This window comes from Rhea pennata, unplaced genomic scaffold (genome assembly GCF_028389875.1).
Source record: "Rhea pennata isolate bPtePen1 unplaced genomic scaffold, bPtePen1.pri scaffold_31, whole genome shotgun sequence".
NCBI lineage: Eukaryota > Metazoa > Chordata > Aves > Rheiformes > Rheidae > Rhea > Rhea pennata.
The window spans coordinates 2,952,432-3,090,769 of record NW_026907678.1 but is presented as its reverse complement, the minus strand read 5'-3'; positions in this window follow the sequence as shown (position 1 = coordinate 3,090,769).

Genomic DNA, 138,338 nt, shown 5'->3' with positions numbered 1-138,338 from the left:
GGCACTAAAGCAAGAGAACTAAGCGCCCCAGGAGGGAATCTGCCTGCGAGGGAAGCTGTGCAGCACATCCCTTGTTCCACTCGCCACTTCCCTGACTCTTAGGCAAAGCCCATCTCAGCTGGCTTGTAGGCGTGCCTCCGTGCTCAGAAGCAGTCCCGTGGCAGGCAGGATACAGGGGGATGTGTTCTGGGCACGCAGCATGCTGCTTCCCATGCCCGGGACAAACTCTGAGCCGGTGCCTCGCTTGCGCTTCTATCTGCCGAGACTTGGAGCTGGCCAGCGCGCACCTTCCCGCTGTGTGTGCTGCTGTCCGCAAACAGCCTCCAAAAAAAGCAGGGCACTAAGGCATGAGAAAAAAGAGTCCCAGGAGGGAATCTGCCTGCGAGGGAAGCTGTGCAGCACATCCCTTGTTCCACTCGACACTTCCCTCACTCTTAGGCAAAGCCCATCTCAGCTGGCTTGTATTCATGCCTCCGTGCTCAGAAGCAGTCCCGTGGCAGGCAGGATACAGGGGGATGTGTTCTGGGCACGCAGCATGCTGCTTCCCATGCCCGGGACAAACTGCGAGCTGGTGCCTCGCTTGCGCTTCTATCTGCCGGACTTGGAGCTGGCCAGCGCGCACCTTCCCGCTGTGTGTGCTGCTGTCCGCAAACAGCCTCCAAACAAAGCAGGGCACTAAGGCAAGAGAAGTAAGCGCCCCAGGAGGGAATCTGCCTGCGAGGGAAGCTGTGCAGCACATCCCTTGTTCCACTCGCCACTTCCCTGACTCTTAGGCAAAGCCCATCTCAGCTGGCTTGTAGACGTGCCTCCGTGCTCAGAAACAGCCCTGTGGCAGGCAGGACAGTGCGAGATGTGTTCTGGGCACGCAGCATGCTGCTTCCCATGCCCGGGACAAACTGCGAGCCGGTGCCTCGCTTGCGCTTCTATCTGCCGAGACTTGGAGCCGATCAGAGCGCACCTTCCCGCTGTGTGTGCTGCTGTCCGCAAACAGCCTCCAAACAAAGCAGGGCGCTAAGGCAAGAGAAGTAAGCGTCCCAGGAGGGAATCTGCCTGCGAGGGAAGCTGTGCAGCACATCCCTTGTTCCGCTCGCCACTTCCCTCACTCTTAGGCAAAGCCCATCTCAGCTGGCTTGTTTACGTGCCTCCGTGCTGAGAAGCAGTCCCGTGCAGGCAGGATACAGGGGGATGTGTTCTGGGCACGCAGCATGCTGCTTCCCATGCCCGGGACAAACTGCGAGCCGGTGCCTGGCTTGCGCTTCTATCTGCCGGACTTGGAGCTGGCCAGCGCGCACCTTCCCGCTGTGTGTGCTGCTGTCCGCAAACAGTCTCCAAACAAAGCAGGGCACTAAAGCAAGAGAACTAAGCGACCCAGGAGGGAATCTGCCTGCGAGGGAAGCTGTTCAGCAGTTCCCTTGTTCCACTCGACACTTCCCTCACTCTTAGGCAAAGCCCATCTCAACTTGCTTGTAGGCATGCCTCCGTGCTCAGAAACAGCCCTGTGGCAGGCAGGACAGTGCGAGATGTGTTCTGGGCACGCAGCATGCTGCTTCCCATGCCCGGGACAAACTGCGAGCCGGTGCATCGCTTGCGCTTCTATCTGCCGGACTTGGAGCTGGCCAGCGCGCACCTTCCCGCTGTGTGTGCTGCTGTCCGCAAACAGTCTCCAAACAAAGCAGGGCACTAAAGCAAGAGAACTAAGCGCCCCAGGAGGGAATCTGCCTGCGAGGGAAGCTGTGCAGCACATCCCTTGTTCCACTCGACACTTCCCTCACTCTTAGGCAAAGCCCATCTCAACTTGCTTGTAGGCGTGCCTCCGTGCTCAGAAACAGCCCTGTGGCAGGCAGGACAGTGCGAGATGTGTTCTGGGCATGCAGCATGCTGCTTCCCATGCCCGGGACAAACTGCGAGCCGGTGCATCGCTTGCGCTTCTATCTGCCGGACTTGGAGCTGGCCAGCGCGCACCTTCCCGCTGTGTGTGCTGCTGTCCGCAAACAGTCTCCAAACAAAGCAGGGCACTAAGGCATGAGAAGTAACCGTCCCAGGAGGGAATCTGCCTGCGAGGGAAGCTGTGCAGCACATCCCTTGTTCCACTCGACACTTCCCTGACTCTTAGGCAAAGCCCATCTGAGCTGGCTTGTAGACGTGCCTCCGTGCTCAGAAGCAGTCCCGTGGCAGGCAGGATACAGGGGGATGTGTTCTGGGCACGCAGCATGCTGCTTCCCATGCCCGGGACAAACTGCGAGCCGGTGCCTCGCTTGCGCTTCTATCTGCCGAGACTTGGAGCTGGCCAGCGCGCACCTTCCCGCTGTGTGTGCTGCTGTCCGCAAACAGCCTCCAAACAAAGCAGGGCGCTAAGGCAAGAGAAGTAAGCATCCCAGGAGGGAATCTGCCTGCGAGGGAAGCTGTGCAGCACATCCCTTGTTCCACTCGACACTTCCCTGACTCTTAGGCAAAGCCCATCTCAGCTGGCTTGTAGACGTGTCTCCGTGCTCAGAAGCAGTCCCGTGGCAGGCAGAACAGTGCGAGATGTGTTCTGGGCACGCAGCATGCTGCTTCCCATGCCCGGGACAAACTGCGAGCCGGTGCCTCGCTTGCGCTTCTATCTGCCGAGACTTGGAGCTGGCCAGCGCGCACCTTCCCGCTGTGTGTGCTGCTGTCCGCAAACAGTCTCCAAACAAAGCAGGGCACTAAGGCAAGAGAAGTAAGCGTCCCAGCAGGGAATCTGCCTGTGAGGGAAGCTGTGCAGCAGTTCCCTTGTTCCACTCGCCACTACATTCACTCTTAGGCAAAGCCCATCTCAACTTGCTTGTAGGCATGCCTCCATGCTCAGAAACAGCCCTGTGGCAGGCAGGACAGTGAGAGATGTGTTCTGGGCATGCAGCACGCTGCTTCCCATGCCCGGGACAAACTGCGAGCCGGTGCCTGGCTTGCGCTTCTATCTGCCGGACTTGGAGCTGGCCAGCGCGCACCTTCCCGCTGTGTGTGCTGCTGTCCGCAAACAGCCTCCAAACAGAGCAGGGCAATAAGGCAAGAGAAGTAAGCGTCCCAGGAGGGAATCTGCCTGTGAGGGAAGCTGTGCAGCACATCCCTTGTTCCGCTCGCCACTTCCCTGACTCTTAGGCAAAGCCCATCTCAGCTGGCTTGTAGGCGTGCCTCCGTGCTCAGAAACAGCCCTGTGGCAGGCAGGACAGTGCGAGATGTGTTCTGGGCATGCAGCATGCTGCTTCCCATGCCCGGGACAAACTGCGAGCCGGTGCATCGCTTGCGCTTCTATCTGCCGGACTTGGAGCTGGCCAGCGCGCACCTTCCCGCTGTGTGTGCTGCTGTCCGCAAACAGCCTCCAAACAAAGCAGGGCACTAAGGCAAGAGAAGTAAGCGCCCCAGGAGGGAATCTGCCTGCGAGGGAAGCTGTGCAGCACATGCCTTGTTCCACTCGACACTTCCCTCACTCTTAGGCAAAGCCCATCTCAGCTGGCTTGTAGGCATGCCTCCGTGCTCAGAAGCAGTCCCGTGGCAGGCAGGATACAGGGGGATGTGTTCTGGGCACGCAGCATGCTGCTTCCCATGCCCGGGACAAACTGCGAGCCGGTGCCTCGCTTGCACTTCTATCTGCCGAGACTTGGAGCTGGCCAGCGCGCACCTTCCCGCTGTGTGTGCTGCTGTCCGCAAACAGCCTCCAAACAAAGCAGGGCACTAAGGCATGAGAAGTAAGCGTCCCAGGAGGGAATCTGCCTGCGAGGGAAGCTGTGCAGCACATCCCTTGTTCCACTCGACACTTCCCTGACTCTTAGGCAAAGCCCATCTCAGCTGGCTTGTAGACGTGTCTCCGTGCTCAGAAGCAGTCCCGTGGCAGGCAGGATACAGGGGGATGTGTTCTGGGCATGCAGCATGCTGCTTCCCATGCCCGGGACAAACTGCGAGCCGGTGCCTCGCTTGCGCTTCTATCTGCCGAGACTTGGAGCTGGCCAGCGCGCACCTTCCCGCTGTGTGTGCTGCTGTCCGCAAACAGCCTCCAAACAAACAGGGTGCTAAGGCAAGAGAAGTAAGCGCCCCAGGAGGGAATCTGCCTGCGAGGGAAGCTGTGCAGCACATCCCTTGTTCCACTCGACACTTCCCTGACTCTTAGGCAAAGCCCATCTCAGCTGGCTTGTAGACGTGTCTCCGTGCTCAGAAGCAGTCCCGTGGCAGGCAGGATACAGGGGGATGTGTTCTGGGCACGCAGCATGCTGCTTCCCATGCCCGGGACAAACTGCGAGCCGGTGCCTCGCTTGCGCTTCTATCTGCCGAGACTTGGAGCTGGCCAGCGCGCACCTTCCCGCTGTGTGTGCTGCTGTCCGCAAACAGCCTCCAAACAAACAGGGTGCTAAGGCAAGAGAAGTAAGCGCCCCAGGAGGGAATCTGCCTGCGAGGGAAGCTGTGCAGCACATCCCTTGTTCCACTCGCCACTTCCCTGACTCTTAGGCAAAGCCCATCTCAGCTGGCTTGTAGGCATGCCTCCGTGCTCAGAAGCAGTCCCGTGGCAGGCAGGATACAGGGGGATGTGTTCTGGGCACGCAGCATGCTGCTTCCCATGCCCGGGACAAACTGCGAGCCGGTGCCTCGCTTGCGCTTCTATCTGCCGAGACTTGGAGCCGATCAGAGCGCACCTTCCCGCTGTGTGTGCTGCTGTCCGCAAACAGCCTCCAAACAAAGCAGGGCACTAAGGCATGAGAAGTAAGCGTCCCAGGAGGGAATCTGCCTGCGAGGGAAGCTGTGCAGCACATCCCTTGTTCCACTCGACACTTCCCTCACTCTTAGGCAAAGCCCATCTCAGCTGGCTTGTAGGCGTGCCTCCGTGCTCAGAAGCAGTCCCGTGGCAGGCAGGATACAGGGGGATGTGTTCTGGGCATGCAGCATGCTGCTTCCCATGCCCGGGACAAACTGCGAGCCGGTGCCTGGCTTGCGCTTCTATCTGCCGAGACTTGGAGCTGGCCAGCGCGCACCTTCCCGCTGTGTGTGCTGCTGTCCGCAAACAGCCTCCAAACAAAGCAGGGCACTAAAGCAAGAGAAGTAAGCGCCCCAGGAGGGAATCTGCCTGCGAGGGAAGCTGTGCAGCACATCCCTTGTTCCACTCGCCACTTCCCTGACTCTTAGGCAAAGCCCATCTCAGCTGGCTTGTAGGCATGCCTCCGTGCTCAGAAGCAGTCCCGTGGCAGGCAGGATACAGGGGGATGTGTTCTGGGCACGCAGCATGCTGCTTCCCATGCCCGGGACAAACTGCGAGCCGGTGCCTCGCTTGCGCTTCTATCTGCCGAGACTTGGAGCTGGCCAGCGCGCACCTTCCCGCTGTGTGTGCTGCTGTCCGCAAACAGCCTCCAAACAAAGCAGGGCACTAAGGCAAGAGAAGTAAGCGTCCCAGGAGGGAATCTGCCTGCGAGGGAAGCTGTGCAGCACATCCCTTGTTCCACTCGACACTTCCCTGACTCTTAGGCAAAGCCCATCTCAGCTGGCTTGTAGGCGTGCCTCCGTGCTCAGAAACAGCCCTGTGGCAGGCAGGACAGTGCGAGATGTGTTCTGGGCACGCAGCATGCTGCTTCCCATGCCCGGGACAAACTGCGAGCCGGTGCCTCGCTTGCGCTTCTATCTGCCGAGACTTGGAGCTGGCCAGCGCGCACCTTCCCGCTGTGTGTGCTGCTGTCCGCAAACAGCCTCCAAACAAAGCAGGGCGCTAAGGCATGAGAAGTAAGCGTCCCAGGAGGGAATCTGCCTGCGAGGGAAGCTGTGCAGCACATCCCTTGTTCCACTCGACACTTCCCTCACTCTTAGGCAAAGCCCATCTCAGCTGGCTTGTAGGCGTGTCTCCGTGCTCAGAAGCAGTCCCGTGGCAGGCAGGATACAGGGGGATGTGTTCTGGGCACGCAGCATGCTGCTTCCCATGCCCGGGACAAACTGCGAGCCGGTGCCTCGCTTGCGCTTCTATCTGCCGAGACTTGGAGCTGGCCAGCGCGCACCTTTCCGCTGTGTGTGCTGCTGTCCGCAAACAGTCTCCAAACAAAGCAGGGCACTAAAGCAAGAGAACTAAGCGCCCCAGGAGGGAATCTGCCTGCGAGGGAAGCTGTGCAGCACATCCCTTGTTCCACTCGACACTTCCCTGATTCTCAGGCAAAGCCCATCTCAGCTGCCTTGTAGGCATGCCTCCGTGCTCAGAAACAGCCCTGTGGCAGGCAGGACAGTGCGAGATGTGTTCTGGGCATGCAGCATGCTGCTTCCCATGCCCGGGACAAACTGCGAGCCGGTGCCTCGCTTGCGCTTCTATCTGCCGGACTTGGAGCTGGCCAGCGCGCACCTTCCCGCTGTGTGTGCTGCTGTCCGCAAACAGCCTCCAAACAAAGCAGGGCGCTAAGGCAAGAGAAGTAAGCGTCCCAGGAGGGAATCTGCCTGCGAGGGAAGCTGTGCAGCACATCCCTTGTTCCGCTCGCCACTTCCCTCACTCTTAGGCAAAGCCCATCTCAGCTGGCTTGTTTACGTGCCTCCGTGCTGAGAAGCAGTCCCGTGGCATGCAGGATACAGGGGGATGTGTTCTGGGCACGCAGCATGCTGCTTCCCATGTCCGGGACAAACTGCGAGCCGGTGCCTCGCTTGCGCTTCTATCTGCCAGACTTGGAGCTGGCCAGCGCGCACCTTCCCGCTGTGTGTGCTGCTGTCCGCAAACAGCCTCCAAACAAAGCAGGGCACTAAAGCAAGAGAACTAAGCGCCCCAGGAGGGAATCTGCCTGCGAGGGAAGCTGTGCAGCACATCCCTTGTTCCACTCGACACTTCCCTGACTCTTAGGCAAAGCCCATCTCAGCTGGCTTGTAGGCATGCCTCCGTGCTCAGAAGCAGTCCCGTGGCAGGCAGGATACAGGGGGATGTGTTCTGGGCACGCAGCATGCTGCTTCCCATGCCCGGGACAAACTGCGAGCCGGTGCCTCGCTTGCGCTTCTATCTGCCGAGACTTGGAGCCGATCAGAGCGCACCTTCCCGCTGTGTGTGCTGCTGTCCGCAAACAGCCTCCAAACAAAGCAGGGCACTAAGGCATGAGAAGTTCGCGTCCCAGGAGGGAATCTGCCTGCGAGGGAAGCTGTGCAGCACATCCCTTGTTCCGCTCGCCACTTCCCTCACTCTTAGGCAAAGCCCATCTCAACTTGCTTGTAGGCGTGCCTCCGTGCTCAGAAGCAGCCCCGTGGCAGGCAGGACAGTGCGAGATGTGTTCTGGGCACGCAGCATGCTGCTTCCCATGCCCGGGACAAACTGCGAGCCGGTGCCTCGCTTGCGCTTCTATCTGCCGAGACTTGGAGCTGGCCAGCGCGCACCTTCCCGCTGTGTGTGCTGCTGTCCGCAAACAGCCTCCAAACAAAGCAGGGCACTAAAGCAAGAGAACTAAGCGCCCCAGGAGGGAATCTGCCTGCGAGGGAAGCTGTGCAGCACATCCCTTGTTCCACTCGACACTTCCCTGACTCTTAGGCAAAGCCCATCTCAGCTGGCTTGTAGGCGTGCCTCCGTGCTCAGAAACAGCCCTGTGGCAGGCAGGACAGTGCGAGATGTGTTCTGGGCACGCAGCATGCTGCTTCCCATGCCCGGGACAAACTGCGAGCCGGTGCCTCGCTTGCGCTTCTATCTGCCGAGACTTGGAGATGGCCAGCGCGCACCTTCCCGCTGTGTGTGCTGCTGTCCGCAAACAGCCTCCAAACAAAGCAGGGCGCTAAGGCAAGAGAAGTAAGCGTCCCAGGAGGGAATCTGCCTGCGAGGGAAGCTGTGCAGCACATCCCTTGTTCCACTCGACACTTCCCTCACTCTTAGGCAAAGCCCATCTCAGCTGGCTTGTAGGCGTGTCTCCGTGCTCAGAAGCAGTCCCGTGGCAGGCAGGATACAGGGGGATGTGTTCTGGGCACGCAGCATGCTGCTTCCCATGCCCGGGACAAACTGCGAGCCGGTGCCTCGCTTGCGCTTCTATCTGCCGAGACTTGGAGCTGGCCAGCGCGCACCTTCCCGCTGTGTGTGCTGCTGTCCGCAAACAGCCTCCAAACAAAGCAGGGCACTAAAGCAAGAGAACTAAGCGCCCCAGGAGGGAATCTGCCTGCGAGGGAAGCTGTGCAGCACATCCCTTGTTCCACTCGACACTTCCCTGACTCTTAGGCAAAGCCCATCTCAGCTGGCTTGTAGGCGTGCCTCCGTGCTCAGAAACAGCCCTGTGGCAGGCAGGACAGTGCGAGATGTGTTCTGGGCACGCAGCATGCTGCTTCCCATGCCCGGGACAAACTGCGAGCCGGTGCCTCGCTTGCGCTTCTATCTGCCGAGACTTGGAGATGGCCAGCGCGCACCTTCCCGCTGTGTGTGCTGCTGTCCGCAAACAGCCTCCAAACAAAGCAGGGCGCTAAGGCAAGAGAAGTAAGCGTCCCAGGAGGGAATCTGCCTGCGAGGGAAGCTGTGCAGCACATCCCTTGTTCCACTCGACACTTCCCTCACTCTTAGGCAAAGCCCATCTCAGCTGGCTTGTAGGCGTGTCTCCGTGCTCAGAAGCAGTCCCGTGGCAGGCAGGATACAGGGGGATGTGTTCTGGGCACGCAGCATGCTGCTTCCCATGCCCGGGACAAACTGCGAGCCGGTGCCTCGCTTGCGCTTCTATCTGCCGAGACTTGGAGCTGGCCAGCGCGCACCTTTCCGCTGTGTGTGCTGCTGTCCGCAAACAGCCTCCAAACAAAGCAGGGCACTAAAGCAAGAGAACTAAGCGCCCCAGGAGGGAATCTGCCTGCGAGGGAAGCTGTGCAGCAGTTCCCTTGTTCCACTCGACACTTCCCTGACTCTTAGGCAAAGCCCATCTCAACTTGCTTGTAGGCGTGCCTCCGTGCTCAGAAACAGCCCTGTGGCAGGCAGGACAGTGCGAGATGTGTTCTGGGCACGCAGCATGCTGCTTCCCATGCCCGGGACAAACTGCGAGCCGGTGCCTCGCTTGCGCTTCTATCTGCCGAGACTTGGAGCCGATCAGAGCGCACCTTCCCGCTGTGTGTGCTGCTGTCCACAAACAGCCTCCAAACAAAGCAGGGCACTAAGGCATGAGAAGTTCGCGTCCCAGGAGGGAATCTGCCTGCGAGGGAAGCTGTGCAGCACATCCCTTGTTCCACTCGACACTTCCCTGACTCTTAGGCAAAGCCCATCTCAGCTGGCTTGTAGACGTGCCTCCGTGCTCAGAAGCAGTCCCGTGGCAGGCAGGATACAGGGGGATGTGTTCTGGGCATGCAGCATGCTGCTTCCCATGCCCGGGACAAACTGCGAGCCGGTGCCTCGCTTGCGCTTCTATCTGCCGAGACTTGGAGCTGGCCAGCGCGCACCTTCCCGCTGTGTGTGCTGCTGTCCGCAAACAGTCTCCAAACAAAGCAGGGCACTAAAGCAAGAGAACTAAGCGCCCCAGGAGGGAATCTGCCTGCGAGGGAAGCTGTGCAGCACATCCCTTGTTCCACTCGACACTTCCCTGACTCTTAGGCAAAGCCCATCTCAGCTGGCTTGTAGGCGTGCCTCCGTGCTCAGAAGCAGTCCCGTGGCAGGCAGGATACAGGGGGATGTGTTCTGGGCACGCAGCATGCTGCTTCCCATGCCCGGGACAAACTCTGAGCCGGTGCCTCGCTTGCGCTTCTATCTGCCGAGACTTGGAGCTGGCCAGCGCGCACCTTCCCGCTGTGTGTGCTGCTGTCCGCAAACAGCCTCCAAAAAAAGCAGGGCACTAAGGCATGAGAAAAAAGAGTCCCAGGAGGGAATCTGCCTGCGAGGGAAGCTGTGCAGCACATCCCTTGTTCCACTCGACACTTCCCTCACTCTTAGGCAAAGCCCATCTCAGCTGGCTTGTAGGCATGCCTCCGTGCTCAGAAGCAGTCCCGTGGCAGGCAGGATACAGGGGGATGTGTTCTGGGCACGCAGCATGCTGCTTCCCATGCCCGGGACAAACTGCGAGCTGGTGCCTCGCTTGCGCTTCTATCTGCCGGACTTGGAGCTGGCCAGCGCGCACCTTCCCGCTGTGTGTGCTGCTGTCCGCAAACAGCCTCCAAACAAAGCAGGGCACTAAGGCAAGAGAAGTAAGCGCCCCAGGAGGGAATCTGCCTGCGAGGGAAGCTGTGCAGCACATCCCTTGTTCCACTCGCCACTTCCCTGACTCTTAGGCAAAGCCCATCTCAGCTGGCTTGTAGACGTGCCTCCGTGCTCAGAAACAGCCCTGTGGCAGGCAGGACAGTGCGAGATGTGTTCTGGGCACGCAGCATGCTGCTTCCCATGCCCGGGACAAACTGCGAGCCGGTGCCTCGCTTGCGCTTCTATCTGCCGAGACTTGGAGCCGATCAGAGCGCACCTTCCCGCTGTGTGTGCTGCTGTCCGCAAACAGCCTCCAAACAAAGCAGGGCGCTAAGGCAAGAGAAGTAAGCGTCCCAGGAGGGAATCTGCCTGCGAGGGAAGCTGTGCAGCACATCCCTTGTTCCGCTCGCCACTTCCCTCACTCTTAGGCAAAGCCCATCTCAGCTGGCTTGTTTACGTGCCTCCGTGCTGAGAAGCAGTCCCGTGCAGGCAGGATACAGGGGGATGTGTTCTGGGCACGCAGCATGCTGCTTCCCATGCCCGGGACAAACTGCGAGCCGGTGCCTGGCTTGCGCTTCTATCTGCCGGACTTGGAGCTGGCCAGCGCGCACCTTCCCGCTGTGTGTGCTGCTGTCCGCAAACAGTCTCCAAACAAAGCAGGGCACTAAAGCAAGAGAACTAAGCGACCCAGGAGGGAATCTGCCTGCGAGGGAAGCTGTTCAGCAGTTCCCTTGTTCCACTCGACACTTCCCTCACTCTTAGGCAAAGCCCATCTCAACTTGCTTGTAGGCATGCCTCCGTGCTCAGAAACAGCCCTGTGGCAGGCAGGACAGTGCGAGATGTGTTCTGGGCACGCAGCATGCTGCTTCCCATGCCCGGGACAAACTGCGAGCCGGTGCCTCGCTTGCGCTTCTATCTGCCGGACTTGGAGCTGGCCAGCGCGCACCTTCCCGCTGTGTGTGCTGCTGTCCGCAAACAGCCTCCAAACAAAGCAGGGCACTAAAGCAAGAGAACTAAGCGCCCCAGGAGGGAATCTGCCTGCGAGGGAAGCTGTGCAGCACATCCCTTGTTCCACTCGCCACTTCCCTGACTCTTAGGCAAAGCCCATCTCAGCTGGCTTGTAGGCATGCCTCCGTGCTCAGAAGCAGTCCCGTGGCAGGCAGGATACAGGGGGATGTGTTCTGGGCACGCAGCATGCTGCTTCCCATGCCCGGGACAAACTGCGAGCCGGTGCCTCGCTTGCGCTTCTATCTGCCGAGACTTGGAGCCGATCAGAGCGCACCTTCCCGCTGTGTGTGCTGCTGTCCGCAAACAGCCTCCAAACAAAGCAGGGCACTAAGGCATGAGAAGTAAGCGTCCCAGGAGGGAATCTGCCTGCGAGGGAAGCTGTGCAGCACATCCCTTGTTCCACTCGACACTTCCCTCACTCTTAGGCAAAGCCCATCTCAGCTGGCTTGTAGGCGTGCCTCCGTGCTCAGAAGCAGTCCCGTGGCAGGCAGGATACAGGGGGATGTGTTCTGGGCATGCAGCATGCTGCTTCCCATGCCCGGGACAAACTGCGAGCCGGTGCCTCGCTTGCGCTTCTATCTGCCGAGACTTGGAGCTGGCCAGCGCGCACCTTCCCGCTGTGTGTGCTGCTGTCCGCAAACAGCCTCCAAACAAAGCAGGGCACTAAAGCAAGAGAAGTAAGCGCCCCAGGAGGGAATCTGCCTGCGAGGGAAGCTGTGCAGCACATCCCTTGTTCCACTCGCCACTTCCCTGACTCTTAGGCAAAGCCCATCTCAGCTGGCTTGTAGGCATGCCTCCGTGCTCAGAAGCAGTCCCGTGGCAGGCAGGATACAGGGGGATGTGTTCTGGGCACGCAGCATGCTGCTTCCCATGCCCGGGACAAACTGCGAGCCGGTGCCTCGCTTGCGCTTCTATCTGCCGAGACTTGGAGCCGATCAGAGCGCACCTTCCCGCTGTGTGTGCTGCTGTCCGCAAACAGCCTCCAAACAAAGCAGGGCACTAAGGCATGAGAAGTAAGCGTCCCAGGAGGGAATCTGCCTGCGAGGGAAGCTGTGCAGCACATCCCTTGTTCCACTCGACACTTCCCTCACTCTTAGGCAAAGCCCATCTCAGCTGGCTTGTAGGCGTGCCTCCGTGCTCAGAAGCAGTCCCGTGGCAGGCAGGATACAGGGGGATGTGTTCTGGGCATGCAGCATGCTGCTTCCCATGCCCGGGACAAACTGCGAGCCGGTGCCTCGCTTGCGCTTCTATCTGCCGAGACTTGGAGCTGGCCAGCGCGCACCTTCCCGCTGTGTGTGCTGCTGTCCGCAAACAGCCTCCAAACAAAGCAGGGCACTAAAGCAAGAGAAGTAAGCGCCCCAGGAGGGAATCTGCCTGCGAGGGAAGCTGTGCAGCACATGCCTTGTTCCACTCGCCACTTCCCTGACTCTTAGGCAAAGCCCATCTCAGCTGGCTTGTAGGCATGCCTCCGTGCTCAGAAGCAGTCCCGTGGCAGGCAGGATACAGGGGGATGTGTTCTGGGCACGCAGCATGCTGCTTCCCATGCCCGGGACAAACTGCGAGCCGGTGCCTCGCTTGCGCTTCTATCTGCCGAGACTTGGAGCTGGCCAGCGCGCACCTTCCCGCTGTGTGTGCTGCTGTCCGCAAACAGCCTCCAAACAAAGCAGGGCACTAAGGCAAGAGAAGTAAGCGTCCCAGGAGGGAATCTGCCTGCGAGGGAAGCTGTGCAGCACATCCCTTGTTCCACTCGACACTTCCCTGACTCTTAGGCAAAGCCCATCTCAGCTGGCTTGTAGGCGTGCCTCCGTGCTCAGAAACAGCCCTGTGGCAGGCAGGACAGTGCGAGATGTGTTCTGGGCACGCAGCATGCTGCTTCCCATGCCCGGGACAAACTGCGAGCCGGTGCCTCGCTTGCGCTTCTATCTGCCGAGACTTGGAGCTGGCCAGCGCGCACCTTCCCGCTGTGTGTGCTGCTGTCCGCAAACAGCCTCCAAACAAAGCAGGGCGCTAAGGCATGAGAAGTAAGCGTCCCAGGAGGGAATCTGCCTGCGAGGGAAGCTGTGCAGCACATCCCTTGTTCCACTCGACACTTCCCTCACTCTTAGGCAAAGCCCATCTCAGCTGGCTTGTAGGCGTGTCTCCGTGCTCAGAAGCAGTCCCGTGGCAGGCAGGATACAGGGGGATGTGTTCTGGGCACGCAGCATGCTGCTTCCCATGCCCGGGACAAACTGCGAGCCGGTGCCTCGCTTGCGCTTCTATCTGCCGAGACTTGGAGCTGGCCAGCGCGCACCTTTCCGCTGTGTGTGCTGCTGTCCGCAAACAGTCTCCAAACAAAGCAGGGCACTAAAGCAAGAGAACTAAGCGCCCCAGGAGGGAATCTGCCTGCGAGGGAAGCTGTGCAGCACATCCCTTGTTCCACTCGACACTTCCCTGGTTTTCAGGCAAAGCCCATCTCAGCTGCCTTGTAGGCATGCCTCCGTGCTCAGAAACAGCCCTGTGGCAGGCAGGACAGTGCGAGATGTGTTCTGGGCATGCAGCATGCTGCTTCCCATGCCCGGGACAAACTGCGAGCCGGTGCCTCGCTTGCGCTTCTATCTGCCGGACTTGGAGCTGGCCAGCGCGCACCTTCCCGCTGTGTGTGCTGCTGTCCGCAAACAGCCTCCAAACAAAGCAGGGCGCTAAGGCAAGAGAAGTAAGCGTCCCAGGAGGGAATCTGCCTGCGAGGGAAGCTGTGCAGCACATCCCTTGTTCCGCTCGCCACTTCCCTCACTCTTAGGCAAAGCCCATCTCAGCTGGCTTGTTTACGTGCCTCCGTGCTGAGAAGCAGTCCCGTGGCATGCAGGATACAGGGGGATGTGTTCTGGGCACGCAGCATGCTGCTTCCCATGTCCGGGACAAACTGCGAGCCGGTGCCTCGCTTGCGCTTCTATCTGCCAGACTTGGAGCTGGCCAGCGCGCACCTTCCCGCTGTGTGTGCTGCTGTCCGCAAACAGCCTCCAAACAAAGCAGGGCACTAAAGCAAGAGAACTAAGCGCCCCAGGAGGGAATCTGCCTGCGAGGGAAGCTGTGCAGCACATCCCTTGTTCCACTCGACACTTCCCTGACTCTTAGGCAAAGCCCATCTCAGCTGGCTTGTAGGCATGCCTCCGTGCTCAGAAGCAGTCCCGTGGCAGGCAGGATACAGGGGGATGTGTTCTGGGCACGCAGCATGCTGCTTCCCATGCCCGGGACAAACTGCGAGCCGGTGCCTCGCTTGCGCTTCTATCTGCCGAGACTTGGAGCCGATCAGAGCGCACCTTCCCGCTGTGTGTGCTGCTGTCCGCAAACAGCCTCCAAACAAAGCAGGGCACTAAGGCATGAGAAGTTCGCGTCCCAGGAGGGAATCTGCCTGCGAGGGAAGCTGTGCAGCACATCCCTTGTTCCGCTCGCCACTTCCCTCACTCTTAGGCAAAGCCCATCTCAACTTGCTTGTAGGCGTGCCTCCGTGCTCAGAAGCAGCCCCGTGGCAGGCAGGACAGTGCGAGATGTGTTCTGGGCACGCAGCATGCTGCTTCCCATGCCCGGGACAAACTGCGAGCCGGTGCCTCGCTTGCGCTTCTATCTGCCGAGACTTGGAGCTGGCCAGCGCGCACCTTCCCGCTGTGTGTGCTGCTGTCCGCAAACAGCCTCCAAACAAAGCAGGGCACTAAAGCAAGAGAACTAAGCGCCCCAGGAGGGAATCTGCCTGCGAGGGAAGCTGTGCAGCACATCCCTTGTTCCACTCGACACTTCCCTGACTCTTAGGCAAAGCCCATCTCAGCTGCCTTGTAGGCATGCCTCCGTGCTCAGAAACAGCCCTGTGGCAGGCAGGACAGTGCGAGATGTGTTCTGGGCACGCAGCATGCTGCTTCCCATGCCCGGGACAAACTGCGAGCCGGTGCCTCGCTTGCGCTTCTATCTGCCGAGACTTGGAGATGGCCAGCGCGCACCTTCCCGCTGTGTGTGCTGCTGTCCGCAAACAGCCTCCAAACAAAGCAGGGCGCTAAGGCAAGAGAAGTAAGCGTCCCAGGAGGGAATCTGCCTGCGAGGGAAGCTGTGCAGCACATCCCTTGTTCCACTCGACACTTCCCTCACTCTTAGGCAAAGCCCATCTCAGCTGGCTTGTAGGCGTGTCTCCGTGCTCAGAAGCAGTCCCGTGGCAGGCAGGATACAGGGGGATGTGTTCTGGGCACGCAGCATGCTGCTTCCCATGCCCGGGACAAACTGCGAGCCGGTGCCTCGCTTGCGCTTCTATCTGCCGAGACTTGGAGCTGGCCAGCGCGCACCTTTCCGCTGTGTGTGCTGCTGTCCGCAAACAGCCTCCAAACAAAGCAGGGCACTAAAGCAAGAGAACTAAGCGCCCCAGGAGGGAATCTGCCTGCGAGGGAAGCTGTGCAGCAGTTCCCTTGTTCCACTCGACACTTCCCTGACTCTTAGGCAAAGCCCATCTCAACTTGCTTGTAGGCGTGCCTCCGTGCTCAGAAACAGCCCTGTGGCAGGCAGGACAGTGCGAGATGTGTTCTGGGCACGCAGCATGCTGCTTCCCATGCCCGGGACAAACTGCGAGCCGGTGCCTCGCTTGCGCTTCTATCTGCCGAGACTTGGAGCCGATCAGAGCGCACCTTCCCGCTGTGTGTGCTGCTGTCCACAAACAGCCTCCAAACAAAGCAGGGCACTAAGGCATGAGAAGTTCGCGTCCCAGGAGGGAATCTGCCTGCGAGGGAAGCTGTGCAGCACATCCCTTGTTCCACTCGACACTTCCCTGACTCTTAGGCAAAGCCCATCTCAGCTGGCTTGTAGACGTGCCTCCGTGCTCAGAAGCAGTCCCGTGGCAGGCAGGATACAGGGGGATGTGTTCTGGGCATGCAGCATGCTGCTTCCCATGCCCGGGACAAACTGCGAGCCGGTGCCTCGCTTGCGCTTCTATCTGCCGAGACTTGGAGCTGGCCAGCGCGCACCTTCCCGCTGTGTGTGCTGCTGTCCGCAAACAGTCTCCAAACAAAGCAGGGCACTAAAGCAAGAGAAGTAAGCGCCCCAGGAGGGAATCTGCCTGCGAGGGAAGCTGTGCAGCACATCCCTTGTTCCACTCGACACTTCCCTGACTCTTAGGCAAAGCCCATCTCAGCTGGCTTGTAGGCGTGCCTCCGTGCTCAGAAGCAGTCCCGTGGCAGGCAGGATACAGGGGGATGTGTTCTGGGCACGCAGCATGCTGCTTCCCATGCCCGGGACAAACTCTGAGCCGGTGCCTCGCTTGCGCTTCTATCTGCCGAGACTTGGAGCTGGCCAGCGCGCACCTTCCCGCTGTGTGTGCTGCTGTCCGCAAACAGCCTCCAAAAAAAGCAGGGCACTAAGGCATGAGAAAAAAGAGTCCCAGGAGGGAATCTGCCTGCGAGGGAAGCTGTGCAGCACATCCCTTGTTCCACTCGACACTTCCCTCACTCTTAGGCAAAGCCCATCTCAGCTGGCTTGTAGGCATGCCTCCGTGCTCAGAAGCAGTCCCGTGGCAGGCAGGATACAGGGGGATGTGTTCTGGGCACGCAGCATGCTGCTTCCCATGCCCGGGACAAACTGCGAGCTGGTGCCTCGCTTGCGCTTCTATCTGCCGGACTTGGAGCTGGCCAGCGCGCACCTTCCCGCTGTGTGTGCTGCTGTCCGCAAACAGCCTCCAAACAAAGCAGGGCACTAAGGCAAGAGAAGTAAGCGCCCCAGGAGGGAATCTGCCTGCGAGGGAAGCTGTGCAGCACATCCCTTGTTCCACTCGCCACTTCCCTGACTCTTAGGCAAAGCCCATCTCAGCTGGCTTGTAGACGTGCCTCCGTGCTCAGAAACAGCCCTGTGGCAGGCAGGACAGTGCGAGATGTGTTCTGGGCACGCAGCATGCTGCTTCCCATGCCCGGGACAAACTGCGAGCCGGTGCCTCGCTTGCGCTTCTATCTGCCGAGACTTGGAGCCGATCAGAGCGCACCTTCCCGCTGTGTGTGCTGCTGTCCGCAAACAGCCTCCAAACAAAGCAGGGCGCTAAGGCAAGAGAAGTAAGCGTCCCAGGAGGGAATCTGCCTGCGAGGGAAGCTGTGCAGCACATCCCTTGTTCCGCTCGCCACTTCCCTCACTCTTAGGCAAAGCCCATCTCAGCTGGCTTGTAGACGTGCCTCCGTGCTGAGAAGCAGTCCCGTGCAGGCAGGATACAGGGGGATGTGTTCTGGGCACGCAGCATGCTGCTTCCCATGCCCGGGACAAACTGCGAGCCGGTGCCTGGCTTGCGCTTCTATCTGCCGGACTTGGAGCTGGCCAGCGCGCACCTTCCCGCTGTGTGTGCTGCTGTCCGCAAACAGTCTCCAAACAAAGCAGGGCACTAAAGCAAGAGAACTAAGCGACCCAGGAGGGAATCTGCCTGCGAGGGAAGCTGTTCAGCAGTTCCCTTGTTCCACTCGACACTTCCCTCACTCTTAGGCAAAGCCCATCTCAACTTGCTTGTAGGCATGCCTCCGTGCTCAGAAACAGCCCTGTGGCAGGCAGGACAGTGCGAGATGTGTTCTGGGCACGCAGCATGCTGCTTCCCATGCCCGGGACAAACTGCGAGCCGGTGCATCGCTTGCGCTTCTATCTGCCGGACTTGGAGCTGGCCAGCGCGCACCTTCCCGCTGTGTGTGCTGCTGTCCGCAAACAGTCTCCAAACAAAGCAGGGCACTAAAGCAAGAGAACTAAGCGCCCCAAGAGGGAATCTGCCTGCGAGGGAAGCTGTGCAGCACATCCCTTGTTCCACTCGACACTTCCCTCACTCTTAGGCAAAGCCCATCTCAACTTGCTTGTAGGCGTGCCTCCGTGCTCAGAAACAGCCCTGTGGCAGGCAGGACAGTGCGAGATGTGTTCTGGGCATGCAGCATGCTGCTTCCCATGCCCGGGACAAACTGCGAGCCGGTGCATCGCTTGCGCTTCTATCTGCCGGACTTGGAGCTGGCCAGCGCGCACCTTCCCGCTGTGTGTGCTGCTGTCCGCAAACAGTCTCCAAACAAAGCAGGGCACTAAGGCATGAGAAGTAACCGTCCCAGGAGGGAATCTGCCTGCGAGGGAAGCTGTGCAGCACATCCCTTGTTCCACTCGACACTTCCCTGACTCTTAGGCAAAGCCCATCTGAGCTGGCTTGTAGACGTGCCTCCGTGCTCAGAAGCAGTCCCGTGGCAGGCAGGATACAGGGGGATGTGTTCTGGGCACGCAGCATGCTGCTTCCCATGCCCGGGACAAACTGCGAGCCGGTGCCTCGCTTGCGCTTCTATCTGCCGAGACTTGGAGCTGGCCAGCGCGCACCTTCCCGCTGTGTGTGCTGCTGTCCGCAAACAGCCTCCAAACAAAGCAGGGCGCTAAGGCAAGAGAAGTAAGCATCCCAGGAGGGAATCTGCCTGCGAGGGAAGCTGTGCAGCACATCCCTTGTTCCACTCGACACTTCCCTGACTCTTAGGCAAAGCCCATCTCAGCTGGCTTGTAGACGTGTCTCCGTGCTCAGAAGCAGTCCCGTGGCAGGCAGAACAGTGCGAGATGTGTTCTGGGCACGCAGCATGCTGCTTCCCATGCCCGGGACAAACTGCGAGCCGGTGCCTCGCTTGCGCTTCTATCTGCCGAGACTTGGAGCTGGCCAGCGCGCACCTTCCCGCTGTGTGTGCTGCTGTCCGCAAACAGCCTCCAAACAAACAGGGTGCTAAGGCAAGAGAAGTAAGCGCCCCAGGAGGGAATCTGCCTGCGAGGGAAGCTGTGCAGCACATCCCTTGTTCCACTCGACACTTCCCTGACTCTTAGGCAAAGCCCATCTCAGCTGGCTTGTAGACGTGTCTCCGTGCTCAGAAGCAGTCCCGTGGCAGGCAGGATACAGGGGGATGTGTTCTGGGCACGCAGCATGCTGCTTCCCATGCCCGGGACAAACTGCGAGCCGGTGCCTCGCTTGCGCTTCTATCTGCCGAGACTTGGAGCTGGCCAGCGCGCACCTTCCCGCTGTGTGTGCTGCTGTCCGCAAACAGCCTCCAAACAAACAGGGTGCTAAGGCAAGAGAAGTAAGCGCCCCAGGAGGGAATCTGCCTGCGAGGGAAGCTGTGCAGCACATCCCTTGTTCCACTCGCCACTTCCCTGACTCTTAGGCAAAGCCCATCTCAGCTGGCTTGTAGGCATGCCTCCGTGCTCAGAAGCAGTCCCGTGGCAGGCAGGATACAGGGGGATGTGTTCTGGGCACGCAGCATGCTGCTTCCCATGCCCGGGACAAACTGCGAGCCGGTGCCTCGCTTGCGCTTCTATCTGCCGAGACTTGGAGCCGATCAGAGCGCACCTTCCCGCTGTGTGTGCTGCTGTCCGCAAACAGCCTCCAAACAAAGCAGGGCACTAAGGCATGAGAAGTAAGCGTCCCAGGAGGGAATCTGCCTGCGAGGGAAGCTGTGCAGCACATCCCTTGTTCCACTCGACACTTCCCTCACTCTTAGGCAAAGCCCATCTCAGCTGGCTTGTAGGCGTGCCTCCGTGCTCAGAAGCAGTCCCGTGGCAGGCAGGATACAGGGGGATGTGTTCTGGGCATGCAGCATGCTGCTTCCCATGCCCGGGACAAACTGCGAGCCGGTGCCTGGCTTGCGCTTCTATCTGCCGAGACTTGGAGCTGGCCAGCGCGCACCTTCCCGCTGTGTGTGCTGCTGTCCGCAAACAGCCTCCAAACAAAGCAGGGCACTAAAGCAAGAGAAGTAAGCGCCCCAGGAGGGAATCTGCCTGCGAGGGAAGCTGTGCAGCACATCCCTTGTTCCACTCGCCACTTCCCTGACTCTTAGGCAAAGCCCATCTCAGCTGGCTTGTAGGCATGCCTCCGTGCTCAGAAGCAGTCCCGTGGCAGGCAGGATACAGGGGGATGTGTTCTGGGCACGCAGCATGCTGCTTCCCATGCCCGGGACAAACTGCGAGCCGGTGCCTCGCTTGCGCTTCTATCTGCCGAGACTTGGAGCTGGCCAGCGCGCACCTTCCCGCTGTGTGTGCTGCTGTCCGCAAACAGCCTCCAAACAAAGCAGGGCACTAAGGCAAGAGAAGTAAGCGTCCCAGGAGGGAATCTGCCTGCGAGGGAAGCTGTGCAGCACATCCCTTGTTCCACTCGACACTTCCCTGACTCTTAGGCAAAGCCCATCTCAGCTGGCTTGTAGGCGTGCCTCCGTGCTCAGAAACAGCCCTGTGGCAGGCAGGACAGTGCGAGATGTGTTCTGGGCACGCAGCATGCTGCTTCCCATGCCCGGGACAAACTGCGAGCCGGTGCCTCGCTTGCGCTTCTATCTGCCGAGACTTGGAGCTGGCCAGCGCGCACCTTCCCGCTGTGTGTGCTGCTGTCCGCAAACAGCCTCCAAACAAAGCAGGGCGCTAAGGCATGAGAAGTAAGCGTCCCAGGAGGGAATCTGCCTGCGAGGGAAGCTGTGCAGCACATCCCTTGTTCCACTCGACACTTCCCTCACTCTTAGGCAAAGCCCATCTCAGCTGGCTTGTAGGCGTGTCTCCGTGCTCAGAAGCAGTCCCGTGGCAGGCAGGATACAGGGGGATGTGTTCTGGGCACGCAGCATGCTGCTTCCCATGCCCGGGACAAACTGCGAGCCGGTGCCTCGCTTGCGCTTCTATCTGCCGAGACTTGGAGCTGGCCAGCGCGCACCTTTCCGCTGTGTGTGCTGCTGTCCGCAAACAGTCTCCAAACAAAGCAGGGCACTAAAGCAAGAGAACTAAGCGCCCCAGGAGGGAATCTGCCTGCGAGGGAAGCTGTGCAGCACATCCCTTGTTCCACTCGACACTTCCCTGATTCTCAGGCAAAGCCCATCTCAGCTGCCTTGTAGGCATGCCTCCGTGCTCAGAAACAGCCCTGTGGCAGGCAGGACAGTGCGAGATGTGTTCTGGGCATGCAGCATGCTGCTTCCCATGCCCGGGACAAACTGCGAGCCGGTGCCTCGCTTGCGCTTCTATCTGCCGGACTTGGAGCTGGCCAGCGCGCACCTTCCCGCTGTGTGTGCTGCTGTCCGCAAACAGCCTCCAAACAAAGCAGGGCGCTAAGGCAAGAGAAGTAAGCGTCCCAGGAGGGAATCTGCCTGCGAGGGAAGCTGTGCAGCACATCCCTTGTTCCGCTCGCCACTTCCCTCACTCTTAGGCAAAGCCCATCTCAGCTGGCTTGTTTACGTGCCTCCGTGCTGAGAAGCAGTCCCGTGGCATGCAGGATACAGGGGGATGTGTTCTGGGCACGCAGCATGCTGCTTCCCATGTCCGGGACAAACTGCGAGCCGGTGCCTCGCTTGCGCTTCTATCTGCCAGACTTGGAGCTGGCCAGCGCGCACCTTCCCGCTGTGTGTGCTGCTGTCCGCAAACAGCCTCCAAACAAAGCAGGGCACTAAAGCAAGAGAACTAAGCGCCCCAGGAGGGAATCTGCCTGCGAGGGAAGCTGTGCAGCACATCCCTTGTTCCACTCGACACTTCCCTGACTCTTAGGCAAAGCCCATCTCAGCTGGCTTGTAGGCATGCCTCCGTGCTCAGAAGCAGTCCCGTGGCAGGCAGGATACAGGGGGATGTGTTCTGGGCACGCAGCATGCTGCTTCCCATGCCCGGGACAAACTGCGAGCCGGTGCCTCGCTTGCGCTTCTATCTGCCGAGACTTGGAGCCGATCAGAGCGCACCTTCCCGCTGTGTGTGCTGCTGTCCGCAAACAGCCTCCAAACAAAGCAGGGCACTAAGGCATGAGAAGTTCGCGTCCCAGGAGGGAATCTGCCTGCGAGGGAAGCTGTGCAGCACATCCCTTGTTCCGCTCGCCACTTCCCTCACTCTTAGGCAAAGCCCATCTCAACTTGCTTGTAGGCGTGCCTCCGTGCTCAGAAGCAGCCCCGTGGCAGGCAGGACAGTGCGAGATGTGTTCTGGGCACGCAGCATGCTGCTTCCCATGCCCGGGACAAACTGCGAGCCGGTGCCTCGCTTGCGCTTCTATCTGCCGAGACTTGGAGCTGGCCAGCGCGCACCTTCCCGCTGTGTGTGCTGCTGTCCGCAAACAGCCTCCAAACAAAGCAGGGCACTAAGGCATGAGAAGTAAGCGTCCCAGGAGGGAATCTGCCTGCGAGGGAAGCTGTGCAGCACATCCCTTGTTCCACTCGACACTTCCCTCACTCTTAGGCAAAGCCCATCTCAGCTGGCTTGTAGGCGTGCCTCCGTGCTCAGAAGCAGTCCCGTGGCAGGCAGGATACAGGGGGATGTGTTCTGGGCATGCAGCATGCTGCTTCCCATGCCCGGGACAAACTGCGAGCCGGTGCCTGGCTTGCGCTTCTATCTGCCGAGACTTGGAGCTGGCCAGCGCGCACCTTCCCGCTGTGTGTGCTGCTGTCCGCAAACAGCCTCCAAACAAAGCAGGGCACTAAAGCAAGAGAAGTAAGCGCCCCAGGAGGGAATCTGCCTGCGAGGGAAGCTGTGCAGCACATCCCTTGTTCCACTCGCCACTTCCCTGACTCTTAGGCAAAGCCCATCTCAGCTGGCTTGTAGGCATGCCTCCGTGCTCAGAAGCAGTCCCGTGGCAGGCAGGATACAGGGGGATGTGTTCTGGGCACGCAGCATGCTGCTTCCCATGCCCGGGACAAACTGCGAGCCGGTGCCTGGCTTGCGCTTCTATCTGCCGAGACTTGGAGCTGGCCAGCGCGCACCTTCCCGCTGTGTGTGCTGCTGTCCGCAAACAGCCTCCAAACAAAGCAGGGCACTAAGGCAAGAGAAGTAAGCGTCCCAGGAGGGAATCTGCCTGCGAGGGAAGCTGTGCAGCACATCCCTTGTTCCACTCGACACTTCCCTGACTCTTAGGCAAAGCCCATCTCAGCTGGCTTGTAGGCGTGCCTCCGTGCTCAGAAACAGCCCTGTGGCAGGCAGGACAGTGCGAGATGTGTTCTGGGCACGCAGCATGCTGCTTCCCATGCCCGGGACAAACTGCGAGCCGGTGCCTCGCTTGCGCTTCTATCTGCCGAGACTTGGAGCTGGCCAGCGCGCACCTTCCCGCTGTGTGTGCTGCTGTCCGCAAACAGCCTCCAAACAAAGCAGGGCGCTAAGGCATGAGAAGTAAGCGTCCCAGGAGGGAATCTGCCTGCGAGGGAAGCTGTGCAGCACATCCCTTGTTCCACTCGACACTTCCCTGACTCTTAGGCAAAGCCCATCTCAGCTGGCTTGTAGGCGTGTCTCCGTGCTCAGAAGCAGTCCCGTGGCAGGCAGGATACAGGGGGATGTGTTCTGGGCACGCAGCATGCTGCTTCCCATGCCCGGGACAAACTGCGAGCCGGTGCCTCGCTTGCGCTTCTATCTGCCGAGACTTGGAGCTGGCCAGCGCGCACCTTTCCGCTGTGTGTGCTGCTGTCCGCAAACAGTCTCCAAACAAAGCAGGGCACTAAAGCAAGAGAACTAAGCGCCCCAGGAGGGAATCTGCCTGCGAGGGAAGCTGTGCAGCACATCCCTTGTTCCACTCGACACTTCCCTGATTCTCAGGCAAAGCCCATCTCAGCTGCCTTGTAGGCATGCCTCCGTGCTCAGAAACAGCCCTGTGGCAGGCAGGACAGTGCGAGATGTGTTCTGGGCATGCAGCATGCTGCTTCCCATGCCCGGGACAAACTGCGAGCCGGTGCCTCGCTTGCGCTTCTATCTGCCGGACTTGGAGCTGGCCAGCGCGCACCTTCCCGCTGTGTGTGCTGCTGTCCGCAAACAGCCTCCAAACAAAGCAGGGCGCTAAGGCAAGAGAAGTAAGCGTCCCAGGAGGGAATCTGCCTGCGAGGGAAGCTGTGCAGCACATCCCTTGTTCCGCTCGCCACTTCCCTCACTCTTAGGCAAAGCCCATCTCAGCTGGCTTGTTTACGTGCCTCCGTGCTGAGAAGCAGTCCCGTGGCATGCAGGATACAGGGGGATGTGTTCTGGGCACGCAGCATGCTGCTTCCCATGTCCGGGACAAACTGCGAGCCGGTGCCTCGCTTGCGCTTCTATCTGCCAGACTTGGAGCTGGCCAGCGCGCACCTTCCCGCTGTGTGTGCTGCTGTCCGCAAACAGCCTCCAAACAAAGCAGGGCACTAAAGCAAGAGAACTAAGCGCCCCAGGAGGGAATCTGCCTGCGAGGGAAGCTGTGCAGCACATCCCTTGTTCCGCTCGCCACTTCCCTCACTCTTAGGCAAAGCCCATCTCAACTTGCTTGTAGGCGTGCCTCCGTGCTCAGAAGCAGCCCCGTGGCAGGCAGGACAGTGCGAGATGTGTTCTGGGCACGCAGCATGCTGCTTCCCATGCCCGGGACAAACTGCGAGCCGGTGCCTCGCTTGCGCTTCTATCTGCCGAGACTTGGAGCTGGCCAGCGCGCACCTTCCCGCTGTGTGTGCTGCTGTCCGCAAACAGCCTCCAAACAAAGCAGGGCACTAAAGCAAGAGAACTAAGCGCCCCAGGAGGGAATCTGCCTGCGAGGGAAGCTGTGCAGCACATCCCTTGTTCCACTCGACACTTCCCTGACTCTTAGGCAAAGCCCATCTCAGCTGGCTTGTAGGCGTGCCTCCGTGCTCAGAAACAGCCCTGTGGCAGGCAGGACAGTGCGAGATGTGTTCTGGGCACGCAGCATGCTGCTTCCCATGCCCGGGACAAACTGCGAGCCGGTGCCTCGCTTGCGCTTCTATCTGCCGAGACTTGGAGATGGCCAGCGCGCACCTTCCCGCTGTGTGTGCTGCTGTCCGCAAACAGCCTCCAAACAAAGCAGGGCGCTAAGGCAAGAGAAGTAAGCGTCCCAGGAGGGAATCTGCCTGCGAGGGAAGCTGTGCAGCACATCCCTTGTTCCACTCGACACTTCCCTCACTCTTAGGCAAAGCCCATCTCAGCTGGCTTGTAGGCGTGTCTCCGTGCTCAGAAGCAGTCCCGTGGCAGGCAGGATACAGGGGGATGTGTTCTGGGCACGCAGCATGCTGCTTCCCATGCCCGGGACAAACTGCGAGCCGGTGCCTCGCTTGCGCTTCTATCTGCCGAGACTTGGAGCTGGCCAGCGCGCACCTTTCCGCTGTGTGTGCTGCTGTCCGCAAACAGCCTCCAAACAAAGCAGGGCACTAAAGCAAGAGAACTAAGCGCCCCAGGAGGGAATCTGCCTGCGAGGGAAGCTGTGCAGCAGTTCCCTTGTTCCACTCGACACTTCCCTGACTCTTAGGCAAAGCCCATCTCAACTTGCTTGTAGGCGTGCCTCCGTGCTCAGAAACAGCCCTGTGGCAGGCAGGACAGTGCGAGATGTGTTCTGGGCACGCAGCATGCTGCTTCCCATGCCCGGGACAAACTGCGAGCCGGTGCCTCGCTTGCGCTTCTATCTGCCGAGACTTGGAGCCGATCAGAGCGCACCTTCCCGCTGTGTGTGCTGCTGTCCACAAACAGCCTCCAAACAAAGCAGGGCACTAAGGCATGAGAAGTTCGCGTCCCAGGAGGGAATCTGCCTGCGAGGGAAGCTGTGCAGCACATCCCTTGTTCCACTCGACACTTCCCTGACTCTTAGGCAAAGCCCATCTCAGCTGGCTTGTAGACGTGCCTCCGTGCTCAGAAGCAGTCCCGTGGCAGGCAGGATACAGGGGGATGTGTTCTGGGCATGCAGCATGCTGCTTCCCATGCCCGGGACAAACTGCGAGCCGGTGCCTCGCTTGCGCTTCTATCTGCCGAGACTTGGAGCTGGCCAGCGCGCACCTTCCCGCTGTGTGTGCTGCTGTCCGCAAACAGTCTCCAAACAAAGCAGGGCACTAAAGCAAGAGAACTAAGCGCCCCAGGAGGGAATCTGCCTGCGAGGGAAGCTGTGCAGCACATCCCTTGTTCCACTCGACACTTCCCTGACTCTTAGGCAAAGCCCATCTCAGCTGGCTTGTAGGCGTGCCTCCGTGCTCAGAAGCAGTCCCGTGGCAGGCAGGATACAGGGGGATGTGTTCTGGGCACGCAGCATGCTGCTTCCCATGCCCGGGACAAACTCTGAGCCGGTGCCTCGCTTGCGCTTCTATCTGCCGAGACTTGGAGCTGGCCAGCGCGCACCTTCCCGCTGTGTGTGCTGCTGTCCGCAAACAGCCTCCAAAAAAAGCAGGGCACTAAGGCATGAGAAAAAAGAGTCCCAGGAGGGAATCTGCCTGCGAGGGAAGCTGTGCAGCACATCCCTTGTTCCACTCGACACTTCCCTCACTCTTAGGCAAAGCCCATCTCAGCTGGCTTGTAGGCATGCCTCCGTGCTCAGAAGCAGTCCCGTGGCAGGCAGGATACAGGGGGATGTGTTCTGGGCACGCAGCATGCTGCTTCCCATGCCCGGGACAAACTGCGAGCTGGTGCCTCGCTTGCGCTTCTATCTGCCGGACTTGGAGCTGGCCAGCGCGCACCTTCCCGCTGTGTGTGCTGCTGTCCGCAAACAGCCTCCAAACAAAGCAGGGCACTAAGGCAAGAGAAGTAAGCGCCCCAGGAGGGAATCTGCCTGCGAGGGAAGCTGTGCAGCACATCCCTTGTTCCACTCGCCACTTCCCTGACTCTTAGGCAAAGCCCATCTCAGCTGGCTTGTAGACGTGCCTCCGTGCTCAGAAACAGCCCTGTGGCAGGCAGGACAGTGCGAGATGTGTTCTGGGCACGCAGCATGCTGCTTCCCATGCCCGGGACAAACTGCGAGCCGGTGCCTCGCTTGCGCTTCTATCTGCCGAGACTTGGAGCCGATCAGAGCGCACCTTCCCGCTGTGTGTGCTGCTGTCCGCAAACAGCCTCCAAACAAAGCAGGGCGCTAAGGCAAGAGAAGTAAGCGTCCCAGGAGGGAATCTGCCTGCGAGGGAAGCTGTGCAGCACATCCCTTGTTCCGCTCGCCACTTCCCTCACTCTTAGGCAAAGCCCATCTCAGCTGGCTTGTTTACGTGCCTCCGTGCTGAGAAGCAGTCCCGTGCAGGCAGGATACAGGGGGATGTGTTCTGGGCACGCAGCATGCTGCTTCCCATGCCCGGGACAAACTGCGAGCCGGTGCCTGGCTTGCGCTTCTATCTGCCGGACTTGGAGCTGGCCAGCGCGCACCTTCCCGCTGTGTGTGCTGCTGTCCGCAAACAGTCTCCAAACAAAGCAGGGCACTAAAGCAAGAGAACTAAGCGACCCAGGAGGGAATCTGCCTGCGAGGGAAGCTGTTCAGCAGTTCCCTTGTTCCACTCGACACTTCCCTCACTCTTAGGCAAAGCCCATCTCAACTTGCTTGTAGGCATGCCTCCGTGCTCAGAAACAGCCCTGTGGCAGGCAGGACAGTGCGAGATGTGTTCTGGGCACGCAGCATGCTGCTTCCCATGCCCGGGACAAACTGCGAGCCGGTGCATCGCTTGCGCTTCTATCTGCCGGACTTGGAGCTGGCCAGCGCGCACCTTCCTGCTGTGTGTGCTGCTGTCCGCAAACAGTCTCCAAACAAAGCAGGGCACTAAAGCAAGAGAACTAAGCGCCCCAAGAGGGAATCTGCCTGCGAGGGAAGCTGTTCAGCAGTTCCCTTGTTCCACTCGACACTTCCCTCACTCTTAGGCAAAGCCCATCTCAACTTGCTTGTAGGCGTGCCTCCGTGCTCAGAAACAGCCCTGTGGCAGGCAGGACAGTGCGAGATGTGTTCTGGGCATGCAGCATGCTGCTTCCCATGCCCGGGACAAACTGCGAGCCGGTGCATCGCTTGCGCTTCTATCTGCCGGACTTGGAGCTGGCCAGCGCGCACCTTCCCGCTGTGTGTGCTGCTGTCCGCAAACAGTCTCCAAACAAAGCAGGGCACTAAGGCATGAGAAGTAAGCGTCCCAGGAGGGAATCTGCCTGCGAGGGAAGCTGTGCAGCACATCCCTTGTTCCACTCGACACTTCCCTGACTCTTAGGCAAAGCCCATCTGAGCTGGCTTGTAGACGTGCCTCCGTGCTCAGAAGCAGTCCCGTGGCAGGCAGGATACAGGGGGATGTGTTCTGGGCACGCAGCATGCTGCTTCCCATGCCCGGGACAAACTGCGAGCCGGTGCCTCGCTTGCGCTTCTATCTGCCGAGACTTGGAGCTGGCCAGCGCGCACCTTCCCGCTGTGTGTGCTGCTGTCCGCAAACAGCCTCCAAACAAAGCAGGGCGCTAAGGCAAGAGAAGTAAGCATCCCAGGAGGGAATCTGCCTGCGAGGGAAGCTGTGCAGCACATCCCTTGTTCCACTCGACACTTCCCTGACTCTTAGGCAAAGCCCATCTCAGCTGGCTTGTAGACGTGTCTCCGTGCTCAGAAGCAGTCCCGTGGCAGGCAGAACAGTGCGAGATGTGTTCTGGGCACGCAGCATGCTGCTTCCCATGCCCGGGACAAACTGCGAGCCGGTGCCTCGCTTGCGCTTCTATCTGCCGAGACTTGGAGCTGGCCAGCGCGCACCTTCCCGCTGTGTGTGCTGCTGTCCGCAAACAGTCTCCAAACAAAGCAGGGCACTAAGGCAAGAGAAGTAAGCGTCCCAGCAGGGAATGTGCCTGTGAGGGAAGCTGTGCAGCAGTTCCCTTGTTCCACTCGCCACTTCATTCACTCTTAGGCAAAGCCCATCTCAACTTGCTTGTAGGCATGCCTCCATGCTCAGAAACAGCCCTGTGGCAGGCAGGACAGTGAGAGATGTGTTCTGGGCATGCAGCACGCTGCTTCCCATGCCCGGGACAAACTGCGAGCCGGTGCCTGGCTTGCGCTTCTATCTGCCGGACTTGGAGCTGGCCAGCGCGCACCTTCCCGCTGTGTGTGCTGCTGTCCGCAAACAGCCTCCAAACAGAGCAGGGCAATAAGGCAAGAGAAGTAAGCGTCCCAGGAGGGAATCTGCCTGTGAGGGAAGCTGTGCAGCACATCCCTTGTTCCGCTCGCCACTTCCCTGACTCTTAGGCAAAGCCCATCTCAGCTGGCTTGTAGGCGTGCCTCCGTGCTCAGAAACAGCCCTGTGGCAGGCAGGACAGTGCGAGATGTGTTCTGGGCATGCAGCATGCTGCTTCCCATGCCCGGGACAAACTGCGAGCCGGTGCATCGCTTGCGCTTCTATCTGCCGGACTTGGAGCTGGCCAGCGCGCACCTTCCCGCTGTGTGTGCTGCTGTCCGCAAACAGCCTCCAAACAAAGCAGGGCACTAAGGCAAGAGAAGTAAGCGTCCCAGGAGGGAATCTGCCTGTGAGGGAAGCTGTTCAGCAGTTCCCTTGTTCCACTCGACACTTCCCTCACTCTTAGGCAAAGCCCATCTCAGCTGGCTTGTAGGCGTGCCTCCGTGCTCAGAAGCAGTCCCGTGGCAGGCAGGATACAGGGGGATGTGTTCTGGGCACGCAGCATGCTGCTTCCCATGCCCGGGACAAACTGCGAGCCGGTGCATCGCTTGCGCTTCTATCTGCCGGACTTGGAGCTGGCCAGCGCGCACCTTCCCGCTGTGTGTGCTGCTGTCCGCAATTAGTCTCCAAACAAAGCAGGGCAATAAAGCAAGAGAAGTAAGCGCCCCAGGAGGGAATCTGCCTGCGAGGGAAGCTGTGCAGCACATGCCTTGTTCCACTCGACACTTCCCTCACTCTTAGGCAAAGCCCATCTCAGCTGGCTTGTAGGCATGCCTCCGTGCTCAGAAGCAGTCCCGTGGCAGGCAGGATACAGGGGGATGTGTTCTGGGCACGCAGCATGCTGCTTCCCATGCCCGGGACAAACTGCGAGCCGGTGCCTCGCTTGCACTTCTATCTGCCGAGACTTGGAGCTGGCCAGCGCGCACCTTCCCGCTGTGTGTGCTGCTGTCCGCAAACAGCCTCCAAACAAACAGGGTGCTAAGGCAAGAGAAGTAAGCGCCCCAGGAGGGAATCTGCCTGCGAGGGAAGCTGTGCAGCACATCCCTTGTTCCACTCGACACTTCCCTCACTCTTAGGCAAAGCCCATCTCAACTTGCTTGTAGGCATGCCTCCGTGCTCAGAAACAGCCCTGTGGCAGGCAGGACAGTGCGAGATGTGTTCTGGGCACACAGCATGCTGCTTCCCATGCCCGGGACAAACTGCGAGCCGGTGCCTCGCTTGCGCTTCTATCTGCCGAGACTTGGAGCCGATCAGAGCGCACCTTCCCGCTGTGTGTGCTGCTGTCCGCAAACAGCCTCCAAACAGAGCAGGGCACTAAGGCAAGAGAAGTAAGCGTCCCAGGAGGGAATCTGCCTGTGAGGGAAGCTGTGCAGCACATCCCTTGTTCCACTCGACACTTCCCTCACTCTTAGGCAAAGCCCATCTCAGCTGGCTTGTAGGCGTGCCTCCGTGCTCAGAAACAGCCCTGTGGCAGGCAGGACAGTGCGAGATGTGTTCTGGGCATGCAGCATGCTGCTTCCCATGCCCGGGACAAACTGCGAGCCGGTGCATCGCTTGCGCTTCTATCTGCCGGACTTGGAGCTGGCCAGCGCGCACCTTCCCGCTGTGTGTGCTGCTGTCCGCAAACAGTCTCCAAACAAAGCAGGGCACTAAGGCAAGAGAAGTAAGCGCCCCAGGAGGGAATCTGCCTGTGAGGGAAGCTGTTCAGCAGTTCCCTTGTTCCACTCGACACTTCCCTCACTCTTAGGCAAAGCCCATCTCAGCTGGCTTGTAGGCGTGCCTCCGTGCTCAGAAGCAGTCCCGTGGCAGGCAGGATACAGGGGGATGTGTTCTGGGCACGCAGCATGCTGCTTCCCATGCCCGGGACAAACTGCGAGCCGGTGCATCGCTTGCGCTTCTATCTGCCGGACTTGGAGCTGGCCAGCGCGCACCTTCCCGCTGTGTGTGCTGCTGTCCGCAATTAGTCTCCAAACAAAGCAGGGCACTAAGGCAAGAGAAGTAAGCGCCCCAGGAGGGAATCTGCCTGCGAGGGAAGCTGTGCAGCACATGCCTTGTTCCACTCGACACTTCCCTCACTTTTAGGCAAAGCCCATCTCAGCTGGCTTGTAGGCATGCCTCCGTGCTCAGAAGCAGTCCCGTGGCAGGCAGGATACAGGGGGATGTGTTCTGGGCACGCAGCATGCTGCTTCCCATGCCCGGGACAAACTGCGAGCCGGTGCCTCGCTTGCGCTTCTATCTGCCGAGACTTGGAGCTGGCCAGCGCGCACCTTCCCGCTGTGTGTGCTGCTGTCCGCAAACAGCCTCCAAACAAAGCAGGGCACTAAGGCATGAGAAGTAAGCGTCCCAGGAGGGAATCTGCCTGCGAGGGAAGCTGTGCAGCACATCCCTTGTTCCACTCGACACTTCCCTCACTCTTAGGCAAAGCCCATCTCAGCTGGCTTGTAGACGTGTCTCCGTGCTCAGAAGCAGTCCCGTGGCAGGCAGGATACAGGGGGATGTGTTCTGGGCACGCAGCATGCTGCTTCCCATGCCCGGGACAAACTGCGAGCCGGTGCCTCGCTTGCGCTTCTATCTGCCGAGACTTGGAGCTGGCCAGCGCGCACCTTCCCGCTGTGTGTGCTGCTGTCCGCAAACAGCCTCCAAACAAAGCAGGGCGCTAAGGCAAGAGAAGTAAGCGTCCCAGGAGGGAATCTGCCTGCGAGGGAAGCTGTGCAGCACATCCCTTGTTCCACTCGACACTTCCCTGACTCTTAGGCAAAGCCCATCTCAACTTGCTTGTAGGCGTGCCTCCGTGCTCAGAAGCAGCCCCGTGGCAGGCAGGACAGTGCGAGATGTGTTCTGGGCACGCAGCATGCTGCTTCCCATGCCCGGGACAAACTGCGAGCCGGTGCCTCGCTTGCGCTTCTATCTGCCGGACTTGGAGCTGGCCAGCGCGCACCTTTCCGCTGTGTGTGCTGCTGTCCGCAAACAGTCTCCAAACAAAGCAGGGCACTAAAGCAAGAGAACTAAGTGCCCCAGGAGGGAATCTGCCTGCGAGGGAAGCTGTGCAGCACATCCCTTGTTCCACTCGCCACTTCCCTGACTCTTAGGCAAAGCCCATCTCAGCTGGCTTGTAGGCATGCCTCCGTGCTCAGAAGCAGTCCCGTGGCAGGCAGGATACAGGGGGATGTGTTCTGGGCACGCAGCATGCTGCTTCCCATGCCCGGGACAAACTGCGAGCCGGTGCCTCGCTTGTGCTTCTATCTGCCGGACTTGGAGCTGGCCAGCGCGCACCTTCCCGCTGTGTGTGCTGCTGTCCGCAAACAGCCTCCAAACAGAGCAGGGCACTAAGGCATGAGAAGTAAGCGTCCCAGGAGGGAATCTGCCTGCGAGGGAAGCTGTGCAGCAGTTCCCTTGTTCCACTCGACACTTCCCTGACTCTTAGGCAAAGCCCATCTCAACTTGCTTGTAGGCGTGCCTCCGTGCTCAGAAACAGCCCTGTGGCAGGCAGGACAGTGCGAGATGTGTTCTGGGCACGCAGCATGCTGCTTCCCATGCCCGGGACAAACTGCGAGCCGGTGCCTCGCTTGCGCTTCTATCTGCCGAGACTTGGAGCCGATCAGAGCGCACCTTCCCGCTGTGTGTGCTGCTGTCCACAAACAGCCTCCAAACAAAGCAGGGCACTAAGGCAAGAGAAGTAAGCGTCCCAGGAGGGAATCTGCCTGCGAGGGAAGCTGTGCAGCACATCCCTTGTTCCACTCGACACTTCCCTGACTCTTAGGCAAAGCCCATCTCAGCTGGCTTGTAGACGTGCCTCCGTGCTCAGAAGCAGTCCCGTGGCAGGCAGGATACAGGGGGATGTGTTCTGGGCATGCAGCATGCTGCTTCCCATGCCCGGGACAAACTGCGAGCCGGTGCCTCGCTTGCGCTTCTATCTGCCGAGACTTGGAGCTGGCCAGCGCGCACCTTCCCGCTGTGTGTGCTGCTGTCCGCAAACAGCCTCCAAACAAAGCAGGGCACTAAAGCAAGAGAAGTAAGCGCCCCAGGAGGGAATCTGCCTGCGAGGGAAGCTGTGCAGCACATCCCTTGTTCCACTCGCCACTTCCCTGACTCTTAGGCAAAGCCCATCTCAGCTGGCTTGTAGGCGTGCCTCCGTGCTCAGAAGCAGTCCCGTGGCAGGCAGGATACAGGGGGATGTGTTCTGGGCACGCAGCATGCTGCTTCCCATGCCCGGGACAAACTGCGAGCCGGTGCCTCGCTTGCGCTTCTATCTGCCGAGACTTGGAGCTGGCCAGCGCGCACCTTCCCGCTGTGTGTGCTGCTGTCCGCAAACAGCCTCCAAAAAAAGCAGGGCACTAAGGCATGAGAAAAAAGAGTCCCAGGAGGGAATCTGCCTGCGAGGGAAGCTGTGCAGCACATCCCTTGTTCCACTCGACACTTCCCTGACTCTTAGGCAAAGCCCATCTCAGCTGGCTTGTAGGCATGCCTCCGTGCTCAGAAGCAGTCCCGTGGCAGGCAGGATACAGGGGGATGTGTTCTGGGCAAGCAGCATGCTGCTTCCCATGCCCGGGACAAACTGCGAGCCGGTGCCTCGCTTGCGCTTCTATCTGCCGGACTTGGAGCCGATCAGAGCGCACCTTCCCGCTGTGTGTGCTGCAGTCCGCAAACAGCCTCCAAACAAAGCAGGGCACTAAGGCATGAGAAGTAAGCGTCCCAGGAGGGAATCTGCCTGCGAGGGAAGCTGTGCAGCACATCCCTTGTTCCACTCGACACTTCCCTCACTCTTAGGCAAAGCCCATCTCAACTTGCTTGTAGGCATGCCTCCGTGCTCAGAAACAGCCCTGTGGCAGGCAGGACAGTGCGAGATGTGTTCTGGGCACGCAGCATGCTGCTTCCCATGCCCGGGACAAACTGCGAGCCGGTGCATCGCTTGCGCTTCTATCTGCCGGACTTGGAGCTGGCCAGCGCGCACCTTCCCGCTGTGTGTGCTGCTGTCCGCAAACAGTCTCCAAACAAAGCAGGGCACTAAAGCAAGAGAACTAAGCGACCCAGGAGGGAATCTGCCTGCGAGGGAAGCTGTGCAGCAGTTCCCTTGTTCCACTCGACACTTCCCTCACTCTTAGGCAAAGCCCATCTCAACTTGCTTGTAGGCATGCCTCTGTGCTCAGAAACAGCCCTGTGGCAGGCAGGACAGTGCGAGATGTGTTCTGGGCACGCAGCATGCTGCTTCCCATGCCCGGGACAAACTGCGAGCCGGTGCCTCGCTTGCGCTTCTATCTGCCGAGACTTGGAGCCGATCAGAGCGCACCTTCCCGCTGTGTGTGCTGCTGTCCGCAAACAGTCTCCAAACAAAGCAGGGCACTAAGGCAAGAGAAGTAAGCGTCCCAGGAGGGAATCTGCCTGTGAGGGAAGCTGTGCAGCACATCCCTTGTTCCGCTCGCCACTTCCCTGACTCTTAGGCAAAGCCCATCTCAGCTGGCTTGTAGGCGTGCCTCCGTGCTCAGAAACAGCCCTGTGGCAGGCAGGACAGTGCGAGATGTGTTCTGGGCATGCAGCATGCTGCTTCCCATGCCCGGGACAAACTGCGAGCCGGTGCCTCGCTTGCGCTTCTATCTGCCGAGACTTGGAGCTGGCCAGCGCGCACCTTCCCGCTGTGTGTGCTGCTGTCCGCAAACAGCCTCCAAAAAAAGCAGGGCACTAAGGCAAGAGAAGTAAGCGCCCCAGGAGGGAATCTGCCTGTGAGGGAAGCTGTTCAGCAGTTCCCTTGTTCCACTCGACACTTCCCTCACTCTTAGGCAAAGCCCATCTCAGCTGGCTTGTAGACGTGTCTCCGTGCTCAGAAGCAGTCCCGTGGCAGGCAGGATACAGGGGGATGTGTTCTGGGCACGCAGCATGCTGCTTCCCATGCCCGGGACAAACTGCGAGCCGGTGAATCGCTTGCGCTTCTATCTGCCGAGACTTGGAGCTGGCCAGCGCGCACCTTCCCGCTGTGTGTGCTGCTGTCCGCAAACAGCCTCCAAACAAAGCAGGGCGCTAAGGCAAGAGAAGTAAGCGCCCCAGGAGGGAATCTGCCTGCGAGGGAAGCTGTGCAGCAGTTCCCTTGTTCCACTCGACACTTCCCTGACTCTTAGGCAAAGCCCATCTCAGCTGGCTTGTAGACGTGTCTCCGTGCTCAGAAGCAGTCCCGTGGCAGGCAGGATACAGGGGGATGTGTTCTGGGCACGCAGCATACTGCTTCCCATGCCCGGGACAAACTGCGAGCCGGTGCCTCGCTTGCGCTTCTATCTGCCGAGACTTGGAGCTGGCCAGCGCGCACCTTCCCGCTGTGTGTGCTGCTGTCCGCAAACAGCCTCCAAACAAACAGGGTGCTAAGGCAAGAGAAGTAAGCGTCCCAGGAGGGAATCTGCCTGCGAGGGAAGCTGTGCAGCACATCCCTTGTTCCACTCGACACTTCCCTGACTCTTAGGCAAAGCCCATCTCAGCTGGCTTGTAGACGTGTCTCCGTGCTCAGAAGCAGTCCCGTGGCAGGCAGGATACAGGGGGATGTGTTCTGGGCACGCAGCATGCTGCTTCCCATGCCCGGGACAAACTGCGAGCCGGTGCCTCGCTTGCGCTTCTATCTGCCGAGACTTGGAGCTGGCCAGCGCGCACCTTCCCGCTGTGTGTGCTGCTGTCCGCAAACAGTCTCCAAACAAAGCAGGGCACTAAGGCAAGAGAAGTTCGCGTCCCAGGAGGGAATCTGCCTGTGAGGGAAGCTGTGCAGCAGTTCCCTTGTTCCACTCGCCACTTCATTCACTCTCAGGCAAAGCCCATCTCAACTTGCTTGTAGGCATGCCTCCATGCTCAGAAACAGCCCTGTGGCAGGCAGGACAGTGAGAGATGTGTTCTGGGCATGCAGCACGCTGCTTCCCATGCCCGGGACAAACTGCGAGCCGGTGCCTGGCTTGCGCTTCTATCTGCCGGACTTGGAGCTGGCCAGCGCGCACCTTCCCGCTGTGTGTGCTGCTGTCCGCAAACAGTCTCCAAACAAAGCAGGGCACTAAAGCAAGAGAACTAAGCGTCCCAGGAGGGAATCTGCCTGCGAGGGAAGCTGTTCAGCAGTTCCCTTGTTCCACTCGACACTTCCCTCACTCTTAGGCAAAGCCCATCTCAGCTGGCTTGTAGGCATGCCTCCGTGCTCAGAAACAGCCCTGTCGCAGGCAGGACAGTGCGAGATGTGTTCTGGGCACGCAGCATGCTGCTTCCCATGCCCGGGACAAACTGCGAGCCGGTGCCTCGCTTGCGCTTCTATCTGCCGAGACTTGGAGCCGATCAGAGCGCACCTTCCCGCTGTGTGTGCTGCTGTCCGCAAACAGCCTCCAAACAGAGCAGGGCACTAAGGCATGAGAAGTAAGCGTCCCAGGAGGGAATCTGCCTGCGAGGGAAGCTGTGCAGCAGTTCCCTTGTTCCACTCGACACTTCCCTGACTCTTAGGCAAAGCCCATCTCAGCTGGCTTGTAGGCGTGCCTCCGTGCTCAGAAACAGCCCTGTGGCAGGCAGGACAGTGAGAGATGTGTTCTGGGCACGCAGCATGCTGCTTCCCATGCCCGGGACAAACTGCGAGCCGGTGCATCGCTTGCGCTTCTATCTGCCGGACTTGGAGCTGGCCAGCGCGCACCTTCCCGCTGTGTGTGCTGCTGTCCGCAAACAGCCTCCAAACAAAGCAGGGCACTAAGGCAAGAGAAGTAAGCGTCCCAGGAGGGAATCTGCCTGCGAGGGAAGCTGTTCAGCAGTTCCCTTGTTCCACTCGACACTTCCCTCACTCTTAGGCAAAGCCCATCTCAGCTGGCTTGTAGGCATGCCTCCGTGCTCAGAAGCAGTCCCGTGGCAGGCAGGATACAGGGGGATGTGTTCTGGGCACGCAGCATGCTGCTTCCCATGCCCGGGACAAACTGCGAGCCGGTGCCTCGCTTGCGCTTCTATCTGCCGGACTTGGAGCTGGCCAGCGCGCACCTTCCCGCTGTGTGTGCTGCTGTCCGCAAACAGTCTCCAAACAAAGCAGGGCACTAAAGCAAGAGAACTAAGCGCCCCAGGAGGGAATCTGCCTGCGAGGGAAGCTGTGCAGCACATCCCTTGTTCCACTCGACACTTCCCTCACTCTTAGGCAAAGCCCATCTCGGCTGGCTTGTAGGCGTGCCTCCGTGCTCAGAAGCAGTCCCGTGGCAGGCAGGATACAGGGGGATGTGTTCTGGGCACGCAGCATGCTGCTTCCCATGCCCGGGACAAACTGCGAGCCGGTGCCTCGCTTGCGCTTCTATCTGCCGAGACTTGGAGCCGATCAGAGCGCACCTTCCCGCTGTGTGTGCTGCTGTCCACAAACAGCCTCCAGACAAAGCAGGGCGCTAAGGCAAGAGAAGTAAGCGTCCCAGGAGGGAATCTGCCTGCGAGGGAAGCTGTGCAGCACATCCCTTGTTCCACTCGACACTTCCCTCACTCTTAGGCAAAGCCCATCTCAGCTGGCTTGTAGGCGTGCCTCCGTGCTCAGAAGCAGTCCCGTGGCAGGCAGGACAGTGCGAGATGTGTTCTGGGCACGCAGCATGCTGCTTCCCATGCCCGGGACAAACTGCGAGCCGGTGCCTCGCTTGCGCTTCTATCTGCCGAGACTTGGAGCTGGCCAGCGCGCACCTTCCCGCTGTGTGTGCTGCTGTCCGCAAACAGCCTCCAAACAAAGCAGGGCACTAAGGCAAGAGAAGTAAGCGTCCCAGGAGGGAATCTGCCTGCGAGGGAAGCTGTGCAGCACATCCCTTGTTCCGCTCGCCACTTCCCTGACTCTTAGGCAAAGCCCATCTCAGCTGGCTTGTAGGCGTGCCTCCGTGCTCAGAAAAAGCCCTGTGGCAGGCAGGACAGTGCGAGATGTGTTCTGGGCATGCAGCATGCTGCTTCCCATGCCCGGGACAAACTGCGAGCCGGTGCATCGCTTGCGCTTCTATCTGCCGGACTTGGAGATGGCCAGCGCGCACCTTCCCGCTGTGTGTGCTGCTGTCCGCAAACAGCCTCCAAACAAAGCAGGGCACTAAGGCATGAGAAGTTCGCGTCCCAGGAGGGAATCTGCCTGCGAGGGAAGCTGTGCAGCACATCCCTTGTTCCACTCGACACTTCCCTGACTCTTAGGCAAAGCCCATCTCAGCTGGCTTGTAGACGTGCCTCCGTGCTCAGAAGCAGTCCCGTGGCAGGCAGGATACAGGGGGATGTGTTCTGGGCATGCAGCATGCTGCTTCCCATGCCCGGGACAAACTGCGAGCCGGTGCCTCGCTTGCGCTTCTATCTGCCGAGACTTGGAGCTGGCCAGCGCGCACCTTCCCGCTGTGTGTGCTGCTGTCCGCAAACAGTCTCCAAACAAAGCAGGGCACTAAAGCAAGAGAACTAAGCGCCCCAGGAGGGAATCTGCCTGCGAGGGAAGCTGTGCAGCACATCCCTTGTTCCACTCGACACTTCCCTCACTCTTAGGCAAAGCCCATCTCAGCTGGCTTGTAGGCGTGCCTCCGTGCTCAGAAGCAGTCCCGTGGCAGGCAGGATAGAGGGGGATGTGTTCTGGGCACGCAGCATGCTGCTTCCCATGCCCGGGACAAACTGCGAGCCGGTGCCTCGCTTGCGCTTCTATCTGCCGAGACTTGGAGCTGGCCAGCGCGCACCTTCCCGCTGTGTGTGCTGCTGTCCGCAAACAGCCTCCAAAAAAAGCAGGGCACTAAGGCATGAGAAAAAAGAGTCCCATGAGGGAATCTGCCTGCGAGGGAAGCTGTGCAGCACATCCCTTGTTCCACTCGACACTTCCCTCACTCTTAGGCAAAGCCCATCTCAGCTGGCTTGTAGGCGTGCCTCCGTGCTCAGAAGCAGTCCCGTGGCAGGCAGGATACAGGGGGATGTGTTCTGGGCATGCAGCATGCTGCTTCCCATGCCCGGGACAAACTGCGAGCTGGTGCCTCGCTTGCGCTTCTATCTGCCGGACTTGGAGCTGGCCAGCGCGCACCTTCCCGCTGTGTGTGCTGCTGTCCGCAAACAGTCTCCAAACAAAGCAGGGCACTAAGGCAAGAGAAGTAAGCGCCCCAGGAGGGAATCTGCCTGCGAGGGAAGCTGTGCAGCACATCCCTTGTTCCACTCGCCACTTCCCTCACTCTTAGGCAAAGCCCATCTCAGCTGGCTTGTAGGCGTGCCTCCGTGCTCAGAAACAGCCCTGTGGCAGGCAGGACAGTGCGAGATGTGTTCTGGGCATGCAGCATGCTGCTTCCCATGCCCGGGACAAACTGCGAGCCGGTGCCTCGCTTGCGCTTCTATCTGCCGGACTTGGAGCTGGCCAGCGCGCACCTTCCCGCTGTGTGTGCTGCTGTCCGCAAACAGCCTCCAAACAAAGCAGGGCACTAAGGCAAGAGAAGTAAGCGTCCCAGGAGGGAATCTGCCTGCGAGGGAAGCTGTGCAGCACATCCCTTGTTCCACTCGACATTTCCCTGACTCTTAGGCAAAGCCAATCTCAGCTGGCTTGTAGGCGTGCCTCCGTGCTCAGAAGCAGTCCCGTGGCAGGCAGGATACAGGGCGATGTGTTCTGGGCAAGCAGCATGCTGCTTCCCATGCCCGGGACAAACTGCGAGCCGGTGCCTCGCTTGCGCTTCTATCTGCCGGACTTGGAGCCGATCAGAGCGCACCTTCCCGCTGTGTGTGCTGCTGTCCGCAAACAGCCTCCAAACAAAGCAGGGCACTAAGGCATGAGAAGTAAGCGTCCCAGGAGGGAATCTGCCTGCGAGGGAAGCTGTGCAGCACATCCCTTGTTCCACTCGACACTTCCCTGACTCTTAGGCAAAGCCCATCTCAGCTGGCTTGTAGACGTGCCTCCGTGCTCAGAAGCAGTCCCGTGGCAGGCAGGATACAGGGGGATGTGTTCTGGGCACGCAGCATGCTGCTTCCCATGCCCGGGACAAACTGCGAGCCGGTGCCTCGCTTGCGCTTCTATCTGCCGAGACTTGGAGCCGATCAGAGCGCACCTTCCCGCTGTGTGTGCTGCTGTCCGCAAACAGTCTCCAAACAAAGCAGGGCACTAAGGCATGAGAAGTAAGCGTCCCAGGAGGGAATCTGCCTGCGAGGGAAGCTGTGCAGCACATCCCTTGTTCCACTCGACACTTCCCTGACTCTTAGGCAAAGCCCATCTGAGCTGGCTTGTAGACGTGCCTCCGTGCTCAGAAGCAGTCCCGTGGCAGGCAGGATACAGGGGGATGTGTTCTGGGCACGCAGCATGCTGCTTCCCATGCCTGGGACAAACTGCGAGCCGGTGCCGCGCTTGCGCTTCTATCTGCCGAGACTTGGAGCTGGCCAGCGCGCACCTTCCCGCTGTGTGTGCTGCTGTCCGCAAACAGCCTCCAAACAAAGCAGGGCGCTAAGGCAAGAGAAGTAAGCATCCCAGGAGGGAATCTGCCTGCGAGGGAAGCTGTGCAGCACATCCCTTGTTCCACTCGACACTTCCCTCACTCTTAGGCAAAGCCCATCTCAGCTGGCTTGTAGACGTGCCTCCGTGCTCAGAAGCAGTCCCGTGGCAGGCAGGACAGTGCGAGATGTGTTCTGGGCACGCAGCATGCTGCTTCCCATGCCCGGGACAAACTGCGAGCCGGTGCCTCGCTTGCGCTTCTATCTGCCGAGACTTGGAGCTGGCCAGCGCGCACCTTCCCGCTGTGTGTGCTGCTGTCCGCAAACAGTCTCCAAACAAAGCAGGGCACTAAGGCAAGAGAAGTAAGCGTCCCAGCAGGGAATGTGCCTGTGAGGGAAGCTGTTCAGCAGTTCCCTTGTTCCACTCGCCACTTCATTCACTCTTAGGCAAAGCCCATCTCAACTTGCTTGTAGGCATGCCTCCATGCTCAGAAACAGCCCTGTGGCAGGCAGGACAGTGCGAGATGTGTTCTGGGCATGCAGCACGCTGCTTCCCATGCCCGGGACAAACTGCGAGCCGGTGCCTGGCTTGCGCTTCTATCTGCCGGACTTGGAGCTGGCCAGCGCGCACCTTCCCGCTGTGTGTGCTGCTGTCCGCAAACAGTCTCCAAACAAAGCAGGGCACTAAAGCAAGAGAACTAAGCGCCCCAGGAGGGAATCTGCCTGCGAGGGAAGCTGTGCAGCACATCCCTTGTTCCACTCGACACTTCCCTCACTCTTAGGCAAAGCCCATCTCAACTTGCTTGTAGGCATGCCTCCGTGCTCAGAAACAGCCCTGTGGCAGGCAGGACAGTGCGAGATGTGTTCTGGGCACGCAGCATGCTGCTTCCCATGCCCGGGACAAACTGCGAGCCGGTGCCTCGCTTGCGCTTCTATCTGCCGAGACTTGGAGCCGATCAGAGCGCACCTTCCCGCTGTGTGTGCTGCTGTCCGCAAACAGCCTCCAAACAAAGCAGGGCACTAAGGCAAGAGAAGTAAGTGTCCCAGGAGGGAATCTGCCTGCGAGGGAAGCTGTGCAGCACATCCCTTGTTCCGCTCGCCACTTCCCTGACTCTTAGGCAAAGCCCATCTCAGCTGGCTTGTAGGCGTGCCTCCGTGCTCAGAAACAGCCCTGTGGCAGGCAGGACAGTGCGAGATGTGTTCTGGGCATGCAGCATGCTGCTTCCCATGCCCGGGACAAACTGCGAGCCGGTGCATCGCTTGCGCTTCTATCTGCCGGACTTGGAGCTGGCCAGCGCGCACCTTCCCGCTGTGTGTGCTGCTGTCCGCAAACAGCCTCCAAACAAAGCAGGGCACTAAGGCAAGAGAAGTAAGCGTCCCAGGAGGGAATCTGCCTGTGAGGGAAGCTGTTCAGCAGTTCCCTTGTTCCACTCGACACTTCCCTCACTCTTAGGCAAAGCCCATCTCAGCTGGCTTGTAGGCGTGCCTCCGTGCTCAGAAGCAGTCCCGTGGCAGGCAGGATACAGGGGGATGTGTTCTGGGCACGCAGCATGCTGCTTCCCATGCCCGGGACAAACTGCGAGCCGGTGCATCGCTTGCGCTTCTATCTGCCGGACTTGGAGCTGGCCAGCGCGCACCTTCCCGCTGTGTGTGCTGCTGTCCGCAATTAGTCTCCAAACAAAGCAGGGCACTAAAGCAAGAGAAGTAAGCGCCCCAGGAGGGAATCTGCCTGCGAGGGAAGCTGTGCAGCACATGCCTTGTTCCACTCGACACTTCCCTCACTCTTAGGCAAAGCCCATCTCAGCTGGCTTGTAGGCATGCCTCCGTGCTCAGAAGCAGTCCCGTGGCAGGCAGGATACAGGGGGATGTGTTCTGGGCACGCAGCATGCTCCTTCCCATGCCCGGGACAAACTGCGAGCCGGTGCCTCGCTTGCGCTTCTATCTGCCGAGACTTGGAGCTGGCCAGCGCGCACCTTCCCGCTGTGTGTGCTGCTGTCCGCAAACAGCCTCCAAAAAAAGCAGGGCACTAAGGCAAGAGAAGTAAGCGTCCCAGGAGGGAATCTGCCTGTGAGGGAAGCTGTTCAGCAGTTCCCTTGTTCCACTCGACACTTCCCTCACTCTTAGGCAAAGCCCATCTCAGCTGGCTTGTAGGCGTGCCTCCGTGCTCAGAAGCAGTCCCGTGGCAGGCAGGATACAGGGGGATGTGTTCTGGGCACGCAGCATGCTGCTTCCCATGCCCGGGACAAACTGCGAGCCGGTGCATCGCTTGCGCTTCTATCTGCCGGACTTGGAGCTGGCCAGCGCGCACCTTCCCGCTGTGTGTGCTGCTGTCCGCAATTAGTCTCCAAACAAAGCAGGGCACTAAAGCAAGAGAAGTAAGCGCCCCAGGAGGGAATCTGCCTGCGAGGGAAGCTGTGCAGCACATGCCTTGTTCCACTCGACACTTCCCTCACTCTTAGGCAAAGCCCATCTCAGCTGGCTTGTAGGCATGCTTCCGTGCTCAGAAGCAGTCCCGTGGCAGGCAGGATACAGGGGGATGTGTTCTGGGCACGCAGCATGCTGCTTCCCATGCCCGGGACAAACTGCGAGCCGGTGCCTCGCTTGCGCTTCTATCTGCCGAGACTTGGAGCTGGCCAGCGCGCACCTTCCCGCTGTGTGTGCTGCTGTCCGCAAACAGCCTCCAAACAAACAGGGTGCTAAGGCAAGAGAAGTAAGCGCCCCAGGAGGGAATCTGCCTGCGAGGGAAGCTGTGCAGCACATCCCTTGTTCCACTCGACACTTCCCTGACTCTTAGGCAAAGCCCATCTCAGCTGGCTTGTAGACGTGTCTCCGTGCTCAGAAGCAGTCCCGTGGCAGGCAGGATACAGGGGGATGTGTTCTGGGCACGCAGCATGCTGCTTCCCAGGCCCGGGACAAACTGCGAGCCGGTGCCTCGCTTGCGCTTCTATCTGCCGAGACTTGGAGCTGGCCAGCGCGCACCTTCCCGCTGTGTGTGCTGCTGTCCGCAAACAGTCTCCAAACAAAGCAGGGCACTAAGGCAAGAGAAGTAAGCGTCCCAGCAGGGAATGTGCCTGTGAGGGAAGCTGTTCAGCAGTTCCCTTGTTCCACTCGCCACTTCATTCACTCTTAGGCAAAGCCCATCTCAACTTGCTTGTAGGCATGCCTCCATGCTCAGAAACAGCCCTGTGGCAGGCAGGACAGTGCGAGATGTGTTCTGGGCATGCAGTACGCTGCTTCCCATGCCCGGGACAAACTGCGAGCCGGTGCCTGGCTTGCGCTTCTATCTGCCGGACTTGGAGCTGGCCAGCGCGCACCTTCCCGCTGTGTGTGCTGCTGTCCGCAAACAGTCTCCAAACAAAGCAGGGCACTAAAGCAAGAGAACTAAGCGCCCCAGGAGGGAATCTGCCTGCGAGGGAAGCTGTTCAGCAGTTCCCTTGTTCCACTCGACACTTCCCTCACTCTTAGGCAAAGCCCATCTCAACTTGCTTGTAGGCATGCCTCCGTGCTCAGAAACAGCCCTGTGGCAGGCAGGACAGTGCGAGATGTGTTCTGGGCACGCAGCATGCTGCTTCCCATGCCCGGGACAAACTGCGAGCCGGTGCCTCGCTTGCGCTTCTATCTGCCGAGACTTGGAGCCGATCAGAGCGCACCTTCCCGCTGTGTGTGCTGCTGTCCGCAAACAGCCTCCAAACAAAGCAGGGCACTAAGGCAAGAGAAGTAAGTGTCCCAGGAGGGAATCTGCCTGCGAGGGAAGCTGTGCAGCACATCCCTTGTTCCGCTCGCCACTTCCCTGACTCTTAGGCAAAGCCCATCTCAGCTGGCTTGTAGGCGTGCCTCCGTGCTCAGAAACAGCCCTGTGGCAGGCAGGACAGTGCGAGATGTGTTCTGGGCACGCAGCATGCTGCTTCCCATGCCCGGGACAAACTGCGAGCCGGTGCATCGCTTGCGCTTCTATCTGCCGGACTTGGAGCTGGCCAGCGCGCACCTTCCCGCTGTGTGTGCTGCTGTCCGCAAACAGCCTCCAAACAAAGCAGGGCACTAAGGCAAGAGAAGTAAGCGTCCCAGGAGGGAATCTGCCTGTGAGGGAAGCTGTTCAGCAGTTCCCTTGTTCCACTCGACACTTCCCTCACTCTTAGGCAAAGCCCATCTCAGCTGGCTTGTAGGCGTGCCTCCGTGCTCAGAAGCAGTCCCGTGGCAGGCAGGATACAGGGGGATGTGTTCTGGGCACGCAGCATGCTGCTTCCCATGCCCGGGACAAACTGCGAGCCGGTGCATCGCTTGCGCTTCTATCTGCCGGACTTGGAGCTGGCCAGCGCGCACCTTCCCGCTGTGTGTGCTGCTGTCCGCAATTAGTCTCCAAACAAAGCAGGGCACTAAAGCAAGAGAAGTAAGCGCCCCAGGAGGGAATCTGCCTGCGAGGGAAGCTGTGCAGCACATGCCTTGTTCCACTCGACACTTCCCTCACTCTTAGGCAAAGCCCATCTCAGCTGGCTTGTAGGCATGCCTCCGTGCTCAGAAGCAGTCCCGTGGCAGGCAGGATACAGGGGGATGTGTTCTGGGCACGCAGCATGCTCCTTCCCATGCCCGGGACAAACTGCGAGCCGGTGCCTCGCTTGCGCTTCTATCTGCCGAGACTTGGAGCTGGCCAGCGCGCACCTTCCCGCTGTGTGTGCTGCTGTCCGCAAACAGCCTCCAAAAAAAGCAGGGCACTAAGGCAAGAGAAGTAAGCGTCCCAGGAGGGAATCTGCCTGTGAGGGAAGCTGTTCAGCAGTTCCCTTGTTCCACTCGACACTTCCCTCACTCTTAGGCAAAGCCCATCTCAGCTGGCTTGTAGGCGTGCCTCCGTGCTCAGAAGCAGTCCCGTGGCAGGCAGGATACAGGGGGATGTGTTCTGGGCACGCAGCATGCTGCTTCCCATGCCCGGGACAAACTGCGAGCCGGTGCATCGCTTGCGCTTCTATCTGCCGGACTTGGAGCTGGCCAGCGCGCACCTTCCCGCTGTGTGTGCTGCTGTCCGCAATTAGTCTCCAAACAAAGCAGGGCACTAAAGCAAGAGAAGTAAGCGCCCCAGGAGGGAATCTGCCTGCGAGGGAAGCTGTGCAGCACATGCCTTGTTCCACTCGCCACTTAACTCACTCTTAGGCAAAGCCCATCTCAGCTGGCTTGTAGGCGTGCCTCCGTGCTCAGAAACAGCCCTGTGGCAGGCAGGACAGTGCGAGATGTGTTCTGGGCACGCAGCATGCTGCTTCCCATGCCCGGGACAAACTGCGAGCCGGTGCATCGCTTGCGCTTCTATCTGCCGGACTTGGAGCTGGCCAGCGCGCACCTTCCCGCTGTGTGTGCTGCTGTCCGCAAACAGCCTCCAAACAAAGCAGGGCACTAAGGCAAGAGAAGTAAGCGTCCCAGGAGGGAATCTGCCTGCGAGGGAAGCTGTGCAGCACATCCCTTGTTCCACTCGACATTTCCCTGACTCTTAGGCAAAGCCAATCTCAGCTGGCTTGTAGGCGTGCCTCCGTGCTCAGAAGCAGTCCCGTGGCAGGCAGGATACAGGGGGATGTGTTCTGGGCAAGCAGCATGCTGCTTCCCATGCCCGGGACAAACTGCGAGCCGGTGCCTCGCTTGCGCTTCTATCTGCCGGACTTGGAGCCGATCAGAGCGCACCTTCCCGCTGTGTGTGCTGCTGTCCGCAAACAGCCTCCAAACAAAGCCTGGCACTAAGGCATGAGAAGTAAGCGTCCCAGGAGGGAATCTGCCTGCGAGGGAAGCTGTGCAGCACATCCCTTGTTCCACTCGACACTTCCCTGACTCTTAGGCAAAGCCCATCTCAGCTGGCTTGTAGGCATGCCTCCGTGCTCAGAAGCAGTCCCGTGGCAGGCAGGATACAGGGGGATGTGTTCTGGGCACGCAGCATGCTGCTTCCCATGCCCGGGACAAACTGCGAGCCGGTGCCTCGCTTGCGCTTCTATCTGCCGAGACTTGGAGCCGATCAGAGCGCACCTTCCCGCTGTGTGTGCTGCTGTCCGCAAACAGTCTCCAAACAAAGCAGGGCACTAAGGCATGAGAAGTAAGCGTCCCAGGAGGGAATCTGCCTGCGAGGGAAGCTGTGCAGCACATCCCTTGTTCCACTCGACACTTCCCTGACTCTTAGGCAAAGCCCATCTGAGCTGGCTTGTAGACGTGCCTCCGTGCTCAGAAGCAGTCCCGTGGCAGGCAGGATACAGGGGGATGTGTTCTGGGCACGCAGCATGCTGCTTCCCATGCCTGGGACAAACTGCGAGCCGGTGCCTCGCTTGCGCTTCTATCTGCCGAGACTTGGAGCTGGCCAGCGCGCACCTTCCCGCTGTGTGTGCTGCTGTCCGCAAACAGCCTCCAAACAAAGCAGGGCGCTAAGGCAAGAGAAGTAAGCATCCCAGGAGGGAATCTGCCTGCGAGGGAAGCTGTGCAGCACATCCCTTGTTCCACTCGACACTTCCCTCACTCTTAGGCAAAGCCCATCTCAGCTGGCTTGTAGACGTGCCTCCGTGCTCAGAAGCAGTCCCGTGGCAGGCAGGACAGTGCGAGATGTGTTCTGGGCACGCAGCATGCTGCTTCCCATGCCCGGGACAAACTGCGAGCCGGTGCCTCGCTTGCGCTTCTATCTGCCGAGACTTGGAGCTGGCCAGCGCGCACCTTCCCGCTGTGTGTGCTGCTGTCCGCAAACAGTCTCCAAACAAAGCAGGGCACTAAGGCAAGAGAAGTAAGCGTCCCAGCAGGGAATGTGCCTGTGAGGGAAGCTGTTCAGCAGTTCCCTTGTTCCACTCGCCACTTCATTCACTCTTAGGCAAAGCCCATCTCAACTTGCTTGTAGGCATGCCTCCATGCTCAGAAACAGCCCTGTGGCAGGCAGGACAGTGCGAGATGTGTTCTGGGCATGCAGCACGCTGCTTCCCATGCCCGGGACAAACTGCGAGCCGGTGCCTGGCTTGCGCTTCTATCTGCCGGACTTGGAGCTGGCCAGCGCGCACCTTCCCGCTGTGTGTGCTGCTGTCCGCAAACAGTCTCCAAACAAAGCAGGGCACTAAAGCAAGAGAACTAAGCGCCCCAGGAGGGAATCTGCCTGCGAGGGAAGCTGTTCAGCAGTTCCCTTGTTCCACTCGACACTTCCCTCACTCTTAGGCAAAGCCCATCTCAACTTGCTTGTAGGCATGCCTCCGTGCTCAGAAACAGCCCTGTGGCAGGCAGGACAGTGCGAGATGTGTTCTGGGCACGCAGCATGCTGCTTCCCATGCCCGGGACAAACTGCGAGCCGGTGCCTCGCTTGCGCTTCTATCTGCCGAGACTTGGAGCCGATCAGAGCGCACCTTCCCGCTGTGTGTGCTGCTGTCCGCAAACAGCCTCCAAACAAAGCAGGGCACTAAGGCAAGAGAAGTAAGTGTCCCAGGAGGGAATCTGCCTGTGAGGGAAGCTGTGCAGCACATCCCTTGTTCCGCTCGCCACTTCCCTGACTCTTAGGCAAAGCCCATCTCAGCTGGCTTGTAGGCGTGCCTCCGTGCTCAGAAACAGCCCTGTGGCAGGCAGGACAGTGCGAGATGTGTTCTGGGCATGCAGCATGCTGCTTCCCATGCCCGGGACAAACTGCGAGCCGGTGCATCGCTTGCGCTTCTATCTGCCGGACTTGGAGCTGGCCAGCGCGCACCTTCCCGCTGTGTGTGCTGCTGTCCGCAAACAGCCTCCAAACAAAGCAGGGCACTAAGGCAAGAGAAGTAAGCGTCCCAGGAGGGAATCTGCCTGTGAGGGAAGCTGTTCAGCAGTTCCCTTGTTCCACTCGACACTTCCCTCTCTCTTAGGCAAAGCCCATCTCAGCTGGCTTGTAGGCGTGCCTCCGTGCTCAGAAGCAGTCCCGTGGCAGGCAGGATACAGGGGGATGTGTTCTGGGCACGCAGCATGCTGCTTCCCATGCCCGGGACAAACTGCGAGCCGGTGCATCGCTTGCGCTTCTATCTGCCGGACTTGGAGCTGGCCAGCGCGCACCTTCCCGCTGTGTGTGCTGCTGTCCGCAATTAGTCTCCAAACAAAGCAGGGCACTAAAGCAAGAGAAGTAAGCGCCCCAGGAGGGAATCTGCCTGCGAGGGAAGCTGTGCAGCACATGCCTTGTTCCACTCGACACTTCCCTCACTCTTAGGCAAAGCCCATCTCAGCTGGCTTGTAGGCATGCCTCCGTGCTCAGAAGCAGTCCCGTGGCAGGCAGGATACAGGGGGATGTGTTCTGGGCACGCAGCATGCTCCTTCCCATGCCCGGGACAAACTGCGAGCCGGTGCCTCGCTTGCGCTTCTATCTGCCGAGACTTGGAGCTGGCCAGCGCGCACCTTCCCGCTGTGTGTGCTGCTGTCCGCAAACAGCCTCCAAAAAAAGCAGGGCACTAAGGCAAGAGAAGTAAGCGTCCCAGGAGGGAATCTGCCTGTGAGGGAAGCTGTTCAGCAGTTCCCTTGTTCCACTCGACACTTCCCTCACTCTTAGGCAAAGCCCATCTCAGCTGGCTTGTAGGCGTGCCTCCGTGCTCAGAAGCAGTCCCGTGGCAGGCAGGATACAGGGGGATGTGTTCTGGGCACGCAGCATGCTGCTTCCCATGCCCGGGACAAACTGCGAGCCGGTGCCGCGCTTGCGCTTCTATCTGCCGGACTTGGAGCTGGCCAGCGCGCACCTTCCCGCTGTGTGTGCTGCTGTCCGCAATTAGTCTCCAAACAAAGCAGGGCACTAAAGCAAGAGAAGTAAGCGCCCCAGGAGGGAATCTGCCTGCGAGGGAAGCTGTGCAGCACATGCCTTGTTCCACTCGACACTTCCCTCACTCTTAGGCAAAGCCCATCTCAGCTGGCTTGTAGGCATGCTTCCGTGCTCAGAAGCAGTCCCGTGGCAGGCAGGATACAGGGGGATGTGTTCTGGGCACGCAGCATGCTGCTTCCCATGCCCGGGACAAACTGCGAGCCGGTGCCTCGCTTGCGCTTCTATCTGCCGAGACTTGGAGCTGGCCAGCGCGCACCTTCCCGCTGTGTGTGCTGCTGTCCGCAAACAGTCTCCAAACAAAGCAGGGCACTAAGGCATGAGAAGTAAGCGTCCCAGGAGGGAATCTGCCTGCGAGGGAAGCTGTGCAGCACATCCCTTGTTCCACTCGACACTTCCCTGACTCTTAGGCAAAGCCCATCTCAGCTGGCTTGTAGACGTGTCTCCGTGCTCAGAAGCAGTCCCGTGGCAGGCAGGATACAGGGGGATGTGTTCTGGGCACGCAGCATGCTGCTTCCCATGCCCGGGACAAACTGCGAGCCGGTGCCTCGCTTGCGCTTCTATCTGCCGAGACTTGGAGCTGGCCAGCGCGCACCTTCCCGCTGTGTGTGCTGCTGTCCGCAAACAGCCTCCAAACAAACAGGGTGCTAAGGCAAGAGAAGTAAGCGCCCCAGGAGGGAATCTGCCTGCGAGGGAAGCTGTGCAGCACATCCCTTGTTCCACTCGACACTTCCCTGACTCTTAGGCAAAGCCCATCTCAGCTGGCTTGTAGACGTGTCTCCGTGCTCAGAAGCAGTCCCGTGGCAGGCAGGATACAGGGGGATGTGTTCTGGGCACGCAGCATGCTGCTTCCCAGGCCCGGGACAAACTGCGAGCCGGTGCCTCGCTTGCGCTTCTATCTGCCGAGACTTGGAGCTGGCCAGCGCGCACCTTCCCGCTGTGTGTGCTGCTGTCCGCAAACAGTCTCCAAACAAAGCAGGGCACTAAGGCAAGAGAAGTAAGCGTCCCAGCAGGGAATGTGCCTGTGAGGGAAGCTGTGCAGCAGTTCCCTTGTTCCACTCGCCACTTCATTCACTCTTAGGCAAAGCCCATCTCAACTTGCTTGTAGGCATGCCTCCATGCTCAGAAACAGCCCTGTGGCAGGCAGGACAGTGAGAGATGTGTTCTGGGCATGCAGCATGCTGCTTCCCATGCCCGGGACAAACTGCGAGCCGGTGCCTGGCTTGCGCTTCTATCTGCCGAGACTTGGAGCTGGCCAGCGCGCACCTTCCCGCTGTGTGTGCTGCTGTCCGCAAACAGTCTCCAAACAAAGCAGGGCACTAAAGCAAGAGAACTAAGCGACCCAGGAGGGAATCTGCCTGCGAGGGAAGCTGTTCAGCAGTTCCCTTGTTCCACTCGACACTTCCCTCACTCTTAGGCAAAGCCCATCTCAACTTGCTTGTAGGCATGCCTCCGTGCTCAGAAACAGCCCTGTGGCAGGCAGGACAGTGCGAGATGTGTTCTGGGCACACAGCATGCTGCTTCCCATGCCCGGGACAAACTGCGAGCCGGTGCCTCGCTTGCGCTTCTATCTGCCGAGACTTGGAGCCGATCAGAGCGCACCTTCCCGCTGTGTGTGCTGCTGTCCGCAAACAGCCTCCAAACAAAGCAGGGCACTAAGGCAAGAGAAGTAAGCGTCCCAGGAGGGAATCTGCCTGTGAGGGAAGCTGTGCAGCACATCCCTTGTTCCACTCGACACTTCCCTGACTCTTAGGCAAAGCCCATCTCAGCTGGCTTGTAGGCATGCCTCCGTGCTCAGAAGCAGTCCCGTGGCAGGCAGGACAGTGCGAGATGTGTTCTGGGCACGCAGCATGCTGCTTCCCATGCCCGGGACAAACTGCGAGCCGGTGCCTCGCTTGCGCTTCTATCTGCCGGACTTGGAGCTGGCCAGCGCGCACCTTCCCGCTGTGTGTGCTGCTGTCCGCAAACAGTCTCCAAACAAAGCAGGGCACTAAAGCAAGAGAACTAAGCGCCCCAGGAGGGAATCTGCCTGCGAGGGAAGCTGTTCAGCAGTTCCCTTGTTCCACTCGACACTTCCCTGACTCTTAGGCAAAGCCCATCTCAACTTGCTTGTAGGCGTGCCTCCGTGCTCAGGAGCAGTCCCGTGGCAGGCAGGATACAGGGGGATGTATTCTGGGCACGCAGCATGCTGCTTCCCATGCCCGGGACAAACTGCGAGCCGGTGCCTCGCTTGCGCTTCTATCTGCCGAGACTTGGAGCCGATCAGAGCGCACCTTCCCGCTGTGTGTGCTGCTGTCCGCAAACAGCCTCCAAACAAAGCAGGGCACTAAGGCATGAGAAGTAAGCGTCCCAGGAGGGAATCTGCCTGCGAGGGAAGCTGTGCAGCACATCCCTTGTTCTACTCGACACTTCCCTCACTCTTAGGCAAAGCCCATCTCAGCTGGCTTGTAGGCGAGCCTCCGTGCTCAGAAGCAGTCCCGTGGCAGGCAGGATACAGGGGGATGTATTCTGGGCACGCAGCATGCTGCTTCCCATGCCCGGGACAAACTGCGAGCCGGTGCCTCGCTTGCGCTTTTATCTGCCGAGACTTGGAGCTGGCCAGCGCGCACCTTCCCGCTGTGTGTGCTGCTGTCCGCAAACAGGCTCCAAACAAAGCAGGGCGCTAAGGAAAGAGTAGTAAGCGTCCCAGGAGGGAATGTGCCTGTGAGGGAAGCTGTGCAGCAGTTCCCTTGTTCCACTCGCCACTTCCCTCACTCTTAGGCAAAGCCCATCTCAACTTGCTTGTAGGCGTGCCTCCATGCTCAGAAACAGCCCTGTGGCAGGCAGGACAGTGAGAGATGTGTTCTGGGCATGCAGCACGCTGCTTCCCATGCCCGGGACAAACTGCGAGCCGGTGCCTGGCTTGCGCTTCTATCTGCCGGACTTGGAGCTGGCCAGCGCGCACCTTCCCGCTGTGTGTGCTGCTGTCCGCAAACAGTCTCCAAACAAAGCAGGGCACTAAAGCAAGAGAACTAAGCGTCCCAGGAGGGAATCTGCCTGCGAGGGAAGCTGTTCAGCAGTTCCCTTGTTCCACTCGACACTTCCCTCACTCTTAGGCAAAGCCCATCTCAACTTGCTTGTAGGCGTGCCTCCGTGCTCAGAAGCAGTCCCGTGGCAGGCAGGACAGTGCGAGATGTGTTCTGGGCACGCAGCATGCTGCTTCCCATGCCCGGGACAAACTGCGAGCCGGTGCCTCGCTTGCGCTTCTATCTGCCGAGACTTGGAGCCGATCAGAGCGCACCTTCCCGCTGTGTGTGCTGCTGTCCGCAAACAGCCTCCAAACAAAGCAGGGCACTAAGGCAAGAGAAGTAAGCGTCCCAGGAGGGAATCTGCCTGCGAGGGAAGCTGTGCAGCACATCCCTTGTTCCACTCGCCACTTCCTTGACTCTTAGGCAAAGCCCATCTCAGCTGGCTTGTAGACGTGCCTCCGTGCTCAGAAGCAGTCCCGTGGCAGGCAGGATACACGGGGATGTGTTCTGGGCAAGCAGTATGCTGCTTCCCATGCCCGGGACAAACTGCGAGCCGGTGCCTCGCTTGCGCTTCTATCTGCCGGACTTGGAGCCGATCAGAGCGCACCTTCCCGCTGTGTGTGCTGCTGACCGCAAACAGCGTCCAAACAAAGCAGGGCACTAAGGCATGAGAAGTAAGCGTCCCAGGAGGGAATCTGCCTGCGAGGGATGCTGTGCAGCACATCCCTTGTTCCACTCGACACTTCCCTCACTCTTAGGCAAAGCCCATCTCAGCTGGCTTGTAGGCGTGCCTCCGTGCTCAGAAGCAGTCCCGTGGCAGGCAGGACAGTGAGAGATGTGTTCTGGGCACGCAGCATGCTGCTTCCCATGCCCGGGACAAACTGCGAGCCGGTGCCTCGCTTGCGCTTCTATCTGCCGGACTTGGAGCTGGCCAGCACGCACCTTCCCGCTGTGTGTGCTGCTGTCCGCAAACAGTCTCCAAACAAAGCAGGGCACTAAGGCAAGAGAAGTAAGCGCCCCAGGAGGGAATCTGCCTGCGAGGGAAGCTGTGCAGCACATCCCTTGTTCCACTCGACACTTCCCTGACTCTTAGGCAAAGCCCATCTCAGCTGGCTTGTAGGCGTGCCTCCGTGCTCAGAAGCAGTCCCGTGGCAGGCAGGATACAGGGGGATGTGTTCTGGGCACGCCGCATGCTGCTTCCCATGCCCGGGACAAACTGCGAGCTGGTGCCTCGCTTGCGCTTCTATCTGCCGGACTTGGAGATGGCCAGCGCGCACCTTCCCGCTGTGTGTGCTGCTGTCCGCAAACAGTCTCCAAACAAAGCAGGGCACTAAAGCAAGAGAACTAAGCGCCCCAGGAGGGAATCTGCCTGCGAAGGAAGCTGTTCAGCAGTTCCCTTGTTCCACTCGACACTTCCCTCACTCTTAGGCAAAGCCCATCTCAACTTGCTTGTAGGCGTGCCTCCATGCTCAGAAGCAGTCCCGTGGCAGGCAGGACAGTGCGAGATGTGTTCTGGGCATGCAGCATGCTGCTTCCCATGCCCGGGACAAACTGCGAGCCGGTGCCTCGCTTGCGCTTCTATCTGCCGGACTTGGAGCCGATCAGAGCACACCTTCCCGCTGTGTGTGCTGCTGTCCGCAAACAGTCTCCAAACAAAGCAGGGCACTAAGGCATGAGAAGTAAGCGTCCCAGGAGGGAATCTGCCTGTGAGGGAAGCTGTGCAGCACATCCCTTGTTCCGCTCGACACTTCCCTGTCTCTTAGGCAAAGCCCATCTCAGCTGGCTTGTAGACGTGCCTCCGTGCTCAGAAGCAGTCCCGTGGCAGGCAGGATACAGGGGGATGTGTTCTGGGCACGCAGCATGCTGCTTCCCATGCCCGGGACAAACTGCGAGCCGGTGCCTCGCTTGCGCTTCTATCTGCCGAGACTTGGAGCCGATCAGAGCGCACCTTCCCGCTGTGTGTGCTGCTGTCCGCAAACAGTCTCCAAACAAAGCAGGGCACTAAAGCAAGAGAACTAAGCACCCCAGGAGGGAATCTGCCTGCGAGGGAAGCTGTTCAGCAGTTCCCTTGTTCCACTCGACACTTCCCTGACTCTTAGGCAAAGCCCATCTCAGCTGGCTTGTAGGCGTGCCTCCGTGCTCAGAAGCAGTCCCGTGGCAGGCAGGATACAGGGGGATGTATTCTGGGCACGCAGCATGCTGCTTCCCATGCCCGGGACAAACTGCGAGCCGGTGCCTCGCTTGCGCTTCTATCTGCCGGACTTGGAGCTGGCCAGCACGCACCTTCCCGCTGTGTGTGCTGCTGTCCGCAAACAGTCTCCAAACAAAGCAGGGCACTAAAGCAAGAGAACTAAGCGCCCCAGGAGGGAATCTGCCTGCGAGGGAAGCTGTGCAGCACATCCCTTGTTCCACTCGACACTTCCCTGACTCTTAGGCAAAGCCCATCTCAGCTGGCTTGTAGACGTGCCTCCGTGCTCAGAAGCAGTCCCGTGGCAGGCAGGATACAGGGGGATGTGTTCTGGGCACGCAGCATGCTGCTTCCCATGCCCGGGACAAACTGCGAGCCGGTGCCTCGCTTGCGCTTCTATCTGCCGAGACTTGGAGCCGATCAGAGCGCACCTTCCCGCTGTGTGTGCTGCTGTCCGCAAACAGCCTCCAAACAAAGCAGGGCACTAAAGCAAGAGACCTAAGCGCCCCAGGAGGGAATCTGCCTGTGAGGGAAGCTGTGCAGCAGTTCCCTTGTTCCGCTTGACACTTCCCTCACTCTTAGGCAAAGCCCATTTCAACTTGCTTGTAGGCGTGCCTCCGTGCTCAGAAACAGCCCTGTGGCAGGCAGGACAGTGAGAGATGTGTTCTGGGCACGCAGCATGCTGCTTCCCATGCCCGGGACAAACTGCGAGCCGGTGCCTCGCTTGCGCTTCTATCTGCCGAGACTTGGAGCTGGCCAGCGCGCACCTTCCCGCTGTGTGTGCTGCTGTCCGCAAACAGTCTCCAAACAAAGCAGGGCACTAAAGCAAGAGAACTAAGCGCCCCAGGAGGGAATCTGCCTGCGAGGGAAGCTGTGCTGCACATCCCCTGTTCCACTCGACACTTCCCTGACTCTTAGGCAAAGCCCATCTCAGCTGGCTTGTAGGCGTGCCTCCGTGCTCAGAAGCAGTCCCGTGGCAGGCAGGATACAGGGGGATGTGTTCTGGGCACTCAGTATGCTGCTTCCCATGCCCGGGACAAACTGCGAGCCGGTGCCTCGCTTGCGCTTCTATCTGCCGAGACTTGGAGCCGATCAGAGCGCACCTTCCCGCTGTGTGTGCTGCTGTCCGCAAACAGCCTCCAAACAAAGCAGGGCACTAAGGCATGAGAAGTAAGCGTCCCAGGAGGGAATCTGCCTGCGAGGGAAGCTGTGCAGCACATCCCTTGTTCCACTCGACACTTCCCTGACTCTTAGGCAAAGCCCATCTCAGCTGGCTTGTAGGCGTGCCTCCGTGCTCAGAAGCAGTCCCGTGGCAGGCAGGATACAGGGGGATGTGTTCTGGGCACGCAGCATGCTGCTTCCCATGCCCGGGACAAACTGCGAGCCGGTGCCTCGCTTGCGCTTCTATCTGCCGGACTTGGAGCCGATCAGAGCGCACCTTCCCGCTGTGTGTGCTGCTGTCCGCAAACAGCCTCCAAACAAAGCAGGGCGCTAAGGCAAGAGAAGTAAGCGTCCCAGGAGGGAATCTGCCTGCGAGGGAAGCTGTGCAGCACATCCCTTGTTCCACTCGACACTTCCCTCACTCTTAGGCAAAGCCCATCTCAGCTGGCTTGTAGGCGAGCCTCCGTGCTCAGAAGCAGTCCCGTGGCAGGCAGGATACAGGGGGATGTATTCTGGGCACGCAGCATGCTGCTTCCCATGCCCGGGACAAACTGCGAGCCGGTGCCTCGCTTGCGCTTCTATCTGCCGGACTTGGAGCTGGCCAGCGCGCACCTTCCCGCTGTGTGTGCTGCTGTCCGCAAACAGTCTCCAAACAAAGCAGGGCACTAAAGCAAGAGAACTAAGCGCCCCAGGAGGGAATCTGCCTGCGAGGGAAGCTGTGCAGCAGTTCCCTTGTTCCACTCGACACTTCCCTCACTCTTAGGCAAAGCCCATCTCAGCTGGCTTGTAGGCATGCCTCCGTGCTCAGAAGCAGTCCCGTGGCAGGCAGGACAGTGCGAGATGTGTTCTGGGCACGCAGCATGCTGCTTCCCATGCCCGGGACAAACTGCGAGCCGGTGCATCGCTTGCGCTTCTATCTGCCGAGACTTGGAGCCGATCAGAGCGCACCTTCCCGCTGTGTGTGCTGCTGACCGCAAACAGCCTCCAAACAAAGCAGGGCACTAAGGCATGAGAAGTAAGCGTCCCAGGAGGGAATCTGCCTGCGAGGGAAGCTGTGCAGCACATCCCTTGTTCCACTCGACACTTCCCTGACTCTTAGGCAAAGCCCATCTCAGCTGGCTTGTAGACGTGCCTCCGTGCTCAGAAGCAGTCCCGTGGCAGGCAGGATACAGGGGGATGTGTTCTGGGCACGCAGCATGCTGCTTCCCATGCCCGGGACAAACTGCGAGCCGGTGCCTCGCTTGCGCTTCTATCTGCCGAGACTTGGAGCCGATCAGAGCGCACCTTCCCGCTGTGTGTGCTGCTGTCCGCAAACAGCCTCCAAACAAAGCAGGGCACTAAAGCAAGAGACCTAAGCGCCCCAGGAGGGAATCTGCCTGTGAGGGAAGCTGTGCAGCAGTTCCCTTGTTCCGCTTGACACTTCCCTCACTCTTAGGCAAAGCCCATTTCAACTTGCTTGTAGGCGTGCCTCCGTGCTCAGAAACAGCCCTGTGGCAGGCAGGACAGTGAGAGATGTGTTCTGGGCACGCAGCATGCTGCTTCCCATGCCCGGGACAAACTGCGAGCCGGTGCCTCGCTTGCGCTTCTATCTGCCGAGACTTGGAGCTGGCCAGCGCGCACCTTCCCGCTGTGTGTGCTGCTGTCCGCAAACAGTCTCCAAACAAAGCAGGGCACTAAAGCAAGAGAACTAAGCGCCCCAGGAGGGAATCTGCCTGCGAGGGAAGCTGTGCTGCACATCCCCTGTTCCACTCGACACTTCCCTGACTCTTAGGCAAAGCCCATCTCAGCTGGCTTGTAGGCGTGCCTCCGTGCTCAGAAGCAGTCCCGTGGCAGGCAGGATACAGGGGGATGTGTTCTGGGCACTCAGTATGCTGCTTCCCATGCCCGGGACAAACTGCGAGCCGGTGCCTCGCTTGCGCTTCTATCTGCCGAGACTTGGAGCCGATCAGAGCGCACCTTCCCGCTGTGTGTGCTGCTGTCCGCAAACAGCCTCCAAACAAAGCAGGGCACTAAGGCATGAGAAGTAAGCGTCCCAGGAGGGAATCTGCCTGCGAGGGAAGCTGTGCAGCACATCCCTTGTTCCACTCGACACTTCCCTGACTCTTAGGCAAAGCCCATCTCAGCTGGCTTGTAGGCGTGCCTCCGTGCTCAGAAGCAGTCCCGTGGCAGGCAGGATACAGGGGGATGTGTTCTGGGCACGCAGCATGCTGCTTCCCATGCCCGGGACAAACTGCGAGCCGGTGCCTCGCTTGCGCTTCTATCTGCCGGACTTGGAGCCGATCAGAGCGCACCTTCCCGCTGTGTGTGCTGCTGTCCGCAAACAGCCTCCAAACAAAGCAGGGCGCTAAGGCAAGAGAAGTAAGCGTCCCAGGAGGGAATCTGCCTGCGAGGGAAGCTGTGCAGCACATCCCTTGTTCCACTCGACACTTCCCTCACTCTTAGGCAAAGCCCATCTCAGCTGGCTTGTAGGCGAGCCTCCGTGCTCAGAAGCAGTCCCGTGGCAGGCAGGATACAGGGGGATGTATTCTGGGCACGCAGCATGCTGCTTCCCATGCCCGGGACAAACTGCGAGCCGGTGCCTCGCTTGCGCTTCTATCTGCCGGACTTGGAGCTGGCCAGCGCGCACCTTCCCGCTGTGTGTGCTGCTGTCCGCAAACAGTCTCCAAACAAAGCAGGGCACTAAAGCAAGAGAACTAAGCGCCCCAGGAGGGAATCTGCCTGCGAGGGAAGCTGTGCAGCAGTTCCCTTGTTCCACTCGACACTTCCCTCACTCTTAGGCAAAGCCCATCTCAGCTGGCTTGTAGGCATGCCTCCGTGCTCAGAAGCAGTCCCGTGGCAGGCAGGACAGTGCGAGATGTGTTCTGGGCACGCAGCATGCTGCTTCCCATGCCCGGGACAAACTGCGAGCCGGTGCATCGCTTGCGCTTCTATCTGCCGAGACTTGGAGCCGATCAGAGCGCACCTTCCCGCTGTGTGTGCTGCTGACCGCAAACAGCCTCCAAACAAAGCAGGGCACTAAGGCATGAGAAGTAAGCGTCCCAGGAGGGAATCTGCCTGCGAGGGAAGCTGTGCAGCACATCCCTTGTTCCACTCGACACTTCCCTCACTCTTAGGCAAAGCCCATCTCAGCTGGCTTGTAGACGTGCCTCCGTGCTCAGAAGCAGTCCCGTGGCAGGCAGGATACAGGGGGATGTGTTCTGGGCACGCAGCATGCTGCTTCCCATGCCCGGGACAAACTGCGAGCCGGTGCCTCGCTTGCGCTTCTATCTGCCGGACTTGGAGCTGGCCAGCGCGCACCTTCCCGCTGTGTGTGCTGCTGTCCGCAAACAGTCTCCAAACAAAGCAGGGCACTAAAGCAAGAGAACTAAGCGCCCCAGGAGGGAATCTGCCTGCGAGGGAAGCTGTTCAGCAGTTCCCTTGTTCCACTCGACACTTCCCTCACTCTTAGGCAAAGCCCATCTCAACTTGCTTGTAGGCGTGCCTCCGTGCTCAGAAGCAGTCCCGTGGCAGGCAGGACAGTGCGAGATGTGTTCTGGGCACGCAGCATGCTGCTTCCCATGCCCGGGACAAACTGCGAGCCGGTGCCTCGCTTGCGCTTCTATCTGCCGAGACTTGGAGCCGATCAGAGCGCACCTTCCCGCTGTGTGTGCTGCTGTCCGCAAACAGCCTCCAAACAAAGCAGGGCACTAAGGCATGAGAAGTAAGCGTCCCAGGAGGGAATCTGCCTGCGAGGGAAGCTGTGCAGCACATCCCTTGTTCCACTCGACACTTCCCTGACTCTTAGGCAAAGCCCATCTCAGCTGGCTTGTAGACGTGCCTCCGTGCTCAGAAGCAGTCCCGTGGCAGGCAGGATACAGGGGGATGTGTTCTGGGCACGCAGCATGCTGCTTCCCATGCCCGGGACAAACTGCGAGCCGGTGCCTCGCTTGCGCTTCTATCTGCCGAGACTTGGAGCCGATCAGAGCGCACCTTCCCGCTGTGTGTGCTGCTGTCCGCAAACAGCCTCCAAACAAAGCAGGGCACTAAAGCAAGAGACCTAAGCGCCCCAGGAGGGAATCTGCCTGTGAGGGAAGCTGTGCAGCAGTTCCCTTGTTCCGCTTGACACTTCCCTCACTCTTAGGCAAAGCCCATTTCAACTTGCTTGTAGGCGTGCCTCCGTGCTCAGAAACAGCCCTGTGGCAGGCAGGACAGTGAGAGATGTGTTCTGGGCACGCAGCATGCTGCTTCCCATGCCCGGGACAAACTGCGAGCCGGTGCCTCGCTTGCGCTTCTATCTGCCGAGACTTGGAGCTGGCCAGCGCGCACCTTCCCGCTGTGTGTGCTGCTGTCCGCAAACAGTCTCCAAACAAAGCAGGGCACTAAAGCAAGAGAACTAAGCGCCCCAGGAGGGAATCTGCCTGCGAGGGAAGCTGTGCTGCACATCCCCTGTTCCACTCGACACTTCCCTGACTCTTAGGCAAAGCCCATCTCAGCTGGCTTGTAGGCGTGCCTCCGTGCTCAGAAGCAGTCCCGTGGCAGGCAGGATACAGGGGGATGTGTTCTGGGCACTCAGTATGCTGCTTCCCATGCCCGGGACAAACTGCGAGCCGGTGCCTCGCTTGCGCTTCTATCTGCCGAGACTTGGAGCCGATCAGAGCGCACCTTCCCGCTGTGTGTGCTGCTGTCCGCAAACAGCCTCCAAACAAAGCAGGGCACTAAGGCATGAGAAGTAAGCGTCCCAGGAGGGAATCTGCCTGCGAGGGAAGCTGTGCAGCACATCCCTTGTTCCACTCGACACTTCCCTGACTCTTAGGCAAAGCCCATCTCAGCTGGCTTGTAGGCGTGCCTCCGTGCTCAGAAGTAGTCCCGTGGCAGGCAGGATACAGGGGGATGTGTTCTGGGCACGCAGCATGCTGCTTCCCATGCCCGGGACAAACTGCGAGCCGGTGCCTCGCTTGCGCTTCTATCTGCCGGACTTGGAGCCGATCAGAGCGCACCTTCCCGCTGTGTGTGCTGCTGTCCGCAAACAGCCTCCAAACAAAGCAGGGCGCTAAGGCAAGAGAAGTAAGCGTCCCAGGAGGGAATCTGCCTGCGAGGGAAGCTGTGCAGCACATCCCTTGTTCCACTCGACACTTCCCTCACTCTTAGGCAAAGCCCATCTCAGCTGGCTTGTAGGCGAGCCTCCGTGCTCAGAAGCAGTCCCGTGGCAGGCAGGATACAGGGGGATGTATTCTGGGCACGCAGCATGCTGCTTCCCATGCCCGGGACAAACTGCGAGCCGGTGCCTCGCTTGCGCTTCTATCTGCCGGACTTGGAGCTGGCCAGCGCGCACCTTCCCGCTGTGTGTGCTGCTGTCCGCAAACAGTCTCCAAACAAAGCAGGGCACTAAAGCAAGAGAACTAAGCGCCCCAGGAGGGAATCTGCCTGCGAGGGAAGCTGTGCAGCAGTTCCCTTGTTCCACTCGACACTTCCCTCACTCTTAGGCAAAGCCCATCTCAGCTGGCTTGTAGGCATGCCTCCGTGCTCAGAAGCAGTCCCGTGGCAGGCAGGACAGTGCGAGATGTGTTCTGGGCACGCAGCATGCTGCTTCCCATGCCCGGGACAAACTGCGAGCCGGTGCATCGCTTGCGCTTCTATCTGCCGAGACTTGGAGCCGATCAGAGCGCACCTTCCCGCTGTGTGTGCTGCTGACCGCAAACAGCCTCCAAACAAAGCAGGGCACTAAGGCATGAGAAGTAAGCGTCCCAGGAGGGAATCTGCCTGCGAGGGAAGCTGTGCAGCACATCCCTTGTTCCACTCGACACTTCCCTCACTCTTAGGCAAAGCCCATCTCAGCTGGCTTGTAGACGTGCCTCCGTGCTCAGAAGCAGTCCCGTGGCAGGCAGGATACAGGGGGATGTGTTCTGGGCACGCAGCATGCTGCTTCCCATGCCCGGGACAAACTGCGAGCCGGTGCCTCGCTTGCGCTTCTATCTGCCGGACTTGGAGCTGGCCAGCGCGCACCTTCCCGCTGTGTGTGCTGCTGTCCGCAAACAGTCTCCAAACAAAGCAGGGCACTAAAGCAAGAGAACTAAGCGCCCCAGGAGGGAATCTGCCTGCGAGGGAAGCTGTTCAGCAGTTCCCTTGTTCCACTCGACACTTCCCTCACTCTTAGGCAAAGCCCATCTCAACTTGCTTGTAGGCGTGCCTCCGTGCTCAGAAGCAGTCCCGTGGCAGGCAGGACAGTGCGAGATGTGTTCTGGGCACGCAGCATGCTGCTTCCCATGCCCGGGACAAACTGCGAGCCGGTGCCTCGCTTGCGCTTCTATCTGCCGAGACTTGGAGCCGATCAGAGCGCACCTTCCCGCTGTGTGTGCTGCTGTCCGCAAACAGCCTCCAAACAAAGCAGGGCACTAAGGCATGAGAAGTAAGCGTCCCAGGAGGGAATCTGCCTGCGAGGGAAGCTGTGCAGCACATCCCTTGTTCCGCTCGACACTTCCCTCACTCTTAGGCAAAGCCCATCTCAGCTGGCTTGTAGGCGAGCCTCCGTGCTCAGAAGCAGTCCCGTGGCAGGCAGCATACAGGGGGATGTGTTCTGGGCACGCAGCATGCTGCTTCCCATGCCCGGGACAAACTGCGAGCCGGTGCCTCGCTTGCGCTTCTATCTGCCGAGACTTGGAGCTGGCCAGCGCGCACCTTCCCGCTGTGTGTGCTGCTGTCCGCAAACAGTCTCCAAACAAAGCAGGGCACTAAAGCAAGAGAACTAAGCGTCCCAGGAGGGAATCTGCCTGCGAGGGAAGCTGTGCAGCACATCCCTTGTTCCACTCGACACTTCCCTGTCTCTTAGGCAAAGCCCATCTCAGCTGGCTTGTAGGCGTGCCTCCGTGCTCAGAAGCAGTCCCGTGGCAGGCAGGATACAGGGGGATGTGTTCTGGGCACGCAGCATGCTGCTTCCCATGCCCGGGACAAACTGCGAGCCGGTGCCTAGCTTGCGCTTCTATCTGCCGAGACTTGGAGCCGATCAGAGCGCACCTTCCCGCTGTGTGTGCTGCTGACCGCAAACAGCCTCCAAACAAAGCAGGGCACTAAGGCATGAGAAGTTCGCGTCCCAGGAGGGAATCTGCCTGCGAGGGAAGCTGTGCAGCACATCCCTTGTTCCACTCGACACTTCCCTCACTCTTAGGCAAAGCCCATCTCAACTTGCTTGTAGGCGTGCCTCCGTGCTCAGAAACAGCCCTGTGGCAGGCAGGAGAGTGCGAGATGTGTTCTGGGCATGCAGCATGCTGCTTCCCATGCCCGGGACAAACTGCGAGCCGGTGCCTCGCTTGCGCTTCTATCTGCCGGACTTGGAGCTGGCCAGCGCGCACCTTCCCGCTGTGTGTGCTGCTGTCCGCAAACAGTCTCCAAACAAAGCAGGGCACTAAAGCAAGGGAACTAAGCGCCCCAGGAGGGAATCTGCCTGCGAGGGAAGCTGTGCAGCACATCCCTTGTTCCACTCGACACTTCCCTCACTCTTAGGCAAAGCCCATCTCAACTTGCTTGTAGGCGTGCCTCCTTGCTCAGAAACAGCCCTGTGGCAGGCAGGACAGTGCGAGATGTGTTCTGGGCATGCAGCATGCTGCTTCCCATGCCCGGGACAAACTGCGAGCCGGTGCCTCGCTTGCGCTTCTATCTGCCGAGACTTGGAGCTGGCCAGCGCGCACCTTCCCGCTGTGTGTGCTGCTGTCCGCAAACAGCCTCCAAACAAAGCAGGGCACTAAGGCAAGAGAAGTAAGCGTCCCAGGAGGGAATCTGCCTGCGAGGGAAGCTGTGCAGCACATCCCTTGTTCCGCTCGCCACTTCCCTCACTCTTAGGCAAAGCCCATCTCAGCTGGCTTGTAGGCGTGCCTCCGTGCTCAGAAACAGCCCTGTGGCAGGCAGGACAGTGCGAGATGTGTTCTGGGCACGCAGCATGCTGCTTCCCATGCCCGGGACAAACTGCGAGCCGGTGCCTCGCTTGCGCTTCTATCTGCCGGACTTGGAGCTGGCCAGCGCGCACCTTCCCGCTGTGTGTGCTGCTGTCCGCAAACAGTCTCCAAACAAAGCAGGGCACTAAAGCAAGAGAAGTAAGCGCCCCAGGAGGGAATCTGCCTGCGAGGGAAGCTGTGCAGCACATCCCTTGTTCCACTCGACACTTCCCTGACTCTTAGGCAAAGCCCATCTCAACTTGCTTGTAGGCGTGCCTCCGTGCTCAGAAACAGCCCTGTGGCAGGCAGGAGAGTGCGAGATGTGTTCTGGGCATGCAGCATGCTGCTTCCCATGCCCGGGACAAACTGCGAGCCGGTGCCTCGCTTGCGCTTCTATCTGCCGGACTTGGAGCTGGCCAGCGCGCACCTTCCCGCTGTGTGTGCTGCTGTCCGCAAACAGTCTCCAAACAAAGTAGGGCACTAAAGCAAGAGAACTAAGCACCCCAGGAGGGAATCTGCCTGCGAAGGAAGCTGTTCAGCAGTTCCCTTGTTCCACTCGACACTTCCCTCACTCTTAGGCAAAGCCCATCTCAACTTGCTTGTAGGCGTGCCTCCGTGCTCAGAAGCAGTCCCGTGGCAGGCAGGATACACGGGGATGTGTTCTGGGCATGCAGCATGCTGCTTCCCATGCCCGGGACAAACTGCGAGCTGGTGCCTCGCTTGCGCTTCTATCTGCCGAGACTTGGAGCTGGCCAGCGCGCACCTTCCCGCTGTGTGTGCTGCTGTCCGCAAACAGCCTCCAAACAAAGCAGGGCGCTAAGGCATGAGAAGTAAGCGTCCCAGGAGGGAATCTGCCTGCGAGGGAAGCTGTGCAGCAGTTCCCTTGTTCCACTCGACACTTCCCTGACTCTTAGGCAAAGCCCATCTCAGCTGGCTTGTAGGCGAGCCTCCGTGCTCAGAAGCAGTCCCGTGGCAGGCAGGATACAGGGGGATGTGTTCTGGGCACGCAGCATGCTGCTTCCCATGCCCGGGACAAACTGCGAGCCGGTGCATCGCTTGCGCTTCTATCTGCCGAGACTTGGAGCCGATCAGAGCGCACCTTCCCGCTGTGTGTGCTGCTGTCCGCAAACAGTCTCCAAACAAAGCAGGGCACTAAAGCAAGAGAACTAAGCGTCCCAGGAGGGAATCTGCCTGCGAGGGAAGCTGTGCAGCACATCCCTTGTTCCACTCGACACTTCCCTCACTCTTAGGCAAAGCCCATCTCAGCTGGCTTGTAGGCGTGCCTCCGTGCTCAGAAGCAGTCCCGTGGCAGGCAGGATACAGGGGGATGTGTTCTGGGCATGCAGCATGCTGCTTCCCATGCCCGGGACAAACTGCGAGCCGGTGCCTCGCTTGCACTTCTATGTGCCGAGACTTGGAGCTGGCCAGCGGGCACCTTCCCGCTGTGTGTGCTGCTGTCCGCAAGCAGCCTCCAAACAAAGCAGGGCGCTAAGGCAAGAGAAGTAAGCGTCCCAGGAGGGAATCTGCCTGCGAGGGAAGCTGTGCAGCACATCCCTTGTTCCACTCGCCACTTCCCTGACTCTTAGGCAAAGCCCATCTCAGCTGGCTTGTAGGCGTGCCTCCGTGCTCAGAAGCAGTCCCGTGGCAGGCAGGATACAGGGGGATGTGTTCTGGGCACGCAGCATGCTGCTTCCCATGCCCGGGACAAACTGCGAGCCGGTGCCTCGCTTGCGCTTCTATCTGCCGAGACTTGGAGCCGATCAGAGCGCACCTTCCCGCTGTGTGTGCTGCTGTCCGCAAACAGCCTCCAAACAAAGCAGGGCACTAAGGCATGAGAAGTAAGCGTCCCAGGAGGGAATCTGCCTGCGAGGGAAGCTGTGCAGCACATCCCTTGTTCCACTCGACACTTCCCTCACTCTTAGGCAAAGCCCATCTCAGCTGGCTTGTAGACGTGCCTCCGTGCTCAGAAGCAGTCCCGTGGCAGGCAGGATACAGGGGGATGTGTTCTGGGCACGCAGCATGCTGCTTCCCATGCCCGGGACAAACTGCGAGCCGGTGCCTCGCTTGCGCTTCTATCTGCCGGACTTGGAGCCGATCAGAGCGCACCTTCCCGCTGTGTGTGCTGCTGTCCGCAAACAGTCTCCAAACAAAGCAGGGCACTAAAGCAAGAGAAGTAAGCGCCCCAGGAGGGAATCTGCCTGCGAGGGAAGCTGTGCAGCACATCCCTTGTTCCACTCGACACTTCCCTCACTCTTAGGCAAAGCCCATCTCAACTTGCTTGTAGGCATGCCTCCGTGCTCAGAAACAGCCCTGTGGCAGGCAGGACAGTGCGAGATGTGTTCTGGGCACGCAGCATGCTGCTTCCCATGCCCGGGACAAACTGCGAGCCGGTGCCTCGCTTGCGCTTCTATCTGCCGGACTTGGAGCTGGCCAGCGCGCACCTTCCCGCTGTGTGTGCTGCTGTCCGCAATTAGTCTCCAAACAAAGTAGGGCACTAAAGCAAGAGAACTAAGCACCCCAGGAGGGAATCTGCCTGCGAAGGAAGCTGTTCAGCAGTTCCCTTGTTCCACTCGACACTTCCCTCACTCTTAGGCAAAGCCCATCTCAACTTGCTTGTAGGCGTGCCTCCGTGCTCAGAAGCAGTCCCGTGGCAGGCAGGACAGTGCGAGATGTGTTCTGGGCATGCAGCATGCTGCTTCCCATGCCCGGGACAAACTGCGAGCCGGTGCCTCGCTTGCGCTTCTATCTGCCGAGACTTGGAGCTGGCCAGCGCGCACCTTCCCGCTGTGTGTGCTGCTGTCCGCAAACAGCCTCCAAACAAAGCAGGGCACTAAGGCAAGAGAAGTAAGCGTCCCAGGAGGGAATCTGCCTGCGAGGGAAGCTGTGCAGCACATCCCTTGTTCCGCTCGCCACTTCCCTGACTCTTAGGCAAAGCCCATCTCAGCTGGCTTGTAGGCGAGCCTCCGTGCTCAGAAGCAGTCCCGTGGCAGGCAGGATACAGGGGGATGTGTTCTGGGCACGCAGCATGCTGCTTCCCATGCCCGGGACAAACTGCGAGCCGGTGCATCGCTTGCGCTTCTATCTGCCGAGACTTGGAGCCGATCAGAGCGCACCTTTCCGCTGTGTGTGCTGCTGTCCGCAAACAGTCTCCAAACAAAGCAGGGCACTAAAGCAAGAGAACTAAGCGTCCCAGGAGGGAATCTGCCTGCGAGGGAAGCTGTGCAGCACATCCCTTGTTCCACTCGCCACTTCCCTGACTCTTAGGCAAAGCCCATCTCAGCTGGCTTGTAGGCGTGCCTCCGTGCTCAGAAGCAGTCCCGTGGCAGGCAGGATACAGGGGGATGTGTTCTGGGCATGCAGCATGCTGCTTCCCATGCCCGGGACAAACTGCGAGCCGGTGCCTCGCTTGCGCTTCTATCTGCCGAGACTTGGAGCCGATCAGAGCGCACCTTCCCGCTGTGTGTGCTGCTGTCCGCAAACAGCCTCCAAACAAAGCAGGGCACTAAGGCATGAGAAGTAAGCGTCCCAGGAGGGAATCTGCCTGCGAGGGAAGCTGTGCAGCACATCCCTTGTTCCACTCGACACTTCCCTGACTCTTAGGCAAAGCCCATCTCAGCTGGCTTGTAGACGTGCCTCCGTGCTCAGAAGCAGTCCCGTGGCAGGCAGGATACAGGGGGATGTGTTCTGGGCACGCAGCATGCTGCTTCCCATGCCCGGGACAAACTGCGAGCCGGTGCCTCGCTTGCGCTTCTATCTGCCGGACTTGGAGCCGATCAGAGCGCACCTTCCCGCTGTGTGTGCTGCTGTCCGCAAACAGCCTCCAAACAAAGCAGGGCGCTAAGGCAAGAGAAGTAAGCGTCCCAGGAGGGAATCTGCCTGCGAGGGAAGCTGTGCAGCACATCCCTTGTTCCGCTCGCCACTTCCCTGACTCTTAGGCAAAGCCCATCTCAGCTGGCTTGTAGGCGTGCCTCCGTGCTCAGAAACAGCCCTGTGGCAGGCAGGACAGTGCGAGATGTGTTCTGGGCACGCAGCATGCTGCTTCCCATGCCCGGGACAAACTGCGAGCCGGTGCCTCGCTTGCGCTTCTATCTGCCGGACTTGGAGCTGGCCAGCGCGCACCTTCCCGCTGTGTGTGCTGCTGTCCGCAAACAGTCTCCAAACAAAGCAGGGCACTAAAGCAAGAGAAGTAAGCGCCCCAGGAGGGAATCTGCCTGCGAGGGAAGCTGTGCAGCACATCCCTTGTTCCACTCGACACTTCCCTGACTCTTAGGCAAAGCCCATCTCAACTTGCTTGTAGGCGTGCCTCCGTGCTCAGAAACAGCCCTGTGGCAGGCAGGACAGTGCGAGATGTGTTCTGGGCATGCAGCATGCTGCTTCCCATGCCCGGGACAAACTGCGAGCCGGTGCCTCGCTTGCGCTTCTATCTGCCGGACTTGGAGCTGGCCAGCGCGCACCTTCCCGCTGTGTGTGCTGCTGTCCGCAAACAGTCTCCAAACAAAGCAGGGCACTAAAGCAAGAGAACTAAGCGCCCCAGGAGGGAATCTGCCTGCGAAGGAAGCTGTTCAGCAGTTCCCTTGTTCCACTCGACACTTCCCTCACTCTTAGGCAAAGCCCATCTCAACTTGCTTGTAGGCGTGCCTCCGTGCTCAGAAGCAGTCCCGTGGCAGGCAGGACAGTGCGAGATGTGTTCTGGGCATGCAGCATGCTGCTTCCCATGCCCGGGACAAACTGCGAGCCGGTGCCTCGCTTGCGCTTCTATCTGCCGAGACTTGGAGCTGGCCAGCGCGCACCTTCCTGCTGTGTGTGCTGCTGTCCGCAAACAGCCTCCAAACAAAGCAGGGCGCTAAGGCAAGAGAAGTAAGCGTCCCAGGAGGGAATCTGCCTGCGAGGGAAGCTGTGCAGCACATCCCTTGTTCCGCTCGCCACTTCCCTGACTCTTAGGCAAAGCCCATCTCAGCTGGCTTGTAGGCGAGCCTCCGTGCTCAGAAGCAGTCCCGTGGCAGGCAGGATACAGGGGGATGTATTCTGGGCACGCAGCATGCTGCTTCCCATGCCCGGGACAAACTGCGAGCCGGTGCCTCGCTTGCGCTTCTATCTGCCGAGACTTGGAGCCGATCAGAGCGCACCTTCCCGCTGTGTGTGCTGCTGTCCGCAAACAGCCTCCAAACAAAGCAGGGCACTAAGGCATGAGAAGTAAGCGTCCCAGGAGGGAATCTGCCTGCGAGGGAAGCTGTGCAGCACATCCCTTGTTCCACTCGCCACTTCCCTCACTCTTAGGCAAAGCCCATCTCAGCTGGCTTGTAGACGTGCCTCCGTGCTCAGAAGCAGTCCCGTGGCAGGCAGGATACAGGGGGATGTATTCTGGGCACGCAGCATGCTGCTTCCCATGCCCGGGACAAACTGCGAGCCGGTGCCTCGCTTGCGCTTCTATCTGCCGAGACTTGGAGTTGGCCAGCGCGCACCTTCCCGCTGTGTGTGCTGCTGTCCGCAAACAGCCTCCAAACAAAGCAGGGCACTAAGGCAAGAGAAGTAAGCGTCCCAGCAGGGAATCTGCCTGCGAGGGAAGCTGTGCAGCACATCCCTTGTTCCGCTCGCCACTTCCCTCACTCTTAGGCAAAGACCATCTCAGCTGGCTTGTAGACGTGCCTCCGTGCTCAGAAGCAGTCCCGTGGCAGGCAGGACAGTGCGAGATGTGTTCTGGGCACGCAGCATGCTGCTTCCCATGCCCGGGACAAACTGCGAGCCGGTGCCTCGCTTGCGCTTCTATCTGCCGAGACTTGGAGCCGATCAGAGCGCACCTTCCCGCTGTGTGTGCTGCTGTCCGCAAACAGCCTCCAAACAAAGCAGGGCACTAAGGCAAGAGAAGTAAGCGTCCCAGGAGGGAATGTGCCTGTGAGGGAAGCTGTGCAGCAGTTCCCTTGTTCCACTCGCCACTTCCCTCACTCTTAGGCAAAGCCCATCTCAACTTGCTTGTAGGCGTGCCTCCATGCTCAGAAACAGCCCTGTGGCAGGCAGGACAGTGAGAGATGTGTTCTGGGCATGCAGCATGCTGCTTCCCATGCCCGGGACAAACTGCGAGCCGGTGCCTCGCTTGCGCTTCTATCTGCCGAGACTTGGAGCTGGCCAGCGCGCACCTTCCCGCTGTGTGTGCTGCTGTCCGCAAACAGTCTCCAAACAAAGCAGGGCACTAAAGCAAGAGAACTAAGCGACCCAGGAGGGAATCTGCCTGCGAGGGAAGCTGTTCAGCAGTTCCCTTGTTCCACTCGACACTTCCCTCACTCTTAGGCAAAGCCCATCTCAACTTGCTTGTAGGCGTGCCTCCGTGCTCAGAAGCAGTCCCGTGGCAGGCAGGACAGTGCGAGATGTGTTCTGGGCATGCAGCATGCTGCTTCCCATGCCCGGGACAAACTGCGAGCCGGTGCCTCGCTTGCGCTTCTATCTGCCGAGACTTGGAGCCGATCAGAGCGCACCTTCCCGCTGTGTGTGCTGCTGTCCGCAAACAGTCTCCAAACAAAGCAGGGCACTAAAGCAAGAGAAGTAAGCGTCCCAGGAGGGAATCTGCCTGCGAGGGAAGCTGTTCAGCAGTTCCCTTGTTCCACTCGACACTTCCCTCACTCTTAGGCAAAGCCCATCTCAACTTGCTTGTAGGCGTGCCTCCGTGCTCAGAAACAGCCCCGTGGCAGGCAGGACAGTGCGAGATGTGTTCTGGGCATGCAGCATGCTGCTTCCCATGCCCGGGACAAACTGCGAGCCGGTGCCTCGCTTGCGCTTCTATCTGCCGAGACTTGGAGCCGATCAGAGCGCACCTTCCCGCTGTGTGTGCTGCTGTCCGCAAACAGCCTCCAAACAAAGCAGGGCACTAAGGCATGAGAAGTAAGCGTCCCAGGAGGGAATCTGCCTGCGAGGGAAGCTGTGCAGCACATCCCTTGTTCCACTCGACACTTCCCTCACTCTTAGGCAAAGCCCATCTCAGCTGGCTTGTAGACGTGCCTCCGTGCTCAGAAGCAGTCCCGTGGCAGGCAGGATACAGGGGGATGTGTTCTGGGCATGCAGCATGCTGCTTCCCATGCCCGGGACAAACTGCGAGCCGGTGCATCGCTTGCGCTTCTATCTGCCGAGACTTGGAGCCGATCAGAGCGCACCTTCCCGCTGTGAGTGCTGCTGTCCGCAAACAGTCTCCAAACAAAGCAGGGCACTAAAGCAAGAGAACTAAGCGCCCCAGGAGGGAATCTGCCTGCGAGGGAAGCTGTGCAGCACATCCCTTGTTCCACTCGACACTTCCCTGACTCTTAGGCAAAGCCCATCTCAGCTGGCTTGTAGACGTGCCTCCGTGCTCAGAAGCAGTCCCGTGGCAGGCAGGATACAGGGGGATGTGTTCTGGGCACGCAGCATGCTGCTTCCCATGCCCGGGACAAACTGCGAGCCGGTGCCTCGCTTGCGCTTCTATCTGCCGGACTTGGAGCTGGCCAGCGCGCACCTTCCCGCTGTGTGTGCTGCTGTCCGCAAACAGCCTCCAAACAAAGCAGGGCGCTAAGGCAAGAGAAGTAAGCGTCCCAGCAGGGAATCTGCCTGCGAGGGAAGCTGTGCAGCAGTTCCCTTGTTCCACTCGACACTTCCCTCACTCTTAGGCAAAGCCCATCTCAACTTGCTTGTAGGCGTGCCTCCGTGCTCAGAAACAGCCCCGTGGCAGGCAGGACAGTGCGAGATGTGTTCTTGGCATGCAGCATGCTGCTTCCCATGCCCGGGACAAACTGCGAGCCGGTGCCTCGCTTGCGCTTCTATCTGCCGAGACTTGGAGCCGATCAGAGCGCACCTTCCCGCTGTGTGTGCTGCTGTCCGCAAACAGCCTCCAAACAAAGCAGGGCACTAAGGCATGAGAAGTAAGCGTCCCAGGAGGGAATCTGCCTGCGAGGGAAGCTGTGCAGCACATCCCTTGTTCCACTCGACACTTCCCTCACTCTTAGGCAAAGCCCATCTCAACTTGCTTGTAGGCGTGCCTCCGTGCTCAGAAACAGCCCTGTGGCAGGCAGGACAGTGCGAGATGTGTTCTGGGCATGCAGCATGCTGCTTCCCATGCCCGGGACAAACTGCGAGCCGGTGCCTCGCTTGCGCTTCTATCTGCCGGACTTGGAGCTGGCCAGCGCGCACCTTCCCGCTGTGTGTGCTGCTGTCCGCAAACAGCCTCCAAACAAAGCAGGGCGCTAAGGCAAGAGAAGTAAGCGTCCCAGGAGGGAATCTGCCTGCGAGGGAAGCTGTGCAGCACATCCCTTGTTCCGCTCGCCACTTCCCTGACTCTTAGGCAAAGCCCATCTCAGCTGGCTTGTAGGCGAGCCTCCGTGCTCAGAAGCAGTCCCGTGGCAGGCAGGATACAGGGGGATGTATTCTGGGCACGCAGCATGCTGCTTCCCATGCCCGGGACAAACTGCGAGCCGGTGCCTCGCTTGCGCTTCTATCTGCCGAGACTTGGAGCCGATCAGAGCGCACCTTCCCGCTGTGTGTGCTGCTGTCCACAAACAGCCTCCAAACAAAGCAGGGCACTAAGGCATGAGAAGTAAGCGTCCCAGGAGGGAATCTGCCTGCGAGGGAAGCTGTGCAGCACATCCCTTGTTCCACTCGCCACTTCCCTCACTCTTAGGCAAAGCCCATCTCAGCTGGCTTGTAGACGTGCCTCCGTGCTCAGAAGCAGTCCCGTGGCAGGCAGGATACAGGGGGATGTATTCTGGGCACGCAGCATGCTGCTTCCCATGCCCGGGACAAACTGCGAGCCGGTGCCTCGCTTGCGCTTCTATCTGCCGAGACTTGGAGCTGGCCAGCGCGCACCTTCCCGCTGTGTGTGCTGCTGTCCGCAAACAGCCTCCAAACAAAGCAGGGCACTAAGGCAAGAGAAGTAAGCGTCCCAGCAGGGAATCTGCCTGCGAGGGAAGCTGTGCAGCACATCCCTTGTTCCGCTCGCCACTTCCCTCACTCTTAGGCAAAGCCCATCTCAGCTGGCTTGTAGACGTGCCTCCGTGCTCAGAAGCAGTCCCGTGGCAGGCAGGATACACGGGGATGTGTTCTGGGCAAGCAGCATGCTGCTTCCCATGCCCGGGACAAACTGCGAGCCGGTGCCTCGCTTGCGCTTCTATCTGCCGGACTTGGAGCCGATCAGAGCGCACCTTCCCGCTGTGTGTGCTGCTGTCCGCAAACAGTCTCCAAACAAAGCAGGGCACTAAAGCAGGAGAAGTAAGCGTCCCAGGAGGGAATCTGCCTGCGAGGGAAGCTGTTCAGCAGTTCCCTTGTTCCACTCGACACTTCCCTCACTCTTAGGCAAAGCCCATCTCAACTTGCTTGTAGGCGTGCCTCCGTGCTCAGAAACAGCCCCGTGGCAGGCAGGACAGTGCGAGATGTGTTCTGGGCATGCAGCATGCTGCTTCCCATGCCCGGGACAAACTGCGAGCCGGTGCCTCGCTTGCGCTTCTATCTGCCGAGACTTGGAGCCGATCAGAGCGCACCTTCCCGCTGTGTGTGCTGCTGTCCGCAAACAGCCTCCAAACAAAGCAGGGCACTAAGGCATGAGAAGTAAGCGTCCCAGGAGGGAATCTGCCTGCGAGGGAAGCTGTGCAGCACATCCCTTGTTCCACTCGACACTTCCCTCACTCTTAGGCAAAGCCCATCTCAGCTGGCTTGTAGACGTGCCTCCGTGCTCAGAAGCAGTCCCGTGGCAGGCAGGATACAGGGGGATGTGTTCTGGGCATGCAGCATGCTGCTTCCCATGCCCGGGACAAACTGCGAGCCGGTGCATCGCTTGCGCTTCTATCTGCCGAGACTTGGAGCCGATCAGAGCGCACCTTCCCGCTGTGAGTGCTGCTGTCCGCAAACAGTCTCCAAACAAAGCAGGGCACTAAAGCAAGAGAACTAAGCGCCCCAGGAGGGAATCTGCCTGCGAGGGAAGCTGTGCAGCACATCCCTTGTTCCACTCGACACTTCCCTGACTCTTAGGCAAAGCCCATCTCAGCTGGCTTGTAGACGTGCCTCCGTGCTCAGAAGCAGTCCCGTGGCAGGCAGGATACAGGGGGATGTGTTCTGGGCACGCAGCATGCTGCTTCCCATGCCCGGGACAAACTGCGAGCCGGTGCCTCGCTTGCGCTTCTATCTGCCGGACTTGGAGCTGGCCAGCGCGCACCTTCCCGCTGTGTGTGCTGCTGTCCGCAAACAGCCTCCAAACAAAGCAGGGCGCTAAGGCAAGAGAAGTAAGCGTCCCAGCAGGGAATCTGCCTGCGAGGGAAGCTGTGCAGCAGTTCCCTTGTTCCACTCGACACTTCCCTCACTCTTAGGCAAAGCCCATCTCAACTTGCTTGTAGGCGTGCCTCCGTGCTCAGAAACAGCCCCGTGGCAGGCAGGACAGTGCGAGATGTGTTCTTGGCATGCAGCATGCTGCTTCCCATGCCCGGGACAAACTGCGAGCCGGTGCCTCGCTTGCGCTTCTATCTGCCGAGACTTGGAGCCGATCAGAGCGCACCTTCCCGCTGTGTGTGCTGCTGTCCGCAAACAGCCTCCAAACAAAGCAGGGCACTAAGGCATGAGAAGTAAGCGTCCCAGGAGGGAATCTGCCTGCGAGGGAAGCTGTGCAGCACATCCCTTGTTCCACTCGACACTTCCCTGACTCTTAGGCAAAGCCCATCTCAGCTGGCTTGTAGACGTGCCTCCGTGCTCAGAAGCAGTCCCGTGGCAGGCAGGATACAGCGGGATGTGTTCTGGGCACGCAGCATGCTGCTTCCCATGCCCGGGACAAACTGCGAGCCGGTGCCTCGCTTGCGCTTCTATCTGCCGGACTTGGAGCCGATCAGAGCGCACCTTCCCGCTGTGTGTGCTGCTGTCCGCAAACAGTCTCCAAACAAAGCAGGGCACTAAAGCAAGAGAAGTAAGCGCCCCAGGAGGGAATCTGCCTGCGAGGGAAGCTGTGCAGCACATCCCTTGTTCCACTCGACACTTCCCTCACTCTTAGGCAAAGCCCATCTCAACTTGCTTGTAGGCGTGCCTCCGTGCTCAGAAACAGCCCTGTGGCAGGCAGGACAGTGCGAGATGTGTTCTGGGCATGCAGCATGCTGCTTCCCATGCCCGGGACAAACTGCGAGCCGGTGCCTCGCTTGCGCTTCTATCTGCCGGACTTGGAGCTGGCCAGCGCGCACCTTCCCGCTGTGTGTGCTGCTGTCCGCAAACAGTCTCCAAACAAAGCAGGGCACTAAAGCAAGAGAACTAAGCGCCCCAGGAGGGAATCTGCCTGCGAAGGAAGCTGTTCAGCAGTTCCCTTGTTCCACTCGACACTTCCCTCACTCTTAGGCAAAGCCCATCTCAACTTGCTTGTAGGCGTGCCTCCGTGCTCAGAAGCAGTCCCGTGGCAGGCAGGACAGTGCGAGATGTGTTCTGGGCATGCAGCATGCTGCTTCCCATGCCCGGGACAAACTGCGAGCCGGTGCCTCGCTTGCGCTTCTATCTGCCGAGACTTGGAGCTGGCCAGCGCGCACCTTCCCGCTGTGTGTGCTGCTGTCCGCAAACAGCCTCCAAACAAAGCAGGGCGCTAAGGCAAGAGAAGTAAGCGTCCCAGGAGGGAATCTGCCTGCGAGGGAAGCTGTGCAGCACATCCCTTGTTCCGCTCGCCACTTCCCTGACTCTTAGGCAAAGCCCATCTCAGCTGGCTTGTAGGCGAGCCTCCGTGCTCAGAAGCAGTCCCGTGGCAGGCAGGATACAGGGGGATGTATTCTGGGCACGCAGCATGCTGCTTCCCATGCCCGGGACAAACTGCGAGCCGGTGCCTCGCTTGCGCTTCTATCTGCCGAGACTTGGAGCCGATCAGAGCGCACCTTCCCGCTGTGTGTGCTGCTGTCCACAAACAGCCTCCAAACAAAGCAGGGCACTAAGGCATGAGAAGTAAGCGTCCCAGGAGGGAATCTGCCTGCGAGGGAAGCTGTGCAGCACATCCCTTGTTCCACTCGCCACTTCCCTCACTCTTAGGCAAAGCCCATCTCAGCTGGCTTGTAGACGTGCCTCCGTGCTCAGAAGCAGTCCCGTGGCAGGCAGGATACAGGGGGATGTATTCTGGGCACGCAGCATGCTGCTTCCCATGCCCGGGACAAACTGCGAGCCGGTGCCTCGCTTGCGCTTCTATCTGCCGAGACTTGGAGCTGGCCAGCGCGCACCTTCCCGCTGTGTGTGCTGCTGTCCGCAAACAGCCTCCAAACAAAGCAGGGCACTAAGGCAAGAGAAGTAAGCGTCCCAGCAGGGAATCTGCCTGCGAGGGAAGCTGTGCAGCACATCCCTTGTTCCGCTCGCCACTTCCCTCACTCTTAGGCAAAGCCCATCTCAGCTGGCTTGTAGACGTGCCTCCGTGCTCAGAAGCAGTCCCGTGGCAGGCAGGACAGTGCGAGATGTGTTCTGGGCACGCAGCATGCTGCTTCCCATGCCCGGGACAAACTGCGAGCCGGTGCCTCGCTTGCGCTTCTATCTGCCGAGACTTGGAGCCGATCAGAGCGCACCTTCCCGCTGTGTGTGCTGCTGTCCGCAAACAGTCTCCAAACAAAGCAGGGCACTAAAGCAAGAGAACTAAGCGACCCAGGAGGGAATCTGCCTGCGAGGGAAGCTGTTCAGCAGTTCCCTTGTTCCACTCGACACTTCCCTCACTCTTAGGCAAAGCCCATCTCAACTTGCTTGTAGGTGTGCCTCCGTGCTCAGAAGCAGTCCCGTGGCAGGCAGGACAGTGCGAGATGTGTTCTGGGCATGCAGCATGCTGCTTCCCATGCCCGGGACAAACTGCGAGCCGGTGCCTCGCTTGCGCTTCTATCTGCCGAGACTTGGAGCCGATCAGAGCGCACCTTCCCGCTGTGTGTGCTGCTGTCCGCAAACAGCCTCCAAACAAAGCAGGGCACTAAGGCAAGAGAAGTAAGCGTCCCAGGAGGGAATCTGCCTGCGAGGGAAGCTGTGCAGCACATCCCTTGTTCCACTCGCCACTTCCTTGACTCTTAGGCAAAGCCCATCTCAGCTGGCTTGTAGACGTGCCTCCGTGCTCAGAAGCAGTCCCGTGGCAGGCAGGATACACGGGGATGTGTTCTGGGCATGCAGCATGCTGCTTCCCATGCCCGGGACAAACTGCGAGCCGGTGCCTCGCTTGCGCTTCTATCTGCCGGACTTGGAGCCGATCAGAGCGCACCTTCCCGCTGTGTGTGCTGCTGTCCGCAAACAGTCTCCAAACAAAGCAGGGCACTAAAGCAAGAGAAGTAAGCGTCCCAGGAGGGAATCTGCCTGCGAGGGAAGCTGTTCAGCAGTTCCCTTGTTCCACTCGACACTTCCCTCACTCTTAGGCAAAGCCCATCTCAACTTGCTTGTAGGCGTGCCTCCGTGCTCAGAAACAGCCCCGTGGCAGGCAGGACAGTGCGAGATGTGTTCTGGGCATGCAGCATGCTGCTTCCCATGCCCGGGACAAACTGCGAGCCGGTGCCTCGCTTGCGCTTCTATCTGCCGAGACTTGGAGCCGATCAGAGCGCACCTTCCCGCTGTGTGTGCTGCTGTCCGCAAACAGCCTCCAAACAAAGCAGGGCACTAAGGCATGAGAAGTAAGCGTCCCAGGAGGGAATCTGCCTGCGAGGGAAGCTGTGCAGCACATCCCTTGTTCCACTCGACACTTCCCTCACTCTTAGGCAAAGCCCATCTCAGCTGGCTTGTAGACGTGCCTCCGTGCTCAGAAGCAGTCCCGTGGCAGGCAGGATACAGGGGGATGTGTTCTGGGCATGCAGCATGCTGCTTCCCATGCCCGGGACAAACTGCGAGCCGGTGCATCGCTTGCGCTTCTATCTGCCGAGACTTGGAGCCGATCAGAGCGCACCTTCCCGCTGTGTGTGCTGCTGTCCGCAAACAGTCTCCAAACAAAGCAGGGCACTAAAGCAAGAGAACTAAGCGCCCCAGGAGGGAATCTGCCTGCGAAGGAAGCTGTGCAGCAGTTCCCTTGTTCCACTCGACACTTCCCTCACTCTTAGGCAAAGCCCATCTCAGCTGGCTTGTAGGCGTGCCTCCGTGCTCAGAAACAGCCCCGTGGCAGGCAGGACAGTGCGAGATGTGTTCTTGGCATGCAGCATGCTGCTTCCCATGCCCGGGACAAACTGCGAGCCGGTGCCTCGCTTGCGCTTCTATCTGCCGAGACTTGGAGCCGATCAGAGCGCACCTTCCCGCTGTGTGTGCTGCTGTCCGCAAACAGCCTCCAAACAAAGCAGGGCACTAAGGCATGAGAAGTAAGCGTCCCAGGAGGGAATCTGCCTGCGAGGGAAGCTGTGCAGCACATCCCTTGTTCCACTCGACACTTCCCTGACTCTTAGGCAAAGCCCATCTCAGCTGGCTTGTAGACGTGCCTCCGTGCTCAGAAGCAGTCCCGTGGCAGGCAGGATACACGGGGATGTGTTCTGGGCACGCAGCATGCTGCTTCCCATGCCCGGGACAAACTGCGAGCCGGTGCCTCGCTTGCGCTTCTATCTGCCGGACTTGGAGCTGGCCAGCGCGCACCTTCCCGCTGTGTGTGCTGCTGTCCGCAAACAGTCTCCAAACAAAGCAGGGCACTAAAGGAAGAGAAGTAAGTGCCCCAGGAGGGAATCTGCCTGCGAGGGAAGCTGTGCAGCACATCCCTTGTTCCAGTCGACACTTCCCTGACTCTTAGGCAAAGCCCATCTCAACTTGCTTGTAGGCGTGCCTCCGTGCTCAGAAACAGCCCTGTGGCAGGCAGGACAGTGCGAGATGTGTTCTGGGCATGCAGCATGCTGCTTCCCATGCCCGGGACAAACTGCGAGCCGGTGCCTCGCTTGCGCTTCTATCTGCCGGACTTGGAGCTGGCCAGCGCGCACCTTCCCGCTGTGTGTGCTGCTGTCCGCAAACAGTCTCCAAACAAAGCAGGGCACTAAAGCAAGAGAACTAAGCGCCCCAGGAGGGAATCTGCCTGCGAAGGAAGCTGTTCAGCAGTTCCCTTGTTCCACTCGACACTTCCCTCACTCTTAGGCAAAGCCCATCTCAACTTGCTTGTAGGCGTGCCTCCGTGCTCAGAAGCAGTCCCGTGGCAGGCAGGACAGTGCGAGATGTGTTCTGGGCATGCAGCATGCTGCTTCCCATGCCCGGGACAAACTGCGAGCCGGTGCCTCGCTTGCGCTTCTATCTGCCGAGACTTGGAGCTGGCCAGCGCGCACCTTCCCGCTGTGTGTGCTGCTGTCCGCAAACAGCCTCCAAACAAAGCAGGGCGCTAAGGCAAGAGAAGTAAGCGTCCCAGGAGGGAATCTGCCTGCGAGGGAAGCTGTGCAGCACATCCCTTGTTCCGCTCGCCACTTCCCTCACTCTTAGGCAAAGCCCATCTCAGCTGGCTTGTAGGCGAGCCTCCGTGCTCAGAAGCAGTCCCGTGGCAGGCAGGATACAGGGGGATGTATTCTGGGCACGCAGCATGCTGCTTCCCATGCCCGGGACAAACTGCGAGCCGGTGCCTCGCTTGCGCTTCTATCTGCCGAGACTTGGAGCCGATCAGAGCGCACCTTCCCTCTGTGTGTGCTGCTGTCCGCAAACAGTCTCCAAACAAAGCAGGGCACTAAAGCAAGAGAACTAAGCGACCCAGGAGGGAATCTGCCTGCGAGGGAAGCTGTTCAGCAGTTCCCTTGTTCCACTCGACACTTCCCTCACTCTTAGGCAAAGCCCATCTCAACTTGCTTGTAGGTGTGCCTCCGTGCTCAGAAGCAGTCCCGTGGCAGGCAGGACAGTGCGAGATGTGTTCTGGGCACGCAGCATGCTGCTTCCCATGCCCGGGACAAACTGCGAGCCGGTGCCTCGCTTGCGCTTCTATATGCCGAGACTTGGAGCCGATCAGAGCGCACCTTCCCGCTGTGTGTGCTGCTGTCCGCAAACAGTCTCCAAACAAAGCAGGGCACTAAAGCAAGAGAACTAAGCGACCCAGGAGGGAATCTGCCTGTGAGGGAAGCTGTTCAGCAGTTCCCTTGTTCCACTCGACACTTCCCTCACTCTTAGGCAAAGCCCATCTCAACTTGCTTGTAGGTGTGCCTCCGTGCTCAGAAGCAGTCCCGTGGCAGGCAGGACAGTGCGAGATGTGTTCTGGGCACGCAGCATGCTGCTTCCCATGCCCGGGACAAACTGCGAGCCGGTGCCTCGCTTGCGCTTCTATCTGCCGAGACTTGGAGCCGATCAGAGCGCACCTTCCCGCTGTGTGTGCTGCTGTCCGCAAACAGCCTCCAAACAAAGCAGGGCACTAAGGCAAGAGAAGTAAGCGTCCCAGGAGGGAATCTGCCTGCGAGGGAAGCTGTGCAGCACATCCCTTGTTCCACTCGCCACTTCCTTGACTCTTAGGCAAAGCCCATCTCAGCTGGCTTGTAGACGTGCCTCCGTGCTCAGAAGCAGTCCCGTGGCAGGCAGGATACACGGGGATGTGTTCTGGGCAAGCAGCATGCTGCTTCCCATGCCCGGGACAAACTGCGAGCCGGTGCCTCGCTTGCGCTTCTATCTGCCGGAGTTGGAGCCGATCAGAGCGCACCTTCCCGCTGTGTGTGCTGCTGTCCGCAAACAGTCTCCAAACAAAGCAGGGCACTAAAGCAAGAGAACTAAGCGTCCCAGGAGGGAATCTGCCTGCGAGGGAAGCTGTTCAGCAGTTCCCTTGTTCCACTCGACACTTCCCTCACTCTTAGGCAAAGCCCATCTCAACTTGCTTGTAGGCGTGCCTCCGTGCTCAGAAACAGCCCCGTGGCAGGCAGGACAGTGCGAGATGTGTTCTGGGCATGCAGCATGCTGCTTCCCATGCCCGGGACAAACTGCGAGCCGGTGCCTCGCTTGCGCTTCTATCTGCCGAGACTTGGAGCCGATCAGAGCGCACCTTCCCGCTGTGTGTGCTGCTGTCCGCAAACAGCCTCCAAACAAAGCAGGGCACTAAGGCATGAGAAGTAAGCGTCCCAGGAGGGAATCTGCCTGCGAGGGAAGCTGTGCAGCACATCCCTTGTTCCACTCGACACTTCCCTCACTCTTAGGCAAAGCCCATCTCAGCTGGCTTGTAGACGTGCCTCCGTGCTCAGAAGCAGTCCCGTGGCAGGCAGGATACAGGGGGATGTGTTCTGGGCATGCAGCATGCTGCTTCCCATGCCCGGGACAAACTGCGAGCCGGTGCATCGCTTGCGCTTCTATCTGCCGAGACTTGGAGCCGATCAGAGCGCACCTTCCCGCTGTGTGTGCTGCTGTCCGCAAACAGTCTCCAAACAAAGCAGGGCACTAAAGCAAGAGAACTAAGCGCCCCAGGAGGGAATCTGCCTGCGAAGGAAGCTGTGCAGCAGTTCCCTTGTTCCACTCGACACTTCCCTCACTCTTAGGCAAAGCCCATCTCAACTTGCTTGTAGGCGTGCCTCCGTGCTCAGAAACAGCCCCGTGGCAGGCAGGACAGTGCGAGATGTGTTCTTGGCATGCAGCATGCTGCTTCCCATGCCCGGGACAAACTGCGAGCCGGTGCCTCGCTTGCGCTTCTATCTGCCGAGACTTGGAGCCGATCAGAGCGCACCTTCCCGCTGTGTGTGCTGCTGTCCGCAAACAGCCTCCAAACAAAGCAGGGCACTAAGGCATGAGAAGTAAGCGTCCCAGGAGGGAATCTGCCTGCGAGGGAAGCTGTGCAGCACATCCCTTGTTCCACTCGACACTTCCCTCACTCTTAGGCAAAGCCCATCTCAGCTGGCTTGTAGACGTGCCTCCGTGCTCAGAAGCAGTCCCGTGGCAGGCAGGATACAGGGGGATGTGTTCTGGGCATGCAGCATGCTGCTTCCCATGCCCGGGACAAACTGCGAGCCGGTGCATCGCTTGCGCTTCTATCTGCCGAGACTTGGAGCCGATCAGAGCGCACCTTCCCGCTGTGTGTGCTGCTGTCCGCAAACAGTCTCCAAACAAAGCAGGGCACTAAAGCAAGAGAAGTAAGCGCCCCAGGAGGGAATCTGCCTGCGAAGGAAGCTGTGCAGCAGTTCCCTTGTTCCACTCGACACTTCCCTCACTCTTAGGCAAAGCCCATCTCAACTTGCTTGTAGGCGTGCCTCCGTGCTCAGAAACAGCCCTGTGGCAGGCAGGGCAGTGCGAGATGTGTTCTGGGCATGCAGCATGCTGCTTCCCATGCCCGGGACAAACTGCGAGCCGGTGCCTCGCTTGCGCTTCTATCTGCCGGACTTGGAGCTGGCCAGCGCGCACCTTCCCGCTGTGTGTGCTGCTGTCCGCAAACAGTCTCCAAACAAAGCAGGGCACTAAAGCAAGAGAACTAAGCGCCCCAGGAGGGAATCTGCCTGCGAAGGAAGCTGTTCAGCAGTTCCCTTGTTCCACTCGACACTTCCCTCACTCTTAGGCAAAGCCCATCTCAACTTGCTTGTAGGCGTGCCTCCGTGCTCAGAAGCAGTCCCGTGGCAGGCAGGACAGTGCGAGATGTGTTCTGGGCATGCAGCATGCTGCTTCCCATGCCCGGGACAAACTGCGAGCCGGTGCCTCGCTTGCGCTTCTATCTGCCGAGACTTGGAGCCGATCAGAGCGCACCTTCCCGCTGTGTGTGCTGCTGTCCACAAACAGCCTCCAAACAAAGCAGGGCACTAAGGCATGAGAAGTAAGCGTCCCAGGAGGGAATCTGCCTGCGAGGGAAGCTGTGCAGCACATCCCCTGTTCCACTCGCCACTTCCCTCACTCTTAGGCAAAGCCCATCTCAGCTGGCTTGTAGGCGAGCCTCCGTGCTCAGAAGCAGTCCCGTGGCAGGCAGGATACAGGGGGATGTGTTCTGGGCACGCAGCATGCTGCTTCCCATGCCCGGGACAAACTGCGAGCCGGTGCCTCGCTTGCGCTTCTATCTGCCGAGACTTGGAGCTGGCCAGCGCGCACCTTCCCGCTGTGTGTGCTGCTGTCCGCAAACAGCCTCCAAACAAAGCAGGGCGCTAAGGCAAGAGAAGTAAGCGTCCCAGGAGGGAATCTGCCTGCGAGGGAAGCTGTGCAGCACATCCCTTGTTCCGCTCGCCACTTCCCTGACTCTTAGGCAAAGCCCATCTCAGCTGGCTTGTAGGCGAGCCTCCGTGCTCAGAAGCAGTCCCGTGGCAGGCAGGATACAGGGGGATGTATTCTGGGCACGCAGCATGCTGCTTCCCATGCCCGGGACAAACTGCGAGCCGGTGCCTCGCTTGCGCTTCTATCTGCCGAGACTTGGAGCCGATCAGAGCGCACCTTCCCGCTGTGTGTGCTGCTGTCCACAAACAGCCTCCAAACAAAGCAGGGCACTAAGGCATGAGAAGTAAGCGTCCCAGGAGGGAATCTGCCTGCGAGGGAAGCTGTGCAGCACATCCCTTGTTCTGCTCGCCACTTCCCTCACTCTTAGGCAAAGCCCATCTCAGCTGGCTTGTAGACGTGCCTCCGTGCTCAGAAGCAGTCCCGTGGCAGGCAGGACAGTGCGAGATGTGTTCTGGGCACGCAGCATGCTGCTTCCCATGCCCGGGACAAACTGCGAGCCGGTGCCTCGCTTGCGCTTCTATCTGCCGAGACTTGGAGCCGAACAGAGCGCACCTTCCCGCTGTGTGTGCTGCTGTCCGCAAACAGCCTCCAAACAAAGCAGGGCACTAAGGCATGAGAAGTAAGCGCCCCAGGAGGGAATCTGCCTGCGAGGGAAGCTGTGCAGCACATCCCTTGTTCCACTCGACACTTCCCTGACTCTTAGGCAAAGCCCATCTCAGCTGGCTTGTAGGCGTGCCTCCGTGCTCAGAAGCAGTCCCGTGGCAGGCAGGATACAGCGGGATGTGTTCTGGGCATGCAGCATGCTGCTTCCCATGCCCGGGACAAACTGCGAGCCGGTGCCTCGCTTGCGCTTCTATGTGCCGAGACTTGGAGCTGGCCAGCGCGAACCTTCCCGCTGTGTGTGCTGCTGTCCGCAAACAGTCTCCAAACAAAGCAGGGCACTAAAGCAAGAGAACTAAGCGCCCCAGGAGGGAATCTGCCTGCGAGGGAAGCTGTGCAGCACATCCCCTGTTCCACTCGACACTTCCCTGACTCTTAGGCAAAGCCCATCTCAGCTGGCTTGTAGGCGAGCCTCCGTGCTCAGAAGCAGTCCCGTGGCAGGCAGGATACAGGGGGATGTGTTCTGGGCACGCAGCATGCTGCTTCCCATGCCCGGGACAAACTGCGAGCCGGTGCCTCGCTTGCGCTTCTATCTGCCGAGACTTGGAGCTGGCCAGCGCGCACCTTCCCGCTGTGTGTGCTGCTGTCCGCAAACAGCCTCCAAACAAAGCAGGGCGCTAAGGCAAGAGAAGTAAGCGTCCCAGGAGGGAATCTGCCTGCGAGGGAAGCTGTGCAGCACATCCCTTGTTCCACTCGCCACTTCCCTGACTCTTAGGCAAAGCCCATCTCAGCTGGCTTGTAGGCGAGCCTCCGTGCTCAGAAGCAGTCCCGTGGCAGGCAGGATACAGGGGGATGTATTCTGGGCACGCAGCATGCTGCTTCCCATGCCCGGGACAAACTGCGAGCCGGTGCCTCGCTTGCGCTTCTATCTGCCGGACTTGGAGCTGGCCAGCGCGCACCTTCCCGCTGTGTGTGCTGCTGTCCGCAAACAGCCTCCAAACAAAGCAGGGCGCTAAGGCAAGAGAAGTAAGCGCCCCAGGAGGGAATCTGCCTGCGAGGGAAGCTGTGCAGCACATCCCCTGTTCCACTCGACACTTCCCTGACTCTTAGGCAAAGCCCATCTCAGCTGGCTTGTAGGCGTGCCTCCGTGCTCAGAAACAGCCCTGTGGCAGGCAGGACAGTGCGAGATGTGTTCTGGGCATGCAGCATGCTGCTTCCCATGCCCGGGACAAACTGCGAGCCGGTGCCTCGCTTGTGCTTCTATCTGCCGGACTTGGAGCTGGCCAGCGCGCACCTTCCCGCTGTGTGTGCTGCTGTCCGCAAACAGCCTCCAAACAAAGCAGGGCGCTAAGGCATGAGAAGTTAGCGTCCCAGGAGGGAATCTGCCTGCGAGGGAAGCTGTGCAGCACATCCCTTGTTCCGCTCGCCACTTCCCTGACTCTTAGGCAAAGCCCATCTCAGCTGGCTTGTAGGCGTGCCTCCGTGCTCAGAAACAGCCCTGTGGCACTTAGGACAGTGCGAGATGTGTTCTGGGCACGCAGCATGCTGCTTCCCATGCCCGGGACAAACTGCGAGCCGGTGCCTCGCTTGCGCTTCTATCTGCCGAGACTTGGAGCTGGCCAGCGTGCACCTTCCCGCTGTGTGTGCTGCTGTCCGCAAACAGCCTCCAAACAAAGCAGGGCGCTAAGGCATGAGAAGTTAGCGTCCCAGGAGGGAATCTGCCTGCGAGGGAAGCTGTGCAGCACATCCCTTGTTCCACTCGACACTTCCCTGACTCTTAGGCAAAGCCCATCTCAGCTGGCTTGTAGGCGTGCCTCCGTGCTCAGAAGCAGTCCCGTGGCAGGCAGGATACAGGGGGATGTGTTCTGGGCATGCAGCATGCTGCTTCCCATGCCCGGGACAAACTGCGAGCCGGTGCCTCGCTTGCGCTTCTATCTGCCGAGACTTGGAGCTGGCCAGCGCGCACCTTCCCGCTGTGTGTGCTGCTGTCCGCAAACAGCCTCCAAACAAAGCAGGGCACTAAGGCAAGAGAAGTAAGCGTCCCAGGAGGGAATCTGCCTGCGAGGGAAGCGTGCAGCAGTTCCCTTGTTCCACTCGACACTTCCCTGACTCTTAGGCAAAGCCCATCTCAGCTGGCTTGTAGGCCTGCCTCCGTGCTCAGAAGCAGTCCCGTGGCAGGCAGGATACAGGGAGATGTATTCTGGGTACGCAGCATGCTGCTTCCCATGCCCGGGACAAACTGCGAGCCGGTGCCTCGCTTGCGCTTCTATCTGCCGAGACTTGGAGCCGATCAGAGCGCACCTTCCCGCTGTGTGTGCTGCTGTCCGCAAACAGCCTCCAAACAAAGCAGGGCGCTAAGGCATGAGAAGTAAGAGTCCCAGGAGGGAATCTGCCTGCGAGGGAAGCTGTGCAGCACATCCCTTGTTCCGCTCGCCACTTCCCTGACTCTTAGGCAAAGCCCATCTCAGCTGGCTTGTAGACGTGCCTCCGTGCTCAGAAGCAGTCCCGTGGCAGGCAGGATACAGGGGCATGTGTTCTGGGCACGCAGCATGCTTCTTCCCATGCCCGGGACAAACTGCAAGCCGGTGCCTCGCTTGCGCTTCTATCTGCCGGACTTGGAGCTGGCCAGCGCGCACGTTCCCGCTCTGTGTGCTGCTGTCCGCAAACAGCCTCCAAACAAAGCAGGGCGCTAAGGCATGAGAAGTAAGAGTCCCAGGAGGGAATCTGCCTGCGAGGGAAGCTGTGCAGCAGTTCCCGTGTTCCGCTCGCCACTTCCCTGACTCTTAGGCAAAGCCCATCTCAGCTGGCTTGTAGGCGTGCCTCCGTGCTCAGAAGCAGTCCCGTGGCAGGCAGGACAGTGCGAGATGTGTTCTGGGCACGCAGCATGCTGCTTCCCATGCCCGGGACAAACTGCGAGCCGGTGCCTCGCTTGCGCTTCTATCTGCCGAGACTTGGAGCCGATCAGAGCGCACCTTCCCGCTGTGTGTGCTGCTGTCCGCAAACAGCCTCCAAACAAAGCAGGGCGCTAAGGCAAGAGAAGTAAGCGCCCCAGGAGGGAATCTGCCTGCGAGGGAAGCTGTGCAGCACATCCCTTGTTCCACTCACCACTTCCCTGACTCTTAGGCAAAGCCCATCTCAGCTGGCTTGTAGGCGTGCCTCAATGCTCAGAAGCAGCCCCGTGGCAGGCAGGACAGTGCGGGATGTCCTCTGGGCATGCAGCATGCTGCTTCCCATGCCTGGAACAAACTGCGAGCCGGTGCCTCGCTTGCGCTTCTATCTGCCGAGACTTGGAGCCGATCAGAGCGCACCTTCCCGCTGTGTGTGCTGCTGTCCGCAAACAGCCTCCAAACAAAGCAGGGCACTAAGGCAAGAGTAGTAAGCGTCCCAGGAGGGAATCTGCCTGCGAGGGAAGCTGTGCAGCACATCCCTTGTTCCGCTCGCCACTTCCCTCACTCTTAGGCAAAGCCCATCTCAGCTTGCTTGTAGGCGTGCCTCCGTGCTCAGAAGCAGTCCCGTGGCAGGCAGGATACAGCGGGATGTATTCTGGGCACGCAGCATGCTGCTTCCCATGCCCGGGACAAACTGCGAACAGGTGCCTCGCTTGCGCTTCTATCTGCCGAGACTTGGAGCCGATCAGAGCGCACCTTCCCGCTGTGTGTGCTGCTGTCCGCAAACAGCCTCCAAACAAAGCAGGGCGCTAAAGCAGGAGAACTAAGCGTCCCAGGAGGGAATCTGCCTGCGAGGGAAGCCGTGCAGCACATCCCTTGTTCCGCTCGACACTTCCCTGACTCTTAGGCAAAGCCCATCTCAGCTGGCTTGTAGGCGTGCCTCCGTGCTCAGAAGCAGTCCCGTGGCAGGCAGGATACAGCGGGATGTATTCTGGGCATGCAGCATGCTGCTTCCCATGCCCGGGACAAACTGCGAGCCGGTGCCTCGCTTGCGCTTCTATCTGCCGAGACTTGGAGCTGGCCAGCGCGCACCTTCCCGCTGTGTGTGCTGCTGTCCGCAAACAGCCTCCAAACAAAGCAGGGCGCTAAGGCATGAGAAGTAAGCGTCCCAGGAGGGAATCTGCCTGCGAGGGAAGCTGTGCAGCACATCCCTTGTTCCACTCGACACTTCCCTGACTCTTAGGCAAAGCCCATCTCAGCTGGCTTGTAGGCGTGCCTCCGTGCTCAGAAACAGCCCTGTGGCAGGCAGGACAGTGCGAGAAGTACTCTGTGCACGCAGCATGCTGCTTCCCATGCCCGGGACAAACTGCGAGCCGGTGCCTCGCTTGCGCTTCTATCTGCCGAGACTTGGAGTTGGCCAGCGCGCACCTTCTCGCTGTGTGTGCTGCTGTCTGCAAACAGCCTCCAAACAAAGCAGGGCACTAAGGCAAGAGAAGTAAGCGCCCCAGGAGGGAATCTGCTTGCGAGGGAAGCTGTGCAGCACATCCCTTGTTCCACTCGACACTTCCCTCACTCTTAGGCAAAGCCCATCTCAACTTGCTTGTAGGCGTGCCTCCGTGCTCAGAAACAGCCCTGTGGCAGGCAGGACAGTGCGAGATGTGTTCTGGGCACGCAGCATGCTGCTTCCCATGCCCGGGACAAACTGCGAGCAGGTGCCTCGCTTGCGCTTCTATCTGCCGAGACTTGGAGCCGATCAGAGCGCACCTTCCCGCTGTGTGTGCTGCTGTCCGCAAACAGCCTCCAAACAAAGCAGGGCGCTAAGGCAAGAGAAGTTAGCGCCCCAGGAGGGAATCTGCCTGCGAGGGAAGCTGTGCAGCACATCCCTTGTTCCGCTCGCCACTTCCCTGACTCTTAGGCAAAGCCCATCTCAGCTGGCTTGTAGGCGTGCCTCCGTGCTCAGAAACAGCCCTGTGGCAGGCAGGACAGTGCGAGAAGTACTCTGGGCACGCAGCATGCTGCTTCCCATGCCCGGGACAAACTGCGAGCCGGTGCCTCGCTTGCGCTTCTATCTGCCGAGACTTGGAGTTGGCCAGCGCGCACCTTCTCGCTGTGTGTGCTGCTGTCCGCAAACAGCCTCCAAACAAAGCAGGGCACTAAGGCAAGAGAAGTAAGCGCCCCAGGAGGGAATCTGCCTGTGAGGGAAGCTGTGCAGCAGTTCCCTTGTTCCACTCGACACTTCCCTTACTCTTAGGCAAAGCGCATCTCAACTTGCTTGTAGGCGTGCCTCCGTGCTCAGAAACAGCCCTGTGGCAGGCAGGACAGTGCGAGATGTGTTCTGGGCACGCAGCATGCTGCTTCCCATGCCCGGGACAAACTGCGAGCCGGTGCCTCGCTTGCGCTTCTATCTGCCGAGACATGGAGCTGGCCAGCGCAGACCTTCCTGCTGTGTGTGCTGCTGTCCGCAAACAGCCTCCAAACAAAGCAGGGCGCTAAGGCAAGAATAGTAAGCGCCCCAGGAGGGAATCTGCCTGCGAGGGAAGCTGTGCAGCAGTTCCCTTGTTCCACTCGACACTTCCCTCACTCTTAGGCAAAGCCCATCTCAACTTGCTTGTAGGCGTGCCTCCGTGCTCAGAAACAGCCCTGTGGCAGGCAGGACAGTGCGAGATGTGTTCTGGGCACGCAGCATGCTGCTTCCCATGCCCGGGACAAACTGCGAGCCGGTGCCTCGCTTGCGCTTCTATCTGCCGAGACTTGGAGCCGATCAGAGCGCACCTTCCCGCTGTGTGTGCTGCTGTCCGCAAACAGCCTCCAAACAAAGCAGGGCGCTAAGGCAAGAGAAGTAAGCGCCCCAGGAGGGAATCTGCCTGCGAGGGAAGCTGTGCAGCACATCCCTTGTTCCGCTCGCCACTTCCCTGACTCTTAGGCAAAGCCCATCTCAGCTGGCTTGTAGGCGTGCCTCAATGCTCAGAAGCAGTCCCGTGGCAGGCAGGATACAGGGGGATGTATTCTGGGCATGCAGCATGCTGCTTCCCATGCCCGGGACAAACTGCGAGCAGGTGCCTCGCTTGCGCTTCTATCTGCCGAGACTTGGAGCTGGCCAGCGCGCACCTTCCCGCTGTGTGTGCTGCTGTCCGCAAACAGCCTCCAAACAAAGCAGGGCGCTAAGGCATGAGAACTAAGTGCCCCAGGAGGGAATCTGCCTGCGAGGGAAGCTGTGCAGCACATCCCTTGTTCCACTCACCACTTCCCTCACTCTTAGGCAAAGCCCATCTCAGCTGGCTTGTAGGCGTGCCTCTGTGCTCAAAAGCAGCCCCGTGGCAGGCAGGACAGTGCGGGATGTCCTCTGGGCATGCAGCATGCTGCTTCCCATGCCTGGAACAAACTGCGAGCCGGTGCCTCGCTTGCGCTTCTATCTGCCGAGACTTGGAGCTGGCCAGCGCGCACCTTCCCGCTGTGTGTGCTGCTGTCCGCAAACAGCCTCCAAACAAAGCAGGGCGCTAAGCCAAGAGAAGTTATCGCCCCAGGAGGGAATCTGCCTGTGAGGGAAGCTGTGCAGCACATCCCTTGTTCCGCTCGCCACTTCCCTCACTCTTAGGCAAAGCCCATCTCAGCTAGCTTGTAGGCGTGCCTCCGTGCTCAGAAGCAGTCCCGTGGCAGGCAGGATACAGCGGGATGTATTCTGGGCACGCAGCATGCTGCTTCCCATGCCCGGGACAAACTGCGAGCCGGTGCCTCGCTTGCGCTTCTATCTGCCGAGACTTGGAGCCGATCAGAGCGCACCTTCCCGCTGTGTGTGCTGCTGTCCGCAAACAGCCTCCAAACAAAGCAGGGCGCTAAAGCAAGAGAACTAAGCGTCCCAGGAGGGAATCTGCCTGCGAGGGAAGCCGTGCAGCACATCCCTTGTTCCGCTCGACACTTCCCTGACTCTTAGGCAAAGCCCATCTCAGCTGGCTTGTAGGCGTGCCTCCGTGCTCAGAAGCAGTCCCGTGGCAGGCAGGATACAGCGGGATGTATTCTGGGCATGCAGCATGCTGCTTCCCATGCCCGGGACAAACTGCGAGCCGGTGCCTCGCTTGCGCTTCTATCTGCCGAGACTTGGAGCTGGCCAGCGCGCACCTTCCCGCTGTGTGTGCTGCTGTCCGCAAACAGTCTCCAAACAAAGCAGGGCGCTAAGGCAAGAGAAGTAAGCGCCCCAGGAGGGAATCTGCCTGCGAGGGAAGCTGTGCAGCACATCCCTTGTTCCACTCGACACTTCCCTCACTCTTAGGCAAAGCCCATCTCAATTTGCTTGTAGGCGTGCCTCCGTGCTCAGAAACAGCCCTGTGGCAGGCAGGACAGTGCGAGATGTGTTCTGGGCACGCAGCATGCTGCTTCCCATGCCCGGGACAAACTGCGAGCCGGTGCCTCGCTTGCGCTTCTATCTGCCGAGACTTGGAGCCGATCAGAGCGCACCTTCCCGCTGTGTGTGCTGCTGTCCGCAAACAGCCTCCAAACAAAGCAGGGCGCTAAGGCATGAGAAGTTAGCGTCCCAGGAGGGAATCTGCCTGAGAGGGAAGCTGTGCAGCACATCCCTTGTTCCACTCGACACTTCCCTGACTCTTAGGCAAAGCCCATCTCAGCTGGCTTGTAGGCGTGCCTCCGTGCTCAGAAGCAGTCCCGTGGCAGGCAGGATACAGGGGGATGTGTTCTGGGCATGCAGCATGCTGCTTCCCATGCCCGGGACAAACTGCGAGCCGGTGCCTCGCTTGCACTTCTATCTGCCGGACTTGGAGCTGGCCAGCGCGCACCTTCCCGCTGTGTGTGCTGCTGTCCGCAAACAGCCTCCAAACAAAGCAGGGCACTAAGGCATGAGAACTAAGCGCCCCAGGAGGGAATCTGCCTGCGAGGGAAGCTGTGCAGCAGTTCCCTTGTTCCACTCGACACTTCCCTCACTCTTAGGCAAAGCCCATCTCAGCTTGCTTGTAGGCGTGCCTCCGTGCTCGGAAACAGCCCTGTGGCAGGCAGGATACAGGGGGATGTGTTCTGGGCACGCAGCATGCTGCTTCCCATGCCCGCGACAAACTGCGAGCAGGTGCCTCGCTTGCGCTTCTATCTGCCGAGACTTGGAGCCGATCAGAGCGCACCTTCCCGCTGTGTGTGCTGCTGTCCGCAAACAGCCTCCAAACAAAGCAGGGCACTAAAGCAAGAGAACTAAGCGTCCCAGGAGGGAATCTGCCTGCGAGGGAAGCTGTGCAGCACATCCCTTGTTCCACTCACCACTTCCCTCACTCTTAGGCAAAGCCCATCTCAGCTGGCTTGTAGGCGTGCCTCTGTGCTCAAAAGCAGCCCCGTGGCAGGCAGGACAGTGCGGGATGTCCTCTGGGCATGCAGCATGCTGCTTCCCATGCCTGGAACAAACTGCGAGCCGGTGCCTCGCTTGCGCTTCTATCTGCCGAGACTTGGAGCTGGCCAGCGCGCACCTTCCCGCTGTGTGTGCTGCTGTCCGCAAACAGCCTCCAAACAAAGCAGGGCGCTAAGCCAAGAGAAGTTATCGCCCCAGGAGGGAATCTGCCTGTGAGGGAAGCTGTGCAGCACATCCCTTGTTCCGCTCGCCACTTCCCTCACTCTTAGGCAAAGCCCATCTCAGCTAGCTTGTAGGCGTGCCTCCGTGCTCAGAAGCAGTCCCGTGGCAGGCAGGATACAGCGGGATGTATTCTGGGCACGCAGCATGCTGCTTCCCATGCCCGGGACAAACTGCGAGCCGGTGCCTCGCTTGCGCTTCTATCTGCCGAGACTTGGAGCCGATCAGAGCGCACCTTCCCGCTGTGTGTGCTGCTGTCCGCAAACAGCCTCCAAACAAAGCAGGGCGCTAAAGCAAGAGAACTAAGCGTCCCAGGAGGGAATCTGCCTGCGAGGGAAGCCGTGCAGCACATCCCTTGTTCCGCTCGACACTTCCCTGACTCTTAGGCAAAGCCCATCTCAGCTGGCTTGTAGGCGTGCCTCCGTGCTCAGAAGCAGTCCCGTGGCAGGCAGGATACAGCGGGATGTATTCTGGGCATGCAGCATGCTGCTTCCCATGCCCGGGACAAACTGCGAGCCGGTGCCTCGCTTGCGCTTCTATCTGCCGAGACTTGGAGCTGGCCAGCGCGCACCTTCCCGCTGTGTGTGCTGCTGTCCGCAAACAGCCTCCAAACAAAGCAGGGCACGAAGGCATGAGAAGTAAGCGTCCCAGGAGGGAATCTGCCTGCGAGGGAAGCTGTGCAGCACATCCCTTGTTCCACTCGACACTTCCCTGACTCTTAGGCAAAGCCCATCTCAGCTGGCTTGTAGGCGTGCCTCCGTGCTCAGAAACAGCCCTGTGGCAGGCAGGACAGTGCGAGATGTGTTCTGGGCACGCAGCATGCTGCTTCCCATGCCCGGGACAAACTGCGAGCCGGTGCCTCGCTTGCGCTTCTATCTGCCGAGACTTGGAGCTGGCCAGCGCGCACCTTCCCGCTGTGTGTGCTGCTGTCCGCAAACAGTCTCCAAACAAAGCAGGGCGCTAAGGCAAGAGAAGTAAGCGCCCCAGGAGGGAATCTGCCTGCGAGGGAAGCTGTGCAGCACATCCCTTGTTCCACTCGACACTTCCCTCACTCTTAGGCAAAGCCCATCTCAATTTGCTTGTAGGCGTGCCTCCGTGCTCAGAAACAGCCCTGTGGCAGGCAGGACAGTGCGAGATGTGTTCTGGGCATGCAGCATGCTGCTTCCCATGCCCGGGACAAACTGCGAGCCGGTGCCTCGCTTGCGCTTCTATCTGCCGAGACTTGGAGCCGATCAGAGCGCACCTTCCCGCTGTGTGTGCTGCTGTCCGCAAAAAGCCTCCAAACAAAGCAGGGCGCTAAGGCATGAGAAGTTAGCGTCCCAGGAGGAAATCTGCCTGCGAGGGAAGCTGTGCAGCACATCCCTTGTTCCACTCGACACTTCCCTGACTCTTAGGCAAAGCCCATCTCAGCTGGCTTGTAGGCGTGCCTCCGTGCTCAGAAGCAGTCCCGTGGCAGGCAGGATACAGGGGGATGTGTTCTGGGCATGCAGCATGCTGCTTCCCATGCCCGGGACAAACTGCGAGCCGGTGCCTCGCTTGCACTTCTATCTGCCGGACTTGGAGCTGGCCAGCGCGCACCTTCCCGCTGTGTGTGCTGCTGTCCGCAAACAGCCTCCAAACAAAGCAGGGCACTAAGGCATGAGAACTAAGCGCCCCAGGAGGGAATCTGCCTGCGAGGGAAGCTGTGCAGCAGTTCCCTTGTTCCACTCGACACTTCCCTCACTCTTAGGCAAAGCCCATCTCAGCTTGCTTGTAGGCGTGCCTCCGTGCTCGGAAACAGCCCTGTGGCAGGCAGGATACAGGGGGATGTGTTCTGGGCACGCAGCATGCTGCTTCCCATGCCCGGGACAAACTGCGAGCAGGTGCCTCGCTTGCGCTTCTATCTGCCGAGACTTGGAGCCGATCAGAGCGCACCTTCCCGCTGTGTGTGCTGCTGTCCGCAAACAGCCTCCAAACAAAGCAGGGCACTAAAGCAAGAGAACTAAGCGTCCCAGGAGGGAATCTGCCTGCGAGGGAAGCCGTGCAGCACATCCCTTGTTCCGCTCGACACTTCCCTGACTCTTAGGCAAAGCCCATCTCAGCTGGCTTGTAGGCGTGCCTCCGTGCTCAGAAGCAGTCCCGTGGCAGGCAGGATACAGCGGGATGTATTCTGGGCATGCAGCATGCTGCTTCCCATGCCCGGGACAAACTGCGAGCCGGTGCCTCGCTTGCGCTTCTATCTGCCGAGACTTGGAGCTGGCCAGCGCGCACCTTCCCGCTGTGTGTGCTGCTGTCTGCAAACAGCCTCCAAACAAAGCAGGGCACTAAGGCAAGAGAAGTAAGCGTCCCAGGAGGGAATCTGCCTGCGAGGGAAGCTGTGCAGCACATCCCTTGTTCCACTCGCAACTTCCCTGACTCTTAGGCAAAGCCCATCTCAGCTGGCTTGTAGGCGTGCCTCCGTGCTCAGAAACAGCCCTGTGGCAGGCAGGACAGTGCGAGATGTGTTCTGGGCACGCAGCATGCTGCTTCCCATGCCCGGGACAAACTGCGAGCCGGTGCCTCGCTTGCGCTTCTATCTGCCGAGACTTGGAGTTGGCCAGCGCGCACCTTCTCGCTGTGTGTGCTGCTGTCTGCAAACAGCCTCCAAACAAAGCAGGGTGCTAAGGCAAGAGAAGTAAGCGCCCCAGGAGGGAATCTGCCTGCGAGGGAAGCTGTGCAGCAGTTCCCTTGTTCCACTCGACACTTCCCTCACTCTTAGGCAAAGCCCATCTCAACTTGCTTGTAGGCGTGCCTCCGTGCTCAGAAACAGCCCTGTGGCAGGCAGGACAGTGCGAGATGTGTTCTGGGCACGCAGCATGCTGCTTCCCATGCCCGGGACAAACTGCGAGCCGGTGCCTCGCTTGCGCTTCTATCTGCCGAGACTTGGAGCTGGCCAGCGCGCACCTTCCCGCTGTGTGTGCTGCTGTCCGCAAACAGTCTCCAAACAAAGCAGGGCGCTAAGGCAAGAGAAGTAAGCGTCCCAGGAGGGAATCTGCCTGCGAGGGAAGCTGTGCAGCACATCCCTTGTTCCACTCGACACTTCCCTGACTCTTAGGCAAAGCCCATCTCAGCTGGCTTGTAGGCGTGCCTCCGTGCTCAGAAGCAGTCCCGTGGCAGGCAGGATACAGGGGGATGTGTTCTGGGCACGCAGCATGCTGCTTCCCATGCCCGGGACAAACTGCGAGCCGGTGCCTCGCTTGCGCTTCTATCTGCCGGACTTGGAGCTGGCCAGCGCGCACCTTCCCGCTGTGTGTGCTGCTGTCCGCAAAAGGTCTCCAAACAAAGCAGGGCACTAAAGCAAGAGAAGTAAGCGCCCCAGGAGGGAATCTGCCTGCGAGGGAAGCTGTGCAGCAGTTCCCTTGTTCCACTCGACACTTCCCTGACTCTTAGGCAAAGCCCATCTCAGCTGGCTTGTAGGCGTGCCTCCGTGCTCAGAAACAGCCCTGTGGCAGGCAGGACAGTGCGAGATGTATTCTGGGCACGCAGCATGCTGCTTCCCATGCCCGGGACAAACTGCGAGCCGGTGCCTCGCTTGCGCTTCTATCTGCCGGACTTGGAGCTGGACAGCGCGCACCTTCCCGCTGTGTGTGCTGCTGTCCGCAAACAGTCTCCAAACAAAGCAGGGCACTAAGGCAAGAAAAGTAAGCGCCCCAGGAGGGAATCTGCCTGTGAGGGAAGCTGTGCAGCAGTTCCCTTGTTACACTCGACACTTCCCTCACTCTTAGGCAAAGCCCATCTCAACTTGCTTGTAGGCGTGCCTCCGTGCTCAGAAACAGCCCTGTGGCAGGCAGGACAGTGCGAGATGTGTTCTGGGCACGCAGCATGCTGCTTCCCATGCCCAGGACAAACTGCGAGCAGGTGCCTCGCTTGCGCTTCTATCTGCCGAGACTTGGAGCTGTCCAGCGCGCACCTTCCCGCTGTGTGTGCTGCTGTCCGCAAACAGCCTCCAAACAAAGCAGGGCGCTAAGGCAAGAGAAGTAAGCGCCCCAGGAGGGAATCTGCCTGCGAGGGAAGCTGTGCAGCAGTTCCCTTGTTCCACTCGCCACTTCCCTGACTCTTAGGCAAAGCCCATCTCAGCTGGCTTGTAGACGTGCCTCCGTGCTCAGAAGCAGTCCCGTGGCAGGCAGGATACAGGGGGATGTGTTCTGGGCACGCAGCATGCTGCTTCCCATGCCCGGGACAAACTGCGAGCCGGTGCCTCGCTTGCGCTTCTATCTGCCGAGACTTGGAGCCGATCAGAGCGCACCTTCCCGCTGTGTGTGCTGCTGTCTGCAAACAGCCTCCAAACAAAGCAGGGCACTAAGGCAAGAGAAGTAAGCGTCCCAGGAGGGAATCTGCCTGCGAGGGAAGCTGTGCAGCAGTTCCCTTGTTCCACTCGACACTTCCCTCACTCTTAGGCAAAGCCCATCTCAACTTGCTTGTAGGCGTGCCTCCGTGCTCAGAAAAAGCCCTGTGGCAGGCAGGACAGTGCGAGATGTGTTCTGGGCACGCAGCATGCTGCTTCCCATGCCCGGGACAAACTGTGAGCCGGTGCCTCGCTTGCGCTTCTATCTGCCGAGACTTGGAGCCAATCAGAGCGCACCTTCCCGCTGTGTGTGCTGCTGTCCGCAAACAGCCTCCAAACAAAGCAGGGCGCTAAGGCAAGAGAAGTAAGCGCCCCAGGAGGGAATCTGCCTGCGAGGGAAGCTGTGCAGCACATCCCTTGTTCCACTCGACACTTCCCTGACTCTTAGGCAAAGCCCATCTCAGCTGGCTTGTAGGCGTGTGTCCGTGCTCAGAAGCAGTCCCGTGGCAGGCAGGATACAGGGGGATGTGTTCTGGGCACGCAGCATGCTGCTTCCCATGCCCGGGACAAACTGCGAGCCGGTGCCTCGCTTGCGCTTCTATCTGCCGGACTTGGAGCTGGCCAGCGCGCACCTTCCCGCTGTGTGTGCTGCTGTCCGCAAACAGTCTCCAAACAAAGCAGGGCACTAAGGCAAGAAAAGTAAGCACCCCAGGAGGGAATCTGCCTGTGAGGGAAGCTGTGCAGCAGTTCCCTTGTTCCACTCGACACTTTCCTCACTCTTAGGCAAAGCCCATCTCAGCTGGCTTGTAGGCCTGCCTACGTGCTCAGAAGCAGTCCCGTGGCAGGCAGGATACAGGGGGATGTGTTCTGGGCACGCAGCATGCTGCTTCCCATGCCCGGGACAAACTGCGAGCCGGTGCCTCGCTTGCGCTTCTATCTGCCGAGACTTGGAGCTGGCCAGCGCGCACCTTCCCGCTGTGTGTGCTGCTGTCCGCAAACAGCCTCCAAACAAAGCAGGGCGCTAAGGCAAGAGAAGTAAGCGTCCCAGGAGGGAATCTGCCTGCGAGGGAAGCTGTGCAGCAGTTCCCTTGTTCCACTCGACACTTTCCTCACTCTTAGGCAAAGCCCATCTCAGCTGGCTTGTACGCCTGCCTACGTGCTCAGAAGCAGTCCCGTGGCAGGCAGGATACAGGGGGATGTGTTCTGGGCACGCAGCATGCTGCTTCCCATGCCCGGGACAAACTGCGAGCCGGTGCCTCGCTTGCGCTTCTATCTGCCGAGACTTGGAGCTGGCCAGCGCGCACCTTCCCGCTGTGTGTGCTGCTGTCCGCAAACAGCCTCCAAACAAAGCAGGGCGCTAAGGCAAGAGAAGTAAGCGTCCCAGGAGGGAATCTGCCTGCGAGGGAAGCTGTGCAGCACATCCCTTGTTCCGCTCGCCACTTCCCTGACTCTTAGGCAAAGCCCATCTCAGCTGGCTTGTAGGCGTGCCTCCGTGCTCAGAAACAGCCCTGTGGCAGGCAGGACAGTGCGAGATGTGTTCTGGGCACGCAGCATGCTGCTTCCCATGCCCGGGACAAACTGCGAGCCGGTGCCTCGCTTGCGCTTTTATCTGCCGAGACTTGGAGCCAATCAGAGCGCACCTTCCTGCTGTGTGTGCTGCTGTCCGCAAACAGCCTCCAAACAAAGCAGGGCACGAAGGCATGAGAAGTAAGCGCCCCAGGAGGGAATCTGCCTGCGAGGGAAGCTGTGCAGCACATCCCTTGTTCCACTCGCCACTTCCCTCACTCTTAGGCAAAGCCCATCTCAGCTGGCTTGTAGGCGTGTCTCCGTGCTCGGAAACAGCCCTGTGGCAGGCAGGACAGTGCGAGATGTGTTCTGGGCACGCAGCATGCTGCTTCCCATGCCCGGGACAAACTGCGAGCCGGTGCCTCGCTTGCGCTTCTATCTGCCGAGACTTGGAGCCGATCAGAGCGCACCTTCCCGCTGTGTGTGCTGCTGTCCGCAAACAGCCTCCAAACAAAGCAGGGCACGAAGGCAAGAGAAGTTAGCGCCCCAGGAGGGAATCTGCTGCGAGGGAAGCTGTGCAGCACATCCCTTGTTCCGCTCGCCACTTCCCTGACTCTTAGGCAAAGCCCATCTCAGCTGGCTTGTAGACGTGCCTCCGTGCTCAGAAGCAGTCCCGTGGCAGGCAGGATACAGCGGGATGTGTTCTGGGCACGCAGCATGCTGCTTCCCATGCCCGGGACAAACTGCGAGCCGGTGCCTCGCTTGCGCTTCTATCTGCCGGACTTGGAGCTGGCCAGCGCGCACCTTCCCGCTGTGTGTGCTGCTGTCCGCAAACAGCCTCCAAACAAAGCAGGGCACTAAAGCAAGAGAAGTAAGCACCCCAGGAGGGAATCTGCCTGCGAGGGAAGCTGTGCAGCAGTTCCCTTGTTCCACTCGACACTTCCCTCACTCTTAGGCAAAGCCCATCTCAACTAGCTTGTAGGCGTGCCTCCGTGCTCAGAAACAGTCCCGTGGCAGGCAGGATACAGGGAGATGTATTCTGGGGACGCAGCATGCTGCTTCCCAGGCCAGGGACAAACTGCGAGCCGGTGCCTCGCTTGCTCTTCTATCTGCCGAGACTTGGAGCCAATCAGAGCGCACCTTCCCGCTGTGTGTGCTGCTGTCCGCAAACAGCCTCCAAACAAAGCAGGGCGCTAAGGCAAGAGAAGTAAGCGCCCCAGGAGGGAATCTGCCTGCGAGGGAAGCTGTGCAGCACATCCCTTGTTCCACTCGACACTTCCCTGACTCTTAGGCAAAGCCCATCTCAGCTGGCTTGTAGGCGTGTGTCCGTGCTCAGAAGCAGTCCCGTGGCAGGCAGGATACAGGGGGATGTGTTCTGGGCACGCAGCATGCTGCTTCCCATGCCCGGGACAAACTGCGAGCCGGTGCCTCGCTTGCGCTTCTATCTGCCGGACTTGGAGCTGGCCAGCGCGCACCTTCCCGCTGTGTGTGCTGCTGTCCGCAAACAGTCTCCAAACAAAGCAGGGCACTAAGGCAAGAAAAGTAAGCACCCCAGGAGGGAATCTGCCTGTGAGGGAAGCTGTGCAGCAGTTCCCTTGTTCCACTCGACACTTTCCTCACTCTTAGGCAAAGCCCATCTCAGCTGGCTTGTAGGCCTGCCTACGTGCTCAGAAGCAGTCCCGTGGCAGGCAGGATACAGGGGGATGTGTTCTGGGCACGCAGCATGCTGCTTCCCATGCCCGGGACAAACTGCGAGCCGGTGCCTCGCTTGCGCTTCTATCTGCCGAGACTTGGAGCTGGCCAGCGCGCACCTTCCCGCTGTGTGTGCTGCTGTCCGCAAACAGCCTCCAAACAAAGCAGGGCGCTAAGGCAAGAGAAGTAAGCGTCCCAGGAGGGAATCTGCCTGCGAGGGAAGCTGTGCAGCAGTTCCCTTGTTCCACTCGACACTTTCCTCACTCTTAGGCAAAGCCCATCTCAGCTGGCTTGTACGCCTGCCTACGTGCTCAGAAGCAGTCCCGTGGCAGGCAGGATACAGGGGGATGTGTTCTGGGCACGCAGCATGCTGCTTCCCATGCCCGGGACAAACTGCGAGCCGGTGCCTCGCTTGCGCTTCTATCTGCCGAGACTTGGAGCTGGCCAGCGCGCACCTTCCCGCTGTGTGTGCTGCTGTCCGCAAACAGCCTCCAAACAAAGCAGGGCGCTAAGGCAAGAGAAGTAAGCGTCCCAGGAGGGAATCTGCCTGCGAGGGAAGCTGTGCAGCACATCCCTTGTTCCGCTCGCCACTTCCCTGACTCTTAGGCAAAGCCCATCTCAGCTGGCTTGTAGGCGTGCCTCCGTGCTCAGAAACAGCCCTGTGGCAGGCAGGACAGTGCGAGATGTGTTCTGGGCACGCAGCATGCTGCTTCCCATGCCCGGGACAAACTGCGAGCCGGTGCCTCGCTTGCGCTTTTATCTGCCGAGACTTGGAGCCAATCAGAGCGCACCTTCCTGCTGTGTGTGCTGCTGTCCGCAAACAGCCTCCAAACAAAGCAGGGCACGAAGGCATGAGAAGTAAGCGCCCCAGGAGGGAATCTGCCTGCGAGGGAAGCTGTGCAGCACATCCCTTGTTCCACTCGCCACTTCCCTCACTCTTAGGCAAAGCCCATCTCAGCTGGCTTGTAGGCGTGTCTCCGTGCTCGGAAACAGCCCTGTGGCAGGCAGGACAGTGCGAGATGTGTTCTGGGCACGCAGCATGCTGCTTCCCATGCCCGGGACAAACTGCGAGCCGGTGCCTCGCTTGCGCTTCTATCTGCCGAGACTTGGAGCCGATCAGAGCGCACCTTCCCGCTGTGTGTGCTGCTGTCCGCAAACAGCCTCCAAACAAAGCAGGGCACGAAGGCAAGAGAAGTTAGCGCCCCAGGAGGGAATCTGCTGCGAGGGAAGCTGTGCAGCACATCCCTTGTTCCGCTCGCCACTTCCCTGACTCTTAGGCAAAGCCCATCTCAGCTGGCTTGTAGACGTGCCTCCGTGCTCAGAAGCAGTCCCGTGGCAGGCAGGATACAGCGGGATGTGTTCTGGGCACGCAGCATGCTGCTTCCCATGCCCGGGACAAACTGCGAGCCGGTGCCTCGCTTGCGCTTCTATCTGCCGGACTTGGAGCTGGCCAGCGCGCACCTTCCCGCTGTGTGTGCTGCTGTCCGCAAACAGCCTCCAAACAAAGCAGGGCACTAAAGCAAGAGAAGTAAGCACCCCAGGAGGGAATCTGCCTGCGAGGGAAGCTGTGCAGCAGTTCCCTTGTTCCACTCGACACTTCCCTCACTCTTAGGCAAAGCCCATCTCAACTAGCTTGTAGGCGTGCCTCCGTGCTCAGAAACAGTCCCGTGGCAGGCAGGATACAGGGAGATGTATTCTGGGGACGCAGCATGCTGCTTCCCAGGCCAGGGACAAACTGCGAGCCGGTGCCTCGCTTGCTCTTCTATCTGCCGAGACTTGGAGCCAATCAGAGCGCACCTTCCCGCTGTGTGTGCTGCTGTCCGCAAACAGCCTCCAAACAAAGCAGGGCGCTAAGGCAAGAGAAGTAAGCGCCCCAGGAGGGAATCTGCCTGCGAGGGAAGCTGTGCAGCACATCCCTTGTTCCACTCGACACTTCCCTGACTCTTAGGCAAAGCCCATCTCAGCTGGCTTGTAGGCGTGTGTCCGTGCTCAGAAGCAGTCCCGTGGCAGGCAGGATACAGCGGGATGTATTCTGGGCACGCAGCATGCTGCTTCCCATGCCTGGGACAAACTGCGAGCCGGTGCCTCGCTTGCGCTTCTATCTGCCGGACTTGGAGCTGGCCAGCGCGCACCTTCCCGCTGTGTGTGCTGCTGTCCGCAAACAGTCTCCAAACAAAGCAGGGCACTAAGGCAAGAAAAGTAAGCACCCCAGGAGGGAATCTGCCTGTGAGGGAAGCTGTGCAGCAGTTCCCTTGTTCCACTCGACACTTTCCTCACTCTTAGGCAAAGCCCATCTCAGCTGGCTTGTAGGCCTGCCTACGTGCTCAGAAGCAGTCCCGTGGCAGGCAGGATACAGGGGGATGTGTTCTGGGCACGCAGCATGCTGCTTCCCATGCCCGGGACAAACTGCGAGCCGGTGCCTCGCTTGCGCTTCTATCTGCCGAGACTTGGAGCTGGCCAGCGCGCACCTTCCCGCTGTGTGTGCTGCTGTCCGCAAACAGCCTCCAAACAAAGCAGGGCGCTAAGGCAAGAGAAGTAAGCGCCCCAGGAGGGAATCTGCCTGCGAGGGAAGCTGTGCAGCACATCCCTTGTTCCACTCGCCACTTCCCTCACTCTTAGGCAAAGCCCATCTCAGCTGGCTTGTAGGCGTGTCTCCGTGCTCAGAAACAGCCCTGTGGCAGGCAGGACAGTGCGAGATGTGTTCTGGGCACGCAGCATGCTGCTTCCCATGCCCGGGACAAACTGCGAGCCGGTGCCTCGCTTGCGCTTCTATCTGCCGAGACTTGGAGCCGATCAGAGCGCACCTTCCCGCTGTGTGTGCTGCTGTCCGCAAACAGCCTCCAAACAAAGCAGGGCACGAAGGCAAGAGAAGTTAGCGCCCCAGGAGGGAATCTGCTGCGAGGGAAGCTGTGCAGCACATCACTTGTTCCGCTCGCCACTTCCCTGACTCTTAGGCAAAGCCCATCTCAGCTGGCTTGTAGACGTGCCTCCGTGCTCAGAAGCAGTCCCGTGGTAGGCAGGATACAGCGGGATGTGTTCTGGGCACGCAGCATGCTGCTTCCCATGCCCGGGACAAACTGCGAGCCGGTGCCTCGCTTGCGCTTCTATCTGCCGGACTTGGAGCTGGCCAGCGCGCACCTTCCCGCTGTGTGTGCTGCTGTCCGCAAACAGCCTCCAAACAAAGCAGGGCACTAAGGCAAGAGAAGTAAGCACCCCAGGAGGGAATCTGCCTGCGAGGGAAGCTGTGCAGCAGTTCCCTTGTTCCACTCGACACTTCCCTCACTCTTAGGCAAAGCCCATCTCAACTTGCTTGTAGGCGTGCCTCCGTGCTCAGAAACAGTCCCGTGGCAGGCAGGATACAGGGAGATGTATTCTGGGGACGCAGCATGCTGCTTCCCAGGCCCGGGACAAACTGCGAGCCGGTGCCTCGCTTGCGCTTCTATCTGCCGAGACTTGGAGCCGATCAGAGCGCACCTTCCCGCTGTGTGTGCTGCTGTCCGCAAACAGCCTCCAAACAAAGCAGGGCACGAAGGCAAGAGAAGTTAGCGCCCCAGGAGGGAATCTGCTGCGAGGGAAGCTGTGCAGCACATCCCTTGTTCCACTCGACACTTCCCTGACTCTTAGGCAAAGCCCATCTCAACTTGCTTGTAGGCGTGCCTCGGTGCCCAGAAACAGCCCTGTGGCAGGCAGGACAGTGCGAGATGTATTCTGGGCACGCAGCATGCTGCTTCCCATGCCCGGGACAAACTGCGAGCCGGTGCCGCGCTTGCGCTTCTATCTGCCGAGACTTGGAGCTGGCCAGCGCGCACCTTCCCGCTGTGTGTGCTGCTGTCCGCAAACAGCCTCCAAACAAAGCAGGGCGCTAAGGCAAGAGAAGTAAGCGCCCCAGGAGGGAATCTGCCTGCGAGGGAAGCTGTGCAGCACATCCCTTGTTCCGCTCGCCACTTCCCTGACTCTTAGGCAAAGCCCATCTCAGCTGGCTTGTAGGCGTGCCTCCGTGCTCAGAAGCAGTCCCGTGGCAGGCAGGATACAGGGGGATGTGTTCTGGGCACGCAGCATGCTGCTTCCCATGCCCGGGACAAACTGCGAGCCGGTGCCTCGCTTGCGCTTCTATCTGCCGGACTTGGAGCTGGCCAGCGCGCACCTTCCCGCTGTGTGTGCTGCTGTCCGCAAACAGCCTCCAAACAAAGCAGGGCACTAAGGCAAGAGAAGTAAGCACCCCAGGAGGGAATCTGCCTGTGAGGGAAGCTGTGCAGCAGTTCCCTTGTTCCACTCGACACTTCCCTCACTCTTAGGCAAAGCCCATCTCAACTTGCTTGTAGGCGTGCCTCCGTGCTCAGAAACAGCCCTGTGGCAGGCAGGACAGTGCGAGATGTGTTCTGGGGACGCAGCATGCTGCTTCCCATGCCCGGGACAAACTGCGAGCCGGTGCCTCGCTTGCGGTTCTATCTGCCGAGACTTGGAGCTGGCCAGCGTGCACCTTCCCGCTGTGTGTGCTGCTGTCCGCAAACAGACTCCAAACAAAGCAGGGCGCTAAGGCAAGAGAAGTAAGCGCCCCAGGAGGGAATCTGCCTGCGAGGGAAGCTGTGCAGCAGTTCCCTTGTTCCACTCGACACTTCCCTGACTCTTAGGCAAAGCCCATCTCAACTTGCTTGTAGGCGTGCCTCGGTGCCCAGAAACAGCCCTGTGGCAGGCAGGACAGTGCGAGATGTATTCTGGGCACGCAGCATGCTGCTTCCCATGCCCGGGACAAACTGCGAGCCGGTGCCTCGCTTGCGCTTCTATCTGCCGAGACTTGGAGCTGGCCAGCGCGCACCTTCCCGCTGTGTGTGCTGCTGTCCGCAAACAGCCTCCAAACAAAGCAGGGCGCTAAGGCAAGAGAAGTAAGCGCCCCAGGAGGGAATCTGCCTGCGAGGGAAGCTGTGCAGCACATCCCTTGTTCCGCTCGCCACTTCCCTGACTCTTAGGCAAAGCCCATCTCAGCTGGCTTGTAGGCGTGCCTCCGTGCTCAGAAGCAGTCCCGTGGCAGGCAGGATACAGGGGGATGTGTTCTGGGCACGCAGCATGCTGCTTCCCATGCCCGGGACAAACTGCGAGCCGGTGCCTCGCTTGCGCTTCTATCTGCCGGACTTGGAGCTGGCCAGCGCGCACCTTCCCGCTGTGTGTGCTGCTGTCCGCAAACAGCCTCCAAACAAAGCAGGGCACTAAGGCAAGAGAAGTAAGCACCCCAGGAGGGAATCTGCCTGCGAGGGAAGCTGTGCAGCAGTTGCCTTGTTCCACTCGACACTTCCCTCACTCTTAGGCAAAGCCCATCTCAACTTGCTTGTAGGCATGCCTCCGTGCTCAGAAACAGTCCCGTGGCAGGCAGGATACAGGGAGATGTATTCTGGGGACGCAGCATGCTGCTTCCCATGCCCGGGACAAACTGCGAGCCGGTGCCTCGCTTGCGCTTCTATCTGCCGAGACTTGGAGCTGGCCCTCGCACACCTTCCCGCTGTGTGTGCTGCTGTCCGCAAACAGCCTCCAAACAAAGCAGGGCACTAAGGAAGAGAAATAAGTACCCCAGGAGGGAATCTGCCTGCGAGGGAAGCTGTGCAGCAGTTCCCTTGTTCCACTCGACACTTCCCTCACTCTTAGGCAAAGCCCATCTCAACTTGCTTGTAGGCGTGCCTCCGTGCTCAGAAACAGCCCTGTGGCAGGCAGGACAGTGCGAGATGTGTTCTGGGGACGCAGCATGCTGCTTCCCATGCCCGGGACAAACTGCGAGCCGGTGCCTCGCTTGCGCTTCTATCTGCCGAGACTTGGAGCTGGCCAGCGTGCACCTTCCCGCTGTGTGTGCTGCTGTCCGCAAACAGCCTCCAAACAAAGCAGGGCGCTAAGGCAAGAGAAGTAAGCGCCCCAGGAGGGAATCTGCCTGCGAGGGAAGCTGTGCAGCAGTTCCCTTGTTCCACTCGACACTTCCCTGACTCTTAGGCAAAGCCCATCTCAACTTGCTTGTAGGCGTGCCTCCATGCTCAGAAACAGCCCTGTGGCAGGCAGGACAGTGCGAGATGTGTTCTGGGCACGCAGCATGCTGCTTCCCTTGCCCGGGACAAACTGCGAGCCGGTGCCTCGCTTGCGCTTCTATCTGCCGAGACTTGGAGTTGGCCAGCGCGCACCTTCCCGCTGTGTGTGCTGCTGTCCGCAAACAGCCTCCAAACAAAGCAGGGCACTAAGGCATGAGAAGTAAGCGCCCCAGGAGGGAATCTGCCTGCGAGGGAAGCTGTGCAGCACATCCCTTGTTCCACTCGCCACTTCCCTCACTCTTAGGCAAAGCCCATCTCAGCTGGCTTGTAGGCGTGCCTCCGTGCTCAGAAGCAGTCCCGTGGCAGGCAGGATACAGCGGGATGTATTCTGGGCACGCAGCATGCTGCTTCCCATGCCCGGGACAAACTGCGAGCCGGTGCCTTGCTTGCGCTTCTATCTGCCGAGACTTGGAGCTGGCCAGCGCGCACCTTCCCGCTGTGTGTGCTGCTGTCCGCAAACAGCCTCCAAACAAAGCAGGGCACTAAGGCAAGAGAAGTAAGCGCCCCAGGAGGGAATCTGCCTGCGAGGGAAGCTGTTCAGCAGTTCCCTTGTTCCACTCGACACTTCCCTCACTCTTAGGCAAAGCCCATCTCAACTTGCTTGTAGGCGTGCCTCCGTGCTCAGAAACAGCCCTGTGGCAGGCAGGACAGTGCGAGATGTGTTCTGGGCACGCAGCATGCTGCTTCCCATGCCCGGGACAAACTGCGAGCCGGTGCCTCGCTTGCGGTTCTATCTGCCGAGACTTGGAGCTGGCCAGCGCGCACCTTCCCGCTGTGTGTGCTGCTGTCCGCAAACAGCCTCCAAACAAAGCAGGGCGCTAAGGCAAGAGAAGTAAGCGCCCCAGGAGGGAATCTGCCTGCGAGGGAAGCTGTGCAGCACATCCCTTGTTCCGCTCGCCACTTCCCTGACTCTTAGGCAAAGCCCATCTCAGCTGGCTTGTAGGCGTGCCTCCGTGCTCAGAAGGAGTCCCGTGGCAGGCAGGATACAGGGGGATGTGTTCTGGGCACGCAGCATGCTGCTTCCCATGCCCGGGACAAACTGCGAGCCGGTGCCTCGCTTGCGCTTCTATCTGCCGGACTTGGAGCTGGCCAGCGCGCACCTTCCCGCTGTGTGTGCTGCTGTCTGCAAACAGCCTCCAAACAAAGCAGGGCACTAAGGCAAGAGAAGTAAGCGCCCCAGGAGGGAATCTGCCTGCGAGGGAAGCTGTGCAGCAGTTCCCTTGTTCCACTCAACACTTCCCTCACTCTTAGGCAAAGCCCATCTCAACTGGCTTGTAGGCGTGCCTCCATGCTCAGAAACAGCCCTGTGGCAGGCAGGACAGTGCGAGATGTGTTCTGGGCACGCAGCATGCTGCTTCCCATGCCCGGGACAAACTGCGAGCCGGTGCCTCGCTTGCGCTTCTATCTGCCGAGACTTGGAGCTGGCCAGCGCGCACCTTCCCGCTGTGTGTGCTGCTGTCCGCAAACAGCCTCCAAACAAAGCAGGGCACTAAGGCAAGAAAAGTAAGCACCCCAGGAGGGAATCTGCCTGCGAGGGAAGCTGTGCAGCAGTTCCCTTGTTCCACTCGACACTTCCCTCACTCTTAGGCAAAGCCCATCTCAACTTGCTTGTAGGCGTGCCTCCGTGCTCAGAAAAAGCCCTGTGGCAGGCAGGACAGTGCGAGATGTGTTCTGGGCACGCAGCATGCTGCTTCCCATGCCCGGGACAAACTGTGAGCCGGTGCCTCGCTTGCGCTTCTATCTGCCGAGACTTGGAGCCAATCAGAGCGCACCTTCCCGCTGTGTGTGCTGCTGTCCGCAAACAGCCTCCAAACAAAGCAGGGCGCTAAGGCAAGAGAAGTAAGCGCCCCAGGAGGGAATCTGCCTGCGAGGGAAGCTGTGCAGCACATCCCTTGTTCCACTCGACACTTCCCTGACTCTTAGGCAAAGCCCATCTCAGCTGGCTTGTAGGCGTGTGTCCGTGCTCAGAAACAGTCCCGTGGCAGGCAGGATACAGGGGGATGTGTTCTGGGCATGCAGCATGCTGCTTCCCATGCCCGGGACAAACTGCGAGCCGGTGCCTCGCTTGCGCTTCTATCTGCCGAGACTTGGAGCTGGCCAGCGCGCACCTTCCCGCTGTGTGTGCTGCTGTCCGCAAACAGCCTCCAAACAAAGCAGGGCGCTAAGGCAAGAGAAGTAAGCGTCCCAGGAGGGAATCTGCCTGCGAGGGAAGCTGTGCAGCACATCCCTTGTTCCGCTCGCCACTTCCCTCACTCTTAGGCAAAGCCCATCTCAGCTGGCTTGTAGGCGTGCCTCCGTGCTCAGAAACAGCCCTGTGGCAGGCAGGACAGTGCGAGATGTATTCTGGGCACGCAGCATGCTGCTTCCCATGCCCGGGACAAACTGCGAGCCGGTGCCTCGCTTGCGCTTTTATCTGCCGAGACTTGGAGCCAATCAGAGCGCACCTTCCTGCTGTGTGTGCTGCTGTCCGCAAACAGCCTCCAAACAAAGCAGGGCACGAAGGCATGAGAAGTAAGCGCCCCAGGAGGGAATCTGCCTGCGAGGGAAGCTGTGCAGCACATCCCTTGTTCCACTCGACACTTCCCTCACTCTTAGGCAAAGCCCATCTCAGCTGGCTTGTAGGCGTGTCTCCGTGCTCGGAAACAGCCCTGTGGCAGGCAGGACAGTGCGAGATGTGTTCTGGGCACGCAGCATGCTGCTTCCCATGCCCGGGACAAACTGCGAGCCGGTGCCTCGCTTGCGCTTCTATCTGCCGAGACTTGGAGCCGATCAGAGCGCACCTTCCTGCTGTGTGTGCTGCTGTCCGCAAACAGCCTCCAAACAAAGCAGGGCACGAAGGCATGAGAAGTAAGCGCCCCAGGAGGGAATCTGCCTGCGAGGGAAGCTGTGCAGCACATCCCTTGTTCCACTCGCCACTTCCCTCACTCTTAGGCAAAGCCCATCTCAGCTGGCTTGTAGGCGTGTCTCCGTGCTCGGAAACAGCCCTGTGGCAGGCAGGACAGTGCGAGATGTGTTCTGGGCACGCAGCATGCTGCTTCCCATGCCCGGGACAAACTGCGAGCCGGTGCCTCGCTTGCGCTTCTATCTGCCGAGACTTGGAGCCGATCAGAGCGCACCTTCCCGCTGTGTGTGCTGCTGTCCGCAAACAGCCTCCAAACAAAGCAGGGCACGAAGGCAAGAGAAGTTAGCGCCCCAGGAGGGAATCTGCTGCGAGGGAAGCTGTGCAGCACATCACTTGTTCCGCTCGCCACTTCCCTGACTCTTAGGCAAAGCCCATCTCAGCTGGCTTGTAGACGTGCCTCCGTGCTCAGAAGCAGTCCCGTGGCAGGCAGGATACAGCGGGATGTGTTCTGGGCACGCAGCATGCTGCTTCCCATGCCCGGGACAAACTGCGAGCCGGTGCCTCGCTTGCGCTTCTATCTGCCGGACTTGGAGCTGGCCAGCGCGCACCTTCCCGCTGTGTGTGCTGCTGTCCGCAAACAGCCTCCAAACAAAGCAGGGCGCTAAGGCAAGAGAAGTAAGCACCCCAGGAGGGAATCTGCCTGCGAGGGAAGCTGTGCAGCAGTTCCCTTGTTCCACTCGACACTTCCCTCACTCTTAGGCAAAGCCCATCTCAACTTGCTTGTAGGCGTGCCTCCGTGCTCAGAAACAGTCCCGTGGCAGGCAGGATACAGGGAGATGTATTCTGGGGACGCAGCATGCTGCTTCCCAGGCCAGGGACAAACTGCGAGCCGGTGCCTCGCTTGCGCTTCTATCTGCCGAGACTTGGAGCCGATCAGAGCGCACCTTCCCGCTGTGTGTGCTGCTGTCCGCAAACAGCCTCCAAACAAAGCAGGGCACGAAGGCAAGAGAAGTTAGCGCCCCAGGAGGGAATCTGCTGCGAGGGAAGCTGTGCAGCACATCCCTTGTTCCACTCGACACTTCCCTCACTCTTAGGCAAAGCCCATCTCAACTTGCTTGTAGGCGTGCCTCGGTGCCCAGAAACAGCCCTGTGGCAGGCAGGACAGTGCGAGATGTATTCTGGGCACGCAGCATGCTGCTTCCCATGCCCGGGACAAACTGCGAGCCGGTGCCTCGCTTGCGCTTCTATCTGCCGAGACTTGGAGCTGGCCAGCGCGCACCTTCCCACTGTGTGTGCTGCTGTCCGCAAACAGCCTCCAAACAAAGCAGGGCGCTAAGGCAAGAGAAGTAAGCGCCCCAGGAGGGAATCTGCCTGCGAGGGAAGCTGTGCAGCACATCCCTTGTTCCGCTCGCCACTTCCCTGACTCTTAGGCAAAGCCCATCTCAGCTGGCTTGTAGGCGTGCCTCCGTGCTCAGAAGCAGTCCCGTGGCAGGCAGGATACAGGGGGATGTATTCTGGGCACGCAGCATGCTGCTTCCCATGCCCGGGACAAACTGCGAGCCGGTGCCTCGCTTGCGCTTCTATCTGCCGGACTTGGAGCTGGCCAGCGCGCACCTTCCCGCTGTGTGTGCTGCTGTCCGCAAACAGCCTCCAAACAAAGCAGGGCACTAAGGCAAGAGAAGTAAGCACCCCAGGAGGGAATCTGCCTGCGAGGGAAGCTGTGCAGCAGTTGCCTTGTTCCACTCGACACTTCCCTCACTCTTAGGCAAAGCCCATCTCAACTTGCTTGTAGGCGTGCCTCCGTGCTCAGAAACAGTCCCGTGGCAGGCAGGATACAGGGAGATGTATTCTGGGGACGCAGCATGCTGCTTCCCATGCCCGGGACAAACTGCGAGCCGGTGCCTCGCTTGCGCTTCTATCTGCCGAGACTTGGAGCTGGCCAGCGCACACCTTCCCGCTGTGTGTGCTGCTGTCCGCAAACAGCCTCCAAACAAAGCAGGGCACTAAGGAAGAGAAATAAGTACCCCAGGAGGGAATCTGCCTGTGAGGGAAGCTGTGCAGCAGTTCCCTTGTTCCACTCGACACTTCCCTCACTCTTAGGCAAAGCCCATCTCAACTTGCTTGTAGGCGTGCCTCCGTGCTCAGAAACAGCCCTGTGGCAGGCAGGACAGTGCGAGATGTGTTCTGGGCACGCAGCATGCTGCTTCCCATGCCCGGGACAAACTGCGAGCCGGTGCCTCGCTTGCGCTTCTATCTGCCGAGACTTGGAGCCGATCAGAGCGCACCTTCCCGCTGTGTGTGCTGCTGTCCGCAAACAGCCTCCAAACAAAGCAGGGCACTAAGGCATGAGAAGTAAGCGCCCCAGGAGGGAATCTGCCTGCGAGGGAAGCTGTGCAGCACATCCCTTGTTCCACTCGCCACTTCCCTGACTCTTAGGCAAAGCCCATCTCAGCTGGCTTGTAGACGTGCCTCCGTGCTCAGAAGCAGTCCCGTGGCAGGCAGGATACAGCGGGATGTATTCTGGGCACGCAGCATGCTGCTTCCCATGCCCGGGACAAACTGCGAGCAGGTGCCTCGCTTGCGCTTCTATCTGCCGGACTTGGAGCTGGCCAGCGCGCACCTTCCCGCTGTTTGTGCTGCTGTCCGCAAACAGCCTCCAAACAAAGCAGGGCACTAAGGCAAGAGAAGTAAGCGCCCCAGGAGGGAATCTGCCTGCGAGGGAAGCTGTGCAGCAGTTCCCTTGTTCCACTCGACACTTCCCTCACTCTTAGGCAAAGCCCATCTCAACTGGCTTGTAGGCGTGCCTCCATGCTCAGAAACAGCCCTGTGGCAGGCAGGACAGTGCGAGATGTATTCTGGGCACGCAGCATGTTGCTTCCCATGCCCGGGACAAACTGCGAGCCGGTGCCTCGCTTGCGCTTCTATCTGCCGGACTTGGAGCTGGCCAGCGCGCACCTTCCCGCTGTGTGTGCTGCTGTCCGCAAACAGCCTCCAAACAAAGCAGGGCGCTAAGGCAAGAGAAGTAAGCGCCCCAGGAGGGAATCTGCCTGCGAGGGAAGCTGTGCAGCACATCCCTTGTTCCGCTAGCCACTTCCCTCACTCTTAGGCAAAGCCCATCTCAGCTGGCTTGTAGGCGTGCCTCCGTGCTCAGAAGCAGTCCCGTGGCAGGCAGGATACAGGGGGATGTGTTCTGGGCACGCAGCATGCTGCTTCCCATGCCCGGGACAAACTGCGAGCCGGTGTCTCGCTTGTGCTTCAATCTGCCGAGACTTGGAGCTGGCCAGCGCGCACCTTCCCGCTGTGTGTGCTGCTGTCCGCAAACAGCCTCCAAACAAAGCAGGGCGCTAAAGCAAGAGAAGTAAGCGCCCCAGGAGGGAATCTGCCTGCGAGGGAAGATGTGCAGCACATCCCTTGCTCCGCTCGCCACTTCCCTGACTCTTAGGCAAAGCCCATCTCAGCTGGCTTGTAGGCATGCCTCCGTGCTCAGAAGCAGTCCCGTGGCAGGCAGGATACAGCGGGATGTGTTCTGGGCATGCAGCATGCTGCTTCCCATGCCCGGGACAAACTGCGAGCCGGTGCCTCGCTTGCGCTTCTATCTGCCGAGACTTGGAGCCGATCAGAGCGCACCTTCCCGCTGTGTGTGCTGCTGTCCGCAAACAGCCTCCAAACAAAGCAGGGCGCTAAGGCATGAGAAGTTAACGCCCCAGGAGGGACTCTGCCTGCGAGGGAAGCTGTGCAGCACATCCCTTGTTCCACTCGCCACTTCCCTGACTCTTAGGCAAAGCCCATCTCAGCTGGCTTGTAGGCGTGCCTCCGTGCTCAGAAGCAGTCCCGTGGCAGGCAGGATACAGCGGGATGTATTCTGGGCACGCAGCATGCTGCTTCCCATGCCCGGGACAAACTGCGAGCCGGTGCCTCGCTTGCGCTTCTATCTGCCGAGACTTGGAGCCGATCAGAGCGCACCTTCCCGCTGTGTGTGCTGCTGTCCGCAAACAGCCTCCAAACAAAGCAGGGCGCTAAGGCAAGAGAAGTTAGCGCCCCAGGAGGGAATCTGCTGCGAGGGAAGCTGTGCAGCACATCCCTTGCTCCGCTCGCCACTTCCCTGACTCTTAGGCAAAGCCCATCTCAGCTGGCTTGTAGACGTGCCTCCGTGCTCAGAAGCAGTCCCGTGGCAGGCAGGATACAGGGAGATGTATTCTGGGGACGCAGCATGCTGCTTCCCATGCCCGGGACAAACTGCGAGCCGGTGCCTCGCTTGCGCTTCTATCTGCCGAGACTTGGAGCCGATCAGAGCGCACCTTCCCGCTGTGTGTGCTGCTGTCCGCAAACAGCCTCCAAACAAATCAGGGTGCTAAGGCAAGAGAAGTAAGCGAACCAGGAGGGAATCTGCCTGCGAGGGAAGCTGTGCAGCAGTTCCCTTGTTCCACTCGACACTTCCCTCACTCTTAGGCAAAGCCCATCTCAACTTGCTTGTAGGCGTGCCTCGGTGCCCAGAAACAGCCCTGTGGCAGGCAGGACAGTGCGAGATGTATTCTGGGCACGCAGCATGCTGCTTCCCATGCCCGGGACAAACTGCGATCCGGTGCCTCGCTTGCGCTTCTATCTGCCGAGACTTGGAGCTGGCCAGCGCGCACCTTCCCGCTGTGTGTGCTGCTGTCCGCAAACAGCCTCCAAACAAAGCAGGGCGCTAAGGCAAGAGAAGTAAGAGCCCCAGGAGGGAATCTGCTGCGAGGGAAGATGTGCAGCACATCCCTTGTTCCACTCGCCACTTCCCTGACTCTTAGGCAAAGCCCATCTCAGCTGGCTTGTAGGCGTGCCTACGTGCTCAGAAACAGCCCCGTGGCAGGCAGGATACAGGGGGATGTATTCTGGGCACGCAGCATGCTGCTTCCCATGCCCGGGACAAACTGCGAGCCGGTGCCTCGCTTGCGCTTCTATCTGCCGAGACTTGGAGCCAATCAGAGCGCACCTTCCCGCTGTGTGTGCTGCTGTCCGCAAACAGCCTCCAAACAAAGCAGGGCACGAAGGCATGAGAAGTAAGCGTCCCAGGAGGGAATCTGCCTGCGAGGGAAGCTGTGCAGCACATCCCTTGTTCCACTCGACACTTCCCTCACTCTTAGGCAAAGCCCATCTCAGCTGGCTTGTAGGCGTGCCTCCGTGCTCGGAAACAGCCCTGTGGCAGGCAGGACAGTGCGAGATGTGTTCTGGGCACGCAGCATGCTGCTTCCCATGCCCGGGACAAACTGCGAGCCGGTGCCTCGCTTGCGCTTCTATCTGCCGAGACTTGGAGCCGATCAGAGCGCACCTTCCCGCTGTGTGTGCTGCTGTCCGCAAACAGCCTCCAAACAAAGCAGGGCGCTAAGGCATGAGAAGTAAGCGTCCCAGGAGGGAATCTGCTGCGAGGGAAGCTGTGCAGCACATCCCTTGTTCCGCTCGCGACTTCCCTGACTCTTAGGCAAAGCCCATCTCAGCTGGCTTGTAGACGTGCCTCCGTGCTCAGAAGCAGTCCCGTGGCAGGCAGGATACAGGGAGATGTATTCTGGGGACGCAGCATGCTGCTTCCCATGCCCGGGACAAACTGCGAGCCGGTGCCTCGCTTGCGCTTCTATCTGCCGAGACTTGGAGCCGATCAGAGCGCACCTTCCCGCTGTGTGTGCTGCTGTCCGCAAACAGCCTCCAAACAAAGCAGGGCGCTAAGGCAAGAGAAGTAAGCGCCCCAGGAGGGAATCTGCCTGCGAGGGAAGCTGTGCAGCAGTTACCTTGTTCCTCTCGACACTTCCCTCACTCTTAGGCAAAGCCCATCTCAACTTGCTTGTAGGCGTGCCTCCATGCTCAGAAACAGCCCTGTGGCAGGCAGGACAGTGCGAGATGTGTTCTGGGCACGCAGCATGCTGCTTCCCATGCCCGGGACAAACTGCGAGCCGGTGCCTCGCTTGCGCTTTTATCTGCCGAGACTTGGAGCCGATCAGAGCGCACCTTCCCGCTGTGTGTGCTGCTGTCCGCAAACAGCCTCCAAACAAAGCAGGGGACGAAGGCATGAGAAGTAAGCGCCCCAGGAGGGAATCTGCCTGCGAGGGAAGCTGTGCAGCACATCCCTTGTTCCACTCGACACTTTCCTCACTCTTAGGCAAAGCCCATCTCAGCTGGCTTGTAGGCGTGTCTCCGTGCTCGGAAACAGCCCTGTGGCAGGCAGGACAGTGCGAGATGTGTTCTGGGCACGCAGCATGCTGCTTCCCATGCCCGGGACAAACTGCGAGCCGGTGCCTCGCTTGCGCTTCTATCTGCCGAGACTTGGAGCTGATCAGAGCGCACCTTCCCGCTGTGTGTGCTGCTGTCCGCAAACAGCCTCCAAACAAAGCAGGGCGCTAAGGCAAGAGAAGTTAGCGCCCCAGGAGGGAATCTGCCTGCGAGGGAAGCTGTGCAGCACATCCCTTGTTCCGCTCGCCACTTCCCTCACTCTTAGGCAAAGCCCATCTCAGCTGGCTTGTAGGCGTGTCTCCGTGCTCGGAAACAGCCCTGTGGCAGGCAGGACAGTGCGAGATGTGTTCTGGGCACGCAGCATGCTGCTTCCCATGCCCGGGACAAACTGCGAGCCGGTGCCTCGCTTGCGCTTCTATCTGCCGAGACTTGGAGCCAATCAGAGCGCACCTTCCCGCTGTGTGTGCTGCTGTCCGCAAACAGCCTCCAAACAAAGCAGGGCACTAAAGCAAGAGAACTAAGTACCCCAGGAGGGAATCTGCCTGCGAGGGAAGCTGTGCAGCAGTTCCCTTGTTCCACTCGACACTTCCCTCACTCTTAGGCAAAGCCCATCTCAACTTGCTTGTAGGCGTGCCTCTGTGCTCAGAAACAGCCCTGTGGCAGGCAGGATACAGGGAGATGTATTCTGGGGACGCAGCATGCTGCTTCCCATGCCCAGGACAAACTGCGAGCCGGTGCCTCGCTTGCGCTTCTATCTGCCGAGACTTGGAGCCGATTAGAGCGCACCTTCCCGCTGTGTGTGCTGCTGTCTGCAAACAGCCTCCAAACAAAGCAGGGCGCTAAGGCAAGAGAAGTTAGTGCCCCAGGAGGGAATCTGCTGCGAGGGAAGCTGTGCAGCACATCCCTTGTTCCGCTCGCCACTTCCCTGACTCTTAGGCAAAGCCCATCTCAGCTGGCTTGTAGGCGTGCCTCCGTGCTCAGAAGCAGTCCTGTGGCAGGCAGGATACAGGGGGATGTATTCTGGGCACGCAGCATGCTGCTTCCCATGCCCGGGACAAACTGCGAGCCGGTGCCTCGCTTGCGCTTCTATCTGCCGAGACTTGGAGCTGGCCAGCGCGCACCTTCCCGCTGTGTGTGCTGCTGTCCGCAAACAGCCTCCAAACAAAGCAGGGCACTAAAGCAAGAGAAGTAAGCACCCCAGGAGGGAATCTGCCTGCGAGGGAAGCTGTGCAGCAGTTCCCTTGTTCCACTCGACACTTCCCTCACTCTTAGGCAAAGCCCATCTCAGCTAGCTTGTAGGCCTGCCTCCGTGCTCAGAAACAGTCCCGTGGCAGGCAGGATACAGAGAGATGTATTCTGGGGACGCAGCATGCTGCTTCCCATGCCCGGGACAAACTGCGAGCCGGTGCCTCGCTTGCGCTTCTATCTGCCGAGACTTGGAGCCGATCAGAGCGCACCTTCCCGCTGTGTGTGCTGCTGTCCGCAAACAGCCTCCAAACAAAGCAGGGCGCTAAGGCAAGAGAAGTAAGCGCCCCAGGAGGGAATCTGCCTGTGAGGGAAGCTGTGCAGCAGTTCCCTTGTTCCACTCGACACTTCCCTCACTCTTAGGCAAAGCCCATCTCAACTTGCTTGTAGGCGTGCCTCGGTGCCCAGAAACAGCCCTGTGGCAGGCAGGACAGTGGGAGATGTATTCTGGGCACGCAGCATGCTGCTTCCCATGCCCGGGACAAACTGCGAGCCGGTGCCTCGCTTGCGCTTCTATCTGCCGAGACTTGGAGCTGGCCAGCGCGCACCTTCCCGCTGTGTGTGCTGCTGTCCGCAAACAGCCTCCAAACAAAGCAGGGCGCTAAGGCAAGAGAAGTAAGCGCCCCAGGAGGGAATCTGCCTGCGAGGGAAGCTGTGCAGCAGTTCCCTTGTTCCAGTCGACACTTCCCTCACTCTTAGGCAAAGCCCATCTCAACTTGCTTGTAGGCGTGTCTCCGTGCTCGGAAACAGCCCTGTGGCAGGAAGGACAGTGGGAGATGTGTTCTGGGCACGCAGCATGCTGCTTCCCATGCCCGGGACAAACTGCGAGCCGGTGCCTCACTTGCGCTTTTATCTGCCGAGACTTGGAGCCAATCAGAGCGCACCTTCCCGCTGTGTGTGCTGCTGTCCGCAAACAGCCTCCAAACAAAGCAGGGCACGAAGGCATGAGAAGTAAGCGTCCCAGGAGGGAATCTGCCTGCGAGGGAAGCTGTGCAGCACATCCCTTGTTCCACTCGACACTTCCCTCACTCTTAGGCAAAGCCCATCTCAGCTGGCTTGTAGGCGTGTCTCCGTGCTCAGAAGCAGTCCCGTGGCAGGCAGGATACAGCGGGATGTGTTCTGGGCACGCAACATGCTGCTTCCCATGCCCGGGACAAACTGCGAGCCGGTGCCTCGCTTGCGCTTCTATCTGCCGAGACTTGGAGCTGGCCAGCGCGCACCTTCCCGCTGTGTGTGCTGCTGTCCGCAAACAGCCTCCAAACAAAGCAGGGCGCTAAGGCAAGAGAAGTAAGCGCCCCAGGAGGGAATCTGCCTGCGAGGGAAGCTGTGCAGCAGTTCCCTTGTTCCACTCGACACTTCCCTCACTCTTAGGCAAAGCCCATCTCAACTTGCTTGTAGGCGTGCCTCCATGCTCAGAAACAGCCCTGTGGCAGGCAGGACAGTGGGAGATGTGTTCTGGGCACGCAGCATGCTGCTTCCCATGCCCGGGACAAACTGCGAGCCGGTGCCTCGCTTGCGCTTTTATCTGCCGAGACTTGGAGCCGATCAGAGCGCACCTTCCCGCTGTGTGTGCTGCTGTCCGCAAACAGCCTCCAAACAAAGCAGGGCACTAAAGCAAGAGAACTAAGCGCCCCAGGAGGGAATCTGCCTGCGAGGGAAGCTGTGCAGCAGTTCCCTTGTTCCACTCGACACTTCCCTCACTCTTAGGCAAAGCCCATCTCAGCTGGCTTGTAGGCGTGCCTCCGTGCTCGGAAACAGCCCTGTGGCAGGCAGGACAGTGCGAGATGTGTTCTGGGCACGCAGCATGCTGCTTCCCATGCCCGGGACAAACTGCGAGCCGGTGCCTCGCTTGCGCTTCTATCTGCCGGACTTGGAGCTGGCCAGCGCGCACCTTCCCGCTGTGTGTGCTGCTGTCCGCAAACAGCCTCCAAACAAAGCAGGGCACTAAGGCAAGAGAAGTTAGCGTCCCAGGAGGGAATCTGCCTGCGAGGGAAGCTGTGCAGCACATCCCTTGTTCCACTCGCCACTTCCCTGACTCTTAGGCAAAGCCCATCTCAGCTGGCTTGTAGGCATGCCTCCGTGCTCAGAAGCAGTCCCGTGGCAGGCAGGATACAGGGGGATGTATTCTGGGCACGCAGCATGCTGCTTCCCATGCCCGGGACAAACTGCGAGCCGGTGCCTCGCTTGCGCTTCTATCTGCCGAGACTTGGAGCCGATCAGAGCGCACCTTCCCGCTGTGTGTGCTGCTGTCCGCAAACAGCCTCCAAACAAAGCAGGGCGCTAAGGCAAGAGAAGTAAGCGCCCCAGGAGGGAATCTGCCTGCGAGGGAAGCTGTGCAGCAGTTCCCTTGTTCCACTCGACACTTCCCTCACTCTTAGGCAAAGCCCATCTCAACTTGCTTGTAGGCGTGCCTCGGTGCCCAGAAACAGCCCTGTGGCAGGCAGGACAGTGCGAGATGTATTCTGGGCACGCAGCATGCTGCTTCCCATGCCCGGGACAAACTGCGAGCCGGTGCCTCGCTTGCGCTTCTATCTGCTGAGACTTGGAGCTGGCCAGCGCGCACCTTCCCGCTGTGTGTGCTGCTGTCCGCAAACAGCCTCCAAACAAAGCAGGGCACTAAAGCAAGAGAACTAAGTACCCCAGGAGGGAATCTGCCTGCGAGGGAAGCTGTGCAGCAGTTCCCTTGTTCCACTTGACACTTCCCTCACTCTTAGGCAAAGCCCATCTCAACTTGCTTGTAGGCGTGCCTCCGTGCTCAGAAACAGCCCTGTGGCAGGCAGGACAGTGTGAGATGTGTTCTGGGCACGCAGCATGCTGCTTCCCATGCCCGGGACAAACTGCGAGCCGGTGCCTCGCTTGCGCTTCTATCTGCCGAGACTTGGAGCTGGCCAGCGCGCACCTTCCCGCTGTGTGTGCTGCTGTCCACAAACAGCCTCCAAACAAAGCAGGGCGCTAAGGCATGAGAAGTTAGCGTCCCAGGAGGGAATCTGCCTGCGAGGGAAGCTGTGCAGCACATCCCTTGTTCCGCTCGCCACTTCCCTCACTCTTAGGCAAAGCCCATCTCAGCTGGCTTGTAGGCGTGTCTCCGTGCTCAGAAGCAGTCCCGTGGCAGGCAGGATACAGCGGGATGTGTTCTGGGCACGCAGCATGCTGCTTCCCATGCCCGGGACAAACTGCGAGCCGGTGCCTGGCTTGCGCTTCTATCTGCCGAGACTTGGAGCCGATCAGAGCGCACCTTCCCGCTGTGTGTGCTGCTGTCCGCAAACAGCCTCCAAACAAAGCAGGGCACTAAAGCAAGAGAACTAAGCGCCCCAGGAGGGAATCTGCCTGCGAGGGAAGCTGTGCAGCAGTTCCCTTGTTCCACTCGACACTTCCCTGACTCTTAGGCAAAGCCCATCTCAGCTGGCTTGTAGGCGTGCCTCCGTGCTCGGAAACAGCCCTGTGGCAGGCAGGACAGTGCGAGATGTGTTCTGGGCACGCAGCATGCTGCTTCCCATGCCCGGGACAAACTGCGAGCAGGTGCCTGGCTTGCGCTTCTATGTGCCGAGACTTGGAGCTGGCCAGCGCGCACCTTCCCGCTGTGTGTGCTGCTGTCCGCAAACAGCCTCCAAACAAAGCAGGGCACTAAGGCAAGAGAACTAAGCGTCCCAGGAGGGAATCTGCCTGCGAGGGAAGCTGTGCAGCACATCCCTTGTTCCGCTCGACACTTCCCTGACTCTTAGGCAAAGCCCATCTCAGCTGGCTTGTAGGCGTGCCTCCGTGCTCAGAAGCAGTCCCGTGGCAGGCAGGATACAGCGGGATGTATTCTGGGCACGCAGCATGCTGCTTCCCATGCCTGGGACAAACTGCGAGCCGGTGCCTCGCTTGCGCTTCTATCTGCCGGACTTGGAGCTGGCCAGCGCGCACCGTCCCGCTGTGTGTGCTGCTGTCCGCAAACAGCCTCCAAACAAAGCAGGGCACTAAGGCAAGAAAAGTAAGCGCCCCAGGAGGGAATCTGCCTGCGAGGGAAGCTGTGCAGCAGTTCCCTTGTTCCACTCGACACTTCCCTCACTCTTAGGCAAAGCCCATCTCAACTTGCTTGTAGGCGTGCCTCCGTGCCCAGAAACAGCCCTGTGGCAGGCAGGACAGTGCGAGATGTATTCTGGGCACGCAGCATGCTGCTTCCCATGCCCGGGACAAACTGCGAGCCGGTGTCTCGCTTGCACTTCTATCTGCCGAGACTTGGAGCCGATCAGAGCGCACCTTCCCGCTGTGTGTGCTGCTGTCCGCAAACAGCCTCCAAACAAAGCAGGGCGCTAAGGCATGAGAAGTAAGCGCCCCAGGAGGGAATCTGCCTGTGAGGGAAGCTGTGCAGCAGTTCCCTTGTTCCACTCGACACTTCCCTCACTCTTAGGCAAAGCCCGTCTCAACTTGCTTGTAGGCGTGCCTCCGTGCTCAGAAACAGCCCTGTGGCAGGCAGGACAGTGCGAGATGTGTTCTGGGCACGCAGCATGCTGCTTCCCATGCCCGGGACAAACTGCGAGCCGGTGCCTGGCTTGCGCTTCTATGTGCCGAGACTTGGAGCTGGCCAGAGCGCACCTTCCCGCTGTGTGTGCTGCTGTCCGCAAACAGCCTCCAAACAAAGCAGGGCACTAAGGCAAGAGAACTAAGCGTCCCAGGAGGGAATCTGCCTGCGAGGGAAGCTGTGCAGCAGTTCCCTTGTTCCACTCGACACTTCCCTCACTCTTAGGCAAAGCCCATCTCAGCTGGCTTGTAGGCGTGCCTCCGTGCTCAGAAGCAGTCCCGTGGCAGGCAGGATACAGGGGGATGTATTCTGGGCATGCAGCATGCTGCTTCCCATGCCCGGGACAAACTGCGAGCCGGTGCCTCGCTTGCGCTTCTATCTGCCGGACTTGGAGCTGGCCAGCGTGCACCTTCCCGCTGTGTGTGCTGCTGTCCGCAAAAGGTCTCCAAACAAAGCAGGGCACAAAAGCAAGAGAAGTAAGCGCCCCAGGAGGGAATCTGCCTGCGAGGGAAGCTGTGCAGCAGTTCCCTTGTTCCACTCGACACTTCCCTGACTCTTAGGCAAAGCCCATTTCAGCTGGCTTGTAGATGTGCCTCCGTGCTCAGAAGCAGTCCCGTGGCAGGCAGGATACAGCGGGATGTGTTCTGGGCATGCAGCATGCTGCTTCCCATGCGCGGGTCAAACTGCGAGCCGGTGCCTCGCTTGCGCTTCTATCTGCCGAGACTTGGAGCTGGCCAGCGCGCACCTTCCCGCTGTGTGTGCTGCTGTCCGCAAACAGCCTCCAAACAAAGCAGGGCACTAAGGCAAGAGAAGTAAGCGCCCCAGGAGGGAATCTGCCTGCGAGGGAAGCTGTGCAGCAGTTCCCTAGTTCCACTCGACACTTCCCTGACTCTTAGGCAAAGCCCATCTCAACTTGCTTGTAGGCGTGCCTCCGTGCTCAGAAACAGCCCTGTGGCAGGCAGGACAGTGCGAGATGTGTTCTGGGCACGCAGCATGCTGCTTCCCATGCCCGGGACAAACTGCGAGCCGGTGCCTCGCTTGCGCTTCTATCTGCCGAGACTTGGAGCTGGCCAGCGCGCACCTTCCCGCTGTGTGTGCTGCTGTCCGCAAACAGCCTCCAAACAAAGCAGGGCGCTAAGGCATGAGAAGTTAGCGTCCCAGGAGGGAATCTGCCTGCGAGGGAAGCTGTGCAGCACATCCCCTGTTCCGCTCGCCACTTCCCTGACTCTTAGGCAAAGCCCATCTCAGCTGGCTTGTAGGCGTGCCTCCGTGCTCAGAAGCAGTCCCGTGGCAGGCAAGATACAGGGGGATGTATTCTGGGCACGCAGCATGCTGCTTCCCATGCCCAGGACAAACTGCGAGCAGGTGCCTCGCTTGCGCTTCTATCTGCCGAGACTTGGAGCCGATCAGAGCGCACCTTCCCGCTGTGTGTGCTGCTGTCCGCAAACAGCCTCCAAACAAAGCAGGGCGCTAAGGCAAGAGAAGTAAGCGCCCCAGGAGGGAATCTGCCTGCGAGGGAAGCCGTGCAGCACATCCCTTGTTCCACTCGCCACTTCCCTCACTCTTAGGCAAAGCCCATCTCAGCTGGCTTGTAGGCGTGCCTCCGTGCTCAGAAACAGCCCTGTGGCAGGCAGGACAGTGCGAGATGTGTTCTGGGCACGCAGCATGCTGCTTCCCATGCCCGGGACAAACTGCGAGCCGGTGCCTCGCTTGCGCTTCTATCTGCCGAGACTTCGAGGCGATCAGAGTGCACCGTCCCGCTGTGTGTGCTGCTGTCCGCAAACAGCCTCCAAACAAAGCAGGGCACTAAGGCATGAGAAGTAAGCGCCCCAGGAGGGAATCTGCCTGCGAGAGAAGCTGTGCAGCACATCCCTTGTTCCGCTCGCCACTTCCCTGACTCTTAGGCAAAGCCCATCTCAGCTGGCTTGTAGACGTGCCTCCGTGCTCAGAAGCAGTCCCGTGGTAGGCAGGATACAGGGGGATGTGTTCTGGGCACGCAGCATGCTGCTTCCCATGCCCGGGACAAACTGCGAGCCGGTGCCTCGCTTGCGCTTCTATCTGCCGAGACTTGGAGCTGGCCAGCGCGCACCTTCCCGCTGTGTGTGCTGCTGTCCGCAAACAGCCTCCAAACAAAGCAGGGCACTAAGGCAAGAGAAGTAAGCGCCCCAGGAGGGAATCTGCCTGTGAGGGAAGCCGTGCAGCACATCCCTTGTTCCGCTCGCCACTTCCCTGACTCTTAGGCAAAGCCCATCTCAGCTGGCTTGTAGGCATGCCTCCATGCTCAGAAGCAGTCCCGTGGCAGGCAGGATACAGGGGGATGTATTCTGGGCACGCAGCATGCTGCTTCCCATGCCCGGGACAAACTGCGAGCAGGTGCCTCGCTTGCGCTTCTATCTGCCGAGACTTGGAGCTGGCCAGCGTGCACCTTCCCGCTGTGTGTGCTGCTGTCCGCAAACAGCCTCCAAACAAAGCAGGGCACTATGGCATGAGAAGTTCGCGTCCCAGGAGGGAATCTGCCTGCGAGGGAAGCTGTGCAGCACATCCCTTGTTCCGCTCGCCACTTCCCTGACTCTTAGGCAAAGCCCATCACAGCTGGCTTGTAGGCGTGCCTCCGTGCTCAGAAACAGCCCTGTGGCAGGCAGGACAGAGCGAGATGTGTTCTGGGCACGCAGCATGCTGCTTCCCATGCCCGGGACAAACTGCGAGCCGGTGCCTCGCTTGCGCTTCTATCTGCCGAGACTTGGAGCCGATCAGAGCGCACCTTCCCGCTGTGTGTGCTGCTGTCCGCAAACAGCCTCCAAACAAAGCAGGGCGCTAAAGCAAGAGAACTAAGCGTCCCAGGAGGGAATCTGCCTGTGAGGGAAGCTGTGCAGCAGCTCCCTTGTTCCACTCGACACTTCCCTCACTCTTAGGCAAATCCCATCTCAGCTGGCTTGTAGGCATGCCTCCGTGCTCAGAAGCAGTCCCGTGGCAGGCAGGATACAGGGGGATGTGTTCTGGGCACGCAGCATGCTGCTTCCCATGCCCGGGACAAACTGCGAGCCGGTGCCTCGCTTGCGCTTCTATCTGCCGAGACTTGGAGCCGATCAGAGCGCACCTTCCCGCTGTGTGTGCTGCTGTCCGCAAACAGCCTCCAAACAAAGCAGGGCGCTAAAGCAAGAGAACTAAGCGTCCCAGGAGGGAATCTGCCTGCGAGGGAAGCCGTGCAGCACATCCCTTGTTCCGCTCGCCACTTCCCTGACTCTTAGGCAAAGCCCATCTCAGCTGGCTTGTAGGCGTGCCTCCGTGCTCAGAAGCAGCCCTGTGGCAGGCAGGATACAGGGGGATGTATTCTGGGCACGCAGCATGCTGCTTCCCATGCCCGGGACAAACTGCGAGCCGGTGCCTCGCTTGCGCTTCTATCTGCCGAGACTTGGAGCTGGCCAGCGCGCACCTTCCCACTGTGTGTGCTGCTGTCTGCAAACAGCCTCCAAACAAAGCAGGGCGCTAAAGCAAGAGAACTAAGCGTCCCAGGAGGGAATCTGCCTGCGAGGGAAGCCGTGCAGCACATCCCTTGTTCCGCTCGCCACTTCCCTGACTCTTAGGCAAAGCCCATCTCAGCTGGCTTGTAGGCGTGCCTCCGTGCTCAGAAGCAGCCCTGTGGCAGGCAGGATACAGGGGGATGTATTCTGGGCACGCAGCATGCTGCTTCCCATGCCCGGGACAAACTGCGAGCCGGTGCCTCGCTTGCGCTTCTATCTGCCGAGACTTGGAGCTCGCCAGCGCGCACCTTCCCGCTGTGTGTGCTGCTGTCCGCAAACAGCCTCCAAACAAAGCAGGGCGCTAAGGCATGAGAAGTTAGCATCCCAGGAGGGAATCTGCCTGCGAGGGAAGCTGTGCAGCTCATCCCTTGTTCCGCTCGACACTTCCCTGACTCTTAGGCAAAGCCCATCTCAGCTGGCTTGTAGACGTGCCTCCATGCTCAGAAGCAGTCCTGTGGCAGGCAGGACAGTGCGAGATGTGTTCTGGGCATGCAGCATGCTGCTTCCCATGCCCGGGACAAACTGCGAGCTGGTGCCTCGCTTGCGCTTCTATCTGCCGAGACTTGGAGCTGGCCAGCGCGCACCTTCCCGCTGTGTGTGCTGCTGTCCGCAAACTGCCTCCAAACAAAGCAGGGCGCTAAGGCATGAGAAGTTAGCATCCCAGGAGGGAATCTGCCTGCGAGGGAAGCTGTGCAGCACATCCCTTGTTCCGCTCGCCACTTCCCTGACTCTTAGGCAAAGCCCATCTCAGCTGGCTTGTAGGCGTGCCTCCGTGCTCAGAAGCAGCCCTGTGGCAGGCAGGACAGTGCGAGATGTGTTCTGGGCACGCAGCATGCTGCTTCCCATGCCCGGGACAAACTGCGAGCCGGTGCCTCGCTTGCGCTTCTATCTGCCGAGACTTGGAGCTGGCCAGCGCGCACCTTCCCGCTGTGTGTGCTGCTGTCCGCAAACAGCCTCCAAACAAAGCAGGGCGCTAAGGCATCAGAAGTTAGCGTCCCAGGAGGGAATCTGCCTGCGAGGGAAGCTGTGCAGCAGTTCCCTTGTTCCACTCGACACTTCCCTGACTCTTAGGCAAAACCCATCTCAACTTGCTTGTAGGCATGCCTCCGTGCTCAGAAACAGCCCTGTGGCAGGCAGGACAGTGCGAGATGTGTTCTGGGCATGCAGCATGCTGCTTCCCATGCCCGGGACAAACTGCGAGCCGGTGCCTCGCTTGCGCTTCTATCTGCCGAGACTTGGAGCCGATCAGAGTGCACCTTCCCGTTGTGCGTGCTGCTGTCCGCAAACAGCCTCCAAACAAAGCAGGGCGCTAAGGCATGAGAAGTTAGCGTCCCAGGAGGGAATCTGCCTGCAAGGGAAGCTGTGCAGCACATCCCTTGTTCCACTCGACACTTCCCTGACTCTTAGGCAAAGCCCATCTCAGCTGGCTTGTAGGCGTGCCTCCGTGCTCAGAAGCAGTCCCGTGGCAGGCAGGGTACAGGGGGATGTATTCTGGGCATGCAGCATGCTGCTTCCCATGCCCGGGACAAACTGCGAGCCGGTGCCTCGCTTGTGCTTCTATCTGCCGAGACTTGGAGCTGGCCAGCGCGCACCTTCCCGCTGTGTGTGCTGCTGTCCGCAAACAGCCTCCAAACAAAGCAGGGCGCTAAGGCAAGAGAACTAAGCGTCCCAGGAGGGAATCTGCCTGCGAGGGAAGCCGTGCAGCACATCCCTTGCTCCACTCGACACTTCCCTGACTCTTAGGCAAAGCCCATCTCAGCTGGCTTGTAGGCGTGCCTCCGTGCTCAGAAACAGCCCTGTGGCAGGCAGGACAGTGCGAGAAGTACTCTGGGCACGCAGCATGCTGCTTCCCATGCCCGGGACAAACTGCGAGCCGGTGCCTCGCTTGCGCTTCTATCTGCCGAGACTTGGAGCTGGCCAGCGCGCACCTTCCCGCTGTGTCTGCTGCTGTCTGCAAACAGCCTCCAAACAAAGCAGGGCGCTAAGGCATGAGAAGTTAGCATCCCAGGAGGGAATCTGCCTGCGAGGGAAGCTGTGCAGCACATCCCTTGTTCCGCTCGCCACTTCCCTGACTCTTAGGCAAAGCCCATCTCAGCTGGCTTGTAGGCGTGCCTCCGTGCTCAGAAACAGCCCTGTGGCAGGCAGGACAGTGCAAGAAGTACTCTGGGCACGCAGCATGCTGCTTCCCATGCCCGGGACAAACTGCGAGCCGGTGCCTCGCTTGCGCTTCTATCTGCCGAGACTTGGAGCTGGCCAGCGCGCACCTTCTCGCTGTGTGTGCTGCTGTCCGCAAACAGCCTCCAAACAAAGCAGGGCACTAAAGGAAGAGAACTAAGCGCCCCAGGAGGGAATCTGCCTGCGAGGGAAGCTGTGCAGCACATCCCTTGTTCCACTCGACACTTCCCTCACTCTTAGGCAAAGCCCATCTCAGCTGGGTTGTAGGCGTGCCTCCATGCTCAGAAGCAGTCCCGTGGCAGGCAGGATACAGCGGGATGTGTTCTGGGCATGCAGCATGCTGCTTCCCATGCCCGGGACAAACTGCGAGCCGGTGCCTCGCTTGCGCTTCTATCTGCCGAGACTTGGAGCTGGCCAGCGCGCACCTTCCCGCTGTGTGTGCTGCTGTCCGCAAACAGCCTCCAAACAAAGCACGGCGCTAAGGCATGAGAAGTTAGCGCCCCAGGAGGGAATCTGCCTGCGAGGGAAGCTGTGCAGCAGTTCCCTTGTTCCACTCGACACTTCCCTGACTCTTAGGCAAAGCCCATCTCAGCTGGCTTGTAGGCGTGTCTCCGTGCTCGGAAGCAGTCCCATGGCAGGCAGGATACAGGGGGATGTATTCTGGGCATGCAGCATGCTGCTTCCCATGCCCGGGACAAACTGCGAGCCGGTGCCTCGCTTGCGCTTCTATCTGCCGAGACTTGGAGCTGGCCAGCGAGCACCTTCCCGCTGTGTGTGCTGCTGTCCGCAAACAGCCTCCAAACAAAGCAGGGCGCTAAGGCAAGAGTAGTAAGCGTCCCAGGAGGGAATCTGCCTGCGAGGGAAGCTGTGCAGCACATCCCTTGTTCCACTCGACACTTCCCTCACTCTTAGGCAAAGCCCATCTCAGCTGGCTTGTAGGCGTGCCTCCGTGCTCAGAAGCAGTCCCGTGGCAGGCAGGATACAGGGGGATGTATTCTGGGCACGCAGCATGGTGCTTCCCATGCCTGGGACAAACTGCGAGCCGGTGCCTCGCTTGCGCTTCTATCTGCTGAGACTTGGAGCTGATCAGAGCGCACCTTCCCGCTGTGTGTGCTGCTGTCCGCAAAGAGCCTCCAAACAAAGCAGGGCGCTAAGGCAAGAGAAGTAAGCGCCCCAGGAGGGAATCTGCCTGCGAGGGAAGCTGTGCAGCACATCCCTTGTTCCGCTCACCACTTCCCTGACTCTTAGGCAAAGCCCATCTCAGCTGGCTTGTAGGCGTGCCTCCGTGCTCAGAAGCAGTCCCGTGGCAGGCAGGATACAGGGGGATGTATTCTGGGCACGCAGCATGCTGCTTCCCATGCCTGGGACAAACTGCGAGCCGGTGCCTCGCTTGCGCTTCTATCTGCCGAGACTTGGAGCCGATCAGAGCGCACCTTGCAGCAGTGTGTGCTGCTGTCCGCAAACAGCCTCCAAACAAAGCAGGGCGCTAAGGCATGAGAAGTTAGCGTCCCAGGAGGGAATCTGCCTGTGAGGGAAGCTGTGCAGCAGTTCCCTTGTTCCACTCGACACTTCCCTGACTCTTAGGCCAAGCCCATCTCAACTTGCTTGTAGGCATGCCTCCGTGCTCAGAAACAGCCCTGTGGCAGGCAGGACAGTGCGAGATGTGTTCTGGGCACGCAGCATGCTGCTTCCCATGCCCGGGACAAACTGCGAGCCGGTGCCTCGCTTGCGCTTCTATCTGCCGAGACTTGGAGCTGGCCAGCGCGCACCTTCCCGCTGTGTGTGCTGCTGTCCGCAAACAGCCTCCAAACAAAGCAGGGCACTAAGGCATGAGAAGTAAGCGCCCCAGGAGGGAATCTGCCTGCGAGGGAAGCTGTGCAGCACATCCCTTGTTCCACTCGACACTTCCCTCACTCTTAGGCAAAGCCCATCTCAGCTGGCTTGTAGGCGTGCCTCCATGCTCAGAAGCAGTCCCGTGGTAGGCAGGATACAGCGGGATGTGTTCTGGGCACGCAGCATGCTGCTTCCCATGCCCGGGACAAACTGCGAGCCAGTGCCTCGCTTGCGCTTCTATCTGCCGGACTTGGAGCTGGCCAGCGCGCACCTTCCCGCTGTGTGTGCTGCTGTCCGCAAACAGCCTCCAAACAAAGCACGGCGCTAAGGCATGAGAAGTTAGCGTCCCAGGAGGGAATCTGCCTGCGAGGGAAGCTGTGCAGCAGTTCCCTTGTTCCACTCGACACTTCCCTGACTCTTAGGCAAAGCCCATCTCAACTTGCTTGTAGGCGTGTCTCCGTGCTCAGAAGCAGTCCCGTGGCAGGCAGGATACAGGGGGATGTATTCTGGGCATGCAGCATGCTGCTTCCCATGCCCGGGACAAACTGCGAGCCGGTGCCTCGCTTGCGCTTCTATCTGCCGAGACTTGGAGCTGGCCAGCGCGCACCTTCCCGCTGTGTGTGCTGCTGTCCGCAAACAGCCTCCAAACAAAGCAGGGCGCTAAGGCAAGAGAAGTTAGCGTCGCAGGAGGGAATCTGCCTGCGAGGGAAGCTGTGCAGCACATCCCTTGTTCCACTCGACACTTCCCTCACTCTTAGGCAAAGCCCATCTCAGCTGGCTTGTAGGCGTGCCTCCGTGCTCAGAAGCAGTGCCATGGCAGGCAGGATACAGGGGGATGTATTCTGGGCACGCAGCATGCTGCTTCCCATGCCTGGGACAAACTGCGAGCCGGTGCCTCGCTTGCGCTTCTATCTGCCGAGACTTGGAGCCGATCAGAGCGCACCTTGCAGCAGTGTGTGCTGCTGTCCGCAAACAGCCTCCAAACAAAGCAGGTTGCTAAGGCATGAGAAGTTAGCGCCCCAGGAGGGAATCTGCCTGCGAGGGAAGCTGTGCAGCACATCCCTTGTTCCGCTCTCCACTTCCCTGACTCTTAGGCAAAGCCCATCTCAGCTGGCTTGTAGGCGTGCCTCCGTGCTCAGAAACAGCCCTGTGGCAGGCAGGACAGTGCGAGATGTGTTCTGGGCACGCAGCATGCTGCTTCCCATGCCCGGGACAAACTGCGAGCCGGTGCCTCGCTTGCGCTTCTATCTGCTGAGACTTGGAGCTGATCAGAGCGCACCTTCCCGCTGTGTGTGCTGCTGTCCGCAAACAGCCTCCAAACAAAGCAGGGCGCTAAGGCAAGAGAAGTAAGCGTCCCAGGAGGGAATCTGCCTGCGAGGGAAGCTGTGCAGCACATCCCTTGTTCCGCTCGACACTTCCCTGACTCTTAGGCAAAGCCCATCTCAGCTGGCTTGTAGGCGTGCCTCCGTGCTCAGAAACAGCCCTGTGGCAGGCAGGACAGTGCGAGATGTGTTCTGGGCACGCCGCATGCTGCTTCCCATGCCCGGGACAAACTGCGAGCCGGTGCCTCGCTTGCGCTTCTATCTGCCGAGACTTGGAGCCGATCAGAGCGCACCTTGCAGCAGTGTGTGCTGCTGTCCGCAAACAGCCTCCAAACAAAGCAGGTTGCTAAGGCATGAGAAGTTAGCGCCCCAGGAGGGAATCTGCCTGCGAGGGAAGCTGTGCAGCACATCCCTTGTTCCACTCGCCACTTCCCTGACTCTTAGGCAAAGCCCATCTCAGCTGGCTTGTAGGCGTGCCTCCGTGCTCATAAACAGCCCTGTGGCAGGCAGGACAGTGCGAGATGTGTTCTGGGCACGCAGCATGCTGCTTCCCATGCCCGGGACAAACTGCGAGCCGGTGCCTCGCTTGTGCTTCTATCTGCTGAGACTTGGAGCTGATCAGAGCGCACCTTCCCGCTGTGTGTGCTGCTGTCCGCAAACAGCCTCCAAACAAAGCAGGGCACTAAGGCAAGAGAAGTAAGCGCCCCAGGAGGGAATCTGCCTGCGAGGGAAGCTGTGCAGCACATCCCTTGTTCCGCTCACCACTTCCCTGACTCTTAGGCAAAGCCCATCTCAGCTGGCTTGTAGGCGTGCCTCCGTGCTCAGAAACAGCCCTGTGGCAGGCAGGACAGTGCGAGATGTGTTCTGGGCACGCAGCATGCTGCTTCCCATGCCCGGGACAAACTGCGAGCAGGTGCCTCACTTGCGCTTCTATCTGCCGAGACTTGGAGCCGATCAGAGCGCACCTTCCCGCTGTGTGTGCTGCTGTCCGCAAACAGCCTCCAAACAAAGCAGGGCGCTAAGGCATGAGAAGTTAGCGTCCCAGGAGGGAATCTGCCTGCGAGGGAAGCTTTGCGGCAGTTCCCTTGTTCCACTCGACACTTTCCTCACTCTTAGGCAAAGCCCATCTCAGCTGGCTTGTAGGCGTGCCTCCGTGCTCAGAAGCAGTCCCGTGGCAGGCAGGATACAGGGGGATGTATTCTGGGCACGCAGCATGCTGCTTCCCATGCCTGGGACAAACTGCGAGCCGATGCCTCGCTTGCGCTTCTATCTGCTGAGACTTGGAGCTGATCAGAGCGCACCTTCCCGCTGTGTGTGCTGCTGTCCGCAAACAGCCTCCAAACAAAGCAGGGCGCTAAGGCAAGAGAAGTAAGCGCCCCAGGAGGGAATCTGCCTGCGAGGGAAGCTGTGCAGCACATCCTTTGTTCCGCTCACCACTTCCCTGACTCTTAGGCAAAGCCCATCTCAGCTGGCTTGTAGGCGTGCCTCCGTGCTCAGAAGCAGTCCCGTGGCAGGCAGGATACAGGGGGATGTGTTCTGGGCACGCAGCATGCTGCTTCCCATGCCCGGGACAAACTGCGAGCCGGTGCCTCGCTTGCGCTTCTATCTGCCGGACTTGGAGCTGGCCAGCGCGCACCTTCCCGCTGTGTGTGCTGCTGTCCGCAAACAGCCTCCAAACAAAGCAGGGCGCTAAGGCATGAGACGTTAGCGTCCCAGGAGGGAATCTGCCTGCGAGGGAAGCTGTGCAGCAGTTCCCTTGTTCCACTCGACACTTCCCTCACTCTTAGGCAAAGCCCAGCTCAGCTTGCTTGTAGGCGTGTCTCCGTGCTCAGAAGCAGTCCCGTGGCAGGCAGGATACAGGGGGATGTATTCTGGGCATGCAGCATGCTGCTTCCCATGCCCGGGACAAACTGCGAGCCGGTGCCTCGCTTGCGCTTCTCTCTGCCGAGACTTGGAGCTGGCCAGCGCGCACCTTCCCGCTGTGTGTGCTGCTGTCCGCAAACAGCCTCCAAACAAAGCAGGGCGCTAAGGCAAGAGAAGTTAGCGTCCCAGGAGGGAATCTGCCTGCGAGGGAAGCTGTGCAGCACATCCCTTGTTCCGCTCGCCACTTCACTGACTCTTAGGCAAAGCCCATCTCAGCTGGCTTGTAGGCGTGCCTCCGTGCTCAGAAGCAGTCCCGTGGCAGGCAGGATACAGCGGGATGTATTCTGGGCATGCAGCATGCTGCTTCCCATGCCCGGGACAAACTGCGAGCCGGTGCCTCGCTTGCGCTTCTATCTGCCGAGACTTGGAGCCGATCAGAGCGCACCTTGCAGCAGTGTGTGCTGCTGTCCGCAAACAGCCTCCAAACAAAGCAGGTTGCTAAGGCAAGAGAAGTAAGCGCCCCAGGAGGGAATCTGCCTGCGAGGGAAGCTGTGCAGCACATCCCTTGTTCCACTCGCCACTTCCCTGACTCTTAGGCAAAGCCCATCTCAGCTGGCTTGTAGGCGTGCCTCCATGCTCAGAAACAGCCCTGTGGCAGGCAGGACAGTGCGAGATGTGTTCTGGGCATGCAGCATGCTGCTTCCCATGCCCGGGGCAAACTGCGAGCCGGTGCCTCTCTTGCGCTTCTATCTGCCGAGACTTGGAGCTGGCCAGCGCGCACCTTCCCGCTGTGTGTGCTGCTGTCCGCAAAGAGCCTCCAAACAAAGCAGGGCGCTAAGGCAAGAGAAGTTAGCGCCCCAGGAGGGAATCTGCCTGCGAGGGAAGCTGTGCAGCACATCCCTTGTTCCACTCGCCACTTCCCTGACTCTTAGGCAAAGCCCATCTCAGCTGGCTTGTAGGCGTGTCTCCGTGATCGGAAACAGCCCTGTGGCAGGCAGGACAGTGCGAGATGTGTTCTGGGCACGCAGCATGCTGCTTCCCATGCCCGGGACAAACTGCGAGCTGCTGCCTCGCTTGCGCTTCTATCTGCCGGACTTGGAGCTGGCCAGCACGCACCTTCCCGCTGTGTGTGCTGCTGTCTGCAAACAGCCTCCAAACAAAGCAGGGCGCTAAGGCATGAGAAGTTAGCGTCCCAGGAGGGAATCTGCCTGCGAGGGAAGCTGTGCAGCACATCCCTTGTTCCACTAGACACTTCCCTGACTCTTAGGCAAAGCCCAGCTCAGCTGGCTTGTAGGCGTGCCTCCGTGCTCAGAAGCAGTCCCGTGGCAGGCAGGATACAGGGGGATGTATTCTGGGCACGCAGCATGCTGCTTCCCATGCCTGGGACAAACTGCGAGCCGGTGCCTCGCTTGCGCTTCTATCTGCTGAGACTTGGAGCTGATCAGAGCGCACCTTCCCGCTGTGTGTGCTGCTGTCCGCAAACAGCCTCCAAACAAAGCAGGGCGCTAAGGCAAGAGAAGTAAGCGCCCCAGGAGGGAATCTGCCTGCGAGGGAAGCTGAGCAGCAGTTCCCTTTTTCCACTCGACACTTTCCTCACTCTTAGGCAAAGCCCATCTCAGCTGGCTTGTAGGCGTGCCTCCTTGCTCAGAAACAGCCCTGTGGCAGGCAGGACAGTGCGAGATGTGTTCTGGGCACGCAGCATGCTGCTTCCCATGCCCGGGACAAACTGCGAGCCGGTGCCTCGCTTGCGCTTCTATCTGCCGAGACTTGGAGCTGGCCAGCGCGCACCTTCCCGCTGTGTGTGCTGCTGTCCGCAAACAGCCTCCAAACAAAGCAGGGCGCTAAGGCAAGAGAAGTAAGCGTCCCAGGAGGGAATCTGCCTGCGAGGGAAGCTGAGCGGCAGTTCCCTTGTTCCACTCGACACTTTCCTCACTCTTAGGCAAAGCCCAGCTCAGCTTGCTTGTAGGCGTGTCTCCGTGCTCAGAAGCAGTCCTGTGGCAGGCGGGATACAGGGGGATGTATTCTGGGCATGCAGCATGCTGCTTCCCATGCCCGGGACAAACTGCGAGCCGGTGCCTCGCTTGCGCTTCTATCTGCCGAGACTTGGAGCTGGCCAGCGCGCACCTTCCCGCTGTGTGTGCTGCTGTCCGCAAACAGCCTCCAAACAAAGCAGGGCGCTAAGGCAAGAGAAGTAAGCGTCCCAGGAGGGAATCTGCCTGCGAGGGAAGCTGTGCAGCACATCCCTTGTTCCACTCGCCACTTCCCTCACTCTTAGGCAAAGCCCATCTCAGCTGGCTTGTAGGCGTGCCTCCGTGCTCAGAAGCAGTCCCGTGGCAGGCAGGATACAGGGGGATGTGTTCTGGGCACGCAGCATGCTGCTTCCCATGCCCGGGACAAACTGCGAGCCGGTGCCTCGCTTGCGCTTCTATCTGCCGAGACTTGGAGCCGATCAGAGCGCACCTTCCCGCTGTGTGTGCTGCTGTCCGCAAACAGCCTCCAAACAAAGCAGGTTGCTAAGGCATGAGAAGTTAGCGCCCCAGGAGGGAATCTGCCTGCGAGGGAAGCTGTGCAGCACATCCCTTGTTCCACTCGACACTTCCCTCACTCTTAGGCAAAGCCCATCTCAGCTGGCTTGTAGGCGTGCCTCCGTGCTCAGAAACAGCCCTGTGGCAGGCAGGACAGTGCGAGATGTGTTCTGGGCACGCAGCATGCTGCTTCCCATGCCCGGGACAAACTGCGAGCCGGTGCCTGGCTTGCGCTTCTATCTGCCGAGACTTGGAGCCGATCAGAGCGCACCTTCCCGCTGTGTGTGCTGCTGTCCGCAAACAGCCTCCAAACAAAGCAGGGCGCTAAGGCATGAGAAGTACGCGCCCCAGGAGGGAATCTGCCTGCGAGGGAAGCTGTGCAGCACATCCCTTGTTCCACTCGACACTTCCCTGACTCTTAGGCAAAGCCCATCTCAACTTGCTTGTAGGCGTGCTTCTGTGCTCAGAAACAGCCCTGTGGCAGGCAGGACAGTGCGAGATGTGTTCTGGGCACGCAGCATGCTGCTTCCCATGCCTGGGACAAACTGCGAGCCGGTGCCTTGCTTGCGCTTCTATCTGCCGAGACTTGGAGCTGGCCAGCACGCACCTTCCCGCTGTGTGTGCTGCTGTCCGCAAACAGCCTCCAAACAAAGCAGGGCGCTAAGGCATGAGAAGTACGCGCCCCAGGAGGGAATCTGCCTGCGAGGGAAGCTGTGCAGCACATCCCTTGTTCCACTCGCCACTTCCCTGACTCTTAGGCAAAGCCCATCTCAGCTGGCTTGTAGGCGTGCCTCCGTGCTCAGAAGCAGTCCCGTGGCAGGCAGGATACAGTGGGAGATGTGTTCTGGGCACGCAGCATGCTGCTTCCCATGCCCGGGACAAACTGCGAGCAGGTGCCTGGCTTGCGCTTCTATCTGCCGAGACTTGGAGCCGATCAGAGCGCACCTTCCCGCTGTGTGTGCTGCTGTCCGCAAACAGCCTCCAAACAAAGCAGGGCACTAAGGCATGAGAAGTAAGCGCCCCAGGAGGGAATCTGCCTGCGAGGGAAGCTGTGCAGCACATCCCTTGTTCCACTCGCCACTTCCCTGACTCTTAGGCAAAGCCCATCTCAGCTGGCTTGTAGGCGTGCCTCCGTGCTCAGAAGCAGTCCCGTGGCAGGCAGGATACAGGGGGATGTGTTCTGGGCACGCAGCATGCTGCTTCCCATGCCCGGGACAAACTGCGAGCCGGTGCCTCGCTTGCGCTTCTATCTGCCGAGACTTGGAGCTGGCCAGCGCGCACCTTCCCGCTGTGTGTGCTGCTGTCCGCAAACAGCCTCCAAACAAAGCAGGGCGCTAAGGCATGAGAAGTTAGCGTCCCAGGAGGGAATCTGCCTGCGAGGGAAGCTGTGCAGCACATCCCTTGTTCCACTCGACACTTCCCTGACTCTTAGGCAAAGCCCATCTCAGCTTGCTTGTAGGCGTGTCTCCGTGCTCAGAAGCAGTCCCGTGGCAGGCAGGACAGTGCGAGATGTGTTCTGGGCACGCAGCATGCTGCTTCCCATGCCCGGGACAAACTGCGAGCAGGTGCCTGGCTTGCGCTTCTATCTGCCGAGACTTGGAGCCGATCAGAGCGCACCTTCCCGCTGTGTGTGCTGCTGTCCGCAAACAGCCTCCAAACAAAGCAGGGCGCTAAGGCATGAGAAGTACGCGCCCCAGGAGGGAATCTGCCTGTGAGGGAAGCTGTGCAGCACATCCCTTGTTCCACTCGACACTTCCCTGACTCTTAGGCAAAGCCCATCTCAACTTGCTTGTAGGCGTGCTTCTGTGCTCAGAAACAGCCCTGTGGCAGGCAGGACAGTGCGAGATGTGTTCTGGGCACGCAGCATGCTGCTTCCCATGCCTGGGACAAACTGCGAGCCGGTGCCTTGCTTGCGCTTCTATCTGCCGAGACTTGGAGCTGGCCAGCACGCACCTTCCCGCTGTGTGTGCTGCTGTCCGCAAACAGCCTCCAAACAAAGCAGGGCGCTAAGGCATGAGAAGTTAGCGTCCCAGGAGGGAATCTGCCTGCGAGGGAAGCTGTGCAGCACATCCCTTGTTCCACTCGCCACTTCCCTGACTCTTAGGCAAAGCCCATCTCAGCTGGCTTGTAGGCGTGCCTCCGTGCTCAGAAGCAGTCCCGTGGCAGGCAGGATACAGTGGGAGATGTGTTCTGGGCACGCAGCATGCTGCTTCCCATGCCCGGGACAAACTGCGAGCCGGTGCCTTGCTTGCGCTTCTATCTGCCGAGACTTGGAGCCGATCAGAGCGCACCTTCCCGCTGTGTGTGCTGCTGTCCGCAAACAGCCTCCAAACAAAGCAGGGCGCTAAGGCATGAGAAGTAAGCGCCCCAGGAGGGAATCTGCCTGCGAGGGAAGCTGTGCAGCACATCCCTTGTTCCACTCGCCACTTCCCTGACTCTTAGGCAAAGCCCATCTCAGCTGGCTTGTAGGCGTGCCTCCGTGCTCAGAAGCAGTCCCGTGGCAGGCAGGATACAGGGGGATGTGTTCTGGGCACGCAGCATGCTGCTTCCCATGCCCGGGACAAACTGCGAGCCGGTGCCTCGCTTGCGCTTCTATCTGCCGAGACTTGGAGCTGGCCAGCGCGCACCTTCCCGCTGTGTGTGCTGCTGTCCGCAAACAGCCTCCAAACAAAGCAGGGCGCTAAGGCATGAGAAGTTAGCGTCCCAGGAGGGAATCTGCCTGCGAGGGAAGCTGTGCAGCACATCCCTTGTTCCACTCGACACTTCCCTGACTCTTAGGCAAAGCCCAGCTCAGCTTGCTTGTAGGCGTGTCTCCGTGCTCAGAAGCAGTCCCGTGGCAGGCAGGACAGTGCGAGATGTGTTCTGGGCACGCAGCATGCTGCTTCCCATGCCCGGGACAAACTGCGAGCAGGTGCCTGGCTTGCGCTTCTATCTGCCGAGACTTGGAGCCGATCAGAGCGCACCTTCCCGCTGTGTGTGCTGCTGTCCGCAAACAGCCTCCAAACAAAGCAGGGCGCTAAGGCATGAGAAGTACGCGCCCCAGGAGGGAATCTGCCTGCGAGGGAAGCTGTGCAGCACATCCCTTGTTCCACTCGACACTTCCCTGACTCTTAGGCAAAGCCCATCTCAACTTGCTTGTAGGCGTGCTTCTGTGATCAGAAACAGCCCTGTGGCAGGCAGGACAGTGCGAGATGTGTTCTGGGCACGCAGCATGCTGCTTCCCATGCCTGGGACAAACTGCGAGCCGGTGCCTTGCTTGCGCTTCTATCTGCCGAGACTTGGAGCTGGCCAGCACGCACCTTCCCGCTGTGTGTGCTGCTGTCCGCAAACAGCCTCCAAACAAAGCAGGGCGCTAAGGCATGAGAAGTTAGCGCCCCAGGAGGGAATCTGCCTGCGAGGGAAGCTGTGCAGCACATCCCTTGTTCCACTCGCCACTTCCCTGACTCTTAGGCAAAGCCCATCTCAGCTGGCTTGTAGGCGTGCCTCCGTGCTCAGAAGCAGTCCCGTGGCAGGCAGGATACAGTGGGAGATGTGTTCTGGGCACGCAGCATGCTGCTTCCCATGCCCGGGACAAACTGCGAGCTGGTGCCTTGCTTGCGCTTCTATCTGCCGAGACTTGGAGCCGATCAGAGCGCACCTTCCCGCTGTGTGTGCTGCTGTCCGCAAACAGCCTCCAAACAAAGCAGGGCACTAAGGCATGAGAAGTAAGCGCCCCAGGAGGGAATCTGCCTGCGAGGGAAGCTGTGCAGCACATCCCTTGTTCCACTCGCCACTTCCCTGACTCTTAGGTAAAGCCCATCTCAGCTGGCTTGTAGGCGTGCCTCCGTGCTCAGAAGCAGTCCCGTGGCAGGCAGGATACAGGGGGATGTGTTCTGGGCACGCAGCATGCTGCTTCCCATGCCCGGGACAAACTGCGAGCCGGTGCCTCGCTTGCGCTTCTATCTGCCGAGACTTGGAGCTGGCCAGCGCGCACCTTCCCGCTGTGTGTGCTGCTGTCCGCAAACAGCCTCCAAACAAAGCAGGGCGCTAAGGCATGAGAAGTTAGCGTCCCAGGAGGGAATCTGCCTGCGAGGGAAGCTGTGCAGCACATCCCTTGTTCCACTCGACACTTCCCTGACTCTTAGGCAAAGCCCAGCTCAGCTTGCTTGTAGGCGTGTCTCCGTGCTCAGAAGCAGTCCCATGGCAGGCAGGACAGTGCGAGATGTGTTCTGGGCACGCAGCATGCTGCTTCCCATGCCCGGGACAAACTGCGAGCCGGTGCCTCGCTTGCGCTTCTATCTGCGGAGACTTGGAGCTGGCCAGCGCGCACCTTCCCGCTGTGTGTGCTGCTGTCCGCAAACAGCCTCCAAACAAAGCAGGGCGCTAAGGCAAGAGAAGTAAGCGCCCCAGGAGGGAATCTGCCTGCGAGGGAAGCTGTGCAGCAGTTCCCTTGTTCCACTCGACACTTCCCTGACTCTTAGGCAAAGCCCATCTCAGCTGGCTTGTAGGCGTGCCTCCGTGCTCAGAAACAGCCCTGTGGCAGGCAGGACAGTGCGAGATGTGTTCTGGGCACGCAGCATGCTGCTTCCCATGCCCGGGACAAACTGCGAGCAGGTGCCTCGCTTGCGCTTCTATCTGTCGGACTTGGAGCTTACCAGGGCGCACCTTCCCGCTGTGTGTGCTGCTGTCCGCAAACAGCCTCCAAACAAAGCAGGGCGCTAAGGCAAGAGAAGTAAGCGTCCCAGGAGGGAATCTGCCTGCGAGGGAAGCTGTGCAGCACATCCCTTGTTCCACTCGCCACTTCCCTCACTCTTAGGCAAAGCCCATCTCAGCTGGCTTGTAGGCGTGCCTCCGTGCTCAGAAGCAGTCCCGTGGCAGGCAGGATACAGGGGGATGTGTTCTGGGCACGCAGCATGCTGCTTCCCATGCCCGGGACAAACTGCGAGCCGGTGCCTCGCTTGCGCTTCTATCTGCCGAGACTTGGAGCCGATCAGAGCGCACCTTCCCGCTGTGTGTGCTGCTGTCCGCAAACAGCCTCCAAACAAAGCAGGTTGCTAAGGCATGAGAAGTTAGCGCCCCAGGAGGGAATCTGCCTGCGAGGGAAGCTGTGCAGCACATCCCTTGTTCCACTCGACACTTCCCTGACTCTTAGGCAAAGCCCATCTCAGCTGGCTTGTAGGCGTGCCTCCGTGCTCAGAAACAGCCCTGTGGCAGGCAGGACAGTGCGAGATGTGTTCTGGGCACGCAGCATGCTGCTTCCCATGCCTGGGACAAACTGCGAGCCGGTGCCTTGCTTGCGCTTCTATCTGCCGAGACTTGGAGCTGGCCAGCACGCACCTTCCCGCTGTGTGTGCTGCTGTCCGCAAACAGCCTCCAAACAAAGCAGGGCGCTAAGGCATGAGAAGTACGCGCCCCAGGAGGGAATCT